At 39.5% G+C, this 144179-nt stretch overlaps 1 pseudogene across 1 annotated transcript; it reads left to right on the forward strand.

The window, feature by feature from the left end:
- Positions 1 to 142007: 142007 nt before the first annotated feature.
- On the forward strand, positions 142008 to 143733 carry LOC309814932 (PX domain-containing protein kinase-like protein; annotated as a pseudogene). Its single transcript has one exon. The product of its transcript is annotated as a PX domain-containing protein kinase-like protein (transcript).
- Positions 143734 to 144179: the final 446 nt, after the last annotated feature.

Below are 144179 nucleotides of genomic sequence, written 5' to 3' on the forward strand. Positions count from 1 at the left end.
GGTCTTTGTACCATTGTGTTATGTCTCTCTTTTTCTCTAGTAATAGTCCTTGTTCTGATGACTACTTTATCTGATATCAGTATAGCCACACCTGTTTTTTTTAAATTAATGTTTGCATGCTGTACTTCTTCTGTTGAATTTGAAGTGGGTTTCTTGCAAAGGGCATTTAGTTGGGCCGTGTATTCATTCACTCTGCCAATCTCTGTCTTTTAATTGGTGTATTGGACCATGTATACTTAAGATACTTGCTGAAATGTTAGTGTATAAATTGGCCATTTCATTATTTGTTTTCAGTTTGTTTCCTCTAGTTCTTGTTCTTCTGTTTGTCTTTTCTTGCCTTTCTGTGTATTACTCAAATAGTTTTGAGTTTTTCTTGATTTATTTATAATTTTTATTGTGATAAAATGTATATAACATCCACCATTTTAACCACTTTTAAGTGTATACAATTCAGTGGCATTAAGTACATTCACATTGTTGTGGAACCATCATCACTGTCTTGTCCAGAACTTTTTCATTATCCCAAACTGAAATTCTGTGTCTATTAAACTCTCTCTTCCTCTCTGCTTCCAATCCCTGGTAACACTATTCTTTCTCTCTCTGTGAATTTGCTTGTTCTAGGAACCTCATATAAGTGGAATCATGCGACATGTGTCATTTTGTGTCTGGCTTATTTCACTTAACATAATGTCTTCTAGGTGTACCCATGTTATAGCATGCATCAGGATTTCATAAGGCTGAATAATATTCCATTCTGTGTATACCACGTTTGTTTATTCATTCATTTTTAATAAATCTGTGGGTTATTTCCACCTTTTGGCTTTTGTGAGTAATGCTGCTGTGAACATAGGTGTATAAATATCTCTTTGAGTCCCTGCTTTCAATTCTTTTGGGTATATACTTAAAGTAGAATTACTGGATCACATGGTAATTCAATCTTTAAGTTTTTGAAGAGCCACCATACTGTTTTCCACAGTGGCTGCACCATTTTATGTTATTTTGTTTCCAACTTTATTGAGATATAATTACGTATAACATTGTGTAAATTTAAGTTCTACGATGGGTTGATTCGATACGCTTATATATTACAGAATGGCTACCAGCATAACATTAACTGACACTTCTGTCTTGTCACATTATTACCATTTCTTTTTTTGTGGTAAGAATATTTAAGATCTACTTTCTTAGCAACTTTCAAATATGCAACACAGTATTATTGACAATAATAATCATACTGTACATTAGATGCCCAGAACTTACTCATCTTTTAAGTGGAGGTTTGGTCTCTTTGACCAACATCTCCCCATTTCCCCCACCCTTCATCCCCTGGCAACTACTACTCTCTGTTTCTATGAGTTCAGTTATTTTAGATTCCACATATACGTGATATCATGTAGTATTTGTCATTCTCTGTCTGACTTATTTCACTTAGCACAATGTCCTCAAGGTCCATGCATGTTTTTACTGGTGGCAAGATTTTCTTCTTTCTCATGATTGAATAATATTCCGTGTGTGTGTGTGTGTGTGTGTGTGTGTGTGTATCCATTCATCCATTGATGGACACTTAGGTAGTTTCCATATTATGATTATTGTGAATTATGCTGCAGTGAACTTGGGAGTGCAGATATCTCTTTGCAATCCTACTTTCATTTCTTTGGATATATATCCAGAAGTGGGACTCCTGGATCATATGGAAGTTCTGTGTTTAATATTTTCAAGAATCTCCATACTGTTTCTGTAATAACTGCATCAATTTACATTTCCATCAACAGTGCACAAAGTTTCCCTTTCCTCCATATCCTCACCAACACTTATCTCTTGTATTTTCATGATTGCCATTCTAACAGATTCGAGGTGGTATCTCATTGTGGTTTTATTTGCATTTCTCTGATGATTAGTGATGTTGAGCACCTTTTTCATGTGCCTGTTGACCGTCTGTACATCTTCTTTGGAAAAATGTATATTCAGTTCTTCTGCCCATTTTTAATCAAATTTCTTGGTTTTTCGCTATTAAGTCCCACCAACCATGTACAACAGTTCCAATTTCTCCACACTATCACCAACACTTGTCATTTTCTGGGGTTTTGTTTTGCTTTCTTCTGTTTATAATGGCCATTCTAATGGATGTGAAGTGATATCTCACTGTGGCTTTTACTTGCATTTCCCTAATGATTAGTAATGTTGATCATCTTTTTATGTGCTTACTATCCATTTGTATATATACTTTGGAGAAATGTCTGTTCAAGTCCTTGACCATTTTTTAATTGGGTTGTTAGTTTTTTGTCATTGTTGAGTTGTGGGAGTTCTTTCCATGTTCCAAATATAAATCTCTTATCAGATATAAGATGTAAAAATATTTTCTCTAGTGGTTTTGAGTATATCTTTTTGCATAGTTTTCGTAGTGGCTGCTCTGTGTATTACAACATACATACGTTTCTTATCACAGTGTATTAATACCAACATTTATCACATTAAGTAAAATTTGGAAACCATAGCCATTAGATCCCTTTACCTTCCAAACTTTTAGATATCATTAAGTACTGGATTGTATTCTGTTTTTTTAATCATCAAATATATTTTATGAAATGCTTTAAAAGATTGCATAGGGCTTCCCTGGTGGCGCAGTGGTTGAGAGTCTACCTGCCAATGCAGGGGACACAGGTTCGTGCCCCGGTCCGGGAAGATCCCACATGCCACAGAGCGGCTAGGCCTGTGAGCCATGGCCACTGAGCCTGCGTGTCCGGAGCCTGTGCTCCGCAATGGGAGAGGCCACAACGGTGAGAGGCCCGTGTACCGCAAAAAAGAAAAAAAAAAGATTGCATATACCTGTCTTTCTGTTCGTTTCCTTGTTCCTTTCCTTATGTTCCATGAGTCTTTCTTTTTTTTTTTTTTATTTCCTTTCCATTCAAAGAACTTCCTTTAGCTAGTCTTTAAGATTAGGTTTGCCAGTGACATATTCTTTTAATTTTTCTTTGTGTAAGAATGTTTTCATTTCTTCTTCATTCCTGAAGGATCATTTTGATGAATATTAAACTTGCAACTGACAGTTATTTTCTTTTGTCATTTGAAAAATGCTTTACCACTTCCTTCTGGCCTCCAGAGTTTGAAGTGAGAAGTCTTCTGTTACTCACATTGGTGTTCCTCCATAGCAATGCTTGTTTCTCTTTGGCTGCTTTCAGATATTTTCTTTGTCTTTTATTTTCACAAGTTTTATTATAATGTGTTGGTGTCTACTTCTTTGGGTTTATCCTGTTTATATTTTCCTCAGCTCCTTGAGTCTGCAGATGTGTGTATTACCAAATTTGAGAAGCGTTCAGCCACTATTTCTTTGAATATTCTCTCAGGCCCACTTTTTCTTTTTTGGGGACTCCGATGAAGTGAAATTTGGATCTTTTGTTATTACCTTGCACACCCCTGAACTTTCTATTTATTGTTAAAATATTGTGTTTTCTCCCTGTTGTTCAGATGGGGTGAGTTCAATGATATGTCCTTTGTCTGCCCCACCCCTCTTTTCAGTCCACCCACCAAGTTGTTTTCTTCTACTATTTCTGTTATTGTATTTTTCAATTCTATTAATTTCCCTTTGGTCCTTCATTATAACTTCTGTTTCTCTGCTGAAGTTTCTTTTGTTCCATATGTTCAAAAGAATTTTCAGTTGATGGTTGAAACGTTGATCTGATGGCTGTTTAAAATTCTTGTTAGATAATTCAACCATCTGACTCATCTCAGTATTGCCATCAGTTGGTTATTCTTACTTAAGTTGTGACTTCTCTTGAATTTTGGTATGACAGGTGGTTTTTTATTGTATCCTGGACATTTTGTCTATTAAATAAGGAGATTTTGGATCCTATTTAAGTATTTCATTGTAGCAGTAGTCACACTGCTGGAGTTTGGTATGAAGTCCTGGCATACTTATCTGGGCCATGGTTCCAATGGCAATTGAGTTTCCAATGCCTTTCCATTTTTATTTTGGTTGGCTGGGTTTTTTCACCAGTCCATGTTTGCACCACCTGAGGGAGCAGAATGGGCTTTTGATGGCCATGCCTCTGGATGCCTCTCAGTGAGAGAAGAGTGTCTCAAATCTGTATGGACAACGAGGCTTTCTTGGCCTACAACGTGTCAGGTATAGGAGTTTTAATGAAGGGACACTTGAAAAATGGTATCTGAGAAAAAGACACAAAATTGGTAAAGAGGTATACAAGATATATTCCCAAGAGTGGGGTTGCTGGATCATATGGCAACTCTATTTTTATTTTTTTGAGGAACCTCTGTACTGTTCTCCATAGTGGCTGTACCAATTTACATTCCCACCAACAATGTAGGAGGGTTCCCTTTTCTCCACACCCTCTCCAGCATGTGTTATTTGTAGACTTTTTAAATGATGGCCATTCTGACCAATGTGAGGTGGTACCTCATTGTAGTTTTGATTTGCATTTTTCTAATAATCAGTTATGATGAGCATCTTTTCATGTGTCTATTGGCCATCTGTATTATGTCTTCTTTGGAGAATGTATAACTGAATCACTTTGCTGTGCAGCAGAAACTATACAGCATCGTATAGTTGTATGTTGTAATACAGCATTGTAAATCAGCTATACTTCAATAAAATAACTTTTAAAAAAGGAGATATACAGGAAAAGGACATAAAACTGTGCTGAAGACCCAGCATTTTCTAGAGATGGCCCTACATACTTTCCATCTGTGATGGAGGTAAAGGAAATAAAAAGAGGCTCCGTCTTTCTGTTCACTGCCTTTGCCTCTGGAATTGAGCATGTCACCTAATTACCATAAAAATTAGCATCATTGCCTTCTATTTTAGCAGACATTTGATTGGGCTGGTATCGGCCATGGTAAGTAAGTACATAATTTACTTCTGCTGAATCTGCTGCCCAGTGTGAACCTTGTGGGAACTGTAGAAATTAAGTTACAGCAAACTGCATTATTTGGGCACTCGACAGTTGCAGCATGGTTCCACGTAGATTAGCCAGACTTGCTCCCGAGACATATTTCCCTTGCTGGATCTTCTTTTAAAGGCACCGTGAGCAATGTAGGAACGATGATAAAAGTTAGTTCAACTACAGTTGCTAACCCTTTAGATTTTTCTCCAAAAGTTGCCATTCAGCATGTTTTCTGAGTGTGAATTCTTGTATGTTTATCCCTCAGAAGGGTGAATAAGGAATGCATGAGAGATGAAAATACTTGTGAACAGTGCATTCTCAGCAGCTCAGCACGTATGCTGGCTTAGGAGCAAAGACAGTTATGAATTGGTAACGATAAATTATATACCAGCTTCTCATGTCTTACTGTTGCTGGAATTTAATCAAGATGTTTTATTATTGACCCTCCATGTCAGAGACTTCAAGGTAACATGATATCAGCCACATCTACTCAACATACTTATTAAGTGGGAGAGTCAGACCAAAGCATTTAATATCTTGGAAGACAGCTAAAGCCTAGTTTGTGATCGAAACATAACTGTATTATATATTTTTAATCCCTGGTTACTGCAGATAATGGTGTGTATTGACATTGCAAAATATTGTAATTAAAGAATAGGCTTAGTATAGAACTTTAAACTGCACTGCTTTCTGTTTTCCATTATTGAAATAGCTTTAGGGTGGCCGTTTCTTTTCAGACTATTAGCAAATGCAGCCAGCCTTTGTGACCAAGAGCTCAGCTTTGTCACTTCGTTATCATTATTACTGACAAGAGAAAGAGGTTGGTTGTATGTTGATTTCAAGGCAAATTTACATTTTTTTAATTTTTATCTCTCTGCCACTGGACAAGTTGACACAAAATAAGGTATTCAACATTTAATAAGACTTTAAATAGATCAATTTCAGAAAATTTAACTGGGGCTTTGGGATTTCAGATTATTTGCTTAAGTATAACTGTAATTCTCAGCAGCTATAGAGGGTGATTTTTAATTGTTACGGAGTAAAAGATAATTTTGGAATGTTACGGAATTTGCTTACAGAGGTTTAATTTTAGGGGAAACCCTCTCCTCTAATCCACGTGACTCATGCTTCTTCCTTAAACTCCTTGAGGGCAGGCACCTTATCTTCTCCATGTCTCTGTTGATGCTGCAAAACCCACACCACCCCTATTTATGTGCAATGACTGGACTTTGATTATATATACAAAATAGTAGATATAACAGTAGGCTCTACCATCTCTATGGCTTTGGACCATCCATATTTCAAGCCAGTGCTTCTTAAGTAATCACTTTTTTTTTAAGTGATTAAATTCAAAATAACTTAAATATAGTTGCATTACGTTGTACCATTACAGTGCCAGGTGGTAAAGCTCCTTAAGGGCAGGAATTTTTCTTTTTTCTTTACAACCCCATTCCCAGTACCTGGAACAGTGTCTGGCACATAGTATCCCCTCAATCTTTGTTGAATGTATGAATGTATTTTTAAGACACTGTGAAAAATAGCCAGTTAGGCTACCTTGGTATGGGAAGAAAACCCCAGTTTTCATGTCAGGAAATCTAAATTATTGTCCCATCTCTGCTACTAAACTGCTGTGTGATCTCAGGTATGACACCTAACCTCTCTGTGCCTTTCTTATCTATGAAATGAAGAAATTAGATTTTATGAATGATAAAGTCCAGTCCATGTTTAAAAGTGCATAATTCACTGATTGGTGATTCTCAGCATGCATTGGGAAGTGGCGCTTCGAAACAAATTTACAATTTGTGGCCATGGAACCAGTGTTGCCAATTGGCATATCTGGGGGTTGGAACTAAGACTTGGGTCCCTGGCTACTAAAATTTTGGCTCTAACAGTTGAACTAATCATCAGCTAAATAAATAAATAAATAAATGAAAGAAAGAAGAAAGGAAGAGAGAAAGAGAGAGAGGAAGGAAGGAAGAAAGAAAGAAAGAAGGAAAGAAAGAAAGAAAAGAAAAGAAAAAGTCAAAAGCTCTTCTATACTTTGGTATGGAAAAGTGATTTTTAAGAATAAGGAAAACTAAATCTAACACAGAAGAGTAAAATGTCGCACAGTGATAAAAAAGCACTAGATTTAAATCCTAACTCCAATATTTTCTGTGACCTTGGCCAAGTAATTTAATTTCTGTGCCTCTATTTTGGCATCTATAAAAATGAAATAATGATAATATCTAAATGAAGTCATTTATTTATAGTTTCTGGGACATGGTAGGCTTTGAAATCCTTACAATCAGCCTGATATAAAGGAATTAGGTAGGTGAATGGAAATAAATTTGATGAAAGATAAATCTGTATATTTGACTTGAGGCAAACACCAAGAGGTAAAATAGTGGTTGAGTGCATGGCTGAGATCAGACTGTCTAGGTCTGATATAAATAAAGCTGGTACCTTCACTCACCAGCATTAATAATTTGGTCATTTTCTTACCATCTCTGCATCTCAGTTTTTTCATCTGTAAAATGGCACTAATAACAGTACCTCCCTCATAGGGTTATTGTGAATTTTCAATGAAACAATCCATGTAATGTGCTTAGAACAATGCCTGGTGTATAGCCAGCATTCAGTAAATGAGGCTGTTCTTATTATGTTCCATTAAGTTCATCCAGAGGGGGAGAAATTGAAAGGGATGTAGAAGCCTGCCAGCCCAGTGAACGAAGAGAAAGCAATGAGGATTCAGTAGGACCAAAGAGATTATCATAGTCTAGTGGGTTTGGGGAGGGGAGTTGTTTGTTGTTTTGTTAGAAAACTATTTATAAACATATTAAGTTTTGAGATTTTAGGAAAGAAAGGCTGTGTAAATCCAAGATGTTGGGAGTTCCCTCTTAAGTCATTGACAGTAAATATCACAGTCTCCAATTTATTCTTGAGTGGTGAAACTTCTTATAAGAAATCTGCCATAGGGAAAAAGTCTTTTAGTCTTCAGCCACATGGGTTAAAAGGTATCACTAAATCTTGCTCTAACAGTTGTAAGTAGTCAGTCTTTTTATAACAGAGCAACAGCTGAGGTATCAGTGAGTCATTACATACCCTGTGTTTACTAGGGAGCCCAAATCATTCTGTCTGTAGAAAAGTGAGTCAGGTGGGGGGCAGTACCTGTACATTTCAGCACAGAGTGTCCTCTAACCAAACTCTTGAAGCTGCGAAGCTGCCACAGATAAACTGAGATATGAGGATAGGATGGAAAGAATACAGGTCAAATTTAAAAAGACAATAAAATAGAGGCTAAGTTTCCAACTAGCACTACACATCTTAAAGTACATTTCTTTGTGGTGAGCTTTAAAGAGACATGAAATAAGCCTGTTTGTTTCAGGACTGTAAAGCCTTTTTCAATTGATTAGGAAAATTTGGGTATGTCTGAGCACACATTACCTCATTTATTAAAAATTGTGTGCAGAGCTTCCCTGGTGGCACAGTGGTTGAGAGTCCACCTGCCGATGCAGGGGACACGGGTTCGTGCCCCGGTCCGGGAAGATCCCACACGCTGCAGAGTGGCTGGGCCCATGAGCCATGTCCACTGAGCCTGCGCGTCCAGAGCCTGTGCTTGGCAATGGGAGAGGCCACAACAGTGAGAGGCCCACGTACTGCAAAAAAAAAAAAAAAAAACCCCCCCCACACACACAAAAATTGTGTGCAAAAACAAACAACCTGATTAAAAAATGGGTAGAAGGAATGAATAGACATTTTTCCAAAGAGGACATGCAGATGGCCAACAGGCACAGGAAAAGATACTCAACATCGCTAATCCTCAGGAAAATGCAAATCAAAACCACAATGTGATAGCACCTCACACCTGTCAGAATGGCTGTCATCAAAAAGGACACAAATAACAAATGTTGGCGAGGATGTGGAGAAAAAGAAACCCTTGTACACTGTTGCTGGGAATGTAAATTGGTGCAGCCACTGTGGAAAACAGTGTGGAGGTTTCAAAACAACCCAAAGACACTAAATCAAAAAAGATACATGCACCCTAGTGTTCATAGCAGCATTATTTGCAATAGCCAAGATATAGAAACAACCTAGGTGTCCATCAAGAGATGAATGGATAAAGAAGATGTGGTATATGGGTGTATATGTGCGTGTATATATAAATATATATATTTATTTATTTATATATACACGCACATATACAAAGCAGAATACTACTCAGCCATAAAAAATGAAATCTTGCCATTTACAGCAACATGGGTGGACTTGGAGGGCATTATGCTAAGTGAAATAAGTCAGAGAAAGACAAATACTGTATGATATCACTTATATATGAAATTTTAAAAATACAACAAACTAGTGAACATAACAAAAAAGCAGGTTCACAGATATAGAGAACAAACTAGTGGTTAGCAGTGGGGAGAGGGAAGTGGGGAGGGGAAATAGAGGGGTGAGGGATTAAGAGGTACAAACTTAGGTGTAAAATAAACTACAAGGATAGATTGTACAACATGGGGAGGATAACAGATATTTTACAATAACTATTAATGGAGTATAACCTTTAAAAATTGTGTATCATTGGGGCTTCCCTGGTGTTGCAGTGGTTGAGAGTCCACCTGCCGATGCAGGCGATGGGGGTTCATGCCCTGGTCCGGGAGGATCCCACATGCCGCGGGGCAGCTGGGCCTGTGAGCCATGGCCACTGAACCTGTGCGTCCGGAGCCTGTGCTCTGCAGCGGGAGGGGCCACAACAGTGAGGGGCCCGCGTACCACAAAAAAAAAAAAAAAAAAAATTGTGTATCACTATATTGTATACCTTAACTTACATAGTATTGTGCGGCAACTATATTTCAACTAAAAAAAATGTGCACTTGTTCAGAAATAGGTTAAGACTCATTATATCAAGTGGATTGGGGTAGAAGGGCCTTCTTAGCAGAGAGTAATAGAAAGATTTCTCCCTTAGAAGCATTGTTTCTTACACATTAAGGTCATCTAAACAGTATGAAGTGCATCTTTAAAATGTAAATATCCCTTGAAAGTGTCAGGTGTCTACATTGTTTACACTTCAAAGTAAATCAGTTTTATCACTGACTTTTCTCTCTTCCCTGGTTGAGGATTTGACCTTGAAGGCAATGAAGTTTCAAATGGAAGATAGAAATTAAATTAAATTAGAAATTAAATTAAATTAAACACTGAGGGACTTCGGAGGTAAGTTGGCTTGAGGTAGGACCTTTGATCAAATGTTCAAGTAACCAGCTGGTAAAGAGGAAGACATTGAGGCGTTTGAGAAAAACAGAGACTAGATTAATTTAGTTCACATTTACACCAGGATTTTCAGAAGTAGGTGGTCCAGTTCCAAAATTTTATATACAGTGCTTCAACTGTAATTTTAAAAGGCTTGAAGCTCTTGCTACAGTCTGTGCCAGTTCATTATAACAGGGTGAATGTTAATGACTACATAATTAGCAGGGCTCAGGGCAAAATGAAAGGGCAGGCCCTTTGTTCAAAAAGCAGGACAGAGGGTTGTTACATGTGCACAAATCTAAAACCATTTCTTTTCTTCCACCATCTCTCTCTCAACTTGTAGCATTTTTTATTAGCTATTTAATGTAGTTCCAGGTAAAGAAAAGCAAAAGTTTAAATTATTAGCATGAATTTAACCATTCATCTTTATATTGTGCAATACAAATATAAGAATATCTAACTTTCATGCAGAATCACCAAAATCATGCAATTTGTGTGTCATAGACCATGCATACATACGTCCTTCTTACCAGAACAGTGGAAACACTACACAAAACTTAGTCTACCATTTTTATTTCACTTATTGATACGTGTACCAACATGTACCAATAGTCTCCCCTTGGCTTTCTGATGAGTGAAGGAGAAAAAGAACTACGATTACCCTTCCTTTCTCTTCCTTTTTATGTATCATCTTCAGCATAAGCAGCTGGCTAATACAATGGAAAACATGCAAGAAATAAAGGATATGATAGGGTTTCTTGGTCATCTGTGTTTCTTAGAACACCAATGTCTTCTTGCAAAGTTGGAACCAAATTCTGGTTCCCATGGAAAACATGGCCTCTTGGGACTGTCAGCCATAGACATAGCATACTCAGCAAATCTCACTGACCTCCCAGGAATCGTGGGTCTACCAGAATTCACATTTGCGCATGTTATATGCAGATGAGGCAGCAAGGGGTGTCTGGGGACAGGCATATTATTCAGGTACCCCCGATCACACACGTGCTTTATTATCCTGTTGGACTGTACCCACAGAACACTGGCTCAAATATAAAAGCATTAAGCAGCACAGGGCTGTTCTGAGCATGGAGCCCCATGGAGGTGCCCAGGTGGGCACGCCCATGCATCCAGCCCTGCTTTGAAGTTTCTTACACACCAATGAGGAATCAATCAGCAAAGAGGTTTGCAAAGGAAGTGGCAACTGGCTAGTCTTCCTTTTTTTGCTTTTTATTTGATCTAAGGCTGCCTCAGACATATGGGAAGTAGCAGAATAATTGCAGACCTTGTGAAATTGATTCTTACTCTAAGACCTGCAGGGGTGAGAGGATCAGGAGGCTTGTAGCTAGTTTAACTTTTGGTCTTCAAACAAGCACATTGTGTTATGGACTATAAATGTGAGTAACATTTTACGAGAAAACTTGAGATTTCAAAAACTGATGCTGCTTATTTGGTAAAAGAGGTAATTGGGTAAAAAAAAGAAGAGAAAAATTAAGAGAAACTATTTGACTGGAAGGACAACTATACCGAAAGTTAGGAGGCCTATGGTCTAGCTCTGGCTTTGTTATCTACTAACTGTGACCTCAGATAAAACAGGTCACGTCACTAGTACTCATTAACCTCATCTATAAAACAGGGTTTGAACTTACGGGGTTTCTATTTTAAACTGTGTTTAGTTGAAGAGGCATTTATAAATCAAGAAACTCATTTTAAAGATACAATTGTAGACTTCAAAGAATTCTTTCTAGAATTTCCAGAGCTCCCCTCTCTGCCTCCTCAGCTGTGCACAAGGACCTGTGGTCGAATGATCATCTCTCCCACATTTCTGCATCTTCTTTATACCGAAGGACAATTAATCATTGCTAAAAATCGAGGGGGATTTGAGAGAAGTTGTGTGACTTTTTAGGTCTGTGGATTTATTCCATTTCTGTTTTTATTTTTACTTTAGATCTTTCAGCTCGTGCTCCAACGAAAATTTACCTTGCTCCCTGAAAGTTCTGCTTTATGACTTATTGAGTAGCATTATTAATATTTCCTCAGGCGATTATTTTCACTGTATTTTAGAAAGGACTGCCAAAATGTAGAGCATGGTTTTTATTACATCTTGCAGAAAATAGATTTTTTCACACAAAGGTAGACTCAATCTTTTTTTTAATCTTAATTTTATTTTATTTTTTAACATCTTTATTGGAGTACAGTTGCTTTACAATGGTGTGTTAGTGTCTGCTTCATAACAAAGTGAGTCAGTTATACATATATCCCCATATCTCTTCCCTCTTGCATCTCCCTCCCACCCTCCCTATCCCACCCCTCTAGGTGGTCACAAAGCACCAAGTTGATCTCTCTGTGCTATGCAGCTGCTTCCCACTAGCTATCTGTTTTACGTTTGGTAGTGTATATATGTCCATGCCACTCTCTCACTTCTTCCCAGCGTACCCTTTCCCCTCCCCGTGTCCTCAAGTCTGTTCTCTACGTCTGCTAGACTTAATCTTATAGTCAATAGAGAAATAAATATTTGAAAATAAAAGCAGGAAACAGAAGGGAATTAAAATGTGCTGAGTTCTTTTATGTACCAGTTACTGTGTTTTACATGTATTATTGTGTTTAATATCCACATAATCATCTGTGGTAAGTGATAATAAGAATACTACCAGTTTTCCATGGGAGGCCAGAAAGTCTTCTGGGAGCTTCCATTCCAATATTATATGTCCAAACTCCTGCATGAGAAGCCCACTTGGTACTGACCTCTCAAAGTCAATATGGCCAAATTAAACTCATCCTTTTTCCCCAGAAGTCTTCTCTAGCCACAGGCTTTCTCATCTAAGTGATAGATAGTAATGTCCTCTTCCGGTTGTGTGGGCTAGAAACCCTGAGGTCATCCATGCCTCCCTCATTCCGTACCCCCTCCACCCACTCCATCAGGAAATCCTGTTGACTCTCCTTCAAAAGAAACCCAGCCTGGATCTGATGCCTCCTCCCCAGCACCACCTGAGTCTGAGCCAACATCTCCTCTCGCCAAGAAGACGAGCTTTCCACCTGCCTCCATCCTGGCCTCCCCTGTGGTCTCTTCCCAACCAGCAGCCAGGATGAGGCTACTGAAACAGAAGCTGTGTCAATTCTGAGCTCAAGCTCCTGTGATGGACCCCATTTCACTCTCAGAGTAAAAGCCAGAAAGCCTTGAGCTGCCCTGGATCCATCCTTCCCTCCACCTCCCCACGGCACCACCCGCTGCCCCTCCATTTCTCTGCTACTAATCCTGTACTTGCCAGCGCTACTCCATCCCCACTGACCCCCTAGCAATTCCAGGAACAGCCCCTGGGAACACTCCTGCCTCAGGGCCCTAACGTTGGCCATTCCCTCTGCCTGGAACATGCTTCTCGTGCACATGACTAACCCCCTCACATCTTTCAAGGTTTTGGTTACATGTCACTTTCTTAGCTCCCCTTGCCGCCCCACAGCCAACGATGGCCAGGGATGAGGATTCAATGACACACAATGGACAGAGGGCACCTCTGAAGGCTGGGGAAGGTGGTAGAAGGCTGGGCAGATCCTAGAGGACAGGGCTGAGCAGACACCCCCAAGTAGTTACTCTAGCACAGCCCAGTGCAGTAGGGAAGAGCACACTATTGAATCAGACTACTTAAGTTCAGATTCCTGTGTGTGTGTGTCAGGGTGTTTTGTTTTGTTTGTTGTTTTTTGGGTTTTGTTTATTTTTTTGTTTGTATTTTTTTTTTACCTTTCCTTTGCTCTCATTCTTTCGCAGATATAGAGACTAAATATGGTTACTCAGTGATAGAAAAAGGGCAGGAAGAAAAAGTTTAAAAGGGACTCTTGGGGTGAGGGAAGGGAAAAATATACCCAAGAATCAGGAATTCTGCATTCTAATCTCAGTTCTGTCACCAAACAACAAATGCATTGGGCAAGGCATTCCTTAGTTTCAGTTCCCTCATCTCTAGAATAAGCAAATTAGGCAAGAATCAGCAAGTTTCCCAAACCTGCTTGATTAGGAGAATGAACCTGGGAGCGTTTGCAAAATGCAGATTACCCTGAATCTACCCATGAATAGTCTGATTTAATAGGTCTTGCATGAAATTCTATAGTTTGTATTTTTCCCGAACTTTCCAGACAATTGTGATGATCAACTACATTTGGGAACTGCTAGATTAGATGACATTTAAGACACCTCCCATTGTTTAAGAGATTCGTTTCCTAAATATTATTTAATTCAGAAAACATCCCAATTGTACTAAAATTGATTTTTATTGTATATGTGGGTGTCTTGGTCAAAAACTGCATAATATTTTCATTTTTTCCTATGGAAAATCAAGAACAATATCTAGCACAAAATAGATTCTCAATATTTATAAATGAATAAATGGTCAGTTCCAAATGTTTAGAAAGTAAACATTTTTTAGCATCTCCTTGAGTAACCTATTTCTCATATATGTAAGGAAAAATTCAGTTTGTCTAGTGTCCTTCAATATTAAGAATACTTAACACAATAATCATACATAAACCAGGGCTCATAATGATAATTATACCTGAAAGTTTTTGATAATGGAAAACCATTTTCATCTTTTATAACATAGGTAAATGAGATACACGTGAAAATATAATATTCCCAAGGTGCTTTATGTGCTATGAAAATACATGATATTTTTGTGCTCCTGTTGTTCTTGCTTTTTACCACCCACAGCGTTCTAATTCTTAACTTGTCAACTTTGCCAGCCTCAAATTATTGCTGGAACAACTTCTGCAGAGAATTGTATTAACCCCGAATTTTTTGAATGACCAGTGTTCTTTTTGGAAACAAATACAGTGTTGTGGGTTTTGAAAGGGGTTGAACTTTGAGGTAGAGATTCTGAGATGTCATTCTGCCTTTGTGTCTCTTAATAAAATTAGGCAAACCCTGTCACCTCTTCTGGCCTCTAATTCCTCTTCTGTGAAATGATTTCTCCATTTATTCAAGCACTATCATTCTTGTAAATAATTAGGAGGTAAGAAATTACTCACCCCCAGATTCAATTCTGAATATCCCTCCACCTCTGCCTAATACTTAGATTGACTGTTTTTCTCATTCCCTCTGATGCTATTTGAATGTGCAACCGAGGGCCACAAAATCATATTGCTTAGAAGCAAACAGAAACAGAATTCTGTTGATACCTTCATTTTTCAACACCAGTCATTTGTGCATGTAAGACAAGTCCTTGTCTCTGAGACCTTTCAGAAAGGAAAATGACAGCTTAGCATAAAGCATGTGATGTGGTCATAGTAGGTACCCCCCTCCTTAAGTCTGGGCCCAATTAGAAGTTCCATTTTATCGCTTTCATGAGAAAGTATTGTTACTAATTGGGGGTAATGCTTTGGTTTAGGCATCAGCCAGCACCTAGTAATGCCCTTGGAAAGATTCTGCCATAATTGGTGTCCTCCTGTGATATCAAAAGAACTACCCTGGAAAGAATATTTTTTAACCCCTTTTTTTAGTCACAGCTGCTTAGTTGCAGTGTTGTTAAAACAAATAATGCACAGGAAGTGAACACAGTCTTGTGTGTGTAATATGTCTTACAAAATCACATGATCAATGCTTGCATTTTATTACTTTTTAAAGAGTATATAAATGTTAATAGTAGAAAAGTAGATTGTAGAATAGCAAAGCTATTTATTACGGGGATATTGTTTTTTATTTGTATAGTTGATTTTCTTTTCTGAAAAGCATAAAAATAAAGTGTAACATCGTGCAAGAGCCCTGCCACACGAATTTTCTGTGAAACGCTCTTCTCACATCATTGAATTTAAAGGCTGCCCAGGTGGTTCTTAGGCAATCTTCTTAAGTATCTTTTTGTTTCAGGGTAGTTACTGCATCTAATTATTGCATTTCATTGTGTTTCAGAACAGTTGAGCATCACATACCAAGAGGGACATCGGGTTAAAAAAAAAAGAAAACTGCAACGTTTGGATCTTTTCCTGCTTTAGAAGCAAGAAGAATGGAAAATTGATAATCAAAGGTAAAACTGTCTCCTTTTCCCTTAAATCACATATCTCTACAGCTTCCTTTTCAGTCACCCTATGTAAAGCAACTTTTTTTTTCTTTTTTGATTGCATGGTGGAGTTTAATGAAAGTATTTCTGGCTTGTAATTCCAGGCGTATTAATAGGCTGCTGACTTATTCAAGTCTGTGTTGTTTTAACTCCTTAGTTGCCTGTTCAGAATCTGGACCAGATGTGTTTTATATGTTTCATCTTTATTCTTGGTGTTGATCTGCAGCGGCAGAGTGGGCCAATGCCATTTTTGTAAATCTGCGGGCTAAAATGTTGTGCTTTAGGTTAGGCATGGAATTGTGGGAGTAAATTACATAGTGTCAGGTTCTTTTTTCTTGGAGTGTTGGACAGATTTGAATTTATCACCAGAGACGTGATCAGCTTGGTCGGTGTGAGGTAAGAAAGGCAATGGAAACACTTGAGGCAATGCTATGATCTCTGCTCCTTTCATTTTATTGTGTAGTGTATGGAAAGAAAAAAGAAAGGCCTCGACAATGGAAAAATCAAAAATACTACATATGTGGTGTCAGATCTAAAGGGGATTGATATTGCTGAATATATTAACAATCGATCGTGTTTGCTTTGGTTGCTTGCCTGGGACAACTACTTGGGCATGATCCTTTATTGGGGAGCTGATCCTGAGCATTGGGGAGAGTGAATGGGGGAAGAAGCAAAGACCAAAGTAAGAGCAGGTGAATGAGTTCTCCACGGTGGACATGGGAACGTGGTCCCCCTGGGACTTCCGAGGGGATCTGGGATCCCTCCTGGAATTTCTACCTGAAGGATGTGTGGCCAAAGGTTTATCCACTGGCTTTTTCCCCTTGGTTGTGGATTGCTCCTAGGTCATTATCTCCCCCACAGTTCTGGGCTGTGCTGGCACTTGTCACTTGTGGTAGACACTGCAAAGGCAAAGAGAATCTGAGTTGGCACAGAACCGTCCATCTGTGCAGCCATGGCTGTCATCAGAGGTGAACCAAGGGGGTGTGATGCAGGAACCAGAGGTGTCTGTTGTAGTTCTTTTTACTTTATTTTCAATCATCAAATAAATCACATGATCCTCCTAAATGAACTATTTCCAGGAAGAAAACGTTTTGTGTTTTAAAGACATTGAAGTGTGATATCCAAATGGCATAGAACCAAAGGGAACTCTGTTTCAAAACTAACTTCTTCATCAATAAATTGTCCATGTTCAGAGTGAAAAGTACATATTGGCCCACATGCGCATTGGATATTATATATAGTAAGATTTGAAGTATGACCAAAATATTGGAAGAGATAATAGAATAATATTTTATAGTACCTGTACTTATTACTCACCATATATTGATTTATGTACAAGAAGGTATCTGTGGAAACACAAAAATACAATTATTGTCTTTCCTATTTGGAGACAACCTCATTAGTAGTGTCATTATTTGTGTGAAAGGCGTGACAAATTATGCATGTCCGAGCATAAAGTTACAAGGATGGTCAGCTGGCAACATAGATTTAACACGTTAAAGTGAATCAGGGTTTGTTTGTTTGTTTTCGGCATGAGGATATTCAACAGATGAAAATGAAGCAAGGTAAAAAGGCTGTGGTTGTGTTGTGACCTAGAAGATCCTTTGTTCAGAGGAGGAATGTAATTGGTGAGCTCTCTAAGGAGCAGCTGTGAAAACAAATGAACAAGCAAACATTTCAACTGATGCAATTAACATGCAAATTCCTAATGAAGGAAATGAAAATGGGGGGAGGAAGGAAAAGGTTAGCAGAAAGAGGCCAGGCAGGGGAACCAAGGGAGCAGTGACAGGTGGCAAGGCAGAAATCCCCAAACCGGACAGAATCAAACTATAGAAGGAAGAGAATCCCACAACAGTGGAGAGAGACTTCTTAGAGCAGACCTCATCCTGAGCTCAGGATGCAGACTGAGCGAATGGTCCCAGTTCATCTGAGGCCTGATAAGTTCCTGGGTCATCACAGAAAGAGTCAATGACTGTGTCTTCTCACCTGAACAGTGCCTTCGCCTCTCATTTGTCTTCCTTTCTGTGGTCTCGTGAGACTTCAAGGTCTCCTAAACAAAAGTTCTGACCACATCTGCTCTTTCCTCAGAAAATATTTCCTCATTGACCAACTTATCATTGTCCAAACTTCTTAATCAAACATTTAAAACCTGCCACTCTAAGTTTTCGACTTACTTCTTATTCCTTGACTTCACTCACCAGTGGTCTAGACCCTTGGTTAGTACTGCAAATTCTGTGACGTATCAAGTCTTCCAAGTGATTTGGATGCATTTGGGTTCTCAAACATAAGTTGGTCTAGGACAAGGCCCAAGAATTTGCATTGCTAAGAAGTTCCCAGGCTGTGTTGCTGCTGCTGGTGCAGGAACCTTACTTTGAGAACCGTTCTGTAAAACAAATGATCCAGTCTGGCACTACAGTTCCTACATGGCAGTTTGAACTCAAAGACTGCAATAAAAGGACTCACTTGCCAGCATCCACCATTGCGGAGAGGTGTACTAGATTAAGAACAGGGTCTGTCTTCTGGTCAGAGACCATCTTAGCGTCATAAAGTCCCCAACAGTAAGCTTTTTGATACATTTTTATATCCCCCACTGTGTTATAGACTCATAAATATTTGTTGGATGGATGGATGGACGGATGGATGGATAGAAGTGAAGGGAGGGGGGGAAGGTGGGAGGAACAGATAGACAGGTTTGGCAAGCAGTGGTTGGTTTCAGCAAGGAACTTAACGCCTACAAAGAAACTGATCTACAAAGAAACTGCCATTAGGGAAAGACTAATTGCCGTCACATGAAAACCTCCTTATTGTAGAAGACCATATTCAATATATCAGGCACTTGATTAGGTGGAATAACTATGTATTCAGAGCCTGAGCGTCTGGGTATCAATAGTAGTGTGCTCTTTAATAAGCAGAGTCTTTCAAAAAAGACTTTTTGCCATTTGGTTGAGTACAACAGGGCGGAGATATCGTTTCTATCAAGACAGATTGTACGTTTTGCTTTATAAACGAGCCACTGGCTATGTGAAACCAGGAAATCACATCCAGTTAATAAAGTCCTTTGCAAATGTCTCTTCCTGGAGTTTAAATTTTGCAGCTGCAGCATCATTTGAATGTTTATTCACATTTCGGACAATTGTGCTTTCTGGTTTTTTGCTTTCTTGCATTCAAATGTGTTCGTGTATCAATGTTGCAAATTTTCTCTCTGTATCTTTTATCTGCACACATCATCCCATGATTGGCTTGGTAAATTTATCCTACTTTTCGTGCTAAAATAACTGTTCCTCCTGTCTGTTTTCTGCCTGCTCTTTGATTTTTGCCAGAAATTGGGCTGAAGGCCTGCTTTTAGAGCTCAGTGTGAAATTTATTCTGTATGTTTTTAAACCAAGTTCCCACATATTTCTTTCTGCTATAGGTTCTGTAGTGGCATCAACTTCAAAACGCACCCTTGAAAGAGCCTCTTATATTATGTATTAGCATAAATAATAACAATGAATGAAAACGGGAATCTCAAAAATTTATTTCATCATTCAGTTAAACGGTAGAAAATTAAAATTGTCACGTCCTCCTGTGGCATGCCTAATGTTAAGCTTCAAGAAACGAATCTAGTTCCAACTTTGTTATTACCTTGATGTACATCCTTGGTTGAGTGCTTAGGCCTCAGCTACCTCCATTATAAAAAGAAGGATTTAGGATACATGTCCCTAAAGGATTATTCTAGTTCCTTATCTTGCAATCTCAGGATGCAGGTCATTTGAAATGCTACTTAAAATCAGGCGTGACAGTATGAGTGAGTCAATTCATCAACTAATATGTCACCTCTTTGACAGTAAAGTTGAAAGAGCATGGTTTTGGATACAGAAAAATCTGTGCTCAAAACCCAGCTCTTTTACTTATTAACAGTATGAGCTTAGGGCTTCTCTGGTGGCACAGTGGTTGAGAGTCCGCCTGCTGATGCAGGGGACACGGGTTCGTGCCCCGGTCCAGGAAGATCCCACATGCCGCAGAGCGGCTGGGCCCGTGAGCCATGGCCACTTGGCCTGCGCGTCTGGAGCCTGTGCTCTGCAACGGGAGAGGCCACAACAGTGAGAGGCCCGTGTACCGCAAAAAACAAAACAAAACAAAACAAAAACAGTATGAGCTTGGAGAATTTAGTGCATCCCTCTATGTACCTTAGTATCTCCATCTGTAAAATGGGGGCAGTGTTATTATCATCTGCCAGGTTGCTTTAAAGACTAGGGATAATCTGAAAAATATCCAGCACTTATCTGCTGAGCATAGTGGTCTCTAAAGACCTCTCCAGGCCTCTAAGCCGACCAGAGCCTAAACCACGGTTTTAGAGGTTAATGGAAATTCCATTCTTCTTCTCCACTATAATTCAACAAGGCTAAGAAGTGTTTATCTGTGACTCTAAAAGATGAACCCAGTTTGGAAAATGTATCTGTAACTTAGTCATCTGAGACTTGGCAAGACTAATGGGAAAATTCAACCGTAGGCTTTCAGCTAGACAGGATATCTGGTTCCATGCATTGTGAGTGATTTACATAGAGCAAACAAGGCCCTTTTCATCATCAAGACCGACTCCTTCAATGTCAAAGCTTAAAGTTTGCAAATCACATTCTGGCTGTGTCTTGTTATGTGGCCACAGTTATGACAGAAGTGAAAGATTCTTCAAGACATTGGTTGAGTCTGAATAAATATTTATATGCTCTTGATTTGTGTATGATTCCAGTAAGTTCAAAGGTATTCCTTATTTTTTTCTTTCCTGTTCTCTGAAAAATTATGTTTATAGCCAATTTGTCTGATGCAGCCTTACACCCAGAGGCAAAAGAAATTAAAGTTTGGTCAATAGATGATTTGTTTACTACAGAATTCATGCAAATATTGTATATTTTTCTGCTGTTTAAATTTATTCATTTCTTTTGAGGTTGAATTGTCACTTTGATATTGGTTAACCCCAGTCCTACCTCAGCAGAAATCCAGAGCTTTCTCCTTAATAGGGGTAGATCAATAAAGTTTTGGTGGACTGTTTCACCTATCTTAGCAGAGGATTTCATCCTGTTGTCTTCTTTACTCTTTCAGTATTTTATAAATCCTCTGCAAGTTACTGTCTTTTGAGATAAAGCTTATTATATTTTCTTCTTCTATACTTTTTCATCAGAAGTAATTTAGAACCAAGAACTGCTGGTGCCATTTGACTACACTGGTTATTTTAGACACCTGTAAGATAACTAAAATCTAACTGTGGGATGTTGTGTTTGTCATGTCTCAGAGACATAGGACCATCAAGATGAAAATCATACTGATGAGGCTGTTTCAAACTCTAGGAGAGAGATATATATATATGTATGTATATGTATATACACATACACATGCAGTGCCTGGTGATGGTAGTGGTGGAGGTGATGGTGTGATATTGTTTACTTAGACAACCCAGTCATTCACAATTGTATAGTTATTTCTACATAGACCAATTATTACCAAACTTGGCCTTTTTTTTTATGAAAGGATCTATTAAATACTCTCTGAAAGACACATATTCTCTGTTGTATGATAGAATAATTCTTTTATTAAACAATATAATAGAGTTTATCACAACTCACATTTTTTTAGTATTTGTTGACACTTTAAGAATACCCAAGGACAACATGTACTATGTAGTAAAAAGACCTCAGCTTGATGAGAATTATAAGAACAAAAGAAAAGAATGAAAGGCACGTTGGCCGAGTTTATTTCATTCTCACTGCATTTTCATCATGTGCTAGGAATTTTCACCTAAAATATTTATTTAAAAGCTACGTTTACGGAAAAGATGATACCACTTTAAACAACCAGCATTAGTGCTGGCATTTTTTTTACCACCCCAAGAGGATCTGGGAGTTATAAATCAAATAATGTACAAATCTGACAAAATAATTGTAGTGATACACAATGCGTTTCTCTCTGGCACTTCAAATATTTGAGGTCTTTGTATTTATTTATGATTAAAAGCATAATAGCAAACATATGTTAAATACTTAGGTTTGTGCCCATACAGGGGAGATATAATTTTATGTCAGCCCTTTTAGGGTCTTTGGCTGGGCCTGAAAATTAAATTGATGTAAGAAAGATCAACAGCAGAAAATTACACAAATTTATTTAATATAAGTTTTCTGTGACATGGGGTCTTCATAAGGAAATAAAGACCCAAAGAAGTAGCAGGACCTACGTGTTTATATACTAGGTTCAACAAAGAGGCGGAATTGTGGCAACGTAACTAAAATATACAGGGAGGCTAAAAGGAGGATGAGTTCTTTTGTAAGATCTCTTTGTACAGAATTCTGTCATCCTCCCCTCTGGTGATAACAATGTTTCTTTCCTCCCAGTACAGGGAGGACATCTTTCACATGGGAGGTTTATCTCCTGCTTTTAGGAAGCAAAGGGGACGTCAAAACACAATGTTCTACTTGTACCTGCTGTTTTTCAAATGCCCTTGACTCTAAATATAATCCTCATGCCAAAGTGGCCTATTTTGGGGTGGCATATTCTGCTACCCTCCAGGTATTGTTTTGAGCACGTTCTCTGAGTTACCTCCCTTAATCCTTACTCTAAACTTTGAGAACGTTTTATACAACTTCAGGGAGAAATTGACAAATCCACCATCACAGTTGTAGATGTCAAGATATTTTTCTCCATGATAGAGGAAACTCACAAAAAACTCACTGAAGACATAGAAGACATGAACACACACTAAGAAGCTTCATTTGATTGTCATAAGTGGACTTTTTCAATCAACAATTGGAGAATACCAATTCTTCTTAAGTTCCTGTATAATATTTTAAAATTATGTACTGAGCCATAAACCAAGACTGAAATGTACTCTCCATTTCACAGATGGAGAAACTGAGGCATAGAGAAGCTAAAGAACTTGCCAAAGAACAGAAAGCTAGTACATGGCAGAGCAGGGCAAAGACCCATGGCAATCAGAACCACCTGACTCCTGCATTACCTGTCCTTACTGGTTGTCCTACAGGGGAAAAGCAGAGAGCTGGTCTTTAAGAGGTAATTTAAACTTATTTATCAGGACAAGAGGGCCAGGATTACCCCAATTTTATGGATTATACTTGAAAGCAAGGATGTGGCCAATTTGAGATGATCCAGTTGGAGTGATAGTGACACTAGATTTAGGAGAAAAATCAAACCAATAAGTTAAAGTAGATTTAGATAATTGCTAAATGTTTAAATAGCAAAAGCGAAGCAAGAATGACGTAGTTTGAATTATTACTGTAAACTCATTCCCTTTAATAACCCAGCCCTGAATTATTGATCACATTTAGGTTCATGTGTATGAAATAAGAAGATACGCCACTGGTGTTTCACGGTCACATCAACCTCTTATTTTCAACACTCAGCCCATAAACGCCCCCTCCTATCTTCTCCTCCCTCCTCTGCTGTTCTCTGTCCCCATCTATGTCACCATGACCCACACACCCAATTGCTTCAGTTGGAAACCTGGGAGCCATCTATGAAATCACTCCCCCCCCACCATCTTTGGTAAATTTGAATGAACTTGTTGAATAAAGTTCCATATTACCCATCTAATACGTGAATGCCCAGCTAGTCGGGTGATTGCAGTCAGAGTGTGGCGATCAGGCATTATGCTCTGATGTCGTCTAATGTGTTTGGGTTTCTGGCCACGCTATTCAGTTCCCTGTATGGTTTTGGGTGTTTTTTTTTGCATTTTGTCGTTAGTGGTGTTGTGTCGTAGGTGTTGCGTGTAATGACATGCAGGGACGATCCACTGTAGGACAGCTGAGATGTTCTCTTCTCTTCATGAAGACACTGGATTTGTTGACAAATACAGAGTATTGCCTTTAGCACACACAGCTCTCAGCAGTATTGCCCTCTTTAATTCTGTCTCCTGGGGAAAGAAAAATCACTTTCCTGGCAAGGCAGCTTTCCTAATCAAAGACTTCCTGGGTCTTAAGTAATAAGAAACTCAAATGTTTCAAACGGCAACTTATAGTGGGGCTTAACTGGGTATGTATTTTAATCTCCTTTGGGGATCAAGAAACTCTAAATGTTACACATAAGAAAATACTTCATGAGGGGACACATGGATGGTTTCATATATTTTGGTCCATTTTTATTTAAGAAAAGTTACTGGCAAAATAACGTGTGCATTGGTATTAAAAGCTTGAGTAATGTATCTCTTTCTTGACCTGTAAATTACTGCTTCTCTCCTGATAATTTTATTGTCATTATTTTTCACTCGAACCTATTTCTAGGTATGGGAAATTTTGCATAGTTAGAATATGAAAGAAGGTGCCTTGGGCATGTAAACGGGAGGCCTGAGTTCCAATAGGATTTTAATAAGATGAACCCTGCCCGCCAGCCTCCCACCCCAGGGAGACAGTTAACAGAAAAAGAGAAGAATTATGGACTGAACTCCATGGAAGGCCCTCAGTTAGGAGGCAGGAGAAGAAGGAATTAGCTGGGAAGTTCAAAGAAAATCAGAGCTAGACAGTGGTTAAAGCAGTTTAAAACAGATCTATTCAGGACTATTGCAACAGGGCCAAACAGACCTCAGTAACGAACTGGTTTCAATTCCAAATAAAACATGGACAAGTAGGGATTTATAGCCAAGGAACAGGTGGGAGTCAGTGGATGGAAATTACTAAGAGGAAACATCAGGAGCAAGAGAAGATTCTGGTTAAACAGACCTAGTAGGATTCTTGCTAAAGGCAGACCAGGGTGATCAGATACCAAGGGTGGAAAGTGAAGAATTTGATCAGATATCAAGGGTGATCAGTTATGGAGGGTAGGGAGTTCTGTCTAAATTGACTTAGCAAGATTCTTGGTACGACTGGATGGTGCAAGTCCAACCAGGGTGAGCCTAAGAGGGAGGCCCTGAGGCTTTGAGGAGCCTGACTCCTTAATCAAAGAGAGTCTTGGTCAGAAGGGTGCAAAGAGAGCCAGGAGAACAGGGATGGTTTTCGTCATGAAGGCGAAAAAGAAAGTTCCAGGATTCAGTCTAGCAAATGTAATAAATGTGGTTATGTCCTAATTCTAAATTAAGCAATTTCTTTTAAATATGGCGTCTGTTTTATAAGCTTGTATAATTACAAGTTGTGAAATGATAAAGTCAGCCAGCCCATCTCACGTGACTTACTCATTCTTTAAAAATTGGACCACCATTTGCTCAGTATCAAAATCTTGGAGTCGTCTTTCCATTCCTACTTAATCTAGCCCATCCCTAGGTCCTGGTGGTTTTTTCCTTGGTTGTTTCGAATCCCTCTAGTCCTGACATGCTCTCCACCATCACTGGTCTGCCTCACGCCTCAGCCCCTGAAGAAGCACCCTTACCAAGCTTTGTGCCTCGCCTCACGCTGACCTCATCCCCAAATTCCATTTTGCAAGCCGTCCTTAGATTAACCTCAAAATACCATTCCTGATATATTTTTAATAGTTCCTGTTCGCTGAGTCCTTATGTACCCAATGCCATGTTAAGTACGCTATTTTATTTCGTTACTATAACCAATTTCAAATGGTAGGTGCTATTATTACTCCTCCTTTGCAAGTGAGAAAAATGGATCTTTCAAGAGTTTGAATAACTCCTCGTAGGTCACAGCAACTAAGTAGAAAATTCTGTCTAACTCCAAAACCTGAACCCTTCACCACTGTCACATGGTACCCTCTGTGGCCGTGTGTAAAAGCGATGATGGTAAGCAGACAGCTGGGTAAACTGCGATTAGATTGTGAAAGATTCCATTGATCTCACCCAGTGGACAAAAGCTTATTCAAGCTTCTTAAGTAGGGGGTGGGGAGAAACACGATCAGATGGTGAGCGGAGTAGAGGGTGAGGGATGTGAATTGCTCCCCTTCATGAGCCCTGGCCATGTAGCATTTCCTGTCGTCTCTGCATGGGATGTCCTTACTGCAGTTCTCTGCCTCACAAATCTCCTTCTAGACAGTCCTCTGGTGTCATCTTCCTGGAAGAGTATGCCTCTCCTCCATACCATTATGGCCTCTGCTCAAAGCTCTTAGGGTATCGATACTCTGTTATATTTCAGATCACTGTGCAGTGATTCACATATGATTCTCAGAAAATCTTTTTGGGATGTTTCTAACTACATCTCAAAGATGGGAAAGGAAGGCTCGCAGAGTTTATGTTATATAAAATCATCTTTGCATTACCAATGCCTGGTACCTAGTAAACGCTCAATAGATATGTAATGAGTATGTCAGCTACCTTTAACTGCGCATATATTTTATTGTATTAAAAAATTTAAACTCTTAGATAACAGGAGTGAGTCTTTCCAATGTTTTTTGTATCCGTCATAGTACCTCATAATGCAGAGTGTATTGCACGAAGCAAATAAAAGTACTTGATTTATTCATCTTAACAGGTCTTCATTTTATGTTATGAGCAGACCTCAGAGACTGAGGTCTGCTCATAACATAAAGGGTTTGGTTCCAGACCACTGCATTAAAGAAAATACCATGATGAAGTGAGTCACATGAGGTTTTTGGTTTCCCAGTGCATATAAAAGTTACATACACTATACTGTAGTCTAGTAAGTGTGCAATAGCATTATGTCTAAAAAAGTACAGACCTTAATACAAGAAATACTTTATTGCTAAAAAAAAATGGCTAATCATCATCTGGGCTTTCAGCAAGTTGTAGTAATAACGTCAAAAATCACTGATCACAGATCACCCTAACAAATGTAACAATGATGAAAATGTTAGAAATACCACCATTGTGAGAATTACCATTGTGAGAATTACCACAGTGTGACACAGAGACCCGAAGTGAGCAAATGCTATTGGAAAAATGGCACCAGTAGACTTGCTCAGCTCGGGTTGACACAAATGTTCAATTTGTAAAAAAAACAAAAAACAAAAAAAAACAAAAAAAACGAGATATGCCTGTATTTCCTTCATTTCATTTTGAATGCAGGATACTTTAAAGTAGGGTTTAAGTGAGTACTTTTTCCCAGAAATTAGTACAATGCCTGGCTCTCTTGGAAAGCCACTTTTGCCCTAGAATTATATGGGGTTTGTGTGCTCGATAACTATCAGACCTGGTAGAATGAAAATAGAAATGGAAATAATATTATCAACTTTTTTTGAAATTTGACCATGTAGCAGGCTCTGTGCCATTCACTTTATAGACTATATTATTTTATTCTCATAATGCCCTATGGAGTAGGTAGGTGTTATTTTTAGACCCATTTTACCAATGAGCAAGGAAGGCACAGAAAGGTTAAGTAAATTACCCAAGGTCACACAGCTAGTAAATGGCAGAGCTGGAAATTGAACCCTGGCACCATGATGCAGAGTCTATGTTCATTCCCTCAATTGATGAGTATTTTTATACCCTAGGCTACATCAGTCTTGATTTTAGGTTCTAATAGGTGGTCAGTGAATGTGTTCTTCATGATAGTGTGAGGTGTAGTCGAGGGTATTCACTGGCTATTGTATAAAAGTAGAGTTATTATTTAGTGGTGGTTGACTCATTTCAATGAAAAAATCATTTTTCGAAAGCGTTCGTTCTTAGTTTTCAGATTTTACATGCTGTACTGATTCATCTGCAATTAAAAGAAAGCAATTGCAAAGTGACTAGGAAATAGTCAATTATTGTTCAAACTGCCAAGCTTCAGGAATTAGCATTCTAGAATTTGCACAAATGTTAAGCCAGGAAAAAGAAGTCATAAAACACCATTTCAACTGCTTTTGAAATTCTTCCACATATTAGTAATTGTATTATAATTTAAATTTTGGAATCATAGAATTTTAGACCTGGCTGGGAACATTGGGATCTTCTGTGCCAACTTTCTATTTAATGCCAGAAGTGTTCACACACATTTAGAAAATAAGACATTTGACAAATATTCCTCTAACATTGATGTAGAGCCCATAGAAACAGTTAGTGGATTTTGTTACACTGTGGCATTACCTTGTGCCTATGGCTAGTAAGATATTAGAATATTTAGCCAGTCCAGTCCAGCAGGGTCTCTTGTCGCTCTTTCCTGGGACTTTCCCATGCCACAATCTGGCCCTTGGAGAAAAAACTTGCCACCCTCTATCTAAAGTATTGCAGCTCTTTATATATTTTATTTTTAAATCTCAAAATGATTTCTTCTTTCATTTGTCATGTGGAATAAAATGATTGTGACCGACTCAACAACATAAACAGAAAGAGCCTACATATGGTTTCCATGTCTAACAAGTAATTCTATTCCTCCCTCCGTCTCTCCCTCTCTCCCTCCCTCTCTCCCTCCCCCCCCACACACAAAACACACGCATGCACGCAGTTGTTCCTGAAGCTGATAAACTGGGCACCATAATGGTCTTTCTGCGCAAAATCTGAGTGTTCACAGTTGCCCTAAGATACAAACAGTGTTGCATAATGTATTTCTGAGAAAAGACATAGTGGTGTTGTTTATGATCATTTAAAGACATAATTTAGTAGTATCCCATAGATTTGTGACTATGTTTGTTGAGTAGAATCAGATGCAAACAGTCCCTTCTTCAGTAAATCCTTCCCCATGTGGCCCCTGCCCTCTCGCCACCCTTTCTCCTGATCCCTCCCACTGGCTACCTCCTCATCGACCGGGGGGGACCGTTTCCTCACAGGTTTTACCAAGGGCCAACTTCTTGCCACTCCTTCTTCCCAGACACTCCCTGGTCTTTTTCCTGCCTCCAGTGTCCTCCTTTAGGTCTTTGTTAAAACGCTGTCTTCTCAGAATAGCCTTCCCTGACCACCCTTTCATGTCTACGTCAGCTCCCTTTTTGTTGACATTTGTGACACTCATCATAATATGCAGTTCTCCTGTTGTCCACCTATGTGTTATGTGTGTTTGCATATGTGTGTGTGTGTGTGCATGTGTGCAGGGGTCGTACCTTCTTTTCTACTTGGATGTAAATTTCCTAAGGTCAAGGGCGGAATCTGTCTTGTTCACCAGTGTTTTTCTAGTTTCTAATATAGTGCTCAATCAATAAATATCATATAAATGAATGTCCTGAAATTAGAAGTGTTCAAATGTTTAGAGGTATTAATGAGCATTCACACGTCATTGGGATCTTTACCCAATTTCGCTGAAGCCAATTATGCATTCATTTATTAACTGATCACCTATCATGGAATAATCATTTTTCCAGGTGCTGTGTATGTATGTCCCTCTCCTTCTTCACGAGCAGTGATGTGGGTGTAGTTGTGTCAGTGATGCCTCTGCAATTATACTTATTCGGAAAATTTGGGAAATAAGAAATAATTGTGTAACTGAGGAAGGTGTTTTAGATTACATACTTTTAGAGCAGCCTGAAAGACCAACAGGGAGGGAAGGCGTTTGATGTTCTTAAAATGAAATCAGATGGACTCTCGTGGTTGAAATCCCAGTGTTTGAGAATATTTAGACATGATAGAAAGGCACCTGAATGACAGTGTGATTAAACTTTTCCAAGCAGATATGATGAGCCATCTGTTTAGCATGCTGTGGACAGTGCCCAGAACGTCCTATTGGGATATGTAATAAATAGTTCAGGATGGTACTGATCATGTTGTATCATCAAGTGTTGGAATTAATTGTTTACCTGGTAGTCAAAACACTTTGAAACATGATTTTAGATATTCTTATATCATCTCTTCCAATCACTATTTCAGAAAGAAATTATTTGCCTAAGGAATTGCACCTGTTATGAAATTGCCATAGACTGAATCCCATAGTACTAGCACTCTTCGTTAAGCCAGTGCCAAAGTGGGCAGCGGGTGGAAGGCTCATCAGGTAGAGTGGTCAGAGGCAATTTAAAATGGTCCACAACTTCCGCTGATCCAGACATCTCAGGGGAGGCTGTATAGCATGGTCACGGAGACCTGTTTGTCTGTGAGGATACAGATTGGCCTGTGTGGGTGATGGACCACTGTACATGACACCTCTCATCCCAGGAGGCACCACTATTTCCCACCCTCTTCTTCAAGATTAGGGAAAAGGAGAAGAGTTGCCCAATGTGGCCTCACAGGATTTTTGTAGAGCAGACAAGAGACAGACTGCTGAGGTGGTAGTTACTGCAAGTGGTCCTCTTTCTGTCTGCTGCATGCTTGCCCGGCCCGTACATACAGTAGCTCTAAAGGCTCTTCCTTTCTTCATGCCCTCATTTCCCTGTTAGTTTTTCTTTCTGTGGAACTTATTGAAGGGACATATTTGTTTCTTGGGCTGCATGCAATGAGTCGTAATTTAGCCGTCACATTTCGGCTGAATTTGGAGAGCACCGTTGTTCTACAGGATGGCCTTTGACAGCAGATGCCTCTCCATCCCTTCCCCTTCCAAGCCAAGAAACTTCTGCTGAAGCTATAGGCTCTTTAATTATTCTGAACATAACCTTCAAATACCGAGCATAACCTTTAGATGGAAAATTTGCAAGCATTTTGGGAAAACTCAAAAGAAGACTTATTTCCACTTTTTACCACCACTTAGCAATTCATTTGGGTCATTGGAGCACCATCATCTTCCATGGCCCAAAATGTCAAGTTGAAAGTCAAGAGATCTTGCATTTGTTTCTTGTGTGACCATTGACTGTGCTTGACCTTGGGCATGTATTTTGCCCTCCATTTTAGTAAAGGTGCCTGGCTGCAGAGCTTTTGTGAATTAACTTGGATTTTTTGCTGATGTCACTCTGTGTTTTCCTGCTTCTCCATGGCAATATTGTCTTTTAAGGCTCTGCTTATCTTTGTGAGGACTCAGCCATTTCTCTTGTTCCCATTTATCATGCTTTTCTTCTCTACTCATTTGAATAACTTGAGACTAAACCATTTAGAAAACAGAAAGTGACCTAAATGATAAGTAGTTATAGTCATGTTTTTCATATGTGAAATCAGCAGTTATAGGAGATACGTAATTGCCTCTAGTGCCTGAGAATGCTGTTGTTACAAGAAACCCAGTGGTGGTCTTGGGGGAAAATACTAGGCAGCTAACAAAGGAGAAAATTTCCCATTAAAAATAAGGTTTATCCCAAACTCAACATGCTTTTGAAAAAACTCGGTCTTGCTGTGAACTATTGTATGATGATTTCTTTTAACACTTGAACTTACTTTATGCCATCTTGAACCATGCCAAAGGAATTTTCTAGCTGTGTTTCTCTTCACAGTGATTAGATAATTTAAGTCAATAAGCCAAGAAATTACATATGAAAACTTACCACAGCTGGTACCATATGTGGGATTAGAATCTTTAAAATCTCTCAGGTCGTATTTTTTTTTTTTGAGGTCTTAATTTACTATTATATTAGAAGAGAAATTAGCAACAAAATAGTATTTTAATATCTGTTTTTCTATTTTATAGCAAATATGTGATCCTCACAGTTGTGCTCAATTATGCTCTTCAGATAAGACATTTTGTTTTCCTGAAAAACCATCAAGTTGATTGCTAGTGAGCTACACGAGTCCAGTAATACCAATTTTGCTCTGTGACATCAATTGACATTTTTTGTTTCATCAGTGAATCAACTAAATACATGCTTCCAAGTGTTTCTTCCGTTCTCATTTCTCTGAATCCGAGATCTTCTTTTTACCTACTTTTCCACCTCCCTCTTTCCCCTGTTGTATTTCTCTGCCCCTCCATTTTTACAGTAAAATTTGACTGATGATTACAAGAAGGGTGTCAATAGTCAACATCCTGATAGGTTAGTAAGAAGAAATTAAATATGTTTTTCTTTTTGGACAAATATTTTTTCTTTTTAAAATGTACTGGTGGCTACAAATCTATTTTCTATACAATACCACATCCTACTTTACACAGAGTGAATGTAGGTAGGTACCTGGCTTTTGAATAACCTTGAGGATGTATGGTAGCCCGTGTTGATGATCAAAATTTCCACCTTTATATTTTCAACTCAGATGGCTTCCTCTAGATCCTTTCCTGAAACAATAAAATTGTTCCTAGAAATTTCAGCTGATACTACAATATTCTGGGTCCAATGACTAGGAATACAAAAGTATTATTATGCAAATCTTTGTCTTTAAAGTAGAGCCAAAAGGCAGCTGCTGTAAATGGACAGAAAAATCAAACAAAGAAAATTCATCTTCTGGACATACTGTTAGGCTCCCTTTTGCTATTTCTTGTAGGATGTTTCTGTTTTTCTCTTGAGGGGGGAAAATGGTTTCATTAATCTGGGACAGCGCTCTGTAGAGGTTTCATCCTTTTTAGAGGTTGCCTTTGAAAAGTTGCCTTGATATCTATATATTTGGGTTTCTGTGACTTAAAACTAAAAAAATTTTTCAGCACCGTATGTAACACGTTAAGAGTCATAGGGTTGCTACTGTGAGCTTACACAACAGATTCATGGCAGGTCAGGGAAAAAGCTATTTTATGGGTTTTAAGCACCTTATATATCCTTAAAAGGAACTTCCAAAAAAGACACACATCTCTATTTTTTAGAACTATAAATGCATGGATAAAATACATAGGCACATATAATGTATATTTACACTATATGTGTATATGTTTATTTGTATGTGTGTGTATCATATATGTATTTGGGCAACTATATAATCAAAAGAAATAAGTGTGGAGATGTTTAAAAATATGCTATTGCAAGTGCTTTATGTCTTTTTGCATGGTATTTAACAGGTTAACCCTGGGCTTTTATGAGCTTCGTATTTTACAGAGAGATGATTGTAGAAGTTGTCCCTTTGTAATTGTGAGCCAATGAGGTCGTGCACAGCCGAGATTCCTATTGCAATCTCTGCAGTTAAAGGCAGTGCAAAGTCAGCTCAGAGACAGTGTTTAATAATGGCAGAGATCCGCTATATCCATCTTTGCAATCAGTTTTATTTATTTTTTAATGTGATCCCCGCCCCCATCCATGAGAGGATTCACTTAAAAAAGCTACAGCTGTGTCCGTGCTCTGCGTGAACTATCTTGGCCAGGTGCTTCTAATTGCAGGCTTCCGAGGAGAAGCCCAAGCCCAGCTGTGCTGGGATTGATTCCTGCCACCATGGGAAACTGGAGAGAAAGCCTGAACTAGGTCAGAAAACGGCCTCCCTCTGCAAGTCTCACTGACTCTGGCTGGTGCCCTTGTTCCCTGGTTTGCTGCTGCCTTGTCTCTTGGTCTCTGTGGTTCCTGGCCTCGCGATTCCAGTCACACTGGTCCTGTAGACCTGATAGCACCCACCTGTGGACCCAACTCCCTGCTCTTGACTTTGAGAGAAATTCTTGGCCCCAGACCAAGACATACAAAGCAGTAAATCTCCTGCCAGAAAACAAGTCACTCTGTATCTAGTCTCATTCACTTGGCAACTTGAATCGAGTTTCTTCAGTGTCCCTCAATTTTCCCTGTGATTAGGGTTCATGCCCTGGGATTAGCAATTTTTTTGAGTTCCTGGCTCAGCCTTCCTGGGTGACTGCATTTCCTGGCTCTGTCCATAGTCCTTAAAGACCTTGCCCTTGAATCTCCATTATTCCAGTCCTATTTCTGCACAGCCAGGTACAGGGGCTGGGTTTTTGCTAATACTCTTTGGGTCTCTGCAATCCTTAGCAACACAATTTGAGACCAGCCTGTTGTCCCCAATGCTTGGAATGTTCTTTTATTTTGGTCTGGTCAGTTGCTCTGTATCTGTTATGACTCAGCTCGGGCATCAGTGCATGAAGCCTTCTCTGGCCTCTCTCTGTACCCCACACACCTACTGCTAGACTAGGCTAGGTGCTCTTTACCTGTGCCCTCCTCATGGCCTGTGCACACTTCAAACATGGGAGGTGATTTATATTATAATCATTTATTTACATGTTTTTCACTTCCCTGCCACACACACTGGTCTGTGTGTCTCCTGGTGCCAGGGACAAGGATGTGATTTTTAAATGTTTCTTGAGTGAATGAATAAATCTTCAGATTTGTGTTTCTGTGTGCTAAGTCTATATACCATAGCAGACCCTTTGCCTCACTCCTATATATCGACCTCCAAGCTTCATCCAACCATCACTAGCCTTTGCTGGCCATCATCTGTACTTAAGCTGTGACACTTGAGCACCAACTTAGACCACATGCTTGCTTGTCTGATGCCCTATGACCCAATTCCCATGTGCCTTGTCTTGCCCATTCTGGCTAGTTGTGGATGGTCTCCACAAGGTCCATTGAAGTTCCTACTTCTGTTGACAGTAGCTAAACACCTGGGACTGATGCTTTCTCTGTCTCAGGCTGGGAGATAATCCATATCAAGATAATGTGATTCTTGTGAACTCTGAACCCTTGAAAGAACATGCCAAGCCCTAGACCTTCCTCTTCAATCAGAAAATAAAAAGTATTGAATGAATCACCTTTAACAGTGATTATCGAGATAGCAAAATATATTATGGCAAACAGTTTCTGAAAATTCAGGACCATTATTTCAAAGTGAGCGACGGTGTCAGCTAAGACCCAGGTTCTCTCTGGGGTCATAAGCTCTTTTGGTTCTTGTGAGCCAGAGGCCCTGCTCTATCATTGCTTCAAGATCTGGGACCCAAAATACCAGAGATCTTCCTTTCCTCAACCACACCAAAATTCCATATCCTAAGCGACTTACAGTGGTGAGAGATAAGTCTACCTTTAGAGACAGTATTCAGACATTTTTCCCAATAATATTATATTTTGACTATGTTCCTTTTGGGGACAAAAATCAACCCACACCTTGTCATCAGGAATCTTCCTTGTATGTAGCATTCTGTTGGGATTTTGCCCAAAATCTCTGTGAAAAGTTGACTTAGGTTAAGGCACCGAGGAAGGGAAAGGGTGACCTTCACTTTTTGTGAAGATCAGTGTCTGACGAGGTTCCAGAACCTCTTCGGTCACAATCTGTTCAGTCGGTGACTCTAGGTATTTCCTTTGAGGTTCAAGAGCAGCATCACCATTTCTAATTGCTCTGCCCACCTGGGCATTTAGGATCCCTCATGATATGAGGTAAACGTTACTTGAGATTCTCACTTTGATGTGTTCCTGCCACAACATTGTTTCTCTCCCACATTCTGAGTTGATTCTAATAAAATCTACCCATTTTTCCTTCAGTGCACTTTGGGGATTCTGCTTTTGCTGTTTCCTCAGCCCAGAATGTTCTCACTGGCAATTGCTTCTCACGCTCAGGTCTTGGGTGAACGTCTCCAAGAAAGCTTCCCTAATGGCCCAACTACAGCGCCCCCGCGCCCCCAGTCTCCACCCCAACTCACCCCAGCCCTGCTTTAGACACATTCAGTCACATCATCCTGCAGACTTCTTTCCTAACACTTGTCATAACGTGAAGTCATCTTGTGTTTACTTGTTAACTGCCTGTCCGCGCCTCCTCCAACCACCACTACTAGAATGTGAGTGCTGAGAATGAGAAGCATGTTTATCTTGTCTTCTGCAACATCTCTGGTTTGTACCAAAGTGCCCAGCCTACTGTAATCATTCATTCAATGTGTATGTATTGAATGGATAAAAGAAATAAATAAAGGGGGGTAGGATAAGAGGAGGGAGAGAGACAGAGATGGAGGGAGGGAGGGAGGGAGGAAGGAATTATGAATGTTTTGTTTTCATGACTGAGGATTTTGTATTTGGAAGAAAAAGAACCTGTGGAAATGACAACCAATTGCTCTGCCATTTGTTGGTGGCTTCTTTGGTTGGGAGGAATCTTCAGCCCTCCCTAGCTGCTTGGAGCACGGATCTCATTCTTAAATGTCCACCATTGCTGAACTAACACTGTATATCTTACAATTACCAGTTATCTCTCATTGATTCGCTTCAAGATTCATCTGTGGACAATGACTTTGAGAAGTTAGGAGTGATGTGAAATTCACCTCTCTTACTGTCTTTCTGTCATGACATGGTTACACACAAAATCCATATTGTCTGATTGTTTCCTTCGCAATGAAGCCTTTAACTTCAGCCTTTCTACCAGTCAGTGACGCAGTCCGATGACCTGTAACAGTTTAATGGGGCATGCTGATATATTTAGTAGCAGCTCACTGCTCTTTTTAACAATTGGTAACATTGTGTGAACAACTAGAGGCTTAATTTTATGGGTGGTTTTCAAACAAGTGATGGTTTTTAAAAGTCTCTTTAAAAATAGTATTATAATTAATCTTCATTAGTTTTTAGTCAAGATAAATATCCATTTTCAAGCTAGTGATTGTATTGAAGAGAATCCTTCAGCTAAAAATGAACTGTATGTAATTCAGCACATTCTCTTTATTAACTCGGCCAGCCCCCTCTGCTGTTTAAAAGGTGTTTTTTCATTTTCAATAGCTTTTTTTTTTTTACCTCAAAAAGATACTTAAAATTTAGTCATTTTATCAAATAAAGAACAGGTGCTGATGTCAAGTAATTTCACCAGTGAGAATATTTATATATCCAGATGATGTCTCATTTCATAGGAAATCTTATCAAAAGCCCAGGTTCCACTACATTGCTACTGAATTAAAATATGGAAAGAGAAAATTTCCAGTTTAATAATTATCTAACCTTTGTGGGTAGATAAGTAGACAGAAAATAAACAGATTTTTTAAGAGCACTCTTTCTAGTGAAAAGAATGAGAGTTGAAAGTCGGGGACCCTGGATTCTAGTCTAGCTCTGCCACCAACACCCGTGTGCCCTTAGACAGTCATCCTCACTGTCTGTCCATATTGTTAAGAACATTCCAGCCACTTGCCAGGGAGTTCAAAGTGCTATTATAATTTCAATAGCATTGTGAAACAGTAAAATGCTACTTAAATGTAAACCAATTTGAGAGTGCATGAGCTTTTCTTTGTTCTATGATGCACTAATTATTGGTGGCTCTATCATTTAACATACTGAGATAAAATTATTGGTATATACACACTACTATATATAAAATAGGTAATCAACTAGGACCTACTGTATAGCACAGGGAACTATACTCAGTACTCTGTAATAACCTATATGGGAAAAGAATCTGAAAAAGAATAAATATATGTACATGTATAACTGAATCACTTTGCTATGTACCTGAAACTAACACAACATGGCAAATCAACTGTACTCCAATATAAAATAAAAAAATTTTTTAAATTACTGGTATGTAAAAGCATGTATAATAGTAATAGAAGATACCATCTTTGTCATGAAAAAAAAAAAAGGTTATCCAAAAGAAGGAGTCATTTGTGTTTGCATTATGTATAATGCAAAGGAAAAGATGACTTCCAGAATGGGAGTGAAAAACACTGTAGATTGTCTTCCCAACAAACCATCACTTAACTGGGTACAATTTTTTTTTTAATTAATCATTTAAAGAGAATTATCCTAAGGACATATAGCAAATAGAGAAAGACTCATTCAAGAAAATTAGAGAAAATCTACTGAATTTCCTTTAAGGCAAGAGTCTGTAGCATTTGAACTATGACCCCGCCTCCCACCCCAAGTTCCAGGTGCTCTAATCAAGTCAGGTGCAACCAAGAAGATTGGGCTCCCTCATTCCCCAGCTCCCATTCAGGAGCGAGTTTCACCCAGGGAAGGACAGGTTGCCAGCTTTCTCATTTCTCCCCATTTTACAAAAACTATTCCAGGCAGGTGTGCCTAAGAGGTCCTTTCCTCCACTGAACCCCCATTTGTAGGACAGAAACTCTCCCCCAGGCATAGCAAACCAAGGATTTGAGGACCCGATTACTCTCACCCCAGCTCACTTGTAAACCCGAGGTTCCAGATGGGGAAAAGGCAAGCCAAAAAGAGGGGGACCATCTCTGCCACCCCACCTGCTGGTGAGGCAGGGTGTCACTCTGGGAAAAGCGAGCCAGTGTGTTCTGCCACCAGCTCTTGTGTGGTGGTACAGAGGTTCTACCAGGGGAAGAGGTAGGACTCAAGGATGATATACTCCACAGCTCTGCCTGAAGGAGCTGACTCTACTGGGAACAGTGCATGGAAAATTCCTTACCTAAGGACATTGTCAAAAGCAACAGACATCTTGTTAGAGAACAATTAAGAAGGAGCTCATAGCTCCATGATACAAGCAAAATGGCAGAGCAGGCAGAAGTTTAACAGAGAGAAACAATGGAAAAAACCAAGAAGAGCCCTCCTGAGATCATGGTGGTCAGGAAGGCCGTGCACAAGTGCTGAACTGCACTCACTCAGGAGCAATCAGACCTGGATGTGGATGGACCTGAAACCATCCCCTAAACCATCCACAGATCAACCAACAAAGGGCAGAAACCTCACAGGCACTAGGGGTTTTACCAAAAACTGGCTGAACACCAATCTACCTTGACCCAGAGGCAAAACTCCTAGGAAAGTGGGCTTAAAAACAAACTCACACCTGCCCCTGGCAGTCTGTGTGCATGCCTGAGACTGCACCTTCTCAGGGGTGCTGGGAGAAGAAAAACCCACGCTGGTATTCCCTTACTAAATGTGGAGGCAAGCACATAAATCACTTAAACTGTGATAGCAGCCTGCAAGCCACACACACACATCAAATGGCAAAGAGTAAAAAATATAACTGGCTAACAGAGCTTAAGCACAACCTTTGGCCAATAAGTGGCTTATGCTGTCCCAGGAGAAATTCCTAGGGAGCTAGGCTGAAACATAAAATGAGGCGTCACACAGTGTGGGGGGGGGGAGAGTAGATTTCAAGTCACTAAATGTACAAATAAATGACTGAGAAAACAAAAACAGTATCAGCCTGTGGAGGAAAAGGGGGCAGTCAGTATGGGTTCTAAACAGCTGACTTAAAAATGAACTTTGGGACAACCTGGAAGAAATATGGACAAATTCTCAGCAAAGCACAACCTTCCAAGACTGAACCAGGAAGAAACAGAAAATATAAAGAGACCAATCAAAAGCACTGAAGTTGAAACTGTGATTAAGAATCTTCCAACAAACAAAAGCCCAGGGCCAGATGGCTTCACAGGTGAATTCTATCATTTAGAGAAGAGCTAACACCTATCCTTCTCAAACTCTTCCAAAATATAGCAGAGGGAGGAATACTCCCAAACTCATTCTACGAGGCCACCATCACCCTGATACCAAAACCCGACAAAGATGTCACACAAAAAGAAAACTACAGGCCAATATCACTGATGAACATAGATGAAAAAATCCTCAGTAAAATACTAGTAAACAGAATCCAACAGCACATTAAAAGGATCATACACCATGATCGAGTGGGGTTTAGCCCAGGAATGCAAGGATTCTTTAATATATGTGAATCAATCAATGTGATAAACCATATTAACAAATTGAACATATGATCATCTCAATAGATGCAGAAAAAGCTTTTGACAAAATTCAACACCCATTTATGATAAAAACCCTCCAGAAAGTAGGCAGAGAGGGAACTTACCTCAACATAACAAAGGCCATATATGACAAATCCACAGCCAACATCATTCTCAATGGTGAAAAACTGAAACCACTTCCTCTAAGATTAGGAACAAGAGCAGGTTGTCCACTCTCACCACTATTATTCGACATAGTTTTGGAAGTTTTAGCCACAGCAATCAGAGAAGAAGAAATAAAAGGAATCCAAATCGGAAAAGAAGAAGTAAAGCTGTCACTGTTTGCAGATGACATGATACTATACATAGAGAATCCAAAAAATGCTACCAGAAAACTACTAGAGCTAATCAATGAATTTGGTAAAGTAGCAGGATACAAAATTAATGCACAGAAATCTCTTGCATTCCTATACACTAATGATGAAAAATCTGAAAATGAAATCAAGAAACCACTCCCATTTACCATTGCAACAAAAAGAATAAAATACGCAGAAAACTATAAGACACTGATGAAAGAAATTAAAGGAGATATAAACAGATGGAGAGACATGCCATGTTCTTGGATTGGAAGAATCAACGTTGTGAAAATGACTATACTACCCAAAGCAATCTACAGATTCAGTGCAATCCCTATCAAACTACCAATGGCGTTTTTCACAGAACTAGAACAAAACATTTCACAATTTGTGTGGAAACACAAAAGGCCCTGAATAGCCAAAGCAATCTTGAGGAAGAAAAACGGAGCTGGAGGATTCAGGCTCCCTGACTTCAGACTATACTACAAAGCTACAGTAATCAAGACAGTATGGTACTGGCACTAAAACAGAAATATAGATCAATGGAACAGGATAGAAAGCCCAGAGATAAACCCATGTACATATGGTCACCTTATCTTTGATAAAGGAGGCAAGAATATACAATGGAGAAAAGACAGCCTCTTCACTAAGTGATGCTGGGAAAACTGGACAGCTGCATGTGAAAGAATGAAATTAGAACACTCCCTAACACCATACACAATGATAAACTCAAAATGGATTAAAGACCTAAATAAAAGGCCAGACACTATCAAACTCTTAGAGGAAAACATAGGCAGAACACTCTATGACATAAATCACAGCAAGATCCTTTTTGACCCACCTACTAGAGAAATGGAAATAAAAACAAAAATAAACAAATGGGACCTAATGAAATTTAAAAGCTTTTGCACAGCAAAGAAAACCATGAACAAGACCAAAAGACAACCCTCAGGATGGGAGAAAATATTTGCAAATGAAGCAACTGACAAAGGATTAATCTCCAAAATATACAAGCAGCTTATGCAGTTCAATATCAAAGAAACAAACAATCCAAAAATGGGCAGAAGACCTAAATAGACATTTCTCCAAAGAAGATATACAGATTGCCAACAAACACATGAAAAGATGCTCAATATCACTAATCATTAGAGAAATGCATATTAAAACTACAATGAGGCATCACCACACACCAGTCAGAATGGCCATCATCAAAAAGTCTGCAAACGATAAATGCTGGAGAGGGTGTGGAGAAAAGGGAACCCTGTTGCACTGTTGGTGGGAATGTAGATTGATACAGCCACTGTGGAGAACAGTGTGGAGGTTCCTTAAAAAACTACAAATAGAACTACCATACGACCTAGCAATCCCACTACTGGGCATATATACCCTGAGAAAACCGTAATTCAATAAGAGTCATGTACCACAGTGTTCATTGCAGCACTGTTTACAATAGCCAGGACATGGAAGCAACCTAAGTGTCCATAGACAGATGAATGGATAAAGAAGATGTGGCACATATATACAGTGGAATATTACTCAGCCATAAAAAGAAACGAAATTGAGTTATTTGTAGTGAGGTGGAGGGACCTAGAGTCTGTCATACAGAGTGAAGTAAGTCAGAAAGAGAAGAACAAATACTGTATGCTAACACATATATATGGAATCTAATAAAAAACCAAACTGGTTCTGAAGAACCTAGTGGCAGGACAGGAATAAAGACACAGACATAGAGAATGGACTTGAGGACACGTGTAGGGGGATGGGTAACCTGGGACGAAGTGAGAGAGTGGCATGGACACATTTACACTACCAAATGTAAAATAGATAGCTAGTGGGAAGCAGCCGCATAGCACAGGGAGATCAGCTCCATGCTTTGTGACCACCCAGAGGGGTGGGATAGGGAGGGTGGGTGGGAGATGCAAAAGGGAGGGGATATGAGGATATATGTATACATATAGCTGATTCACTGTGTGATACAGCAGAAACTAATGCACCATTGTAAAGCAATTATACTCCAATAAAGATGTTAAAAAAGAAGAAAAAAACTTTGAGGACCTCAAATAACCATAATTTGGAGATTGCCTGTACACAATATTTTTTACACATGATTTATTTTCCTAATTACAGTTTATTAAACTTAATTCTACAGTCAGTTTTCCTTCCCTGGATACACACTGGGGGAATTAGATGGCTTGAGAATAACCACTATAGTCCAATATATATGCTTTCTTTTTCTGGACACAAGAGAAATCCTCTAGATATGTCATGTGTATTTATATTTATATACATATATATACACACACACACATATGTGTGTGTGTATATATATTATGTATATGTGTATGTATAGAGAGATTTTATAACATATATTTTTTATATTTAATATTCCAAGAGTTAAATGATCTCCCAAACAAGCTAGGAAAAGAAAAAAGAATTAAAAGGTGAGGATTTAAGAAGAAAATTAATTTTTGGAATGGTCTGAGTTAGGATTAATGGTAATTAGATTTGTTAGCATTGGACTGGGATCGGCTCTGAACTTGACGTAGGCTGCGGTCCTAGAGCAAAGATGCCAGGAGTGAACCTAGGGAGGAGAGGAATGGTTTCAGGAGTAGTGGCTCAGGAGATCCCTGCTGGCTAGTACCTAGAGATTTTTTCATTATGGGGAAAGGGCCTTCTTCACGGATCAGGAACAGAAAAACAATAACAGTGTCGGCAGCCAGGTACGAAAGCAGGGGTCTAAAGTCAGTTGGCATTTGAGCCATGTCCAAACATCACAGTTACCATGAACTGTTTTAACACCAGTCACCCTGTGACAGGCAAAATTCTGAGAATAACCCCCAGTAGACCTCTATCTTGTATAATCTCCTCCTCTTTGAGTGGGGATGGAACCTATGAAGATGAGGAGGTATCATCATCCTAATGTAGCAAAAGGGGGATGATTTCAGCTGGCCCTGTCTGATCACATGAACCCTTTTAGAGCATCATGGGTGTGCTCTGAGCCCCAGGTAGTAGGGGCTGACTCTAAACCCCACAGCTATTCTCCCTAAAGTCCACCCAGTGTCATTGTGGATGCTGCAGGAAGATCTCCAGCTCTTAGTCATCAAGTGGGCCTGGGGTTAGCACATCCTTTTCTACAATATAACCATTGACACTGAGCCCAGGTCATGAAACCAGACTCCTCAGATAGGAACTCAGTGGTTCAGGAAGCAACTCAGTCCTGTCGGACAGCACCAAACATTGCAGAACTCTTCACAGGTCTCCCTCTAACTTATAGCTGTTGTGCTCTTTGTACAACACAAACAGTTTTGCACAATAAGACTATGTGCAAAAGTCTAGTTGTTCTTTCACCTGACAGCCCTTCATTTATTTAAAGGAGGGATAGTTTTCTCCTGAGTTTTCCTTAGGCTCTTTCTCTTTCCTGTGGAAGTATTCCAGGCCACAGTGTTGCTGAAAGCTGAACACAAAGCCTAGGTGTGTCTGACCAGCACCCAGCCATGTCCTTCCTCAGTCTCAGCACCTTCCTTTAATAAAAGCTGCTGAAGATGGCTTTAAAATCTTCTGCTGCTGCATCATATAAGGAGCTTATTTCCATGTACCAGGAAGTGATCCCCAACCTTGTTCTGCATATAGGCACAGAGTAAATGTCATTAGTTAATAACGTTTTAAAATAAAACAAATACAAGATGCTGTTGGATTCTGTTTGATTGTGCAATATAGTTTTTCAATTCTTTGCTTGTAAAGAAACAAGAAACAAGACTGACTTTTAATCAGACCAGATGCTTTCAAAGGAAAATCTAAAAAGAAAATCACACACTCATATATATATACACACACATGCATACAACATATGGAAACATAACAAAATGTAAAGGAAATGGAATCCAGTAGCCAAATTATGTTAATTTGACTCTCATTTTAGTTGAAAAGCAAGAGAGGTCAGACATTGCTATCTAAATTCATTACTTACAGAGAAATTCCTTTTTTTAACAGATTTATTGAGAAATAACTCACATACCCTACAATTCACCCATTTAAAATGTATTCCTCAGTAGGTTTTAGTATATTCATTCACAGTGTTATGTAACCATCACCATAATCTAATGTTAGATTCCCCCCAACCCCGAAAGAAACCCCTAAATCCCTTTATTCATCATGGTGAGGTAGAAGGCATTGTCATCCATTGGGAGTCATGGAGAGCAAGTAATCTGGGAAAGGGGAGGAAAAAAGATAGTAAGAGATAGGTAAAGGAAAAATGCCAGTGGTAGTTTGATAGGGATTGCATTGAATCTGTAGATGGCTTTGGGTAGTAGAGTCATTTTCACAATGTTGATTCTTCCAATCCAAGAACATGGTATATCTCTCCATCTATTTGTATCATCTTTAATTTCTTTCATCAGTGTCTTATAATTTTCTGCATACAGGTCTTTTGTCTCCTTAGGTATGTTTATTCATAGATATTTTATTCTTTTTGTTGCAGTGGTAAATGGGAGTGTTTTCTTAATTTCATGTTCAGATTTTTCATCATTAGTGTATAGGAATGCCAGAGATTTCTGTGCATTCATTTTGTATCCTGCTACTTTACCAAATTCATTGATTAGCTCTAGTAGTTTTCTGGTAGCATCTTTGGGATTCTCTATGTATAGTATCATGTCATCTGCAAACAGTGACAGCGTTACTTCTTCTTTTCCGATTTGGATTTCTTTTATTTCTTTTTCTTCTCTGATTGCTGTGGCTAAAACTTCCAAAGCTATGTTGAATAACAGTGGTGAGAGTGGGCAACCTTGTCTTGTTCCTGATCTTAGTGGAAATGGTTTCAGTTTTTCACCATTGAGTATGATGTTGGCTGTGGGTTTGTCATATATGGCCTTTATTATGTTGAGGAAAGTTCCCTTTATGCCTACTTTCTGCAGGGTTTTGTATGGAAACACAAAAGACCCCGGATAGCCAAAGCAATCTTGAGAACGAAAAATGGAGCTGGAGGATTCAGGCTCCCTGACTTCAGACTATACTACAAAGCTACAGTAATCAAGACAGTATGGTACTGGAGCAAAAACAGAAATATAGATCAATGGAACAGGATAGAAAGCCCAGAGATAAACCCATGCACATATGGTCACCTTACCTTTGATAAAGGAGGCAAGAATATACAGTGGAGAAAAGACAGCCTCTTCACTAAGTGGTGCTGGGAAAACTGGACAGGTACATGTAAAAGTATGAGATTAGAACACTCCCTAACATCATACACAAAAATAAGCTCAAAATGGATTAAAGATCTAAATGTAAGGCCAGAAACTATCAAACTCTTAGAGGAAAACATAGGCAGAACACTCTATGACATAAATCACAGCAAGATCCTTTGTGACTTACCTCCTAGAGAAATGGAAATAAAAACAAAAATAAACAAATGGGACCTAATGAAATTTAAAAGCTTTTGCACAGCAAAGGAAACCATGAACAAGACCAAAAGACAACCCTCAGAATGGGAGAAAATATTTGCAAATGAAGCAACTGACAAAGGATTAGTCTCCAAAATATACAAGCAGCTTATGCAGTTCAATATCAAAGAAACAAACAACCCAATCCAAAAATGGGCAGGAGACCTAAATAGACATTTCTCCAAAGAAGATATACAGATTGCCAACAAACACATGAAAGAATGCTCAACATCATTAATCATTAGAGAAATGCAAATCAAAACTACAATGAGATATCATCTCACACAGGTCAGAATGGCCATCATCAAAAAATCTAGAAACAATAAATGCTGGAGAGGGTGTGGAGAAAAGGGAACCCTCTTGCACTGCTGGTGGGAATGTAAATTGATACAGCCACTATGGAAAACAGTATGGAGGTTCCTTAAAAAACTACAAATAGAACTACCATACGACCCAGCAATCCCACTACTGGGCATATACCCTGAGAAAACCATGACTCTTCAAAAAGTGTCATGTATCAAAATGTTCATTGCAGCTATATTTACAATAGCCAGGAAATGGAAGCAACCCAAGTGTCCATCATCGGATGAATGGATAAAGAAGATGTAGCACATATATACAATGGAATATTACTCAGCCATAAAAAGTAACGAAATTGAGTTATTTGTAGTGAGGTGGATGGACCTAGAGTCTGTCATACAGAGTGAAGTAAGTCAGAAAGAGAAAAACAAATACCGTATGCTAACACATATATATGGAATCTAAGGGAAAAAAAAAAGGTCATGAAGAACCTAGGGGTAAGACAGGAATAAAGACACAGACCTACTAGAAAATGGACTTGAGGATATGGGGAGGGGAAGGGTAAGCTGTGACAAAGTGAGAGAGTGGCATGGAGATATATACACTACCAAACGTAAAATAGATAGTGGGAAGCAGCTCATGGCACAGGGAGATCAGCTCGGTGCTTTGTGACCACCTAGAGGGTGGGATAGGGAAGGTGGGAGGGAGGGAGATACAAGAGGGAAGAGATATGGGAACATATGTATATGTATAACTGATTCACTTTGTTATAAAGCAGAAACTAACACACCATTGTAAAGCAATTATACTCCAATAAAGATGTTAAAAAAAATGAAAACAAAACAAAACAAAATGAAGAGATGAGTAAAGGAATGTCTATATTCTCCTAAGATCGCCCTGGACTCCTGGGCTTCTACTAGAAGGCAGACATCTTCACAACAGTTTTGCCTGGGAAATTGAGCTTGTGGAAGATTCGCTGTGTGATTCCATTTAACCCTAATGGAAGTATCAGGGCCTGGATAAAGGCTGCATTGTGAATTACATTCCTCACCACTGGGCTTGCCCTTTCCTTTCCAAAGGGGTTCAGGCTGAAGTAGAATCTGAGCGTAGTGTGTGTTTTGCTTCAGCAAAGAGGTAATTGTCATCAAGTGGTGCTGTTTTCACTAGAAAACTAAGAAACAAATACTTGTACTGGGTTGCTCTTCATAATGCCTGTGTGATTTCCTTTCATTTTCTGCCTTTCTTTTTAAGTTCCAGGGGCCAGTGTGTTAAAGAAAATCTAGTGCATTTTATTTTTATTTTTATTTATTTATTTATTTATTTTATTTTTTATTTTTTTTTTTTTTGCGGTACGTGGGCCTCTCACTGTCGTGGCCTCTCCCGTTGTGGAGCACAGGCTCCGGATGCGCAGGCTCAGCGGCCATGGCTCACGGGCCCAGCCGCTCCGCGGCATGTGGGATCTTCCTGGACTGGGGCACGAACCCGCGTCCGCTGCATCGGCAGGCGGACTCTCAACCACTGCACCACCAGGGAAGCCCGCATTTTATTTTTAAATGATCAGAATGTGAATAGAATGTTCATTAAAGGCCAACAGCTGTAACTAAATGCAAGTCTTTTCCTTCCTGAGAGTTATAAACACTGAATTGATCTAAGAATGGACTCAAATGTGAATGATGACAGAAATGGCTGTTTATCCTGTTTTACCTCATCTCAGCCCGAGGTTGGGTGTATCTGGAACTTTTTACATCAGAAACACCAACCGCTAAATTAGATATCGTTCTGATATTAAAAGCCTTGGTAAACAGCCTTGTTCAAAAGTGCTATTTTTCTATATACTATTTTTCTAAAGCCACCAAGGGGAAACAGAGTTGTTAGTTTTGTGTTTTTTGCACGTTGAGATAAGCATTATATTACTGGGTGTCTGGAGTTCTGTTCCTTTGTTCCCTCTGCTGGCTGAAGAGAAGTATTACTGGTGCTCGAGGGTTTGATTTTTGCAAGCCTGGGAGCACATTTTCTCCTCTGCCACAATTAAAAGAGCTAAAAAAAAAAAATGCAACGGTCCATATAAAAATTTCCAAAAGCAAATGAAATTTCTCCCACTTTCTCCTCTTCTTGGTCTCTTCCATCACCCTCAGATCGTGAAAAAGTGATACACACAGGGCTTGGGGACCTGACGGCTGAAAAGACAGCCTTGTGTCAGGCAATGAGACAGTCATGTGTGTGTGGTTGTAAAAAGAAGTGAATTCCAGAGGAGGAAGTCTTGTGTGTGGGGAGTCCTCAGGAAGGATCTAGGATTCTGTGTGACCGATAGTTATGTCAGTTATTTTACAATATTGTAGGTATCTTGGCACTTAATATGCCTGTGCTCTGAGTTCAGGACATGAGAAATCTGTCTCTTTTCCCTAAACTATCTCTATTTCCCTATCTCTAAACTAGAGATAGTTAGTAAACAACTGCTTCTGCTTTAAAAAATTGGGTTCTTATTTAAGTTAAGCAGTTTTATGTTTAATTACTGCTTTTAAATACTCCTTTCCCTTGATACTTGAATATTGGGGTTACAGAAGCAATGAACATTTTTCAAAATCGATTGCACTGAAATTATTTTAAATAGCAGTGCATTTCTATCATCTCCCTGTTTCTGTGTGTTAACCCCAAAGTTCAAAGCTGAATCCAAATTAATAGTTGAATTAAATACGTTTCCTTCACAACTCAGTGATAAATGTATACTATGACTCCAGGTGACGTTTACTAAGATAATTTAAAACTTGAGATTTAGATCAGATTTACAGCTTAATTTCAAACGGTCTTTCTACTTCTGAAATCAGACTTCTTTTATTTTCTATTGTATATTCTTGAGATTTATTGGTTCTCCTTTTCCACAAAAAATGGTATCTAAAATTCACAGGCACGTGTGACACTGGGGGCTTGGCCACTAAATCTCAGAGCTTACCTGGCCTCCCTTGCTGTATCAGGTCAAAGGTGGAGAAAAGCTACATGTGGTGATGAACTAAGGCCATGCACCCACTTCTGTGCCCGTTCTTTGTTTCATGCACCCGTCAGTCAGTGGAGACTAATGATGCTTCCTGACCATCCATCCCAAGAGCTTGTCTTGATTTTAGAACACTGAGCACTTTCATTGGCTAAAGCACAGTCTTGGGATTACACACCGTGTGTGTCCTTCTCCCCCACGCCACTGGAGGGCCTTTTATTCAGTGATGTTATTTTGTTTTCCAGTGTGTCCCTGGCACCCAGCACGGTGCCTGCCCCCCAGGATGTGTGTGTGTGTGTTTCAACCATTGTTCATTGAATGAATAAATGGGGTCAAGTGCTAGGCATTTTGATAATGTTTTATAATTTCTTTTGCTGGGAGTTAGTGCAGAGGAAGGAAAGATTAGTTAAGCCTAATAGAATTAGAGGGGTTGTAGATTAATTGTAATAACTAGAAAGACTTGTACCTTATGCTATTTTGTTTGAAATAGAGAAGGGAAGATCATTGGTTGAATCACCAAGACCAACCTCTTATTTTAACATTCTTGTTTTCTAGTATATATTCTGGATTGAGGAAAAGAGAAAATATGCATAATGTACATAATAAGCAATCTAAAAACAGGATGATATCAGAAAAATCAGTATATTTGAAGACTTTTCAGAAATAAAAAGCATGTGAGACAGTAATTATCGGGAAAGAAAAACAGAAAAGTCTAGAGTTGAAACAATAAATCAAGCTTGGCTCCTTAAAGTGACCAGTAAAATTGACAAGTCTGTGGCAAGGCTGATCAAGGGGAAACAGGGAAACCCTAAAAACAAATGATGTTAGAAATAAGAACAGGGATGTAACTATAGGTAAGGAGGGTGGCAGACTCAGGAGAGCATAAGAAATTACTTTGTATACATTTGGATATTCTAGATGCAATTACCAATTTTCTAAGATACATACATTATCAAAATTGGGTAGAAGAATAGAAAATTTCAAGAAAGGAATAATCATAGAATAAATTAAGGCACTCAAAAATCTATCCTTAAAATAGGCATGAGATTCAAAAAAATGTTATAGGTTATTCCTACCTTAAAGAAGTAGATAATTTTTATATTATAAAAATATAACATATATTATTTCTTAATTCTTAATATAGTATTGATAACATGTAATGTTAACATAATTATAATATTTATGTAATATAAAGAATAGATAATTTTTATATTATAAATCATTTCTAGTATAAAACCATGTTCAGATAACAGAAAAAGATTGGAAATATCTTGGCCAATTAGAGAAGGCTAGCAAAACTCTGATACCAACTAGATGAGAGAAGACACCTGCAAAAAGGAAAACTGTGGTCCACTCTCGCTTGTAAATACAGATGCAAAACTCCTACATAAATTAAAACATAACAAAGTTTAAAGAATTAAACATGCTGACAAAGTGTGGTTTATATTGACTATGCGAAGGTGGTTTAATTTAGAATATCCATGAATGTTATTCTCTATGTTAAGAGAGAAGAAAGGTGTTGAGAGGGAAAAAAAAAGTGTCATTGGATGTTGAAGATATATAATAAAATATAAAACCTACTGCTGATTTTCAAAGAAAGTAGCCAACAAAGAATAGAGAATACTTCATCTAACTTCCTGTAGCAAGTGCTGTCATCAATGCTAAGACATTAACTACATATCAATAAAAGTTAGGAATAACATGTGGATACCTGGTATCTCAGCTATTCAACATGATAGGATTCCTGGTCAGTGCAGTTAATCCCAAAAGCATAGTGGGATGAGAGGAGCAAATTTTTATTATTTAAGATATTACCAGATATGTAGAAATCAAAGATAAAGAGCTAATTACTAGAATTAAAGATTTAGTCACGTTGGCAAGAACAGAAATCAATAAACAAACATAAATGGTTTCCTATATACCCCCACTTACCAATTACAAAAATTTCTTAAATTTCTTTCACCATAGTAATTAGTGTCGTGAAATATGTAGGAAGAGATATACAAAGGAATATGTAAAACTTACTAAAGAAAACTGTTAAGCATCTGTGAAGTACACAGAAGCCCTGAGTTAACAGAAAAATATGCCAAGCTCCTGGATAGGAAAGGTCTTTTTTAGGAGACCAATTCTTCTAAAGTTATTCTATAAATTTAATATCCCAATTAAAGGCCCAGAAGAAGTTTTCACTGGATCTGAAAAGTTGACCTGAAAATTTATCCAGAAAAGGAAATGAGCAGGAAACACCAAGATTTTTTGCAGAAGAAGTAGGAAGAAAAACTGAGGGAGACTTCCTGTACCAGCTATCAAAATAAACTATTGAGGCTTTAACCACCCCCACATCAGGTGCCTTTCCTACTTGTGAAACAATTGCAAATAAATTCATAAGCTGGTGAAGAATTAACATACAGTTCCTTCACTGGAGATAAAGCCAGTGTGAGCTTTGTCTTTCTTCCCTCAAATTTAATTTACCCGCCAGGTCACAGGCAGAACAGTGTGAGGGAGGGGAGGTAGATGGCACCTATAAAGCAGGGAAGCCTTGCGAGGACACTCACCCTGGGAGGTAGCAGGGGCTGAAGGCACAGGCTTGCAGGCCCTGCAGGCCCCAGAGATAGAAGCAAGAGCTTTGTCTTCTCAATCAAATCAGTTCTCCTCCCAGGGGAGAGGGGAATTAGTGTGGAGAGAGAGGAGTGTGAAATTCTCATTAAGAAACATAGGATCGAATAGATAAACAAGGACCTACCGTATAGCCCAGGGAACTGTATTCAAAATCTTGGGTCAGAAAAGAAGATGTAAAATTGTCTCTGTTTGCACATGACACAATAGTGTATATAGAAAAACCTAAAGAAGCCACCAAAAACCTGTTAAATTAATCAATTAATTCAGTAAAGTTAGAGGATACAAAGTTAACCTACAAAAATCAGTAGTGTTTCTATACACTAACAATAGGTTGTCTGAGAAAGAAATAAAATAATCTCATGTACAATAACATCAAAAACAATAAAATACTTAGGAATAAATTTAACCAAGGAGGTGAAAGACCTGTACACTGAAAACTATGAGAGACTCTGATAAAAGAATTTGAAGAAGGTACAAATAAATGGAAATATATCCCATGTTCATGGACCAAAACAATTATTATTGTAAATGTCCATACTACCCAAAGCCACTTAAAAATTCAACCCAATCCCTATCAAGTTTCCAATGGCAAATTTTACAGATAGAACTAAGAATTCCTAAAGTTTGTATGGAGCCACAAAACATCCTGAATAGCCAAAGTGATCCTGAAGAAAAAAAAAACAAAGCTGGAGGGATCACACTTCTTGACTTAAACTGTATTAGAAAGCTATAGTGATTTTTAAAGTAAAGTACTAGAATAAAAACAGACCAGTGGAACAGAATTAGGAGCCCAGAAATAAACCCATATATGATGAACTAATATTTGACAAGGGATCCCAGAATATTTGAAGGGAAAAAGAAAGTCTCTTTAATAAAAGCCAAAAAAACTGGATTTTCACATGCAGAAGGATGAAAGTGGACCCCTATTTTATGTCGATCACAAAAATTAACTCGAAATGGATAAAAAACTTAAACATATGACCTAAAACTATAAAACTTCTATAAGAAAATATAGGTGAAAAGCTCCTTGATGTTGATTTTAGGAAGTATTATTTTTTATATTACACCAAATGCACAAGCAACAAAAGCAAAAGTAATCAATGGGAGTGCGTCAGACTAAAAAGTTTCTGCGCAGGAAAGAAACAATCAACAGAATAAAAAGGCAAATTATGGAATGGGAGGAAATATATGCAAAGCATGTATCTGATAAGGGGTTAATATCCAAAATATACAAAGAACTCATACAGTTCAGTAGCAAAAAAAGAAATAATCCAATTTTAAAAATGGGCCAAGGGCTTGCACAGACATTCTTCCAAATGGCCAACAGGTACAGGAAAAGCTGCTCAACATTACTGCTCAACAGGGAAATGCAAATCAAAACCACAGTGAGATATCACCTCACACATGTTAGAATGGCTGTTAGAAGAGAGATACCCAGTGTTGACTAGGATGTGGAAAAAAGGGAACCCTGATATACCCTTGATAGGAATTCAATTGGTGCAGCCACTATGGAAAACAGTATGGGGGTCTCTAAAAAATTAAAAATAGAACTACCATATGATCCAGCAATTCCATTTCTGGGTATAGATCTGAAGGAAATGAAATCACTGTCTTGAAGAGATATCTGCACCCCCCATGTCACTGCAGCATTATTTATAATACCCAAGACATGGAAAAAACTTGTGTCCACCAATGGAAGAATAGGCAAAGAAGTGATTTATATAGAAAGAGGAATATTGTGTGTGTGTGTGTATAGGTATGTGAATATATACATGAATATATATAAATATACAAATATATATGAATATTTATGAATATATGTGAATATACATATACAGGAGTATTATTCAGCTGTAAAAGAGCAGGAAGTATTGCCATTTTTTGGCAACATGTATGAACCCTGAGGTTATTATGCTAAGTGAAATAAGTCAGACAGGAGATGACAAATACTATATGATCTCACTTATGTATGGAATCCTAACTATGAGATCTAAGAGAAACGGAGAGTAGATTTGTGATTGTCAAGAGTAGAGATGGGGGCAGGAATGAGGGAACGTGGTCAAAGGTACAAACTTTCAGTTAAATGCTGAATGAGGTCCGGGGATGTGATGTACAGCATGGTGACTGCAGGTAACAACAGTGTATTGTGTATTTGAAAGTTGCTGAGAGAGTACATCTTTAAAGTTCTCACCAAAAAAATGAAAAGTAACTGTGAAAATGGATGTGTTAATTTATCTTACTGTCCTTACCGTGGTAATCATTTTGCAATATATACATACATGAAATCATCACATAGGACACCTAAAACTTACACAATATTATATGTCAATTATATCTCAAAGCTGGAATAGAAATAACCTGCTACTAAATAACCCATAGGTCAAAGAAAATGTCACAATGGAAATTTTAGAATATTTTGAATGGGATGAAAATGCAAGCAATACACATCAAAACTTGGGAAGCATTTAAAGCAGTCTTTACAGGAAAATTTATAGCACTTCATGCTTTTAGTAATTGAAGGATTAAGTTATAGGTTAACTTAGTTAACTAAGTTAATTAGTAAGAATGTCACTTTTATTTAGCACTTTATCGTTTAGAGAGCCACTTTATTCATACTTGTTTGGTCCTTGCTCTGAGGAGACCAAGACTGAGAAAGCTGTGAAATGATTAAATTCAGACCGGATGTAGGGAATGGCAGACAGCCTACACTTCAAAACGCAGTGCTCTCTGGAACGCCTTCTCAGCCCTCTTTTTCTAAAGTTTGATCCAGCAGCTTCCCCAGGTTCTTCTCCCCCACCACCCACATGGTATCACACACTACCCCTGCACTGGTTCCCAGGTCTAAACTTTCCCATTGCTTAGCTAGTCCCCACCGAGGAGAAGCAGAGCTGAGCGTTCTGCAATCTCCACCTGATGCCAAAAATCCTGGCTCCCTGTGCACCAATGCCAAACAGAAATACCGAGACAGAGATTTGGAGGGAAAGAGAGATGGCTTTATTCCTTTGCCAGGCAGAGGGGAAAACGCAGCAGGCTAGTGCCTCAAGAACTGTGCCTCCCTCCCTGGGCAACTGAGAGAGGTTATATAGCCCTGGTCTATGGTAGGTGATAAGGCTCAAAGTAATGAAGGTCTTGCATTCTTCTTCCTGCGTTATTTCAAAACGGTTACAGGCAGCCCGCTAATTGGGTCCGTTTGTCTCCGGGTTATTGGCCTGCGACCTTCTTTCTGAAATGCAAATGCTACAAGGGAGTGCAGGATGTAATTCACATAGTGTTAAGGAGTGATAGGTTAGCTTTGTGAAGTACGAATCTAGTTACAGACACTACAGATGAGTAACAGTTAAAATAAAAATAGGAGTGATGAACTCTTTCAGGCCAGTTTACGTTTCTTCTCTAGCCTGTTCACTGTTCCCTTGTTTTCTTTGTTTATCAGAAAAGAAAAGTCTCATTTCTGTTTTTGCTGCACACCTTTCAAATAAGTGACGACCTCCTCTTCCCATTTCTGCCCAGCTTAAGTTTCACGTTATTCAATCAAACCAAGGTGATGGCAAAGGCAATAATCACTTTGAAAAGAAGTTCCCACAGTGAGCAAAATAGAGGTAATTGGGAATTCAAAAGAGAAGGAAAATAAAAAGACCTTTGAAACCTGGAAGGAAGAAGGTGTCAGGTCAGAGAAATGTGCAGAACTTAATTTCTGATCGTTTGACTGGAGCAGGTAATTATATGCTGAGTTATCTAAGGAAATCCCTCTGTGTTTAAAGTGGAAAAACACATTTTGTTTTCATTTGGGACAGGGACTGAGATCAGACAAGGTGAGTTGCCAGTACAAAGCCCTGTGATTTAAAAGCTGCATCAAAGGAGCACAACCTTGTAAAGTTGGTAAAACAAAAATTGACAGAAAGTTTTGCTGTCAAGCTACTGCCATATGTTATTAAATTGAGGTATAAAAATACAACTTGACAACTCTAGATCTAGACTAAGTATTAACTGACAGTCTTGTCCTAAATGTGAAAGAAGTTTTTTCCTGTGATAAAGAGAGGATAGGGAGGAGACGCAAGAGGGAGGAGATATGGGGATATATGTATACGTATAGCTGATTCACTTTGTTATAAAGCAGAAACTTACACACCATTGTAAAGCAATTATACTCCGATAAAGATGTTAAAATAAAAATAAAGAGAGGATAAAGGTTTCCTAAGTAACAAACTTCTTTTTGAGCTGGTTTAGCTGAATTAAACAAAGGAAGCAGATTCTTCAATGAAAATAAAGCCTCTAATTAACATGTAAGTGAATCAGATGCTGATGCATATAATCACTGCTTGGGGGACATAAACCCCAAGACTCTCCACATTTTTTTTTCTGCCTTGGTGAGTTGTCTGTGCTGCAAACAATTCGTTTCTTGATTTAGAGAGGTTGACATTTGGATAGATTCTGGAAAGAGTATTTTTCCTCTCCTTTTTCTTTTACCCATTTAATTCTGCCATTCACTTGCACCAAGACAGCCTGGTCTGCCTCAGTAATTTTCTTCTGGTATATATAGAACAATATAGAATGATCTGTTCTAAATTTATGTCCTGTAAGTACAGAAAACCCTCCTGATTCATAGACATAATCTGCAGTTTTGAGTATGCAACGTGTTTTCCGTTAACCATCCTGAATGTAATTGATACCTGCTCCTTGCCTTCAGAGCCAATTATAAAAACAACTTTTAAAAAGAAAGAGAACAGGGCTTCCCTGGTGGCGCAGTGGTTGAGAGTCCGCCTGCCGATGCAGGGGACACGGGTTCGTTCCCCGGTCCGGGAAGATCCCACATGCCACGGAGCGGCTGGGCCCGTGAGCCATGGCCGCTGAGCCTGCGCATCCGGGGCCTGTGCTCCGCAACGGGAGAGGCCACAGCAGTGAGACGCCCGTGTACAGCAAAAAAAAAAAAAAGAAAGAGAACAGGGCTTCCCTGGTGGCGCAGTGGTTGAGAGTCCGCCTGCCAATGCAGGGGACGCGGGTTCGTGCCCCGGTCCGGGAGGATCCCACATGCCGTGGAGTGACTGGTCGCTGAGCCTGCGCGTCCGGAGCCTGTGCTCCGCAGCGGGAGAGGCCACAACAGTGAGAGGCCCACGTGCTGCAAAAAAAAAAAAAAAAGAGAGAGAAAGAGAACAAATCTAATTTTTAACAATAGATTGTTAAACAGGTTTTTGTAAAGAATCCTTTTTCCCCATAAAGGAAATCCTTAGAATAAATTAAATGAAAAAGGAAAACCACAGGATTCTGATTGAAACCATAAATTCTGTGATTCCAGGTAGACAGATGATAGATCAAGCCCTTAGTTGACCGATCAATAGACAGACATCAGTAAAAATAAAAATGTGTACCTAGACACATATCAATTCCTAAGAAAAAATGATATGTAACAAAATATTTTCTCCACTTAGCTAACTATGGGTGATTCTTTTTCTTCTTCATATTTTCCACAAGAAACATACATTACTTTTATTATCAAAAAAAGGTACATTGTTTTTACAGAAAGAGAAAGATGAGCTCCTAGTAGGAATGCTCTGTCCCTATTGTAACCAGAAGATGTTAAAAGCCAATATTACGAAAGGAAATAAAATTAGAACTAAGTCATTTGGCCAGAAACTTAAACAGCAGAATTGATCAGGAGATCAAACCTTTATTAGTGATAAATCCTTACCAACACTTAGGTGGACTATTCCAGGCGTTTTTGCCCTGAGCAGCTTCCTACTCTGCCCCTCATTTATAGTGGGGATCATATGTACATTTATTCCTTCTTAGTAGAACTTTATCAGAATTTCTAGCTTCAAGTTTGAAATGTTTGGGGGAACCCCAGGCTGAAGGAGGCCCTGGAAATGAAGTGAGCTACATAATTTGCAGGGCCAAGTGCAAAATGAAAATATAGAGCCCTGTGTTCAAAAGTTATTAAGCATTTCAAGGCAGCTTCAGCAGAGCATTAGACCAAGCAGGGGGCACTTCCAAGCTTGGGGTCCTGTGCAGCCGTGCAAGTTGCCCGTGCAATGAAGCCAGACCCAAAGAGAGTATGCTCTCGGGAGGGAAGAAAGTCTCAGTTGCAATCTTGTTCTGACACCAGCTATACCTGTCAGAGCCTCATTTCCCCCTTCTGCAAAAATGGAGGCCCTCTATAAAGGGGTCTTTAGAGGGTAAAAGATCCGGTGCAGTGCCTGGTGTCAAACAAAGCCAGAGGCTAAAGTGGTAAGGACAGATTTTACTCAGTAGTACACTATTGTAACAGGGACAAGAATCCAGCGTGAACCAAACTCTAACTCACTTTGTACCAAGGTGACTGGTCATTTTAAAGGGAGGATGAGGCGGTAGGGAGTGGGGGGCAAGCTGGGGCTTTGTAGAGTCAGGGAAGTGAAAATTTACAAAAAGTAGAAAGGGAAGGGTTGGTCCACGCGACACCATCTGGTTTGCTACCTGGTGCTTATCGAAATGACGTTCCTCCCCTCCTGCAGAGGCAAACAACCATCTAGAAAATTCCTGTTCATTTCCTTAATTTGTCTTGGACTTTGGATAGCTCCCATTATCAAAAATAAGGTATTTCATGACGAGCAACAGTGTGGCACAGTGAAATAGGATTTAAAATTAAATCCTCATTCCTCAAGAGCAAATAGTACAGAGGAAAGCACTACACGGTGTCTAATTTGGGGCATAAAGAAGAACTTCGAATCAATTGTTCCCTCACTTCACATTCTTGGTAAATAGGAGTGTGACTCTTTGAATAAATGTCATAAAGCCTTTTTTTTTTTTTTTTTGCGGTATGTGGGCCTCTCACTGTTGTGGCCTCTCCCATTGCAGAGCACAGGCTCTGGACGTGCAGGCTCAGAGGCCACGGCTCACGGGCCCAGCCGCTCCACGGCATGTGGGATCTTCCCGGACCGGGGCACGAACCTGTGTCCCCTGCATCGGCAGGTGAACTCTCAACCACTATGCCACCAGGGAAGCCCATAAAGCCTTTTTAATAGAACAAACTCGAACTTGAAATTTTCTTTAAACATGGAAATTACCCAGCAAAAGGAGAAGAAATGGCTCCTAGGCAGCTTATAATACCAATTTATTGTTGACTTATTTCTGAACATTCTTAACTGAGAAGAATTTGATGAACAAACACTTTAATATCCCGAATTAAACCATGACAAATTTATTTTCAGAGGTACATCTGCTAGTTAATGGGTGGTTCGGGCCACTGTTTTCTCCAAGAGTGTGTAAGTTTCACTAGAGGGAAATTGTTTAAATTACAGATTCCTGGCTTCACTCTGGATTTACTGAATCAGAGACTCTGGCATTGGGTCTCTGAAATCTTATTGTTAACAGGCTAGTGATTCTTATGCACATTGAAGTTGGACAGACACACTCAATTAACCTCATATTCAGGTGGAAATAGATGGCATTTTGTAAGGTCTCCAATGTGTAAAGATCAGAAGCACAGCTTTCTTTTTACTTGTTTTCTCTCCCCTGGTCAGGAGATCTACCTCTGTTCCTATGACTCTACTGTATACGCAAGATATTTTTTTCATCTGAACCAAGTACTAAATCCTGGATCTGGAATAAAAATGAAAACTGAAAGTGGCCCCTTGGCTCACATCCATGGGAAGAATTCCAACACACCCCCTCCCACCAGCTCTTTCCTAGTTCCCTTCTCTCCACAAGCTGATGGAGGATGGATGGTGAGCATATACCTCATGGGGCTCAGATCTCAACCCTGCCCCATCCACCTTCCTTTGCCTTGAATTTACATGGGAAATTGATGCTTCTAACTGGCCCTTGTCCGTATGTGAGGTCTTCCAGCAGTAATGATGGTCTCTTAATCATCAAACCACACTCTCATCACCTAAGCTTTATGAACAGGAGAACATGTCTGTAAAACAGTCAAAGTTTAGGAATCTGATCTGTGGCCAGAAAATAGAGAACTGCTAACGGGTCCACATGGGGACTAAATCACAGGGCATAAATCTGGACGTGGCAAACTTTGTTTCCCAAGAATTCTCAGGTTTTAAGGAAACACAAATCTATTTCTGTGTTCATCCATATCTTCACCTTCCTTGCTCAAACCCTCCATTTTTCCACCCAAGAAACATTATTGAGTATTAGGTTTCAAGGTTAGGTGAAGTGACTTCAAAGTAAATGAGAAAGACTATTGGTGTTTTGTAATATTGTGGCACTCATGTTACCATGTACGTTCATATAACCTCTTTGTGTACCCGTTTTTTCATCTGCAAAATGGAGATTTTGAGGATTTAATCAGATCCAGTGTCTGAAACATCTGCTGCTTCACTCCATATTTACACTTTAAGCTGCACTGGAGATTGTCAACCCTGGTTTCACTGGAGTTGTCATGGGGAGTTATGTCCCTCCCCGGAGATCCTGAGTGTCCTTTATGGCCACTTGTCTTAAACTGGGCCAACTATTCAATGACTTCTTTTAAATATAAGTGGGTGGAACTTTGAAAATGTGTCCTGCAGAGTTTTATGAGTCACATCAGCTGATCTAATGCTGGCCCTGCTTCCCTCAGTTTTCGATTGTAGGTGCTTTAATCTTCTAATATTTCAATGTCAGTTTATTAGTTACATGGAATAGCCTCTCTAGAAGCATATATGTGAAGATGTTAGATTCCATTGTAACTCTGTCAAGTCTCTTAAGCCTTAAATAACTTATTTCCCTGAGGAAAGATCTGGTTTACATTAAACTTTGAAAACTAAAAAGGCACCTAGGGAAGTATCTTGTTTTTTCAATGAATAGGAAAACTCCTAACATTGAAAACTTCGTGACATTTTTCACAGCAGTCAGACCATTGTCCTCAATGTCTGGTCCATATTCTACCGTGAGTGTTGGCATCTGCCGGTTTACATGGCCTGCTTAAATTCCTATTAGGTGGACTTGTCACTTCTGTGGTTCAGAGCTCGAGTACCAAATGCTTACTTTTACAGAATACCTAAATGCAGAAATGACCTAATAGATAGTTTAAATTTACATAGTGCTTTGGCACCTTTAAACTTCTAAATAGCTTACTTTTCCTAGAATCATCTTTAAGATTTAGGAAGTTAAACACCAATGGGAATGTTGATTTCAAACATGGCTCTTCTCTACTTAGAGTTGAATGCCTATAAAATTAATGTCATTTTAAAAAATCATTGGATATTTAACCTATTTATTTAATCAATTTCCTTAACATTTTTGCATTAATTAAACACATTTAGAAGATAAAATAATCAAAGGACAAAATCTGATTCTTTAACCATGACCCTTTGGATAGCATAGCATGAAGGTGATCCATTCCTAAATTAATTGAACCAGAATCTATTGGAGACCTATTCTGAGCAGAATCATTTCCTGCCCTTGTGGCCTCCTTCAGTCTGTAAAGGAAACAAACATCCAGCAAATAGGCACTTATTATAGAATAACAAATAGTGGCAAACACGATGAAAAAAGAAAGAAAACAGGGTGTGTGGGAGACAAAAAATGGGAGGACAACTTAATGGAAGTGCAGAGGGCAAAGTATTTCTATCAAGGCAAAAGCATTAGTGATGATGCCTCCAGATACAACATGCAAACCTTCGTTTTCCAAAACTTAGCTCTTTCACCTTAGGGTGTTTGGTTTTGTTTTTCTCTCCTTCATTGGGTTAATTCCTCATTTTAAGTCAAGCCCATGCATGAAAATACAATTTCAACACTTATAAGGTATGGATGAGGTAGATGAGGCTCTCTTATCAGACCTTTGTTAACTTTCAGTTCTAGAAAGTTTATGCCAGATCCAGTCAAATGTACCAACTGTAGTGAGCTCTCTCCATTACACATAATTTCTAAAAAATAAGATATATGGTGTCATGCTAACAAGACAAGAAAAACAGCATATGTGGGGGAAACTGAGCTGAGAACTAAAAAAGTGAAGCTCAGCTCAAGGCACGCTGGAGAGGAGAAAGCCATCAGAAAACAAGAGCCTCAGGAATGTACTAGCATTGCGGGTGGTGATGGGGAAGGAGCAGCAGGAGGAGGAAGGAGAAGAAAGAGATGACATAAGGTGAGATATTGAGAGTTAACTCTGGAAGGAACCCCAGAGCTCTGGTGGGTCTGATCTTGGGGGTGTGGGCATGGGGTGCAGCAACTTGAAGCAGGATCTTATTCCCTGACCAGGAATTGAACCAAAGCTGTGGCAGTGAAAGCACTGAATCCTAACCCCTAGACTATGAGGGCCAGCAGGCTTGAAACAGGACCTTGGTCCTTGTCCTCTTTGAAGAAAGAATTCAGCAAAGAGATGGAGGTAGTGAAACAGGGAAAGTGTTTATTAGAAGCAAAGTATGTGTGGAAGAACACACGGGCAGGCTTGAAGTGAGCTGCATGCTTTTGGAATGGCTTAAATTGCTTATATGGGGGCAGTTCTCCAGGTTCCCTCTGGCCAGTCATCTTGCTTGTTGCCCATATCTGGTCTGACTCAGGGCCCTTCCTGATGTGCATGCACACCTTTTAGCCACAATGGATTCCAGTACAAGGGTTTCTGGGAGGTTGGCAGGATGTATTAGGGGCTGGCGACCCCTCCCTTCCCTGACCCCTGAGGATCTTTTCTGTGCATGTGTGGTCTGGGAGGTCTCCTTGATCCCAAGAAAAATGTGGCCTCCTTATCTTTTACTCAAGCAGAGCTCTGCTCCTGCCATTGTCTTTCTCTTGAAGTACCAGCAGGAGACAAGTTCCAGCTGCTCAGCCTGGGGCCCTGCTATCTCCTATCTCAGGTCCAGATCTGACAATAAGCTCCATTCTTAGATTACAGACAGTAGATTCTGATTTTTTTTATTCTTTACATTCTTTTCTGGATAATCAGCATGTCTCTTGTAAAGCATTGCAAATTCAGGTTGCATTTAAATACAACTGAACAAGTTGTTTGTGATGATGAGAGGTAGTGCTTGGCTTATTGCTGTTGGAAAGAAATATCAACATTGAATCTGTTATTGTCTTACTTAATGCTGTTATTAGTACTTATGTTGTATATCGTTGAATAGCATTCTGTGCTTGCCGTCATTTCCCAGACCAGTCATGCCAGACAAAACAAGCTGTCTCTGATTTTGTTCAAAGAGATTGTTGTCGCTCACCATTCACTATCTATATTTTGGGAACAGTGTACCTGCGACTGAAATAATCAAAGGAATTGGGAGCCCAGTCCCATTTTTCCGATCTCATTGTAGCCATAAAAAAGTATGGGTGCATTCAAATGGAGTGGAGTTGCTAAAATTTTTTCTAGTGATTTGAGATTCAGGTCATTTTCTGTTCCACTTGGTTGAATGGTTTTGAGTTTGTTATATGTGTTAAGAAAGGAAGGAAAAGGAAGTATTTTCATTTCTTTCCTAGTTATTTCTTTTCACACAGTAAAGAAAGGTTGACCCAGTCATAGCTCAGAAGTCTAGAATTAGCAATCATATTAAAACATTTGAAGATTTCTTGCTATTAGTTTCTTGCTATTAGGTTTTCAGAAAACTGTGAAGCAGATTCTCCCTCCCTTCAGCCATTTTTATGAAAATTTAAGTGAGAGAAGCTTGCTGAACCCCTTCAACCCCTGAGATACCATATAATTAAACAGTGTGTCTAACTAGAGTATTAGAAGTAGAAAGAACCTCATAAATAATATGTCTGTCCACTGTATGCAGAAAATTATAAGACACTGATGAAAGAAATTAAAGATGATACAAATAGATGGAGAGATATACCATGCTCCTGGATTGGAAGAATCAATATTGTGAAAATGACTCTACTACCCAAAGCAATCTACAGATTCAATGCAATCCCTATCAAACTACCACTGGCATTTTTCACAGAACTAGAACAAAAAATTTCAAAATTTGTTTGGAAAAACAAAAGACCCCGAATAGCCAAAGCAATCTTGAGAACGAAAAATGGAGCTGGAGGAATCAGGCTCCCTGACTTCAGACTATACTACAAAGCTACAGTAATCAAGACAGTGTGGTACTGGCACAAAAACAGAAAGATAGATCAATGGAACAGGATAGAAAGCCCAGAGATAAACCCACGCACATATGGTCAACTTATCTTTGATAAAGGAGGCAGGAATGTACAGTGGAGAAAGGACAGCCTCTTCACTAAGTGGTGCTGGGAAAACTGGACAGGGACATGTAAAAGTATGAGATTAGATCATTCCCTAACACCATACACAAAAATAAGCTCAAAATGGATTAAAGACCTAAATGTAAGGCCAGAAACTATCAAACTCTTAGAGGAAAACATAGGCAGAACACTCTATGACATAAATCACAGCAAGATCCTTTTGGACCCACCTCCTAGAGAAATGGAAATAAAGACAAAAATAAACAAATGGGACCTAATGAAACTTCAAAGCTTTTGCACAGCAAAGGAAACCATAAACAAGACCAAAAGACAACCCTCAGAATGGGAGAAAATATTTGCAAATGAAGCAACTGACAAAGGATTAATCTCCAAAATTTATAAACAGCTCATGCAGCTCAATAGCAAAAACACAAACAACCCAATCCAAAAATGGGCAGAAGACTTAAATAGGCATTTCTCCAAAGAAGATATACAGACTGCCAACAAACACATGAAAGAATGCTCAACATCATTAATCATTAGAGAAATGCAAATCAAAACTACAATGAGATATCATCTCACACCAGTCAGAATGGCCATCATCAAGAAATCTAGAAACAATAAATGCTGGAGAGGGTGTGGAGAAAAGGGAACACTCTTGCACTGCTGGTGGGAATGTGAATTGGTACAGCCACTATGGAGAACAGTATGGAGGTTCCTTAAAAAACTAAAAATAGAACTACCATATGACCCAGCAATCCCACTACTAGGCATATACCCTGAGAAAACCATAATTCCAAAAGAGACATGTACCAAAATGTTCATTGCAGCTCTATTCACAGTAGCCCGGAGATGGAAACAACCTAAGTGTCCATCATCGGATGAATGGATAAAGAAGATGTGGCACAGATATACAATGGAATATTACTCAGCCATATAAAGAAATGAAACTGAGCTATTTGTAATGAGGTGGATAGACCTGGAGTCTGTCATACAGAGTGAAGTAAGTCAGAAAGAGAAAGACAAATACCGTATGCTAACACATATATATGGAATTAAAAAAAAAATGTCATGAAGATCCTAGGGGTAAAACGGGAATAAAGACACAGACCTACTTGAGAATGGACTTGAGGATATGGGGAGGGGGAAGGGTAAGCTGTGACAAAGCGAAAGAGAGGCATGGGCATATATACACTACCAAATGTAAGGTAGATAGATAGTGGGAAGCAGCCGCAGAGCACAGGAAGATCAGCTTGGTGCTTTGGGACTGCCTGGAGGGGTGGGATGGGGAGGGTGGGAGGGAGGGAGATGCATGAGGAAAGGGATGTGGGAACAGATGTATATGTATGACTGATTCACTTTGTTATAAAGCAGAAACTAATAAAAAAAATAAAATAAAATAAATAAATTAAAAAATAAAAAAATAAAAAATAAAAAATAATTAAAAGTTGAGCAGGGAATGAAAGCAGATATAGAAATCTAAGGATTTTCCATGTTGATTTTCATTCCAGATTTTCCATTTTTTAAATAAATTTTACTTGGCTAGAAACTTAAAATAAAATTAAAAATTAATTGTCATAAAAAATAAATAAATAAATAAATAAAATAATATGTCTGTCCAATAATGTGATCCAAAAAAAAGTCGCTGATGCACAGAGAGGTGAATAAACTTATCCTAGTTTGGGCAGTTAGTAGAATTAGATCTGGAATCCACATCTATTGGCCCCTAGTTCAAAGCTCTTTATTTGACATGAAGCATTCTCATATCTTCTGCATGCATATCTCTTTTTTTAAATTGAGGTACAGTTGATGTATAATATTATGTAAGTTTCAGGTGTACAACGTAGTGATTCACAATTTTAAAAGGTTATACTTCATTTATAGTTACTATAAAATGTTGGCTATATTCCCTGTGTTGTACAGTATATTCTTGTAGCTTACTTGTTTTATACATAGTAGTTTGTACCTCTTAATCTCTTACCCCTTTCTTGCCCCTTCCCCCTTTCCCTCTCCCCACTGGTAACCACTAGTTCATTGTCTATATCTGTGAATCTCTTTCTTTTTTGTCATATTCACTAGTTTGTTGTAATTTTTAGATTCCACATATAAGCGTTATCATACAGTATTTGGCTTTCTCTTTCTGACTTACTTCACTTAGCATAATGCCCTCCAAGTCCATTCATATTGTTGCAAATGGGGAGATTTCATTCCTTTTTATGGCTGAGTAGTATTCCATTGTGTGTGTGTGTGTGTATATATATGTGTGTGTGTGCATGTGTGTGTGTGTACACACACATACCATAGCTTCTTTATCCATTCATCTGTTGATGGACACTTAGGTTGCTTCCATATCTTGGCTATTGTAAATAATGTTGCTGTGAACATTGGGGTGCATGTTACTTTTTAAATTAGCATTTTTGTTTTCTTCAGATATATGGATAAGTGGAATTTCTGGGTCATATCGTAGTTCTATTTTTATTTTTTCTGAAAAACCTCCATACTGTTTTCCACAGTGGCTACACCACTTACATTCCCATCAAGAGTGCACAAGGGTTCCCTTTTCTCCGCATCCTTGCCAACATTTGTTATTTTTGATCTTTTTGATGATAGCCATTCTGACAGGTGTGAGATGATATCTCATCATGGTTTTTATTTGCATTTCCCTGATAATCAGTGTGATGTTGAGCAGCTTTTCATGTACCTGTTGGCCATCTGTATGTCTTCTTTGGAAAATTTTCTATTCAGGTCTTCTGCCCATATTTTAATTGGGTTGTTTTTGTTTTTTTACTGTTGAGTTGTTTGAGCTGTTTATATAAGTTGGATATTAACCACTTATCGGTCATATCATTTACAAATATTTTCTCCCATTTAGTAGGTTGTCTTTTCATTTTATCAATGGTTTCCTTTGTTGTGCAAAAGCTTTTAAGTTTGATTAGGTCACATTTGTTTATTTTTGCTTTTACTTCCTTTGCATATCTCTTGATGAGTAAGTATTTCAAGTTTTATAAAGTATTGGTTGTGGGGGAAAAGATGAATTTCATTTATTTTCTTCAAAATAATCTATTCCTATAAATAAGGATATCAGCTCATAAGTAAGTTAGAAAAAACTTATTTGTTCTTCAATGCCTTCACCATCACCTTATATCTTTTGGTTGAAAACGTTGACTTTGTTTCATTCTTTTTGTTTCCATTTTATCTCCAGAAAGTCTTACTAGGTTAGCAGTTTGTGGTGTTTAAATTATCAGAGTTTAAGTTGTGAACTAAGAAAATCTTTGCTATAAATAATCTGACTTTCATTGACTCATCTGACTAAGGAGCTCCAAAGCAGAAAGATTGTTAGTATCTAAATGTTGTTTCCTCCCAGTGTCAACAGAGTTGGGTTTTTTTTTTCTATTTCTTATTGAGCAGCTGATGTTGAAAGAAAATCACTCATAGGAAGTTTCTAGAACTTCTGTCTACTTAGTTCGTTAAGTGTGTAAAGAACCGCTTTGCTTATTTAGTTTGTTTCCGGCTAACATTAAAATAAGGTCACTTTGAGTTATGCATTAAAACACTTGTGTCAGAATTTTTAGATTTGCTTCTTCCTTTTTCTTCCCCCTTCATTATCCTCAGATAGCACTGCCTGAAGGTGACTTTCCTGATTTGAAAGTGTGAAGTTGGAGGATTAAAATGAATTTATCTTCTTTCTGGAAGAACGTGCTATGTTAGCGATGACAGGACATTTTAATATCTTCATTCTTTCCTTACCAAAGTGTGAACTCTTAATTCCATTTGCCTCTTAGATAAACAGCTGTGTCTTCTAGGGTTTGTGCAGATTTTTACCTTCAAATCTACTTTGCATCAGAAACTGGCATTTGCCAAACCCTGCTTTTATTTGTGTAATTTGGTTATGGGTTAAGAGCTGGGTTACTTAGACATCTATAAGTAACAGCATAAATATAAAAAATGGTGAATAGTAATGTGAGCTTATGCCATCCAGTTTGCCCAGTCTTCCCTCTTTCTACAGTTCATAGTCTCGCTGTTCTCCATCCCATCTTAACCTCCGTGGTCCATTATCATGCACCGTTTTTACAGAAGAGCAAACTGAGTTTCAGGGAAGTTAAGAAACCTCCCTGCCATCACACTGTTTGTCCTGGGGGAGCCAGATTTTGAATCCAAGCAGACTCACTCCAGCACCCAAGTTCTGACTCGAGCATCTCTAACTCTGACCGTATGCAGCTTACTTAAACTCCCCTGCCTTCGTCTCTTCGCATGTCAACTCACGATGTAATAATAATACTCGCCTCATGGGGTTGAGAGGGTTAACTGAGTTAATTAACACTTACATGTAACTCATAACAGTATAAATAACTATAAAGATAATAGTGATGAAAATGATGATGATGACGATGAAGATGAAGAGCGTTGATTTCTAATAGGATTGATACACTGACTATTTAGGGCAGATCACATCTAAGAGAAGCCAATCTCAATCTATGAAAAAAAGTTTCACCTTCCCAATGGTGTCAGATTTCAATTAAAAATGCAGGAAGGGCTTCTTGCTTTGTGCCTCTAAACTATCTGCACTCAAAAGAATTGTTCTAAAGAAAAAGTCTACAGAAAAACATAGATTTGGAGTCTTTGCTCCACGACGCTGAATGTCTATACAGAACCGATGTTACCTGTTTAATATTCATCATCCGTTGTACTGGGGCGTGTAACACAGCCAGGCACAGCAGATGCTCTCTGTTCTTATAAGGCAGCTGGAGGAACTACGAGATAATTGAAATTGAGACACGCATATGTGAGCACATTCTTTATCCTCTGTATAAAGAAATACTTTTCAATGGCAGAGAAAGATATGGCCTTAAGTCAGACGAAAACTCTTCTCTCATACTACAGCTGTAGGGGCTGCAGTATGCTTAAGGAACAATGGGAATTTTGAATTACAGAGTTGACATTCTCTCTGTAACATGAATGGATATTTGAACAGAGTTCAGAAATCATAATGACAGCCTGCAAGTAAGAAGGCTCTCATGGTCTCTTGCCCTTCTCCTTCAAGATAGCTCAGACAAGCAAGCCCATCTTTTGGACATATTACAGTGTCACAGGAGAACTTTTTTTGTAGTCGGGGATTTCAGAATAGTATAATTGTTATACATTATGAAATAGGAATCACTAAAATAATGGGACTATTATTAGAGGTAATTCTGCCTTAGAATGATAGCCACATCATTTTCCTGAAAGAACGCTGGCATGTATTTCTTGAGCGATATGGGAATGAACATTGTGCCGGCTGGTCTGAGAGTTGATTAGCTGTATTTCACATCATTAAATTATAAAGCATTTTAAATAGCAAATGGACACTGACCAGGAGAAATGTAAACAATTATAAGATTTATCAGTTTATCATTTTGATGTGTATATTATCTCCTTATGAGAAAGTGTTAATATTTAAATCATCCCAAAGAAAAATTCACATAGAGACCAAGGACTTCTCAATAATTTTGCTTTTTCAAGACATATTTTAATCAGGTTTATGAATATATATACAGATGTATATTCAAATATAAAATATGCATACACTTGTGTATATATATATATATATATATTATATTTACCCTTTAGGTTTTAGATAAGTATTTTCCCTTTTCTAAAAATCCTAATAAGTCAAATATTGATGTTCACAGTTACAGAATTATGTTATAATAGTAAAATTTTGAAATACCTAAAATAGACCAAAATTATCCATGTAGTCAGTCTCCCACGTTAGCTTGGATTATCTCTGATAAAAAATACATTCTTTGCAAACTATCAGGGGTTCCTAAAGAAGTATATCTTGGTTGAGTAGAGATGTGAATAAAGATTACGACCTTATAGTAACACCAGTATTTTATGTAGGGCTCGTTTCTGATGATTCTTGTGGTCACTAAAGTCTGAGAAACAGTACTTCAGTCCTCAACTTAAAAAAATTTTTTAAATCACTTAATAAGTAGATTTCTGAGGGGGCATGTAGTAAAGTCTCCCAACATGATTTTTGATCCCTTATGCCTATTATTTTTGCTTCAGATATTTAAGAAGCTATGTTGTTCTATATGTTTATGATTATTTTATCTTCTTTGTGGATTAAAAACCTTGTTATCTGTATGGAAATATCTCTTTCAGTCAGCAGGAAGGAAGGAAAGAAGGAAGGAAAGAAATCACATTTAATTCTCATATAAATCATATACTGTAAATATTATTCATCCCAAAAGAACAATAAAACTCAGAAAGTCTTAAGTAACTTGCTTAAGGCCATGCAGCTAAAATGCTAAACTAAGCCTATCTGAGTCCAGAACGCGTGTTTTTGCCACTAAACAGCACTTCCTCCATATTCTGCTCTGCTGGTAACAAGACAGACAACAAATGTGCAAGTCACCTAATTTCTTACATCCCTCTTTCTCACCTGTACCCGTAGAAGTTGGTTTGGATGGTTTCTAAAGGCCCTCCCAGCTCTCAGGCTTCAGACATTTGACACGTTTTGTTGCCGTTTTCCCAACACACAGCAGATGGCAGTACAGATCAAAGACCAGCTCACCTACTTCCCTCTGTTCAGGCTCTTTGATTCCCTAAATAATGATTCCTCTTCATTTCCATTATTAGTTATGACACAGTCAGTACAAAATAAAACCACTCTGAGGCTACAATGTATATTGTGAAGTATATTTTATCATATATGTTTAAAAAATACATGTTTGTGCATCATGTTTATCAGTACCTGCAAATAACCTAAACATCTAAATCAGTCCGCGTTATTGTTGATATTTCAAATGTCTGGAAATCAGAAGATTAAAGTTACAGCTTCAAAATGTAAACATATATAAAAATACATAACATCTCTCACTGTGTATTATACATACAGTATAGATATACATACAAAAACATACATAACATTAATATACCTGATTTAAAATTTATACCAAAACACAAAGTATATAATTCACTCATTCAGTTAATATGTACTGAAAACCTATTAAGTGAAACATAATTACAAGCCTAGAGATCTGGTAGTAAACAGACAACTAATCCTGCCCTCCTGGAGTCTATATTACATTGATTACATTTAATCATTTACAACAATTAAATGAAAAGAGAGTAAATATATACAGTATGTCAGATAGTGATAAATGCAAAATAGGAAAAATCAGAAGAGGAATATGTTTATGTGGGGATGGAGGGTGTGCTTATATTTTATTTATGTATATATTAACATGCATTATTTATATTATATATTAACATACCATAGTTTTATTATAAAAGCTGATTGGAAAGTGTAAGATATGACAGATACTATCGTGTAATCCAGAAAAGTGGGGATATATGTATACATATAACTGATTCACTTTGCTGTACAGTAGAAAATAGCACAACATTGTAAAGCAACTATACTCAAATTTTTAAAAAAGGATAGAAAGATACTATCCTTTTGGGACTTCCCTGGTGGTCTAGTGGTTAAGACTCCATGCTTGCAATGCAGAGGGCTCGGGTTCGATCCCTGATTGGGGAACTAAGATCCCTCATGCCGTGGCACAGCCAAAAAATTTTTTAAATAAATTAAATAAAAGCTAAAGTAATGCTCATTTTAAAAAAAAGATATTATCCTTTTAATCCAAATGAGAATCAGTTAGTGAAAAAAGCAAGGTAGAATCTAAGGACTAGATTGTGGTATAGAAAATCTCTGTAGAATATCAATCCTATAGAATATCAGATCAAGGGCAACAGGGCTTTGGAATGCTGATGCTAGACCTTAGAAGACTGGATAGTTGTTAGATCCATAAGGGTGTTTCAGGTGGGTGAAATTAAATGAGAAATGGTTTGTATTTGAAATTAAATACAGAATCCTCTCTCTTCTGCATCTTATATATTCAGATAAATAAAGGCCACTTTCCTCTTATGCAGGATTGCCTTAGCCAAGTTTATGTGCATCCTGACAACACAAGGACTGAGATTGCAGTCCCAGATGACAGTGCTTTGGTTTCAATGATGAATTAACATTCCTTAACCTCTAAAGTTTGCTTATGAGTGCACCAGTTGTTAACTTCCTTTGTACTCTCCAAGTAAGACCAGTGCTAATATTGGAATTGACAAGCTCTGAGCACCAAGTGTGGTGGCCTTAAAAACACACCATTCACATTGTTACTGAGTCCAAGCTTATACTGGTCACCACATGACAGGTCAATAAATTGAGAGACAAGTTGTTGGGACAAGGAATAGCAACTTTATTTGGAAAGCCAGCAGACCAAGAAGATGGTGGACTAGTGTCCCAAAGAACCATCTTACCCGAGTTAGAATTCAGGCTTCTTTTATACTAAAAGGGGAGGAGGAGGTGTGGTTGGTTGTTTCAGACTTCTTGGTATCAGAATCCTTTGTTCTTGCAGCTGTCCACGTAGGTCAGGTCATGACTGTTCCTGTAAACCTCCAACAAGACAAATGTTATTCTCTGTTCTGCAACTTTTTATCTCTATATGAATGGAAAAGTGTTATACCTTTAAAGGTCAGAGCCTTAAGAATGGGCTGTTCTGTATATTTCGGGCTATAGGCAACATTCTTGTAGCAAAAGCAATAGAATACAAAGGTTAAAGGAAAAGAAACAGATCCAGTATGAAGTCAGATTTGTTCTTCCCTTTTACAACATCTCTTACTGTAGGTGTGTCATTGTCTGAGGGCCCTTGGCTCTCCCACCACAGCTGTGCCAAGTCCTATTTCCCCTGTGCTGCTTTCAGCCAGTGACTAAGCACATCAGGACCATGAAGACAGGCCCAACCAGTGAACAGGGGAGGACCCTCCTGCGAGTGGCTTTGGCTTGTGGACCTCCCATCAGCCTGCCCAAACCTTTCTTAGAAATGCGTTGCACTCTAAGACTCCTCCTCCCTTTCCTCTGTCCTTCCTCAGTCATCAGGCCTACTTTGATTTCCACACACCCTCCCCACCATTTTTAGCTCCCTCTTCCATAAATCTCTTGCACAGTTAATCTCATCTTTGGCCTCTGCTTCAGAGCAGACCCAGATCAACAGACCATGTGACTATGTATCTATCTTTAATGTGAAGACAACCCTCTGTTTTTCCATCTTCCCTGTATTTACACACCTTTATCAGAGCACAGTCCTCCTCTGTGAGAGTCATCATCTTGATACCGACCAAGGTTCTTGACCTTCTCCAATCAATAGAAATTGATAAGAGGCCAGTCAAGAAATTCAGGCAAAGCTTTACTGGGGCTCCTGCAGCCACAGGAGGGAGCGAAAACAAATAACAGGTTCCCTTGCTCGCTTGCCGAGTGGGAGCAAGCTGATTCCTTATATGGAGTGAGTGTAGGAATGTGTCCAGGGGTCAGATCGGAGGCGTGGCTTCGGTAGTCTGCCCACCCCTTTGGTGGTGTTGAGTTCAGGGGGCATGTGCAGTACCCTATTTTTGCTCCTGGCTCAGAAGTGGCAGTTGGGGGTTTTTTGTTCTGTTTTGTTTTGTTTTGGTCTTTTTGTATCTTGTTGTCCAGAATTTGCTCCAGCTGCACATGCACTCAGTTATTTTTAGTCCCTTATAGTTTCTTTGCATTTTGTTGCTTGAGAGGACGTTTGTCCAGGTGCAAGCGCTGCAGAAAAGGGTCCCAGGTCCCAGCCTGTCTCAATCTCTGACTGACATTTAGAGAATCAGCCCTGGTAACATGGGGTGAAGGTGATGCATCCATCTGTACGCCCCACCTCTCTTCTTTATGACAATGTAATTCTAAGCGAATCAGGGCATTCTGATATTTTTCTTAAAACTTTGAGATGGCCCATTTCACTGGACTCTCTGATGGCATGAGGGACACTGGAGTGGCCCACACATTCTGGTTGTGTCCCATCATTCTGCTGGAACATTAGTGCTGGTTATCAGATATCACTAACTCTTCTGAGCACATGGTAGAGTCACACATGTCCTCTTTAAAGTTAGTTGTGACTATAGGACTTGCTTTGGCCAAAATTATGAACAGAGATGCCATGTCACTGCTGAGAAGAGACTTCAGGAGCCAGTGTGCAGCCCCCAGTCTCTTCCCACTGCTCTGGTGAACTCAGAAAGCTGTGTCCAGATGAAACCTTTGTGAGCCTGTGCCCTCAGTGACTGCAGTAACCAGAGCCCCCCGGCAACTCCTCTGATCATATCATGTGAGCCAGAAATAAGCTTGCGTTCTGTTGTCACTGGGATGTTTAGAATTATTTGCTGTCAGAACATATGCTGACACATACCGCTTCCCACTAAAAACTCCTTAAGAACAGAAAATATCCTATCAACTTTCTATTCCCAAACCCCATAATATAATGTTGCAGGATAAATACTTATTAAAGAGTGTTTAAATCATAAAATGTGATCTCAATTTGATTCAAGGTTTTGGTGCCTGCTTCCTAAATATAAAAAGGGAATTTTCTTTTAACCACTCTAAGAGAATGCATTTCCAAAGATGGTGCTCAAATAAGGAACATACTGTTCATTTTCTTTGAGTCAAATGTTATTAAAGAAGGGATATTATGAAGGCTGTGATATTGTGGCTGAAACTTGAGCTAAATTTTAAATGTTACCAAATCTGAACAGTCTCCACTCAGATTATCATCTACCGTCATCATTTTGGGTGTGTTTGGGTCTTCTTACACTTTTAGTGTAATAGTTGAGAAAACAGAAAAAGTAAAGTTACAGGGAATTTTCATTTCATTAAATTTATGCTAATGTTTGAACCAGTGTTTACTTCTCTTCCTAAAGGAATGATATATCTCTTTTGTTTCTCTATGTATACTATTGTATAGATATGATTTATACGTGTTGATTTTCTCTAGTTATTTTCATGAAGCTGTTCTATGAACTAATCTAATCCATACAGAATAGGGATTCTTTTCAATGTGGAAGAACTATGAGCTCTTCAAAGACAGATCAGTGGCTTACTTTGCCATCCTGAGGAGGCTTTTGATTAAATGCCTTGAGAAAAAAAATTTAATTTTAAAATAACCCACATCGTTAGAGATTTGGGTCCCCACCCCATCAGTTTGGTATCACTCATGGGGCTCCCATGGGGACAATTTCTTTTTTTTACACCTTTATTGGAGTATAATTGCTTTACAATGGTGTGTTAGTTTCTGCTTTATAATACAGTGAATCAGTTATACATATACATATGTTCCCATAACTCTTCCCTCTTGCGTCTCCCTCCCTCCCACCCTCCCTATCCCACCCCGCTAGGTAGTCACAAAGCACCGAGCTGATCTCCCTGTGCTATGCGGCTGCTTCCCACTAGCTATCTACCTTACGTTTGGTAGTGTATATATGTCGGGGACAATTTCTTAATAGTACCACTCAGAAACTCTTCAGAGAATGGATATTTATACCTGAAGGATCAGAGAGCAAGTGAGAACCATCAAGAGAATGTTCTCCATTCTACAAAACCAAGTGACAAAAATCACCTGAGGCAAATGGCATAGAAGTAAGAGGGTGGCGATCACACTTCCCTTTGACCTCACCCCAGTAGTTGTCAGGTTGCTCTCTGCTTAAGAGAATTCAAGAGTTATAAAATGACTTTTAAATTTTCTATAATATCCTTACTTCAAAGTAATCATGAAATCATAAAATCACTTGAAGTTTTATCTGCAGATACAGATTCCACATAAAAATTTTAAATTCCATATTTTAACGATATTTCAACTATGTGATGTCAACTGCCAGACTTTTACCATCATTCCAGAAATAAAATATACAGAAGAATGGATTAGCCAAAATATGATGGTGTAGAACACCTTTGATTTTTGCCTAGTAGCTTGGCATCTTAAAATTTTTACTGACTCTTGTGGATTGAAGGAGGCTGACCCTGAAAGGAAACTTTTTTAACTGAAGTTTCAAGAATGCAGGCTGTTTGGAGAAATGAATATTGGTATGTGAAGGGGAAAAAATGGAAAAGAAGAAGCAAACAACATATAACAATACATCCTGCTGACTCTAAATATGGCAACAGGTGGTAAAAGGGTGTGTCTTCACCAATAGGGGTGATGGAGAGGAAGATACCACAGTACAGCTTCAGCCTGAATCAACGTCTCCAAGTGTTCTTTGGAAAAGGTCTCAAGAGCTACCTGCTGTTTCTGTGAGCGTGTGGTGATGATCTCACATCTTTCAAAGACAAGTTATTTCATCTTCCCACCTCCCCACTTGGGTTCATAGATTGAAGTAATAAACATTTAATGGAGGATAGATCAGCACTTTAGAGCTCCATGTGCATCCTCTTTTCTCACTTTTCCAGAACAGGTGACATACAAGACTATCCTGTGAGCATTAACCTGTTTAAAAATATAGATAGTAATACCTCAAACTGCCATTACTAAGATTTTAGAAACTGTACAAGTTTCTACTGAATTATTTTAAAAATGGATAGAATTTCATGTTAGCAATATTAAACCTTGTTTTAGCTTCAGCTCTAAACTTTATCAAAGCTATTTTACCTTCTAGGAACCTTAGTTTCTTTTCTATAAAATGAGGATGAAAATAATGCCTACCCTGCCTGTACCTCACAGGTGTGCTCTGAAGATCGAATAAGATCCGTAAAATGATTTGCATATTATAAAACTCCATGCAAATCTAGGGGGTTCTTACATAAATATGCATATAATATTAATGCTTGCTCTCCTGACTTGAAATTATTTTCCCCCTAAACTTCTCAATAAGAGAACTGAAAATATTAGCCTGTTTGGCCTCAGCAAGATATAGCTTTGTGCTCACAGGACAATAAAGAGCATTTGGGAACTTGGCATTGACCCTACCTACTCAGGAAGATGTGTGGAGAACCACTTATCACATTGTATTACAATTGTTTAATTATCTGTCTCTCCTGCTAGAGCAGGGATAATGTCTGTCTTAGGAAGCATTGTTTCTCCAGCAGTAAGCATAGGGTCTGGCATAAAGTAAGCCCTTAATATGTAAGAATGAAAAAAATGGATGGATGGATGGATGGATGATCTCAGAGGCAATTAGCACTACAGTCGGGGAAAAGTCAAAACCTAGTCCAAACCCATGATTACAATGGGATATCCTAAAAGAGAGTACAGGCCTGGAACTCAGTAGTATGGCCCACCTGGCAGACCACATCTGGGGAGTCTGTTCTTGGGTAGCATGTTGAAGACAGAGAGTGACAAGAGCTAGGCAGTCAGATCATAGGTTAGCAGAAATCAGTGGGTCTAAGGTAGATGTCTTAGCTCCCAGAATGGAGTTGGAATGCTTATCAGTTTACTAAAAAAAAAAAAAAAAAAAAAGGAATTCCATAAGGGGCCTGGGACAAAAATCTCAGACTTAGGAATTAAAGCCCAGAGGGGGATCAGATTTGGGCCAAGCAAGACCATCATTTTAAGAACAGGGAAATGATGGGAGGCTGGACCAGGGGAATCATTTCAGGAGCACAGATGTGACAATCAGCATGAGTGAGTGTGTTGGCCAAATAGGAGGAGGAGACCCAAAGCCACCCAGCCAAGAGTGACTTTGGAATTGGGGCAGAACAGAGTTGGCATGAGGGCAACATGAGTGAGAACAGCGACACACAGCTAAATGGATCCCAGGATATGGCTGCCATCTGTGCGTCATGATCATCTATCCCCACGGGTATCAAGTTTTTAATTCTGATATGAGATTAAAGGTTACGTGCAGACTAATGGTTTGCAAAGGGTAAAAGCATTTTACAGAACTGTGTAGAGAAGTAGTTACCAGGTTATACAGTGTGCCTTACTCTGAGCAGGGTGTTGTTCTAGAGACAGTGACAAATGTCACCTCTTTTTCTGCCGGAGTCCAGCTCCAGCGAGTCCAGGGATACCCGAGGGATGGATAGCATCGGCGAAGGAAATAATTCTATTACACTTCTTAAAGTATCAGCATTGCATGTTCCTCTTTCTCACGTCTTTATTCTTTCTTTATTGTTTACAATCACAGGTTTATATATTGTAGTTGATTACATTACCAGGTACGTGACCAAACAATCTTAGCACAATCAAACCTCAAAATATTCTATAAAGATTTTTTTTTAAATATCCCCTAGTTTCTAGATGTCCTATTAAAATATTTCCCCAAATTCCCATTAATCACAGGTTATTTCTTAGTAACCAAGCCAAGCAGTTATATGATTATTTTAATTGTAAAAGTTGGAGCTACTTGTTCCTATTTCTCTTCTTGCATGGGCAACCTTTTACAATGGTTCCATGAAAATATTTACAATATACCCTGCATGCTCTTTCTCGTTGTTTCCTTCAACTGAGACAGTGTTTTCTCCCTATCCTAGCAACCAATTCTGCTCTAGTCATTTGCTTTTCTATAATTAATCTTCCTTTATAATAGAACCATAAATTTCCTATGTCATCAGAAACTCCAGCCCATGGCCATAACTCCATACTAGAGGGTGTTTTTCATAAAAACATCCCCTTAGTTCCAGGCTCTTAATTCTTTACCCATTTCCCCAGGGCTTTAGTGGGTACTTCCCATTCTGTGGTAGTTTCAGGAGGGGGAGTCCTAGAGGAATTTTTCTTTCACGTGGAGCAACATCCCCCCCAAATTACCCCTATATGTAAATTTTTATTATCATAAAACATAACAACAGAGCTGTAGTCCACCTTCCTGGCACGGCGCTGCCTTGCAGTTTCGCCTTCCATTGCTTCATGACTTTGTCATGGTGCAATGGCTCCAGGATGGCTTCTGACATTTTTCAATCTCAAGGCATTTTATTGCTGCTTCTACCTTGGCAACTAATCTTGAGATTTTCCATAATTCTTGGCACTTAACAGCCAAAATTTTCCCCATACTCTCCCCTGGTTTGGTATGGGATTGACCTATCAGAGACCACAAATTTATTAGGTCATAATTTCCAGTTTCTATCCATCCCCCTACACTCTAGGAATTGTTTGCCTATTAAGGGAAGAAAAGAATAAAATTATTAAAATTCCTCCTAAATCTAGCTCAGATTATTACACTGCATGGGTGAGTGGGCATTGCTTGACTGACAGGACTCAAGATAAATGCTACTTCTGACCAAAAAAAGATTTGGCAAACTGCACGCTTCATGCCTTGTCATGCTGTGAAAAACTCCATGTGATTTAGAATCAATATGGTACAAGATAAGTATAAAAAGCCAGATTTGAATTTCATTACTTTAAAATGTCAAGAGTTGGCTTTGATGGCTTAGATTAGTGTTTCAATTCTTCCTCCTAAATCTGAGCAATTACTTTTCTTCAAGAACTAACATATTTCTTGAAAATGGCTGATCAGCATGTGTACGTACTCTTTGGTATGATACCATACACAATTTTCACATTTTATTTGTTTTTCTAATAATCTCTTCAGATGAACATGGGATAGTTGGGTCGGACAGTTTCCTTCTAATTCAAACAGAAGCTTTTGTTCCTCCTTAAACCTCAGCAGTGTAATGGGAGAAGCCATTGGATAGGTGGGAAGCAGATGCACCCACCACAGAACAAGTCAGTTCTTGATTTGGATGCAAGTCATTGACCAGGGTTTTTTCCTCAGGGTAGTGTATGTCTTGAGACATCTGATACAAATGGACTAAAATTGTTACCAAACTCAAGTTTGTGTGCCTGACGCACCAGTGAGGTGCCAAAACTTCACTACCGAAACAAACACTACCAAAACAAACACTACCAAAACTTCACCTTATATTAATTAAATGGTAGGAGGGAAATGTGGTGATAAGATTATGATAACAAAAATGTTTTTTAAAATTATGTAGCCTTTGCTACAATCTGATCTCTATTTCCTAGAAACTCAAAACATGGATAGTTCTGAACATTGAAAGCCAATGATGAGGAATTATTGAAAGAGACCAAGGAGTTATCAGGTCCTTTTTTTCCCTTCATTTTGGATGCATATGAAACTAATATATATTTTTTTCAAATGGAGGAAGGAGATGATTAGAAGAGGGATCTGTGGCGTGTGATTAAGAGGCTAAGACCTTATGATAAGGAGAAACTCAGGAACCTGAGTGAGCAGAGCAATTAAGTCAGTACAAGATGAGAATGGCTAGCCTTGGAATAGCTGTGCCCATGAGAACACACCCATGCCTTAGCAGGGATGCACATGTAACGTGGACTTGGGAAATAAGTCTGGGTCAATCATCATCACTTGTCTTGAGTTATTCATTTCTTATGGATATATTTATTTCATGTATATTTATGTTTGTTGCTGTTTGTTTGCTTTGTGGGGAAGGGAGTTGGGAACATGCAGTATTTCCTGAAGCTTCCCAATGGTAAGACTCAACAAGCGCCTCGTGCTCATGCAGATTACCAGAATTCCATCTTGGAGACACTCCTCATTTTACCCTGAGGTCAGGACTGGGGACCTCAACACTGGCCCATCTGGGGAGATGTCTACTTGTTTAATAATGTGCTGATTGATGGCAGTGTTCCAAATAGGGGTGTGTGGAGAGATTCTTCATGACTTTTTACTATGGGAAGTTACACTTATGTGAGGCCCTCAACAGCATTCAGACTGAGCCCCTTCACTGTGGGGTGACCCAATTATGAATGGCCCCCAAACCAGTCGTTAGTTGAAGTGACAGGCCTCTGTAGGAAAGAGAAATCACACTTCAGTAGACTCTGTAAAAGAAATACCAAAAAAAGAAAGGAAAAGAAATATCACTTGTCATATGTACTTTGCCTTTGCCTCTTGTAAGAAATGTGCTGTCCTTTGATTTTAAATTTTTTTGAAAGAATTCTGGTTTGCCAGAGATGAACTTTGCATTTCTTCACATTTTTTATTCACTTATCCTGATTTTCTGCCCTGTCACTGACGGTGCTCATTTAGTGTCTTGGTAATTACCTTTGCAGTTCCTGCGTTCAATACACAGTGTAGAAGAAATAATCTATACTACTTAGCTTACATTCAGTGCTAATTGTAAACGCTTTTTAAATGTACAGTTGTGATGTTTACCAGTCTTCATTATTCACTGTTAGGACTGTTCAAAACTTGTATTGATTTCTACCCCCCACACACACTCAGTTTTCATTGACTAACACTTGAGATACTTTAGAATCTCACCACCAAGTTTCTGACTCAGCTTTTTCTTTCTCTCAGTAAATTTCTCCTGAGATTTGGTAGTCCTGGTTCTCTGGTGTATCCTTGAAAGATACACACAAAGGGAAAAACAAATTGCTTCTGTGGATATTATAAATTAGAGTATTAGTCTGTAAAGTTTTGTGTACTTGGCTGCTCTAACTTACTAAATCAAGCTGAGGATGTTGAATTATAAAAGACAAAATGTGTCTGTCTTTCCAAGATGATCTTCAGAGATGAACAGCAAAAGATGAGATCTAGGTTACATATAAACTGATCATCCTTTTGAAATCTTCCACATAGAGAATGTTCTTCCCCTGGAAATTTTATATGACTGAGCTAAATATAAGTCATGATCCGTTAGAGGGTTTCAATATAAATAAGTGCAAATTTCATCAGATTACAGAAGGGGAATCTGCCCAAGAACCATGGAATTAGATACTGTTATGACTCATACATTCCTGCCTTGACAAATTTCTGTTTTGATGTCAGACAGCTGGTGAGTAATTCCAGGTTTGTCATCTTCTATATTTGCATAAGGTCCAGCCAGAGTGACTATGCAAATGCTTTCCTTTAATTAAATTTCATTGTATTGCCTATAGTGGTATAGAAATTATATTTGTAGTAACTATTTCCAATAGAAATTAAATATGTGCAAATAGTACTTACTATAGTCATGAAAGATCACATAAGGAGCTCTACTTTTCCCTCTGCTTCCAAAGAAAAAGATCAAGAGAAACGTTAAAGTCTAAATTTTTGGTGGGTAGAGATATAAACATATTTTTTAGTGGTTGGAATGTAAAATATTATATTTTATGTCAAATGATTTGAATGCTATAAATCAGTCTTTTAGAAGAGAAAAATTACCCTCTGTTCTGTTAACTCTTAGTCATACATAAGCTTTGAATATTTTAGGATATTTGTTTTAGCCAATAAGGACGATTTTTGGGGGGAATTGGGATGTTTTAGTCCAAAAATTATTAAAAATTAAAAGAAGTTTTCTGCTTTGTTGCTTTGAACTGTATTTTTTAAATAGATTAATAATCATAGGAGTGTCAGAACCTGTATTGGTATTCGGTAGCTGCATAACAAATAACCTCAAACTTAGTGGCTTAAAAAATAACACCTATTTATCTCAGAATTATGTAGGTCAGAAGTCCAGGCAGCTTGGCTGGGTTCTCAGCTTAGGGTACCACACGGTTGAAATCAAGGCGTCACCTGGCCTGGGCTCTTATCTGACTCCACTGGGGGAGAATCTGCTTACAGCCTCATTCAGGTTGTTGCCGTATTTTCGTTCCCTGCAGCTATAGGAATGAGGTGTCTGCTTCCTTGCTAGCTGTTGGCTAGTGGTTTTCTCAGCTTCTGGAGGTTAACTACATTCCTTGACTTGTGGCCCCTCCATCTTCAAAAATAGCAATGGCACATCGAACCCCTCTTGTGCTTCTGGTCTCTCTCACTTCCCTTTCTGCCTCCCTCTTCTGCCTTTTTTTTTTTTTTTTTTTGCGGTACGTGGGCCTCTCACCGTTGTGGTCTCTCCCGCTGCGGAGCACAGGCTCCGGACGTGCAGGCTCAGCAGCCATGGCTCACGGGCCCAGCCGCTCCGCGGCATGTGGGATCTTCCCGGACCGGGGCCCAAACCCATGTCCCCTGCATCGGCAGGCGGACTCTCAACCACTGCGCCACCAGGGAAGCCCTCCTCTTCTGCCTTTTAAAGGGTTCTTGTGATTAGATCAAGTCAACGTGATAATGTTCATAGCCTAAGGTCACCCTAGTTGGGACTTTAATTACAACGGCCTACTTTTTTTTTTTTTACAGCACCACCTAGATTGTTGAATGACTGAATAACCGTGGGGCCATCTTTAGAATTCTGCCTACCATAGAACTCTTGTAATACAGCTATCTGAAGGCTGTCTTCATCTTGGTGGAAAATAAACTGCCTGTGAATTCTAGTCTTGCAGATACAAACTTCATAGTTTCAGCAAATATCATGCAATACATTATTTAAAAGGAATTTGGAAAAGTTTGATGTTTTTAATTAAACCACAAATGTGAAATAAGTTACATTTTATGGGGAATGAAGAAGAGACTATTACTTATGGTAACTAGGACTTTTAAGGCATTTGATTTTTGCAACCTTTCCAAGTGACTTGAATGATTATGATAATACTTGATGAAATTCACCAACCCAAAACTGTCTACTCTAGTATTATAGGAAGAATGGCAAATCTGTTTTGAAAAAATTGGCACATTAATCTTAGGAACATTTATTTCCTCTATTGTTCTTCTTTAAAGGGACACATGATGGTTAGAAATGTAGCTCTCATCAAGACATTTATATAAGACAATGGAATGAAGAAAATTGTTTTCTATAAAAATCAGCTTATTGTTTGTGCCATTCAACACCTCTACCCAAGGCCACAGTTAGATCAACCTGAGATCTCCAGTATTTTCTTTTAAAAGAGATTCTCAAAATGAGATTTCTTTAAACCTTTATTGTTAACCTCTTTGTATCTTGTTTAATATGGTCAGAAATTATTGTCTAAATCCCTAACAGAGATGAAGAGCAATTGGTCACCATCCTTTATAGAAGGCACCTAGGGGAGGGAAAATCTTTCCCATGAGTAGAATCTCTCAGCAGTGGAACTAGTGGGTTCGAACATTAGCAATGGACCGTGCAATGGTGAACTATTAAGAAAGGATGGTTCCATGAGTGAAAGGTCTGGATAGTCCTGCCCTTACTTATTCTTTAGTTCTATTTTGTCATAATAGCTTTGCTAATCTGAGAATGTTTCTTTTGGGAGTGTCAGCAAAAGTACAGAAGACACTCTCAAGTTAGAAATAGGCCAATTGTAAGAGAACATTGCTCAAACTAAACATGGACCATTACCAAGACCCCCTGGCCAGGGATTCCCCAGGGATGCCACATTTTGACATTGAGAATGTTTTTTAATCCTGTAACAATTTGACCTCTGTAACTGTAGCCTGAGGAGGGATATTTCCCACCTATATTGTTCATCTGTGAAAGGTGTTCAGAGGATGGATATGACAAGCCTGGACTGGCCTTCATCCTTCAGATAGAAGAGAATTAATAAATACAGTGTAACGTGATGATCCTGGTGAACATTGATAAGGATCCTAACAAAGCCCATCGGATGTCTCCATTTCCTTCCCTAAAATGCGTCATTGACTCAACAAACTACAGGGAAATAGGACATATTTTACACTGACATCTCCCCACGATCTTATGCAAAGCCAGACTTCTCTATAGTTGGAGGATCTTTTGGGGGCTACGTTTGCTCCCTATTCTGGCTGCTCTTATTACTCTACTGCTTCTGAGTGTGAACCAAGGACACCAAGGACACCAAGGACAGTGGAAATGTAGCTCCCATGTCTATTCAGGCTTTGCTTTATTTCCTTTCAAACTTCCTCTATAGGCTGCTGTACTGTGGAGTAAGAAACTGGGTTCAGTCTCGTAAGCGAAGGTGTGGAGCTCGGAGGTTTACAACTGTAGCACTGTTAGCACCTGGTCTCCAGGGAGCAGGTCTGGGGGAGGTGGATCGCTGCCAACATGCATAGGTACTTTCAGCCACAGTAGGAAAGCTGCCCCTTGACCCAAGGAGCTAAGCAGCTCCTTATGTTGTCCAAACTTGCCTACAAAGAATGCAGTATTGAAACCTCAAGCCCAGGTAGCACACCACCACATTCATATGTCAGTTTCCAAAACAACAGACATTTTCTTCTTGAACATCATCTCCCAGACATTCTGCTGTTGAGCACAGCTTATTACCAATCTGTGATTTCTTGGCTGAAATGAGTCAAGTTACTCCAGTTGTTTATGGCGTGTCAGGATATGTGTGATGGGAGGAAAAGAAAAAAAGAACCTATATGTATAGCCTCACTTTGTAGTTTTTCACCCCGTTGTGAAAATGGGATATTTCGGTTTTTTTCTCTCTATTTGAGTAAAGATAGAAATCTCTCTGCTCTGAAATGGAAGCCTAGACCTTGTTATGGATAAAATGTTTGGAGAACTGTATAGAAAAACTGAATATGACTCCATTTATATTTTATACATTATATTTTTCAACCATAAAATCCTACTTTTTTTAAATTTCATTGTGATAAGAACACTTTACATGAAATCTTGCCTCTTAGTGAATGTAAAATGTACAGTACATTGTTGTTGCCAATAGGTACAATGCTGTAGGTCAGCTCTCTAGACCTTATTCATCTTATTTAACTGAAACTTTATGCCTCTTGATTATAACTCCTTATTTCTCCTTCTCCCCGCCCCAGCCCCTGGTAAACACCATTCCAGTCTTTGATTTTATAAATTGAACTATTTTAAACCTCATATAAGTGATGTCATCGAGACTTTTCATTCTGTGTCTGGCTTATTTCACTTAGCATAATGTCCTCAGGGTCCACCCATATCACATATTGCAGAATTTCTTTCTTTTTTAAGACTGAATCAGATTCCACTGTATGTATTCCCCACGTTTTCTTTATCTATTCATCTGTCAATAGGCACTTAAGTTGTTTGGCTATTGTGGATAGTGCTGCAGGGAAAATGGGTGCTAACATCTCTTCAAGATCCTGATTTCAATTTTTTCAGATGTATACCCAGCAGTGGAATTGCTGGATCATATAGTAGTTCAAATTTTAATCTTGTGAGTAACCTTCATACTGGTTTCCATAGTGGCTGCACCAATTTACATTCCCGCCAACAATATGCAAAGGTTCCAATTTCTCTATATCCTCACCACCAATACTTGTTGTCTTTTGTTTTTGGATAACAGCCCTCCTGCCGGGTTGGAGGTGATATCTCACTGCAGTTCTGATTTGCATTTCCCTGATGGTTAGTGATGATGAGCATTTTTTTTTTCCACATACCATTTGTTTTTCTTATTGATGTAAAACCTCAGGAGTTCCCCAGGTGAAAGTCAACACTGTCCCCTATACACAGAGGCAAGGAGTGATGGAAGAAAGGCAGGTCACTCCAGATTAGTAGGTGGCAGTTTTAATATGCAAGGAATTTACTTAGGAGGCCTGTTTGGGGTGGCCTCAAGATTTGTAGACCTCTGCACCCGCCAGGCAGAATTTTAGTTTATATAGAGGCCTTAATGGGGTTCAGTCACATATACAGTCTAGATGGTCTCAGTAACTTATTAGTCTTTAAAGGCCGTGTTCTTGAAGTGGCTCCTAGTGTGGGAACAGTGGTCAGAACGTCCATTCCAAGGACCGGGAGTGGGAAGGAGCCTGTGATCACCTGGGTCCAGTTCCCAAGTCAACTAGTGGTCACGTCCTCACCATGGTCTCCTCCAACAGCTCTTTGGAGAAATGTCTGTTCAAGTACTTAGCCCATTTTTAAATCAAGTTATTAGGTGGGCTTTTTTGTTGTTGTTTGTTTCTGGTTGTTATTGAGTTATGTGAGTTATATTTTGGAGAATTACCTCTTATCAGATATGTGGTTAACAAATATTTTCTCCCATTCCATAGGTTGCCTTTTGACTCTGTTGATTGTTTCTTTCACTGTACAGAAGTTTTAGTTTGATAAAGTCCACTTATCTTTGTAGCCTGTGCTTTTGATGTCATATCCATGAAATCCAAGATCAAAGTCATGAAGCTTTTCCCCTGTGATTTCTTCTAGGAGTTTTATAGATTCAGGTCTTATGTTTAAGTCCTTAATCCATTTTGAATTTATTTTTGTGTATAGTGTAAGTGTCCAGTTTCATTCTGTTACTTGTAGATATTCAGTTTTCCCAACACCTTTTTTTGAAAAGACTATCCTTTCCCAACTGTGTATTCTTGGCACTTTTGTGGAAGATTAGTTGACTATATACAAAACCCAACTATATTTTACAATGGCTATAATTATAATAGCTGATAGTGTGTGTTTACTCATACTGGTCTAAGCTCTTATACTACCCTATATAATCCTCACAGCCACATATGAGATAATATTATTATCTCCATTTGATAGATGAGGAAACTGAGGCACACAGAGGTTAAGGAACACAGCTGGCTAGTCGTAAATGAGTGTTTGAACCTAGAGAGTCTGAACTATTGACCACTACGCTATAGCTCTTCTGAAAGGCGTATTATTTTAAATGTCTTTAGAAAACAGGAATTGGTGCTTATTTGCCCCAGTTGGGAGTCCATGAATACAAAGCTCTTCTCTAGGTTGATGGAAAGGCGCTAACATGAAGGAAGCCATTTTTCCAAATTTTATTATGTCCTCAACACGTAAATTTATGGCACTAGCTCAAAAGTAGTCTATCTTTAATAATTGTAACTAATATTTGTGACAACATACAAAGAGATTTTGCATATAATCCTCTTAATACTATGAGAATTGAAATACTAAATGCATGTAAAATGGCATACAGGTTACAAATATTGGTTCTTATTGTTTTGTCATTGCTTTTTTTTTTTTTTTTTGCCGTACACGGGCCTCTCACTGTTGTGGCCTCTCCCGTTGCGGAGCACAGGCTCCGGACGCGCAGGCTCAGCGGCCATGGCTCACAGGCCTAGCTGCTCCGCGGCATGTGGGATCCTCCCAGACCGGGGCACGAACCCGTGTCCCCTGCATCGGCAGGCAAACTCTCAACCACTGCGCCACCAGGGAAGCCCTGTCATTGCTTCTTTTGTATAGTATTTAACCATCTCAACAAATAAGTAAATTAGTGTTATCACCATCACCATTTTACATTTGAAGGGTCATACTCTAAGAAGTTAAAAGACTCACCCATGTTTACAGTATCTGATAATGAACCTCAATGATGGGAAGAAAAAAGGGAGAAAAAGTAAGTTACCAAAAGGAAAAACAACCTATAAAGTATTTCGAAAATATTTTCTGTGTTGTTTCTTGGTTATTCAATCAACGTTAGTTACTATTCGTGAACTATCTAGGCCCATAACTACTCTTTAGACCCGTAACTACTCTTTTTCTCTATTTTCAAACTCATTTATTTTTCTCTATTTTACAGCTTATTAAAGAGAATGAGAAAATGAAAAGTTTAAATAAGCCTACTTTATAAAATAGAGGGAGGGAGATTTGAAATGGAGGGAGATAAAAATTAGAACTGTCTTCAGGCTTTTTCATTCTTGCTCTCTGTTACTGCTCTCTTATAGGCTTCCACTATTGGCTGTGAAATATGGACTGAATTATTCATAAGCCCTGTAGAAGGAAGGCTCACACATATGCCTTTAAGGGTGCCTGTTTATGTGAGTCTATATGAAAATAAATTATAAAAGTTAGGCTGAAAGAATGGCTCAAAACCAGTACTTTTAAAAAAATAAATCACAAGTATTTGAGTATCCAGGAGTCCAAGTGATAAACAAGTATATACTTAGAACCCAAGCAGGGCAACCTGGTATCAAACCATAACCAGACTGTCCTCCACAGGGAGTGTGGTGAGCCAGCAGATATTCAGGAACTCAGAGATGCTGGCACAGCCAACTAAAAATCAGTTGATATTAGAGGACAGAGGAAGTAGTAAGTCCTTGATAACGACTCAGGTCAAGAAGCATAGTAAGGTTCCCCAGCCTCAGTGCCATATGTGAGGTGTGGTCATCAAGGCATAACGCAATAGCCAGAATCAACCGAATGCATCTTTAGTTAGAGTTAATACATATTTGAATCATCGTTTAATGTTGGTTGAAATGTATTATCAAGTCTCTTGCTCTGATGTAGGATCAGTTCGCTTCTTTGTAGCTGTGGTATCCACAATGAGAAATCACTCTTTAGATCTATGGGGAATTATGCCTGCATTGCTTAATTATGTATCTGGAGTTATCAGCAAATTTATCCCTGAAAGACTATCAAAAGAAAAACCAAAAAAACCTCTCCAACTAAAGGGTAAATTCAGTCTGTGTTCTCTGCATTAAAAAGCTCTATCCAGGGGCTTCCCTGGTGGTGCAGTGGTTTAGAATCCACCTGCCAATGCAGGGGACATGGGTTCGAGCCCTGGTCCGGGAAGATCCCACATGCTGCGGAGCAACTAAGCCCGTGTGCCACAACTACTGAGACTGCACTCTAGAGCCCACGAGCCACAACTATTGAAGCTCATGCACCTAGAGCCCGTGCTCCACAACAAGAGAAGCCACCGCAGTGAGAAGCCCGCGCACCACAACAAAGAGTAGCCCCTGCTCGCCACAACTAGAGAAAGCCCGCGTGCAGCAACAAAGACCCAACGCAGCCAAAAATAAATAAATAAATAATTTTAAAAAATAAAATAAAAACCTGTATCCAAAGTCTCTTAAGCCTTATCTTTTTGCCACATAGCCCCCCAAAAGAGAAAGTACAGCTCAACTCAGAACAAAAGGCAAAATTGGGTAAGAGGTGAGCTGCCGCCTTTCCAAAAGCCATGTTCAGATGTGATACAGTGACACAGTAGATATCAACTAGTGCAGATTTAACCAAGTCTAAGAAGTTTTAACGTGAAGTCTCCATATAATACATAGAAATGAAAGTTAGACCCACTGGCTATGCATAGTAGTTGAAACAATGGATACCACCCTCTCTTCTTTTTCCCATAAGCTGACCATTTTTCTTAGCATAGATTCCATATTCATATATCCATATTAATAATATACAGTATAAAATGTCTGTAGCCACAAGTGGAGTGATATACTTTTCAAATTGACCCTAAAATGGTGTTTCAGATCCCCTGACATGTTGGATACAAAATTTTACAAATGACACCTTGTTGCTCTTTTTCTATACTCTCTCTTTCTTCTTTTTTTTTTTAACATCTTTATTGGAGTATAATTACTTTGCATTGTTGTGTTAGTTTCTGCTGTATAACAAAGTGAATCAGCTATACGTATACATATATCCCCATATCCCCTCCCTCATGCGTCTCCCTCCCACCCTCCCTATCCCACCCCTCTAGGTGGTCACAAAGCACAGAGCTGATCTCCCTGTGCTATGCAGCTGCTTCCCACTAGCTATCTATTTTACATTTGGTGGTGTATATATGTCATCTCTCCTTTCTTCTGAAGTACAAATTTGCCTTCTGGTATTTTAGTGCCAGCCAGTGATCAGTTCTCACAAGTCAACAGGCAAAGAGAATTTGTTATACTGTCCAACATGGAATCTCTTCGTATGAAGTGACAGAACTCAGGTTTACAAGTTACAGAATTCTCAAGGGAATTCCATCATGCCAAAGAAGTTTCATGCCAATTTGCCCATATTAATGAAGAAAATGTTTCTAGAGTTTGAAAGATAAGAAGATACTGAAGAGAAAACAGTGCCACTTTTACTGAATACTTCTATTGAGCTTTATTTGTTTTGGTACTGAATTCTATTCTGGATTTTTTTCCTTCTCCTTTTCAAGCCTGAGAAATTTCAACATCCCTTTTCCCTCTACTTCACCTCCTGAAAAAAATGTTAAATTATAGTGGATTGAACGGTACCCAGCTGAGGCTTAAAATGTGTAATCTGTATCGAGAGAGCAAAACAAGCTAAACACAAGCTTTGTGTCAATGTGACCATCCTCAATTTCTCTTGAAAAAGTATATAGAACAAAGACGCACAGTGATGCAAATACTCGTGTTTTTTGGTAAAGAATCTCTGAGGTGACATCCCTGTATTCTCTAAGGGTTCTTGGGTGAGAAATGCTGGTAGGGAAATGAGGAGTATTCTACTCAAGTAAAATGAGCTATAAGGTCTGGGGGTGGAGCCACCACAGCCAATGTTTCCATCTCTATAATCACATCAGGACTCAGTTTCTTCACCCAGGACGCTGCATGTCGAAATGCAGTGCTTTTCCACTGAGATTCATTTTCAAATTCTCCTTGCACCTGCTTTGGCTTTTAACACATCTGCTTTTAAAAGATGCCTGAATTGGGGAGCAGCTGTGCTCCTTCTAGCATTACCTCCTGCCAAGGACTCGGTTTGTACAATAGTATCTAATCGGCTTAATAAAAATCTTTCAAAGCTGTCACAGAGAACTACTGGCATTAAAGGTATCTGGCCTGTTTTTTCCTAACTGAAAAATAAATAACTAAACTATAATCTTTCCCAAAGGACATATGATTGTTACCTTTGGGTTTTTCCAGCAATATCTGCCCAAGAAGTGGACGTGAGTTGTAAATATTGAGTCAGTTGTCACTGAAATTGGGTTGATGGTATGCTTAAGGATTTTCAAAACAGAACTGAAATCTGCACTTTAGGATCAGATTAGCCAGGGGGCAGTGATCGATTTGGAAAGAGGTGATCCCTTGGTGATTAAGACAAAGAAAATCCTTAGCCAGAAACCATTAGCAACCGATACAATGTCAGAGTGAGTAAGTGGCTTTGTGGCAGCATGAAAGCTTTTTAAAGCATGTAAGTGGCAATTTCCTGTTGTTCTCAGCTCAACAGTTTTATTTCGGGAACATTCCTATGACCCAGAATCTGGTGACTTGAAAGTTTATTATCTCCCCTAATCTAAGGAATTATTTTCTGTAAATGATCAATTTTTGTGTCTTTCCATCCCTGGAAAATTTTTAATTCATTTTTTTAATAGCATAAAATATGAAACGCCCTCGGAACAAAGCATCAGACTTATATTCTTTCACTTACTGACATTTCAGTATCTTTAACACTGACTCAGCTACCTTATAACCTGTAATTTAATAGGTATTCTTTTCTCTGTAGTTGTAAAGAAAGAAAATCTTAGTCCGATAGAGTAAGACAGCTAAGTGGAAATTTGTACAGGTAACAGAAACAGCCTTGTTCCAATAACATTTTGGAGACTATAGGTACAGTTTTGAGGGTTAGATATTTGATTATATGGCATATTTCAAAATACCCAAAGTGAGTGATGTAGGCACAATAGGATGATAAATAGGAAGTAATGGTGGAGTAGAAGCAGGAGTTAAAACCTGGCTTCTAAGAGCCAGCGTACTTCAAAATCTGAGAATAGAAAATATTAAATGGCCCTGTAGCTTGTTACTAAAAAATAATAGTTAGATTTATGTTATTCAAGTACATATTTCTGTAATCTTGCGAAAAATGCCTTGAGTGGAGGCTAGAGTTACTAGACTTATAGAAACACGTACTGTTCCTTCTTGTGAATTTCATCTCAAATATATTAAGGCTATTTCTATCTGAAAAATTAATGTTTCTAAAGCTTCTTCAAGTCACTGTTCCTTATTTAAGTGCTAACTAAAACTTTTCAGAATTTTACAACTCCCTATTAATACCCAATAAAAATAACATAAGTTCCTTCAAGTGGATATAAAGGCATAATTATCAATTGGTGAGGATTTCTTCAGCTCCTGGACCTTCCTTCTTCATTGTTACCCAACATTCTATTCCTTTATATACCTAACTTTTCACCTGTTTCGAAGCCACCATCCTGCCTTCAATGTTCAAGTTTTCCTTTTGCCTCTGATCTAGATTTTTTTTAAAAAAACCTTCCTTTCAAAGTCTGTTTTTGAAACCAAGCAGATTATTTAATTTCTCTGGACATCTGTGTGATTTATGTAAAATGGAGTTTCATAAAATGAATCCCAGAAACAGGCTCCAAACTTTCTCTGCACAACAGCAACTGTGTAGCTCTGGCTCTGCCATCTCACCATGGGGCTCTGCTTGACAGCGAGCTGGTGCATCATCACAGGCTGGGGTATGTAGAAGCCTTGGCTAAGTGGGGAGCTGGACAGGATTGGTCCCCAGCTGCCTGCATGAGCCAGAAAGAACCCAGACTCCCTGCACCTATTAAAGCAGCCTTGTAGAGGAAGAAGATGGCTGAAATATCAAGTACCAGGAAGGTGAGGAACAAAATCGAAATCAAACGCGTGTTAACAAACCGAACTTGGGTGTGCTCACTCATGTGCAGTAAAGCCAATCTACTGACACCAGGTTATGGTGAAAGAAAGTGCAGCGTTTATTGTAAGGCACCAATAAAAGGAGAATGGGTGGCTGGTGCTCAAAAACCCCGAACTCCCTGAAGGGTTTCAGCAAAGCGTTTTTAAAGGCAAGATGTGGGAGAGGGGTTGCAGGGTAGGTGATCAGCTGGTGCACAATTCTCTGATTGGTTGATGGTGAGGTAACAGAGTGGTTAACAGTATCAATCCTTAGGTGCCAGTAGGTCTGGGAGCTACATGCTCATGGTCATCAAGTAGTTAATTTCTTCCATTTGGTGGGGGTTTTAGCATCTGTAAAACAACTCAGGAAGTGTGCATCAGTTACTGTTATCTAGGTGCTTCAGAGAGGCGCTGAGTCTCTGGGGGAGAGAAGAGGCAGATGTGAGATGCTGAGTCAATTTGGACCCATTGGTCAGGAGTCTTTACTGGTATCTCACCAGTAAGTCCTTTGGGACCTCAGCCTTTGGCATTTTAGAACATGGAGGCTCTTTAGACTTTCCTCCAGCCCTTAGTTTAACTTTCAAATGAGTGTAGGGTCTACAGTGCATAAAAATAAATCAGGAAGGCCAGGTAATGCTAGGTGAACTGGGATGTCTGTGCCCCAGAGTGGACAGTGGTGCTTCAGCTCCAGCTGGTGGTTAAAATGTAGGATTGATGGACCCGCATTGTCAGATCACCCAGGATTTCAGGAAGCACTTGAAATACTTGTCTTTGTGTGAAATCTCTAGTTGTTTTTTTTCCCTGTTGGAAGGCAAATCAAGGAAATGGAGTTGGCATCCCTCAATCTAGATAAATCCCGTGTTTTGTTCAATAAGACCAAAATTCAGAAAAATAATCACAAGAATTGCCCATTGTCACATGGATGTTTCGTGGCAGGGACCAGATCTGAAGGCAGTCTCCTGATTCTCAGTTTAAGCTTTGTCACACATGATTATGAAATTCAGGGAGGTTGTTTATAAGTGAAAGAGGATGGAAGAATTTCAAGTTATATTATTCATTGAGCTAAAGTAAACTATAGTTCTTTAAAAATACTTCAAGTACTTAAAACAAATTTTCCTGAATCTGAAACTCTCTCATTTATTTTCACCAAGTCAGTGAATAATGAGCGTTATATACTGAAAACTTTTTTCATACTTAGCCATTGAAAAGTTACTTTGACAGAACATAAACAGAGTCTAAACATTAATTTCAGTGCAATGGGAATCTGCTTTCTCCTTATCCATGATCTTTTATTTAAATAAAAGCAAACCCATTTTTTAAAAATTATAGAATTGTTCAGGACAAATATAGTTTGAAAAAATCAAGAACTGTAGGTTTCTCCTTTTGTAATAATTTTCTTACCTTAATAATCCCTGTTCCAGAAATTATTAGTTCAAAAAATACCCAGCATTATACCATTCAGGATGTGTGTGTGTGTGTATATTTAAAATATCTTGACTAATACCTTTGTGTTTCCATTTATTCTCTTATACCCAATCACTATCTACACCATTTACTTTTTTAAATTTATTTATTTATTTTTATTGGCTGTGTTGGGTCTTCATTGCTATGTGAGTCCTTTCTATAGTTGTGGTGAGCGGGGGCTACTCTTCACTGCGGTGCACAGGCTTCTCATTACAGTGGCTTCTCTTTGTTGTAGAGCACGGGCTCTAGGCACGCGGGCTCAGTAGTTGTGGCACATGGGCTTAGTTGCTCCACGGCATGTGGGATCTTCCCGGACCAGGGCTCGAACCTGTGTCCCCTGCGTTGGCAGGTGGATTCTTAACCACTGCGCTACCAGGGAATTCCCCCGTTCACCTCTGCCTATTGAAAAACAAAGAGATTTTTACATGCCATAATGATCAGATAATTCAATGGATAATTTTTTACCCTTTGATCATAATAGTCTTTTCAACTTATGATTTTGCTACTTGACAGCATAGGAAGGCTTGGTCATTTTTTTTTCAAACAATGGTAGAATTAGAGTTTAGGGTAGGGAAAAGCAGGGTGAGAATGTGGTTTCTAGCATTTGAAAATTTTTGTTATGCCTAGATGGTTAAATCTATAACAACTGTAATAGATTTGTTCTCAGTGTACCAAAGCCCTGTGCTAGGCCTAAAGGCTGCAGAAGGAGACACGTAGTCTCTATCCATGAGACAGTAACATGAGTGAGGGGAGATTCACTTAGAAAGTGGAAGAAGTGATGTTGTCTTGAAGTAAGAACTGTTTGTCCATAAAGGTGACCAGATTTTCTGTAAGGTATTGAAGGATTGCAGCCTCCCCCTGAGAAAGATTCTAAAACCTGGAGCACTGGCGATCTTTCAGTACCACATGAATAGATAATTGTATTTTTGTGAAGAGTTTAAAGGTTCAGTCTTACTTACAATAAGGCAATAAGGCTGGATAATTTATAGTGATGACACGGTTTTTGTATTTTTAATATAAATCAAAATATATTAACTGAAAATATAATACAGTGACAAATTCTATATAAAAAACTTGCTAAACTTCAGCAGTTATCTCAGGACTGCAAAATAAGATACCATTTTTCACTCAAATTATTAGAAAAAATTTAATTCGATAAAAATATTTTGGTACAAGTATAGAAAATGCATATGCTCTACATTGCTGGCAGCAATGTAAATTTAATGAGGCATTTTGGGTGATGACAATTTGCCAGTATTTCAAATTTTAAATTTATGATAAAACAATTTTGTTTTTCAGTATCTCATCTAGAATACATTTCCCATAATAGCAAATCGTGTTAACCCCCTAAATGTCCATTCATAGGGGAAAATTAACTTACAGTACAATCGTTTTATGGAGTCCTCTGCAGCCACAAAAAATAATGTAAGTAATCCATATTTCCTAAAATAGAAAGACCTCAAAGACAGTGATCTTGCACGCCGAACCAACTACACAGTTTCCAGCATCATGGTTGATAGGTGAATTAGCTTTATCAAATGTTTGCATGTTTTACAATGTCATGCATTATGAAATCAGTAATAAATATGAATTTTAAACTAACGAGCAAAGCAGAAATTAGGGAAAGGTTAAGAACGATTATTCTAGTACTTTCTAATCTGATGAAAATATGGAACGTTGATTAAGGACTTCTTAAAATATATATATTTATTTATTTTTGGCTGCGTTAGGTCTTCTTTGCTGCATGGGCTTTCTCTAGTTGTGGCGAGCAGGGGCTACTCTTCATTGCAGTGTGCAGGTTTCTCATTGCAGTGGCTTCTCTTGTTGCGGAGCACAGGCTCTAGGCGCACAGGCTTCAGTAGTTGTGGCTCGTGGGCTCTAGAGTGCAGGCTCAGTAGTTGTGGCGCATGGACTTAGTTGCTCTGAGGCATGTGGAATCTTCCTGGACCAGGGCTCGAACCTGTGTCCCCTGAATTGGCAGGTGGATTCTTAACCACTGTGCCACCGGGGAAGCCCAAGGACTATTTTATTAAAGAGCTGCAGTTGGAAAAAATGAGTTCATCTGGTCCAATATTCTATAGAGCATAAGAACATTCATTCATTCATTCATTCACTCTTTCTATTGTTCATTCAATGTATATTTATTCAACACCACTATGGATACAAAAGTGACCATAATGCTTGCTGCCATCAAGAAGCTTATGGGGGGGCAGTGGGGGGGGGGAGGAAGGGAGGAGCTTACAGTGATTCCTAAGAAATGGATAATGCTCTAATTGTGATGAGTACAGAGTACGATGGGAGTACATGGGTTCCAGAACCTTCCTTGTAGCTCCTAACTCTGTAATTTCTAAGATGTTGACTTCCAAGTGGCTCATCTCCCAACTGTGTGACATGATCATCTGTCTCTGGAACTGACTGCCTCAGCCCTGCTATAAAAGGTCTCTATGGATGGGTTTTTATTTGGCTCTTTTTTTCAGAGGGAAGTTTCCTCTTTGCCTGCCGACTCCAGCAATTAACAGTAAGGCCAGTCTTTCTCAGACCCCCTGCAAGGATAAAGCAACCTAGACCCAACTACTACTCAGCCACTTCTCTTTATTTTTTTTCCCTTGATTTCTTCTATGTTTTCTTGTGTTTGAAACTTCACAGGAGGAAAACCTAGGTAGCTCTATGCTTAATGTGCACTTCCCCAGCTGGGGAAGTGGTCCTTCTCAGGATATCCATAGGTAGAATAGGAAAAAAAAAATAGCATTTGGTCAAATGACTGAGGGGGAAAATAATGTGTACTAAATCATTTATCTTAGTACAGAAATTTTCAGAGCCTTTAGTTAATAGTTGTATCGTGAATCTCCAATAGGGGTAGAATCTCATTTAATGACACATCCCTTTTTTTTAAATTGAAGTATAGTTGATTTACAATGTTGTGTTTCTGGTGTACAGCAAAGTGATTGAGTTATACTCATATATATTCTTTTTCATTTTCTTTTCAACCTGGTTTATCACAGGATATTGAATGTAGTTCCCTGTGCTAAACAGTAGGACCTGTTGTTTATCCATCCTATATATACTAGTTTGCATTTGCTAATCCCAAACTCCCACTCCAACCTTCCCCCACACCCCTTCCCCCTTGCCAACCACAAGTCTGTTCTCTATGTCTGTGAATCTGTTTCTGTTTCATAGATAAGTTCATTTGTCTCACGTCCCTTTTGTGTGTGGGCAATACAGCTATTATTATCTGGAAACTTCTGAACACAGTTTGGGAAATCACTTTCAAATGTCAGTCCAAACATGTCAGTAATTGCCTTCCATGTGAACCAATTTCTCCTTAGTTACCTTAGGAACTGCTGTCACTTATGCTCCACAATCAATATATTTCTCTTATTATTATTCTATTAGTTATAAAGTACCAAAGCTGGGAAAATGAAGAAAAGAAATCACTTTGCTTATTATTCATAATGTCACCTTCAAGTTTGTCCACATGCATATTTTTACATGGCTGCAGTCACCACATGTGGTTTCAAATATGTAAAGAATTTAATATTTTTTAATTTATTTTATTTATTTTTATTTTTGGCTGTGTTGGGTCTTCGTTGCTGCACGTGGGCTTTCACTAGTTGAGGCAAGCAGGGGCTACTCTTCATTGCAGTGGGTGGGCTTTTCATTGTGGTGGCTTCTCTTGTTGCGGAGCATGGGCTCTAGGTGTGTGGGCTTCAGTAGTTGTGGCACGCGGGCTCAGTAGTTGTGGCTCGTGGGCTCTAGAGCCCAGGCTCAATAGTTGTGGCGCACGGGCTTAGTTGCTCCGTGGCATGTGGGATCTTCCTGGACTAGGGATCAAACCTGTGTCCCCTGCATTGGCAGGCAGATTCTTAACCACTGTGCCACCAGGGAAGTCCCAAAAATTTAATATTATTTCATAGGATTTTTCTAAGTTGCTCTCTGGTCTTTTTAGTTACTATTTTAACTGAAGCACCATTTTCCAGTCAGCAATTTACTTATTTCCTTAAGGTTAAACAGTTAAGTTCCTTCCAATCCTTCCCTACAATAAAACCACAAAGGACATCCTAACCTAATTCATTATATTTTTCATTATTTTCAGACAGATTTTTCAAAGACTCATCCTCCTTTGAAACTCACTGCTATAAAGCTCTTTTATGTCCCTTATTGAAGATTACTCTTTAAACTACCCAGCAACCCCTAGGGTTTTTACATATAGTGATCTGACAAACACTGTTGTTGATTTCCCATCAACTAGCTTTAAAGTAGCCATATGAACTACCTACCAAACAAGCAAGACCATTTTGGGGCAAAAATGGTCTGAAACACTGTGTACCTACTGGGTACACTTATAGAGGATTTTCCTAAGTAGGTCATCATTTTATTTTCATTGATGGCACAGTCATCGGTGCTTTCAGTAGTTTTGGTGGAAGTATATTTGTAAATGCAACATATATTTTATTCTGTCATCTAAAAAGAAATTTTATGCTACAGATCAACCAGCTAAAACTCAACTTTACTTTTTTTTAACCATAGGACTTTGCTTAACAAAAAAAAAATTTTTAACAATTTCTTAACCTTCTTCACCAACAAGAAGAGATAATAACTCAGAAACCCCCATATTGCAAACATTGTAACACCAGACTTATTCAGTTATCAAACTTCTGTGAAGTTTAATCATTCAGACTAGTGACTTACTTGACAAATATTCACTGAGCACCTATTATTGGCCAGACACTGTTATAGAATATAGTCATGAACAAAAGAGACAAAAAACCTTTTCTTCACAAAGATGTCATTCTAGTGATAGGAAGAGAAAGACAATAAAATAAAATAACGTAGATTGCATATATAGAAGGTTAGTATGTGACAAATGATGTAGACAAAAAAGAAATCAGAGAAAAGTGGAAATAACGCCAGAGAACAGAGAGAGGGTTGCAAATTTAAATAGAGCCATCAGGGAGGACCTTACTGAAAAGGTAACAATAGTGAACAAACCCTGAAGGAGGTGAGAGAGTGAGGTATACATGAACCTGAGGGTAGACTATGATAGGCAAGGGAAAGGGCACATAGCAAAAATCCAATATAATTGGGATTTACTGTGTATGAGAAAGTGCCCCGAAGTTTGGAAGGAAACCTAGACTTTAGGGTGAGCTCCTGTAATATCTACCTATGTGACATTAATTAGCAAGTCACTCAGCATCTCTGAAGTTCAAGTAAAAAATATAGGGATGGGCTTGGGGAACGGAATCATTTCTGAATTTCTTCCCTACTCTAAAATTCCATAGTTATTTGTCCATGAATAACTGAGTCATTAAGAGGAGGCTAGATGGCATTTATTAGCACATCTAATTCACAAGGCAGGGAAAGACAGGATGCATCTAAGAAAACTCGACATCGCAGATGCCTCCAGTGAACGGGTTCAGTGCTTCAGTGTTAAACATCAGTAATCTGGAAATCATAATTACACCAAATACCTCATTCTCTGAAACAGAGAAATATGCTGATTCTAGGAGTGATGAGGATAAAGGGATGAAATGGTAACGGATTTCACCTGCTGGTAGCACTATGAGTCTCCTGAAGGTTCCTATTTACTTTGATACGATGTGTCATGTCAACACGTGGTATGGTGTGTTCTGTCCCTGCATTTTGAAAACTCTCCAAGGTCTGATGGTCATTTATCTGCTGCCAATCAGAGTGCCCAAGCACGTTAGGACACTGGCATCCCATGGAACAGACCAAGGCAATGCCGTTGCTGAGGCATGTCCATTTTATGATTTGTCACGTGCTTTCATTTTTCCTTAAAACTACACTTTGCGTAGAACCACGAATAAAAGTAATTGGTAGGGCTTCCCTGGTGGCACAGTGGTTGAGAGTCCACTTGTCAATGCAGGGGATGTGGGTTCGTGCCCCGGTCTGGGAAGATCCCATATGCCGTGAAGCGGCTGGGCCCGTGAGCCATGGTCGCTGGGCCTGCACGTCCGGAGCCTGTGCTCTGCAGCGGGAGAGGCCACAGCAGTGAGAGGCCCACGTACCGCAAAAAAAAAAAAAAAAAAAAAAAAAAGTAATTGGTAGCTATGTGATAGATACCCACACAGAGAGAGGGTTCCCTGTATATTTATATGCTTCGGGTGACCTTTAGTGATTAAAAATTCATATGCCTGAGACAGTTTTTTCACTAACAGCACCTCATCAGGGAAGGAATGAGCGGAGTTTTTAGCATCTTCCCAGCAGCCTTGCGTTTATTTCTAGATTTTTCTATTTAGGTCCACTTTACAGCTGTTTCTAGGAAAGAAGCATACCTGATTCTTCTCCAGCTTGAATGGTTTTGTTTTTTTTTTCCATTTTTATTGAAGTAGATGAAACTGAAACTGATTGGCTCACCAAGGGCCCTTTAGGGAGGATATCGCCACTGTGCGCTATTTAAGCAAAACCGTCATGAAGGCACCACAAAGAATGGTTTTAAATTTCAGCTCTTAGTGAAGTAAATCAGATTCAAGGTCATTTATACCCCAAGCTCTGCCCAGGGCTGCTGAGCTGGAGAGTCATGACCCGAGTCACCGTAAACAGAGGTATGTTTTATCTTCTCTTTTGCTACGGCTCTGTTTTTGCAGCAATGCTATTCTAAATTGACCTCAAATCAATGAAAATGTTATATAGCAAGTGGTCCTATGTGAACAAGAGCTGTAGAACTTACCTCCTATGGAAACGGGAGGGAATGTGAGGGAACGAACGTTTTTTTTGAATACTTAGTATGTTCCGGACTCTGGACTACATACTAAAACATACCATTTCATTTAACCTTAGTACAGTAGATGGTTATTCCTATTTTTAAACAGGGAAACTGAGACTTGGGCAAATCTTACAGGTAGTACATAGTAAAGACTTCCAAAATCTCTATACTTTCCCCCCAAAAAGCATGCTGACTCCCATTAGCTAGCCACTTATTGATTGCACAGGTCCAGTAGTCATCTGACTTTGAACCCCAGAGCAGCACCGTGGCTGCCCCAGAGGCAGGGGGGCTCCAGGAAGCAGGCATTGTCTGTTGCCAGGGGACATGGCTGGGGCAGCAGCTGATTCAGGCTGTGTCACTGGGGGCTGAGCCACCACCCCTAGAATTCACATCTTAATAATGACAGGTAGCTCCTGAACCTTGGGAAGTACCAAAACCCTCAGCCTGACTTCACAGGACCTAATGCCAACTGATACATTTATTTTGTGAGACATTGCAGGACTGAGACCAAGGAACAGATTTTTGCATGCCCTTTCTGATAGATGGTTTCCCTAAGGTGTCTCTCTTGTAACCCAGAAAGTCACAGAAGAATCAGAAATAGGGACTTAGGCACTACCTAATGGATACCTGTCTAGCTAATCGAGTATGGGATGATCTTCTGGTGCTTTTTCTAATCTCCAGAACTAGAAATGATTGTTTAGAATCAGAGCTTCATTCTCCTAGAAGGTGTTGTAGACTCAGAAGATTCTATTCTCTCAACTGTTCTCTTTTGGTACTTTTTTTTACAACCTCTGGTAACACCCAACCCCCGTGTATTTATGACCCAGTATACTCTGAGGTTTCAGTGTTCTACCCTTAAAAGTGCAAAAACCATCCTAAACTAGAGAAGAAAAGTTTGGCCTCGTTATTTTCTTAAGGCAGCACTTTTTAATCCTCTTTTCTTCAGGCTCAGAGTGGCGCGTGAGACTCTGGATGCCTCACAGTGAAAGAGCGAGGGACGTTTGTGCAACTCTCTTAGTCAAGAAAAACCACTAACACCTGGAATAGTTTTCAATGGTTTGGAAGCCTTTTTCTAGCACTGCTTAAACTAAATTCAGTTTAGCCTAACTAGTGTGTGGGGGGGGGGCAGGGGGGATGGCAGAGTTCAAGGGGAATCGACTTAAGAAGCACCTTTGTCTTTTGTAAATGGAAGTACCATTGTAGCCACAAGAACCTGACAGCACTTTTTGACATAATGTTGTCGATGCTCTTCTGGGAAGAGCGGGCACCGTTTTGACCTTAAGACTCACCTCCCACCATGAGGAAGCAGATTCGGATTCACTCATCTTGAGGCATCTGTGTTGGGCTGTTTTCGAGATAAGACCACTTGTATCCTGGCAAGAGATTGTTTCAATCTGGTGAGAACGGCAGCATCACAGTCCAAAAGTAAGATGAAAGGAGACTTTGGAGTCAGAGAACTGAGTCTTGGGTCAGTTGTGTGATCGGGGTCCAGTGGCTTTACCTAATGCCCTGAAGGACTGTCACCAGGTTGGTGGAATGGTTATGGCAATGATACCTCATTGAGTTGTCACAGGTATCAAAGGCAACGTGTGCAAGAAGTGCTGGGGAAATGGAGCGTGCATGCACCTGACCTTGGACCGGGTCGGCGCTGTGTCCCTGCACACACTCCAGACTCAGTGTCCTTTATAATTACTGTGCATCCTCCAGCTGTCTCATTTCCTTCTAAATCCCCAGAACGCAGAATTGTGCTAGTAGCTTGGTCAGTGCACAAGAGGCAGTTGTGGCTGGCAGGCAGGCAGGTAGGCGGGTAAGTTCCTGCTCTTATCCGAGTTGCCCAGCATCCAGGTCTTTCTCTCTCTGTCTGGTCCGTGCATGCCGCCTGGTTTCTTTTTCACTCCTGGATTATTGTCTCCTGGGTCAGCCGTCTGAGTCTTGGAGACAACAGCCTGAGATGGGGCCCCGTCACTCCCCCAGGTCAAGTCCATGCTCCACAGAAGTTGTCCCCACCTCCAGATCTGCCCTGGGTGCCTTTTAATGAGACATAGCGATACTCTGCAGAGAAAAGAGGTTGTGATCAGGATGCCAACCCAAAGGAAGGCTTTCAGAGTGTGGTCGTCAAGGATGCTCTTCACCAGATATGTCTAGTCTCCCCATTTCTGGTTCCTAAAGATACTCCCCCGACCCCTCTAGTTAGCTGTGGCCACGTGAGTTGCTGTGGCCACGTGAGTTGCTTTGGCCGAGGACAAAGCGCGAATGGTTTTGCTGCTTCTGAGCACAAGCACCTGGAGACAGAGGAGAGTTTGACACGTCCCTTTTCTTGCCTTAGTGAAAATGGAAGCCAGTGTCCAGTGAAAAGCCTTAGTATTGGCATTGCTGGGGGTAATAGTCACTTGATCCAACTCAGAAAGACTGGAATCCTGCCCAGCGGTGTTGCTCCCTGTCTGCCAGGCCTCATCAGGGAAGCTGGGATTCCACAAGGACATGAGGTCAGGGCTCCATCGTCTGAAGCTCCAGCCTCAACTGCAACTTTTCCTTCCAGTTCTAAAGCTGAGAGAGACTTCTTTCTTTTTTTTTTTTTTTTATTGAAGGATAGTTGATTTACAATGTTGGGTTAGTTTCTGCTGTACAGCCAAATGATTCAGTTATACATATACATTTTTTATATTCTTTTCCATTACAGTTTATCACAGGATATTGAATACAGTTCCCTGTGCTGTACAGTAGGACCTTGTCATTTATCCATCCTGTATATAATAGTTTGCTTCTGCTAACTCGAAACTCCCACTCCATCCCTCCCCCACCTCACCTGAGAGAGACTCTGATGCTGATACTTAATCTAGAAAAAGTTTTAGGCTTTCCTGAAAGCTATACGACTATCATGGGGAACAGCTTTGCCATGGCTTTCAGGAAACTTATAGCCATATATGACATGTAATCACTGTTATTTTTCCCCTTTCAGTGAGTACATTTGCATTCTTGTATTTTCTTTGAACCCCATTTTTATTCCAATGTTGGTATTAACTTTTTAAAAACATCTCTTATCATCACCTAACTAAAATATGTTTCGAAGGAGTCAAAAAGGTTTTTTTTCAAAAAACTTGCTTATCTGAGATCCATATTTTTTGTTTTTTTTATGGAAGTATAGTTAATTTACAATGTTGTGTTAGTTTCAAGTGTACAGCAAAATGATTCAGTTATACACATATATATTCTTTTTCAGATTCTTTTCCATTATAGGTTATTACAAAACATTGAGTAGAGCTAAAAACATGTGGCGGTCACAGCAGGTGAGGACAGGAACTGCATCTCATTCATTTGAGGGTCCCCCACCCCAGCATGGGACCCGGCATGTAACAAGTACCCAAGAGTACTCTATAGAGTGAATGAATTCGCATTTTAAAAACAAGTATTATTATTCTTGTAGCTAAGCCTTGGGGCAAATCTGAAAACAGGAGAAACGTTCTTCCATTAAGTAAGCAGGAACAGCTATATCAATTGGACTCAATCCTGAAAATATGATTCAGACTCATCATGACATTCACCGCAAATAGAGACTAGTGCTGTTGTTTGTGCCCTGATTTATATTATGGGTCAAAGTTTCAAAATAGGAACCCAGATTACTTCTCTTCCTTTAGACGGAAGCTGGATTAAAAGCAAGGTTTAGCCAAGCAGTGACTTCATTTATGGCTTCAAGAAAGGAATGGTTCTATTTTAAGACTATCACTCTCACACTTGAAAGTAAAGTGGAAGTTACTGACGATAGTAGAAAAGGGAAAACATCTGCAGAATCATTAATGAAGGCACAGTGCTGTGTTCACTCTTATCTTTTATCCCTGGCTTTAAAAAAAAAAAAGTATTTATGCCTTAGGTAGTGCCTGTCAGTAAATAAAATGTTAAATTTTCCATTATTATTTTTGAATTATTCTGATTTTTTTTCAGTGCTGATTCATGCATCACACATACATCTGGGCAAAATTTAGCAATTCTTCCCTCTAACACAACAAAAGACATATTCCTCCACCTCTGTTTCCCCCCATCATCTTACTGATAACCCCGTCTAGGAATATTTTAACAGGAGACCATGAGAAGTGCTAATCTTTACAGAAAGGGTATATAATTTGCTGTTGGTGGAATTTCAAGCTTCGGGGGAGACCCATGTGCACACGTGGCAGGTGTGCGCGTGTGTCGCCTGTGTGTCTCCTGTCCCAGATTCCCTGCACAGGCATAGGCGTGATCCCGGCTGACTGGTCAGTTCTGCCAGATAGAGGTATCTTGTTTAATAATTTTTACTGTTAGAGCAAAAACTCCTGGAAAAGACCTGATAATCCCTTAAACTAAGCTAATATAAACTAAGTCATAGGATGACCAAAAAGTTACATTCGTATTATGTAGACAGAATATTCTTTTATTTTTATTTTTTAACTTCTTTCATCCTTGAAATTCAATTGCTTTGTCAGGATATGTCTCCTTTTAAAAAAATATTTATTTATTTATTTATTTGGTGTGGCAAGCAGGCTCCTTAGTTGCAGCTTGCCATCTCCCCAGTTGCAGCACATGGGCTCCTTAGTTGTGGCATGGGAACTCTTAGTTGTGACATGCATGTGGGATCTAGGTCCCTGACCTGGGATCGAACCTAGGCCCCCTGCATTGGGAGTGCAGGGTCCTATCCACTGTGCCACCAGGGAAGTTCCTAGGCAGAATATTCTTCCCCAAATACATTGAACTGAAGAGTCAAACAGGCTGATCTGGAAAATGCACATTTACCTAATAAAAATTAAAAGCAGTTTAAGAGAAGACTTGTTCTTTGGCATAAAAAATCAGTTATCCTAAATATATTTAAATATTTATTTTTAAGTATGTTTTTTAAAAAAAATTTGTCAGTTTACTTGCTCTATCAGGATTCTTTTAAAGTAGGTGTTAAGCTGGGACAGAGTGAGAGTGGCATTGACATACACATACACTACCAAACAATAGCTAGTGGGAAGCAGTCGCATAGCACAGGGAGATCAGCTAGGTGCTTTGTGACCACCTAGAGGGGTGGGATAGGGAGGGAGGGAGACGCAAGAGGGAAGAGATATGGGGACATATGTATATGTATAACTGACTCACTTTGTTATAAAGCAGAAACTAACACACCATTGTAAAGCAATTATACTCCAATAAAGATGTTTTTAAAAAAAGTATGAAATAAAAAATCTCTGAACTTTAAAAAAATTTTTTTAAATAAAGTAGGTAGAGATGGCAGGATCATTTGGGATCCGTACAAAAATGATTTCATCTTAACAGGAACAGATTAGTGAGTCATAGTAAAAATTTATAGTTAGTACAATGGATTTATGCATTTTTGTTACAGTATCATGATAGTTTAAAGATGTTTGATGTTATCTTTAAGTCTTTAATCAGATAAATCTTGGGGGGCAGAAATGCTTATGGGCTAAAAAAACCTAGTTTGAAGGCAACTGAAAAAAAAAGGTGAAGCGTTTTTGAAATCACCGTAGAAGTCACAGGATAAAACGGATTCATTGCAACATCTAATTTGTATATCTCTTTTTTTTAATGTGGATGTTGAGTAAAGGACATCATCTAATGTAGGAATGCATAATGTTGGGAAAGTGTCTTTGTGATTAAATTGCTGGCTGCAAGGTGAGCAGGTCTAAACACTCAGAGAAAAGGGTGCTGGACCATTAGACAGCAGCATAGGCTGTGCTCAGAAATGACCTTCACAAAGAGCTTTAGATGATGATTACGTTAGTTGAAAGGGCTCCAAGCAGGAAGAGTCATTAATTTTGGAAGGAGTTGATCAGTGATGCTTTTCATTTCTCTCTGCTGCTTCACACAAGACTAATTATTTGTTTTTTAAAGATGTGAAATTTTCTGTCAAACTCTTATGTAGTGGAAGAATCTCGCTATTTTACAGTGAAAAGGGGGAGAGGGGTACCCTCACTTGTTGTAACTTGATTCCCCAAGTTCCCTTTTGGAACTTTTCTCTCTACCTTCTCCCCAAGGCTTACTAAATACAGAATCTGAATAATTTTAATAATTCAGTCAAATGGCAAAGTACATTACAGATATCTGAGCTGGAGCTTTTCCTGGTTTCTGAGTGGATTCTGTATTTTCCTGTAGCCTCATTTTACATCCCTTCTGATGAAGTTTAAATCCAGTGCTTATCATTCTTCCCTCATAATAACTACTCATTCACCCATTCAACAAATATTTACTAAATGTCCTTTCTGTGCAAATCATGAGTCAGTTATACTCACTTAAATATAGGGTTGGCCAAAAAGTCCGTTCGGGTTTTTCCATAAGATCATACGGAAAAACCCAAAGTTTTTGACCAGCCCAAAATATTGTTATTTAAACCTGCCAGTTTCAGTGGCTGCTGTAATTGGCCATCCAGGTACCCATTTAGGACCAAAGTATTTATTGCACCCGCTGCTGGGCATGTTGGCAGCTGATGGCTCTCAGCTGCATCCCTTCTGGGGCATTTGGTTAAAAGGAGCTGCCTCACTCAAGGTTAAGCTTCTTCCCCAGGGCAGCCCACATCCAAGGACTAGTCAGTGATGGCGCTACAATGGCTCAACCCCCTTGCCTCAATCTGGGACAATTCTGAAGGGCTATCTGAGCTCCAGAGCTCAGCATTTTCCTCCACCCAATCCTTCTTCCATGGCTACTTTAGTGATGGTTCTCCCCAGTGTACCTGCCACTGCATCCTGCTCTCAAATCTCCATCTCTGAGTTTGTCTCCATGGAACCCAACCTAAGGCACGATAAACCATAGAGCATCACCTGTCCAAGCCATTCTTCACAGTTCCCTCTATTGTTTCCATCATCTCTCCTCATATTCAGAGCAGCACTGTATTTTTGGATACCACAATAGCCATTGCTTATCAGATTCTAGCCATCAAAACAAAATGCTCTGATATTTTCCCCCAAAACTTTGCAGTCTAACCAGTGGCAGGTGAGTGATGCTGGATGTCCAGACTGTGCTTAAAGAGAATGATAAGATTGATGCTCAGTGCTAGTCTATTTTGAAAAGCAAACTGAATCATTAGCTCATCTGGCAGAGTATTTTCAATTGACTCCCATTAACCTAACTTTCTTGTGTAGCATATTATGCTTTAAGTAGATTTCACTGTATATTGTTTCACCCATCAGGAGAGCAAACAGTAGGAACTAGCAAAATTAGGTACCTTGGGCTTCCCTGGTGGCGCAGTGGTTGAAAGTCCACCTGCCGATGCAGGGGACACGGGTTCGTGCCCCGGTCCGGGAAGATCCCACATGCCGTGGAGCAGCTAGGCTTGTGAGCCATGGCCACTGAGCCTGCACGTCCGGAGCCTGTGCTCCGCAACGAGAGAGGCCACAACAATGAGAGGCCTGCGTACCACAAAAAAAAAAAAAAAAAAAAAAAATTAGGTCCCATTTGTTTATTTTTGTTTTTATTTCCATTACTCTAGGAGACAAATCCAAAAGATATTGCTGTGATTTATGTCAAAGAGTGTCTTGCCTATGTTTTCCTCTAAGGGTTTTAGAGTATCCAGTCTTACATTTAGGTCTTTAATCCATTTTGAGTTTACTTTTGTGTACAGGGTTAGAGAATGTCCTAATTTCATTCTTTTACATGTAGCTGTCCAGTTTTCCTGGCACCACTTATTGAAGAGACTGTCTTTTCTCCATTGTATATTCTTGCCTCCTTTGTCATAGATTAATTGACCATAGGTGAGTGGGTTTATTTCTGGGCTTTCTATCCTGTCCCACTGATCTATATTTCTGGTTTTGTGCCAGTACTATACTGTTTTGATGACTGTAGCTTTGTAGTATAGTCTGAAGTCAGGGTGCCTGACTCCTCCAGCTCTGTTTTTCTTTCTCAAGATTGCTTTGGCTATTCAGGGTCTTTTGTGAAACTTACATGAAACTGTAAATCAACTAATTTGTTCACTTATCCTGCAGGTGAACTACCTTGTCTCAGGTCTCAGCCTTTGCACCTTTTACTTAAATTCAGGCTGGGTCAGAAGAGGGCGGGGGCCTCCTAATGGAAGAGGCATCAGCTTTAGCAGGGCTTCTGTATGATGGAGTTATAACCTGTTACCCTGGGGTTCCTGAGGCAGTTCACTGATGCTTTTTGCATGTATTTGAGGAAAATGAACAAGATCAAGCACCTTTTCTGTGGTGGAAACTTAAAGACTTCTTTCTGTTTTCTGATAGAAATCGTTATTTTCATCCCTGAACTCCAAGGAAAATAGAAACATTCTAACATTCTAGGACTTGATATTCTATTTTCTTCCTCACTATTCAGTTCTCTATATCAAATATTTATGAAGCACCAAATCCATATGAGAGGATGCTGACCTTCACACTTGGGACACATCAGGCAACAAAACAGGCGCTGTCCCCACCCTAAGTTCCTACCTTTGTCCACTTTCTTTATCCCACTACCCATGGGAGGGAGGAGCTAGGAAAGGAAGCAGTGATTTTATGGAACATATTTCCAGATTTTCACACAGGCCTTCTTTCAGTTATTCTGTTCTATTCTCAGATCATGTGGCTCACTTATTTGCTTAGATTTATTTTCTTGAAATATAGTTGATTTACAATGTATTAATTTCTGCTGTACAGCAAAGTGAGTCAGTTATATATACATTCTTTTTCAGATTCTTTTCCATTATGCTTTATCACAGGAGAGTGAATCTAGTTCCCTGTGCTATACACTAGGACCTTGTTGTTTATCCATCCTATATATAATAATTTGCATCTGCTAACCCTAAACTCCCAATCCATCCCTCCCCAACCCCTTGTCAACTACAAGTCTGATCTCTGTCTGTGAGTCTGTTTCTGTTTTGTAGATAAGTCCAATTGAGTCCTGTTTTAGATTCTACATATAAGTGATATCATATGGTATTTGTCTTTCTCTGTCTGACTTCACTCAATATGATAATCTCTAGGTCCATCCATGTTGCTTCAGATGGCATTATTTCATTCTTTTTTATGGCTGTGTATATATATATATATATTCCATTATATATATGTAGGTTATATGGTCACTTTTATTTTGACTACCAGAATGCGATTTTTGGTGTGAATAAGACTGAAAGCTCTCACCCTCCTCTACATCACCTGTAAATATTGCTGGAGTGATGAGGGGCTGGGAAGGTGCAGGGAGGGTATATTTATTTAGTGTTTAGGATACTCCATGCACTTTACATAAGATGTGGCATGTAATCCGCACAGTGAATCTGAGAGTTGGATACTGTCTTTATCCCTATGTTCCGTATAAGAAAGCTGAGCCTTAGAGATGGACTCCATAACTTTCTGGAGAGGACACAGATGGTGGGTGACTGAGCCAGGACTGATCCCAGGTCCACCTGCCTCTTCCTCCTGTGCTGATTCTGCAGGTAGAAACATCACACTCTGGTCTACCAGCCTTATCATTATATCCAGAGCTAGAGAAACCATTCCCCAATACAGTAAGCGTGTTTTCAGATTTTGAAACAAACGTGCTTTAAAATGAGTTTGAGCAATAGAGCCTCGTGGGCATAAGACATTCAGAAGAAGACGTGTTACAAAGATGGGTGTGACATTTGAGGCATCCCTCATGATGGCCGCCACATATACAGAAATCTATTAAGAGTATGTATGTGTTTATTACTCTTCAATCCTAAAGTTGCAAACTATGTGAATTGTCTGAAGCCAAAGGAGGAGAGTTTGTGTTTCATGGAGGATTTAAAATACTGACAGACACAGAAAATATTACTTGTTTCTATATATCCTGCTTTGTTTTGCAAAGGATTCGGAGTGGCCTGGAAGGGTAGTTATCAGTGGATCAATAGGGATATAAATAAAAATTTGTATCAATGTAGGTGGAATTTAAGGCCCTGAATAATTACTTACATTAAGCTGATATTCTTAAAAGCTAAAGCAAAAAGGAAAACTGTATATTAGTTTGTTGGTAGTCTGTCTACCTTAATTGCCAGGACAAGGATGCCAAAAACACAGCCCAGCACCCATCCTGGCACTTTCCTCACCCACACACAGTATGAGTGAGGTCATAGAGCTCTTTTGTGCAAAGGCCAAACGAGGTTCAGGTTCATTTAAAACAGTGCTCTTGGCCGGCACTACCAATGGATTACAATTGGCAAAAATGGAAGCCTCTTTTTGTCATCGTGGACTGGCTTCTCTAGGGTCAGTACGTGCTTCAGAGAGTACTCAGGCCTCTGAAAGGCTGAAATGGTGAAACACACCATTTGATATGTGTTTCTCTAAGTGTATTTTTCTAGGGAGAGACTTCAGAGCCTTTGATCCATGAAAGGGTCACAGTCAGGAATGCATTGATCTTGGGTCCTTTAAACCCCCTTCAATATTTCTGGCAAGGGCTTCAATAAAAGGTGAGCAGCACATAGTTCAAAGGCCTACTTCTCTGGCAAGGGCCAGTGTTCTGTGTCGCTGATTAAAGCAGGGCCGTATACTCTAATGATCAAAGCCACCATCAGCCAGCTTTGTCTTGGGAGAACTGAGAGCCTCGTCCAGGCTGGCTCGGACACCCACCTGGGCAGGGAAAGGGTGAGGCAGAACCAATCAGATATGCTTCTTGAGGGTCTTCTCTGTGCCAGAAAATGAGGACACACTGTGAGATCAGGCTTATTCTCAGTTACTATTTGTGTTATTTGTTGTGAAGGACAGAAGGGCTAGAATTGTCCGTAACATTGAGCTGAGTATCTCCCAGAACAAACATATCCCCAAAATTTCCACCACGCATTTATTTTCAGTCTTTTAAAGGTCTAACACCATCATGTCAGTTTAGGAGTACAGGAATATGTTTATAACAAACAGATCTAAATTCATCTTGCTGGTTTAGGACTATAGAAATGTACTGTTTTTACTTCTGGCCATGAAAATAGTTTTTTGGTGCGTTAAATTCAGAGACTAGATTACTCAGGTAATACCGAGTAGATTTGTTAAATTTACATTGAAATATTTAATGCTCACCACCAAGTGAAGCCACAAATTGATCATGTTTTAAGGAATTTAGTGTTTCTTACTTTTACAATTATTAGAAGGATCCTGTAGAAATGGGATGGAAGTTTGCACTCATCTGATGGCTTCAGTTTCTCCATGAATTAGGGGAAAGCTGCACAGGAGAGAGAGACATGTCAGAGGTTTGAGGAGAACGTATTAGAAATGAACATGGTGGTTCGTTTTGCTACAAGCAAAGAAAATATTGGTCAACTTCATTTTTAACCATGCACAGATAGCCAAAATGCACTACTCACTTGAAAAGTAGTCTACCATACAGTACAGTCGGACTATCTGGATTTGGATCCAGCTAACTTAGTTGTGTGATGTTGGGCAAGTAACACTCTGTGCCTGTTTCCTCATTTGCATGATGGCGAAGTAACAGGACCTACCTTAGAGAAGTGTCGTAAATATTCAATGTGATTGCTGTAGGTAAATGCTTACCTCTATGTCAGTAGTATCAATATCTGATACACAGTAAGCAAGTGTTGGCAATCATTATTTAAGGAAAACCAACAGCACCAGAGACAAGCTAAAATAAACACGCCAAATAAAGGACCCCGATGGAAAAAGAATTTTTAAAACATTTTTTCCAATTAAAAAATTTTCAGAGATTAGAATTTAAAATTGCTCATACAGAACATTGAGAAGCTATTGCAACCATGAAATGGAAGTGATTTGTTAATAAGATAGAGAAAATTTAGAGCATGACAAGTAAAAGGACAAAGCTATAAAACAAACGAGCAGGTCCAGCCTCCCTTGCAGTTTGGTATGGCCAAAAGCACGATTTCTGGTCAGTGGAACCTGGGAAGTGATGTGTGTCACTCCCAAGTGCAGCCCTCTGTGTTGTGAGACGGCGGCTGGGATCGCACAGGAGCCAGGGTCTTGCTTGTCTGTGGCCACGGCAGAGGGGAGACTGGGAAGGTAGGCAGAGGAAACAGTGAAATTCAATGCTGCACTAGGAGTCTGAACTTTGCCTTGGGGCTGGTGAAGTGTTGGTTTTCTATAGACGGGAGTATAATCAGCAGATGTACATTTCCAAAATCCACTCCTTGGGCTGGTGGAGATCTAAGGGGGTGGGTGGGATGGACGGCAGGGAGTGAAGGCTGAGACTTAACCCTTTCACCTGGGTGGTTACTTAAGTCTGATAGAGGCAGTGTTGGAGGACAGACAACAAGTGAAATTTTCGCAGGTAGCAGCAGCAGTTGTGTTGGGCATGGGGTTGAGATGCCAGGGTAGGAAACAGAGGTGGTCACACATGTCATAGCTCTGGGGGTGCTTGTGCCTCACGGCCCTCTCCCCCATCACCTCCTGCAGCCTGTCTGTCTCAAACAATTTTCGGGCTGTTTTCTATCTGGAATATAGAACCGCCCCCACCTGGACAGTCTAGGAGGTTCCTGAACTGCCTTTTCCCCCACGTCACCTCTTCCGTGAAGGGCTTCTCTCTCTTCCAGACAAGTCTGACTGCTCATCCTTTGCCCCTTCTCTCATGACCTCTCCTCTCTTGTAGCATGTATGGAAAGGTGGTCATCATGCGCACTGGGCATCTTTCCCACTAGATGGAGAGCTTTGGGATGGTAGAGATTTTTCATCATCTTTATAACTAGCAGAGGACCTATGACATAATAGGTGCTCAGTAGACGTTTCAGCTAATTAATAGAGTAAGGTATGAACCTTGAACTGGTACCATGCTTGCTTGCCTTCTCATACAGTCTACCCAATTGTATGATTCCTATTCTTTTAGTTGCTTCAAAATTAGCAATTTTCTTATAAGGAAACTCTGGTTAGGAGCATGTGAACACAGTTGCACTGGAGGAAGAGAAAGAAAATTAGTCCTGCCTTTCTTGTATTTATTTTTGGCTGCATTGGGTCTTCGTTGCGGTGCACAGGCTTCAGTAGTTGTGGCTCACGGGCTTAGTTGCTCTGTGGGATCTTCCTGGACCAGGGCTGAAACCCGTGGTCCCCTGTGTTGGCAAGTGGATTTCTAACCACTGTGCCACCAGGGAAGCCCACTCCTGCCTTTCTAACAGCCAAAGTTTTCCAGAATTGTACATTACAGCATACTCAAGTGAATATATCATTCACATAGTGAAATGGTTAATGGTAACTTTAACTCTTAGGACATATGTAGTTTTTCGTGAGTTGTTTACCCAATATATATTCTTCCCTTTCTCTTAGTATCAGAACTCCAGTTTTAGTTGGAGTAGCAATGTGAGTGACTGAAAAACCACATTTCCCAGCCGGCAGTACACCAAGATGTGGCCATTTACATAAAAAGAAATGAAATTGAGTTCGTTGTTTGTAGTGAGGTGGATGGACCTAGAGACTGTCATACAGAGTGAAGTAAGTCAGAAAGAGAAAAACAAATACCATATGCTAACACATATATATGGAATCTAAAAAAAAACACGGTTCTGAAGAACCTAGGGGCAGGACAGGAATAAAGACACAGATGTAGAGAATGGACTTGTGGACATGGGGAGGGGGAAGCGTAAGCTGGGATGAAGCGAGAGAGTGGTATGGGCATATATACACTACCAAATGTAAAACAGATAGCTAGTGGGAAGCAGTGCATAGCACAGGGAGATCAGCTCAGTGCTTTGTGACCACCTAGAAGGGAGGGAGAGGGAAGAGATATGGGGATATATGTATACATATAGCTGCTTCACTTTGTTATAAAGCAGAAACTAACACACCATTGTAAAGCAATTATACTCCAATAAGGTTAAAAAAAAAAAAGATGTGGCCATTTAAATCAGTCCTGGCTAATGAGATGGTAGTGAAAAGGTAGTATGGAAGTTTACATGGCTCTTCAAAAAGAGCTGACATGCCTGGGAGATTTGTCCCTTTAACCTCCTCCTTCTGACCCTGATGGCTGGCACCCTAGCAGCTGTCTTGGAACAAGAGGTGACCTTAAATTTGGAGAATAGTTGTAGAATGGAAGAGATTAAGCCTCTGAATCTGGACTACCAAAGAACCAAGTGCAAGCATAGGATGGGTTGTTTACTATTGTAGAAACCTAATACTATCTAGCATGGCTTCAACGTTTGGTAATTAATAGAAGTGCCCTAATGATTTCCACATTGTTTTGTGTATGCTCAGGAGGTAACAAATTTTCATCTCCGTGGAAAAATTAGAGAAATGACATGTAACACTGCAATGTGTCCTGAGATGTCTGGAAGGGCCTGCAGGTACAGCCCATAATGGAAAACAGCATAATCGTACTCCTTGTTGATTACACAACTCAGAGTACTAACCACTCTGTGCTCACAGCTCCATGCTGATTACAAACACACAGTAATTCTAGGATGTGCTGCAAATCACTGTTTGCCTTTTCTACATCTTTAGTCTTTAACGAGTCAGTCAGATAGGGTGGCCCAGAAGTCCTTTTGTCCCTTGGCGTGCTGCTCTTCTTTTCCACTGCCCTGTTCTCCCCCCAAACATAACCCAGCCCATCCCTCTGCTGCTCCTTGTGGCCTGGTGAAGGGACTCATTCACCCAGTGGTTCTTATTCCTGGGAGGGTGAGGATGGACACTGTCATTCTTTTTTTCCCTCAGCTGTATTGAACTGTAAATTAACATTGTGTAGGTTTAAAGTGTACAGCATGATGTTCTGATACACATATATATTGCAAAATAATGAAGGTTAGTTAACATATACATCACCTCACTTAGTTACCATGTGCTGCATATGTGTGTGTGGTTAGAACATTTATTCTTGGGGTAGCTTTCAAGTATACAATACAGTATTATTAACTATTGTCACCATGCTGTACATTACATCCCCAGGGTAGAACTGACAGTCTGTACTCTTTGACCAGCATCTCCCCATTTCCCCCAATTCCCAGCCCCTGGCAACCACAATTTTACTCTCTCTGAGTTCGACTTCTTTAGATTCCACACATAAGTTAGAGAATGAAAAATGTTGTATAATCTCATTTCATTTAGTAAAATGGTCTCGAGGTCCTTCCATGTTCTTACAAAAGGTAGGATTTTTCCCTCCTTTTGATGGCTGAATAATATTCCATTATGTATATATATTTATACCACCGTCCCTTTATCCATTCATCTGGTTCGGGACACTTAGGTTGTTTCTATGTCTTGGCTACTGTAAATAATGCTGCAGTGCACATGGGGGTGCAGATACTGCTTCAAGACAGTGATTTCACTTCAGATATATACCCAGGAGTGGGATTGCTAGATCATTCTATTTTTAATTATTTGAGGGACCACCTTACTGTTTTCCATAATGGCTGAACCAATTTACATTCCTGCCAAGAGACACTGTCATTCTTTAATCATACTCATACCATAACTGCCATGGGTTATTATGCTAAAATATTCCATTCCCAATAGAATAAGGAGAGGAAGGGAAACAAGTAACAAAGGGAAGAGAAACCGCCATCCTGCCATGGGCATGTGACGGTCTCCTCCACTCTTTCCCCAGTCTTACTCCTGGTACTCTCCTTATTTCAACAATTTTGTCATTAATTTGTTGAATGAGTGAATATGTAATGACTAAGCAAACATTTGATGCTGCCATGGTGGCTGTCCCAACATCAGCTGAAATACAGAAATAATCATGGAATCTCAAGGAATGTTTGGTTAATACTGTCCACAAAGGATTGATAATGCCAGACAGTAAAGCAAAAACCTGGCCCCCTGCACCCACTCATTCAGGGAAAGAGGCATAAGTCAAAAGAAAACTGGCAGATATCACTCCCTTCCTATATCAAGGCTTCATCAGTATTTGTTCTTCTACTTTTGCCTTTGAATAACCTTCTTTCCCTTTGGCACATTGGTTCAAAAGTCAGAAAAATATAACCCCCTAAAAGCAGCATATTGAGCACTTGTGCTACTTGAATAAAAAGCTATGGTAATTGTAGAGAAATGGAGATCATTATTTTTCCACATCATTGGTTTTGGTTTGTCTGTCTTTCACAGCATGAGAATAAAACACTTTCTTAGAAAATGCTGGGCACGAAAAATGATTTTCATTTTTGGACAGATCTGATATATCTTCAGAAGCTATTTCTATCCAACAGCTTACCTGTCTTTTTGAAAACCTTGACTCTGAAAAAACCTCTAGCAAGATGAAAACCTCTTGAGCTTTCTGCATGGAGTCTTTGTTGCTTGGGTTTAAAGATAAAAACTAAGAACATACAAACACCTGTAACCATAGGTGTTTTTGTTTATGTAACTGTACTTGAAAACTTAGGTGTGTAGTTTTGTAAAGGGATGACAACTTGATATTTTCATTTGCCAGAGTAGCTGGACAAAGTAACATTGTTGTTTCTATGTAATAAAATTCTACTAAAAAATCCTAATGGGTGGGCTGCCCAGATAGAGCAAACACCCGCCAGGATTCATTAGTAACTAACTCCATTTTTTAAAATGGTTTACGTGATAGTTAAGGAAGTAAAATTTGGAAAATGCTTGCATTGGCAGAAAAAGGAAAACCATAATAGAATAACAAACTTAAGACTATCTAAAACTAAAGATAGGGAATAACCTCAAAAAAAATCAGCCTAAGTGAATGTTGACTATTGTCCGTATGGCTTATGCAATAAGCATGTAAATCCTTGAGAGACGTCACCACATAATGACAGGAGAGCAAACCAATACAGAAACAAAGTATCTAACTCACAATGATGAAAACAGGTGGTAATGTAATGGTTTGTTCTACTGAGTGCTTAACAGGAGCCCAGTGATATGCTGAATGTTTTAACATGTGCTGTATCCCATTTATTCCTCAGCACAGCCCTATTTCGATACAATCACCTTTTTATTGAGTTAAACATTGCCATACCTGCATTTCAGATGAGGGAACGGAGGGGAAATTCCAGTTCAAGATGGTCATAGGAGGATCCTAAACTCACCTGCTCCCACAGAACCCTGAATCTGCATGCAGAACAATTTACACACTGGAGGAAAAAAAATGTCGAAGCAGAGGCCATAAACCCCACGCACAGCACGGCAACTCCTAATCAAGAGGGAACTCATAACCTTGAGCTTTTCCCTAAAGAGGGAAGGGTTTGAACCCCACATTGGGTGCCCCAACATTTAAGACCTGCACCTGAGAGATGAGCCCCAAGACATAGAACTTTGAAAGCCACCAAGGCTTCATACACAAGACCCACAAGTCTATAGTGAAGTGAGAAATAGCTCTTCTTCAAGGGCTGGTATAGGTTCTCCTCTCCAGGTCCCAGAGCAGAGGCAGCCAAGTAAAAAGTGCCCAGTCTTTCTGTGAAAGAGGCTTATTTCCTTATCCTAAAGCTTCAGTCTGAGGGGCAGGCATGTAATTTAACACTCATCCAGGGGCCTGTGAAATACTCTTCACAGAGGAGGCCAGCAGGTACCATTTTGCACCCTTCCTTGCCCCAGCTTGTCAGCACCTCTCACAAAGGAGGTTGGATATTTCACTGGCACCCTGAAGCTTGTGGCTGCTGACCAGGGGACACCACTATATTGCCAGGTTCTGGTGGCCAGTGAGGCTTTCACTCACAGGCCCTGCAGGACTGTTACAAATGGAGAACAAGTTCTTAATTGGCTACCCCACCCAAGGCACAGCACAGAGAGAGCAGACTGAAACACACCCCAGTCTTTCTGTGAAAGAGGCTTATTTTCATTGTTGTGGCCCAAGGGGCAGGCTTGTAATTAAACACACAGGAAGGGGCCAATTACAATCCTAGCCAGAGGAGAAAAGCATAGGCCACCTTTACACCCTCCCTGACCTCAGGTCATCAGTGTGTCCAAGAAAGGAGCCTTGTGTACATGTCAGGCACACTGGCTCTTGTGTCTGCCAACCAGAGGCCATAGTTCTTGTTATCCGGGCTCAGTGACCAGCAGGGCTTGTGTTCACAAGTTCAGTGCGATGGTAGCAAAGAAAAAAAAAAAAGTTCTTAACTACACCCCAGGGCTCAGTGTAGAGAGAGCATTTGCATACTTTTGCCTAAGGCTATGGCTTCCAGTCAGCCTAAATTTAAGTGTTTTTTGAGATCCTCACCTTTGGAATGTTGGTTGATCATGGCATGCCCTAAAGTAGGGAACCTTTAAAAATCAAGTAGGCTACTTGAACAATCACGAAGGTTTGAGAGAAAACCAAGAGCTGGGGCAGGGCTAAGTTTCATCCCCTACATGAGGTCACTCCTTCAAAACTGGGAGAGGTGGCAGTTTTAGCTAATGCATAGAAACCAACAAGAGTCAAGCAAAATAAAACAGAGGAATACATTCCAAGTGGAAGAACAAGATAAAACCTCAGGGAAAAATCCTTCATGAAATGGAGATAAGTGATTTACTTAATAAAGATTCAATATAATAATCATTAAGATGCTCACAGAGCTCATGCGAAGAATGGAGGAACAAAGTGAGAATTTCAACAAAGAAATGAAAAATATAAGAAAGCACAAATAGAAGTCACAGAGCTGAAGAATATAGTAACAACTGAAAAGTGCTCTAGAGGAGTTCAACAACAGACTAGATATAGGATAGAATCTGTGAACTCAAAGGGCAGTGGAACTCACCCTATCAGAGCAGCAAAAAGAAAAAAGAATGAAAAAGAGGAAAGATAGCTTAATGGACTTATAGGATAATATCAAGCAGACAACACTGACATTATAGGAGTCCAGAAGAAGCGAAAGGGGCAGAAAATTTATTTGAAGAAATAATGGCTGACAACATCCCTAACCTGGGAAAGGAAACAGTCATTCAGATCCAGGAAGCCCTGGAGTTTCAATAAGATAAACCAAAGACAGTCAGATCAAGACATTTTATAATTAGAGAATCTTGAAGAGAAAAACAACTCGTTTTGTACAAGGGAACCCCTACAAGACTATTAGCAGTTTTTTCAGGTGAAACATTGCAGGCCAGAAGGGAGTAGTATGATATATTCATAGTGCTGAAAGGAAAAAAAACCTGCCAATCAAGAATACTCTACCCACAAAAGTTTTCCTTCAGATTTGAAGGACAGATAAAGAGTTTTCCTAACAAGCAAAAGCTGAAGGAGTTCATCACCACTACAGCAGCCTTACTAGAACTGTTAAAAGGACTTCTTTACTGATAGTAAAGGGCCCTAATTAGTAACAAAACATATGACAGTATAAATTTCATTGGTAAATATATAGTAAAATTCAGAATACTCTAATGATGTATAAAGGTGATTGGTTAACCATTTATAAATCTAGTATGAAGGTTAAAAGGCAGAAAAGGTAAAAACTGTAATTACAATAATTTGTTGATGGATACACAAGATAGATAAACAACGTAAATGACATCAAAAACACAAAACATGGGGTGTGGTGCAAAAATGTAAAGCTTTAGAATGCATTCAAACTTAAGCTGTCATCAACTTACAACAGTCTATTTTATGCCAGCCTCATGGTAAACACTAAGCAAAAATTTTTGGTAGATACACAAAATATAAAGGCATCTATGCATAACACTATAGAAAATCATCAAGTCACAAAAGAAGAGAGCAAGACAAGGAACAAAGGAATTTCAAAACAGCCAGAAAAAAAAAAAAACTTCAATGGCAATAAGTACATACCTATCAATACTCAAATGTAAATGGATTAAATGCTCCAATCCAAAGACAGAGAGTGGCTGAATGGATTTTAAAAAACAAGACATCTCTATCCTGTTTAAAAGAGACTCACTTCAGATGTAAGGGCACATGCAGAATGTAAGTGAAGGGATGGAAAAAGATAATCCATGTAAATGGAAACCAAAAGAAAGCTGGAGTAGCTGTACTTAGATCAAACAAAATAGACTTCTAGACAAAGACTGTAATAAGGAATCGAGAAGGTCATTATATAATGATAAAGGGGTCAATCCAACAAGAGAATTTAACATTTGTAAATATTTATGCACCCAAAAGAGGAGCACCTAATTATATAAAGCAAATATTAACAGACCTAAGGGGAGAAATAGACAGCAATACAATCAGAGTGGGGATGTTAATCAGTGGATAGATCATCCCAGAGAATCAGTAAGGAAATATCAGCCTTAAATGACATTAGTTAAGTCTGGTGTTAAGTACATCAGCGACCTTAACAGACATGTACAGAACATACCATCTAAAAAAGCAACAGAATACACAATCTTCTCAAGCATACATGGGACATTCTTCACAATAGGTCATATGTTAAAACAAGTCTTATGAAATTTAAGAAGGGTGAAGTCATATCAAGCATATTTTCCATCCATAACAGTATGAAACTAGAAATCAATTAGGAGAATACAACTGAAAAGTCGCAAATATGTGGAGATTACACAACATGTTACTGACCAATCAATAGGTCAAAAAACATCAAAATATACCTCAAGGCAAGTAAAAATATAATATAACAAAACTTATGGGAAAAGTTCGAAGAGGGAAGCAAAAGCAGTTGGAAGAGGGAATTTCATAATGATAAATGCCTACATCAAGAAGCAAGAAACATCTCAAATAAACCACTTCACTTTTACACCTCAAGAACTCAAGAGAAGAAGAAATGATGTCTGGTGTTAGTACACAGAGAGAAAATGACAAAGTTCAGAGTGGAATTAAATGAAATAGAGACTAAAAAAGATCAATGAAACTAAGTCACTTGTTTTTTTAGAAAAGAAACAAAATTGACAAACCTTTAGCTAGTATCACCAAGGAAATAGAGAGGACTCAAAATCAGAAATCAAAGAGGAGACATTACAGCTGATTACCACAGAAGTACAAAAGATCAAGGAGACTATGAACAATTTTACTATAAACAAGTATACACCAACAACTTAGAAGAAATCAATAAATTTCTAGAAATGTACAGATAGTCCCTGAATTATGATGATGCAAAAGTGACATGCATTTAGTAGAAACTATACTTCAAATCTGAATGTAAATCTTCTGTATGATTCTCTCTTGTGGTGCTGGACAGCAGCAGCAAGCCACAGCTCCGTCAGCCATGTAATCACAGGGTAAACAACCAGTGCCCTTAACAACCATTCCGTTTTTCACTTTCAGTAGAATCTCAATAAATTACACTTTATTTTAAAATAGACTATGGGTTAGATGATTTTGCCCAACTGTAGGCTAATGTAAGTGGTATGAGCATGTTTAAGGTAGGCTAGGCTAAGCTACAATGTTCAGTAGGTTAGCTATATTAAATACATTTTCAACTTCTACAAAGAAATAGAAAATCTGAACAGACCAATTACCAGTAAGGAGATTGAATCAGTAATCAAAAACCTCCCAACAAACAAAAATCCAGGACCAGGCAGCCACACAGGTAAATTCTACTAAATATTTAAAGAATTAGTATCAATTCTTCACAAACTCTTCCCCCAAAAACCGAAGAGGGAGCACTTCCAAACAAGGTTTTAAAATGACTTTTTTTAAATGACTTGCCCTCATTTTACAAGGTCAGAATTACCCTGATACCAAAATCAAACAAGGATGCCACACACATACCCTCCCACACAAATTATAGGCCAATATCCCTGATGAATATAGATGCAAAAATCCTCAACAAAATACTAGCAAACTGAATTCAACAATACATTAAGAGGACCTTCAAGATGGCGCAGGAGAAAGACGTGGAGATCACCTTCCTCCCCACAAATACATCAGAACTACATCTACATGTGGAACAACTACAGAACACCTACTGAACGCTGGCAGAAGACCTCAGACCTCCCAAAAGGCAGGAAACTCCCCACGTACCTGGGTAGGGCAAAAGAAAAAAGAAAAAACAGAGACAAAAGAATAGGGACAAGACCTGCACCAGTGGGAGGGAGCTGTGAAGGAGGAAAAGTTTCCACACACTGGGAAGGCCCTTCACTGGTGGAGACAGGGAGTGGGCGGGGGAGCTTCAGAGCCATGGAGGAGAGCACAGCAACAGGGGTGCAGAGGGCAAAGTGGAGAGATTCGTGCACAGAGGATCAGTGCTGGCCAGCACTCACCACCCCCAAGAGGCTTGTCTGCTCACCCACCAGGGCAGGTGGGGGCTGGGAGCAGAGGCTCAGGGTTTGGAGGTCGGATCCCAGGGAGAGGACTGGGGTTGGCTGCGTGAACACAGCCTGAAGGGGGCTAGTGTGCCACAGCTATCCGGGAGGGAGTCTGGGGGAATGTCTGGACCTGCCTAAGAGGCAAGAAACCATTGTTTCAGGGTGCCCAAGGAGAGTGGATTCAGAGCACCACCTAAATGAGCTTCAAAGACAGGCGCAAGCCACGGCTATCAGCACAGACATCAGAGACGGGCATGAAACACTAATGCTGCTGCTGTAGCCACCAAGAATCCTGTGGGCATGCACAGGTCACTCTCCACACCTCCCCTCCCAGGAGCCAGTGCAGCCCGCCACTGCCAGGGTCCTGTGATCCAGGGACAGCTTCCCCAGGAGAACACACAGCATGCCCCAGGCTGTTGCAACATCACGTGGGCCTCTGCCGCTGCAGGCTCACCCCTCATTCTCTACCCCTCCTTTTCCCTGGCTGAATGAGCCAGAGCCCCCTAATCAGCCACTCCTTTAACCCCATCCTGTCTGGGCAGGAACAGACGCCCTCAGGCACTACACACAGAGGTGGGGCCAAATCCAAAGCTGAACCCCAGGAGCTGTGTGAACAAAGAAGAGAAAGGGAAATTTCTCCCAGCAGCCTCAGAAGCAGGGGATTAAATCTCCACAATCAACTTGATGTACCCTGCATCTGTGGAATTCCTGAATAGACGATGAATCATCCCAAAATTGAGGCAGTGGACTTTGGGAGCAACTATAGACTTGGGCAGTTTGCTGTATGTGACAGACTAGTTTCTGATCTTTATCTTAGTTCAGCTTTTAATGCTTGTTATCATTGGTGGATTTGTTTATTGGTTTGGTTGCTCTCTTCTTTTTTAATTACTTTTTAATTTTAAAAATATTTTTTAATTTTTTTATTTTAATAACTTTATTTTTTTATTTTATTTATTTTTCTCCCTTTTCTTCTGAGCTGTGTGGCTGACAGGGTCTTGATGCTCCGGCCAGGTGTCAGGCCTGAGCCTCTGAGGTGGGAGAGCTGAGTTCAGGACAGTGGACCACAGGAGACCTCCCAGCCCCACATAATATTAGTCAGCAAGAGGTCTCCCAGAGATCTCCATCTCAACGCTAAGACCCAGCTCCACTCAACGAGCAGCAAGCTACCGTGCTGGACACCCCATGCCACACAACACAGGAACACAACCCCACCCATTAACAGAGAGGCTGCCTAAAATCATAAGTTCACAGACACCCCAAAACACACCACCAGGCGTGGTCCTGCCCACCAGAAAGACAACATCTAGCCTCATCCACCAGAAAACAGGCACCAGTCCCCTCCACCAGGAAGCCTACACAACCCACTGAACCAATCTTACCCATTGGAGGCAGACACAAAAAGAACAGGAACTACGAACCTGCAGCCTGTGAAAAGGAGACCCCAAACACAGGAAGTTAAGCAAAATGACAGACAAATATACAGCAGATGAAGGAGCAAGGTAAAAACCCACCAGACCAAACAAATGAGGAAGAAATAGGCAGTCTACCTGGAAAAGAATTCAGAGTAGTGACAGTAAAGATGATCCAAAATCTTAGGAAATAGAATGGAGAAAATACAAGAAACATTTAACAAGGACCTAGAAGAACTAAAGAGCCAACAAACAATGATGAACAACACAATAAATGAAATTAACAGTTCTCGAGGAGGAATCAATAGCAGAAGAATGGATAAGTGACCTGGAAGATAAAATAGTGGAAATAACTACTGCAGAGCAGAATAAAGAAAAAAGAATGAAAAGAATTAAGGACAGTCTCAGAGATCTCGGGGACAACATTAAACACACCAACATTCGAATTATAGGGGTCTCAGAAAAAGAAGAGGAAAAAAATGGGACTGAGGAAATATTTGAAGAGATTATAGTTGAAAACTCCTCTAATATGGGACAGGAAATAATCAAGTCCAGGAAGCACCGAGTCCCATACAGGATAAACCCAAGGAGAAACATGCCAAGACACATTATCAATCAAACTAACAAAAATTAAATACAAAGAAAAAATATTAAAAGCAGCTAGGGAAAAGCAACAAATGACATACAAGGGAATCCCCATAAGGTTAGCAGCTGATCTTTCAGCAGAAACTCTGCAAACCAGAAGGGAGTGGCAGGACATATTTAAAGTGATGAAAGGGAAAAACCTACAACCAAGATTACTCTACCCAGCAAGGATCTCATTCAGATTTCATGGAGAAATTAAAACCTTTACAGACAAGCAAAAGTTAAGAGAATTCAGCACCTCCAAACCAGCTTTACAACAAATGCTAAAGGAACTTCACAAGAGAAGGAAAAGACCTACAATAACAAACCCAAAACAATTAAGAAAATGGGAATAGGAACATACATATCAATAAGTACCTTAAATGGAAATGGACTAAATGCTCCAACCAAAAACATAGACTGGCTGAATGGATACAAAAACAAGACCTGTATATATACTGTCTACAAGACACCCACTTCAGACCTAGGGGCACATATGGACTGAAAGTGGAGGGATGGAAAAAGGTTATTCCATGCAAATGGAAATCAAAAGAAAGCTGAAGTAGCAATTCTCATATCAGACAAAATAGACTTTAAAAGTCTTTATAAGAGACAAAGAAGGACACTACATAATGACCAAGGGATCAATCCAAGAAGTTACAACAATTGTAAATATTTATGCAGCCAACATAGGAGCACCTCAATACATAAGGCAAATGCTGACAGCCATAAAAGGGGATATTGACAGTAACATGATAATAGTAGGGAACTTTAACACCCCACTTTCACCAATGGACAGATCAATCATAATGAAAATAAATAAGGAAACACAAGCTTTAAATGACACATTAAACAAGATGGACTTAATTGATATTTATAGGACATTCCATCCAAAAACAACAGAATACACTTTCTTCTCAAGTGCTCATGGAACATTCTCCAGGATAGATCATATCTTGAGTCACAACTCAAGCCCTGCTAAATTTAGGAAAATTGAATACACATTAAGTATCTTTTCCGACCACAACACTATGAGACTAAATATCAATTATAGAAAAAAATCTGTAAAAATACAAACACATGGAGGCTAAACAATACACTACAAAATAACCAGGAGGTCACTGAAGAAATCAAAGGGGAAATAAAAAAATACCTAGAAACAAATAACAATGAAAACATGACGGTGCAAAACCCATGGGATGCAGCAAAAGCAGGTCTAAGAGGGAAGTTTATAGCAATAAAATCCTACCTCAAGAAACAAGAAACATCTCAAATAAATAACCTAACCTTACACCTAAAGCAATTAGAGAAAGAAGAACAAAAAAAACCCAAAGTTAGCAGAAGTAAAGAAACCATAAAGATCAAATTAGAAATAAATGAAAAAGAAATTAAGGCAATGATAGCAAAGATCAATAAAACAGCTGGTTTTTTTGAGAAAATAAACAAAATTGATAAAACTTTAGCCAGACTCATCAAGAACAAAAGGGAGAAGACTCAAATCAACAGAATTAGAAATGAAAATGAAGTAACAACTGATACTGCAAAAAAAGAAAGGATCATGAGAGATTACCACAAGCAACTATATGCCAAGAATAAAATATCTAGGAATAAACCTACCTAAGGAGACAAAAGACCTGTATGCAGAAAACTATAAGACACTGATGAAAGAAATTAAACAGGATACAGATAGATGGAGCAATATACCATGTTCTTGGATTGGAAGAATCAACATTGTGAAAATGACTCTACTACCCAAAGCAATCTACAGGTTCAATGCAATCCCTATCAAACTACCAATAGCATTTTTCACAGACCTACAACAAAAAATTTCACAATCTGTATGGAAACACAAAAGACCCCAAATAGCCAAAGCAATCTCGAGAAAAAAATGGAGCTGGAGGACTCAGGCTCCCTGACTTCAGACTATACTGCAAAGCTACAGTAATCAAGACAGTATGGTACTGGCACAAAAACAGAAATATAGATCAATGGAACAGGGTAGAAAGCCCAGAGATAAACCCATGCACATATGGTCACCTTATTTTGATAAAGGAGGCAAGAATACACAATGGAGGAAAGACAACCTCTTCAATAAGTGGTGCTGGGAAAACTGGACAGCTACATGTAAGAGAATGAAATTAGAACACTTCATAACACCATACACAAAAATCAACTCAAAATGGATTAAAGACCTAAATGTAAGGCCAGACACTATAAAATGCTTAGAGGTAAGCATAGGCAGAACACCCTATGACATAAATCACAGCAAGATCCTTTTTGACCCACCTCCTAGAGAAACAGAAATAAAAACAAAAATAAACAAATGGGGCCTAATGAAACAAAATCTTTTGTACAGCAAAGGAAATAATAAACAAGATTAAAAGACAACCCTCAGAATGGGAGAAAATATTTTCAAATGAAGCAACTGACAAAGGATTAATCTCCAAAATATACAAGCAGCTCATGCAGGTCAATATCAAAAAAACAAACAACCCAATCCAAAAATGGGCAGAAGACCTAAATAGACATTTCTCCAAAGAAGATACACAGATTGCCAACAAACACATGAAAGGATGCTCAACATCACTAATCACTAGAGAAATGCAAATCAAAACTACAATGAGGTATCACCTCACACCAGTCAAAATGACCATCAACCAAAAATCTACAAACAATAAATGCTGGAGAGGGTGTGGAGAAAAGGGAACCCTCTTGCCCTGTTGGTGGCAATGTAAATTGATACAGCCACTATGGAGAACAGTATGGAGGTTCCTTAAAAAACTACAAATAGAACTACCATACAACCTAGCAATCCCACTACTGGGCATATACCCTGAGAAAACCATAATTCAAAAAGCGTCATGTCCCACAATGTTCATTGCAGCACTATTTACAATAGCCAGGACATGGAAGCAATCTAAGTGTCCATCGACAGATGAATGGATAAAGAAGATGTGGCACATATATACAATGGAATATTACTCAGCCATAAAAAGAAACAAAATTGTTATTTGTCATGAGGTGGGTGGATCTAGAGACTGTCATACAGAGTGAAGTCAGAAAGAGAAAAACAAATACTGTATGCTAACACATATTTATGCAATCTAAAAAAAAACAGTTCTGAAGAACCTTGGGGCCGGACAGGAATAAAGATGCAGGCATAGTGAATGGACCTGAGGACACAGGGAGGGGGAAAGTTAAGCTGGGATGAAGTGAGAGACTGGCATGGACATATATACACTACCAAATGTAAAATAGATAGCTAGTGGGAAGCAGCTGCATAGCACAGGGAGACCAGCTCAGTGCTTTGCGACCACCTAGAGCCATGTGAGGGAGATGCAAGAGGGAGGGAGGGGATATGGGGATAGATGCATATGTATAGCTGATTCACTTTGTTATACAGCAGAAACTAACACAACAATGGAAAGCAATTATACTCCAATAAAGATGTTTAAAAATAAATAAATAAATAACAAAAGGTGTATTTACTAGTAAAAACAAAAAAAATACATTAAAAGGGTCATACACTGATCAAGTGGTATTTATTCCAGGAATGCAAGGATGGGTCAACATCTGCAAATTAATCAATGTGATACACCACATTAACAGAATGAAAAAATCATATGATCATTTCAGCAGAGACAGAAAAAGCGTTTGGCACAATTCAATATCCATTTATGATAAAAACTCTCAACACAGTGGGTATAGAGGGAACATACATGAACATAATAAAGGCCACATATGATAAGCACACAGCTAATATAACAGTGAAAAAAGCTGAAAGCTTTTTCTCTAAGATCAGGAAAAGACAAGGATGCCCACTCTCATCACTTACATTTAACATAGTTTGTAAGTCCTAGCCAGAACAATTAGGCAAAAAAAACCCAATACATATACGGTTGGGATGGAATCTCTAGAATAAGTAGTCTAGGGCAATTAATGTAGTAAAAAACTATATTTAAGAATTATATAGAATGAATTTCAATAGAAAAAATAAATACATTTTAAAAACCCTAAAGATTCTATCAAAAGTCTGTTAGAACTAATAAACAAAGTAAAGTTGCAGGATACAAAATCAGTTTACAAAAATGTGTTGCATTTCTGTACACTAGTAAGAAAGTAAGGATACAATGCCATTTACATTTACTTAAGAATAAATTTAACCAAGGAGGTAAAAGACCTGTACACCAAAAATTTTAAGATCTTGATGCAAGAACTTGAAGACAGAAATAAATGTGTGCTCATGGATTGAAAGAATTAATGTTGTTAAAATGTTCATACTATTCAAAACAATCTGTGGAATCAATGCATTTCTTGGCCTCTAGGCTCTCACGGTCTAGCAGAAAAGACCGAGGCACACAGGAATGCCAATGCAGTCAATAAGAGGTAAGTACAAAGGACTACAGATGCAGAGAGGAGTGAATAATTGTCCTCTGTCTAGAAGCTCAGGGAAGGCATTGTTCAGAGATTACATGTGAACCAGCCCTAAGGTGAGTGAGGTTTCTCCAGATGGAGAAAGGGGGCAAGGCGTTCTAAAAGGAGCAGTACCAGAAGGGCATTTGGATGTGACAGAAGCAAGGTGCATTCTGAGAGCAGTACCTAAATAATGGGAGCATCTTTTGCTTGTGAAGAAATGACAGAGATGATACTGAAACAAAAGATGGGATCCAGATTTTAAGAGGCCTTGGGCATCACCTTGGAATTGTTCTTTATCTGTAATCACTGGGCACCACCACAGGCTTCTTCTGGGGTGGGGGTGAGTCCTGTCATGATACAATTGTTTTAGAAAAATTAACTCTGGCAGGAGAAGGAAGAGAGACTGAGAAGAATGTGGTGAAATGGTGGGGGGAGAGGGGCAGGAGCACAGCGGGGGTGCCTGGAGGCTGCGGGCTGCCATCCTCCCCTCCAGGCCACCATGCAGCTCACATAACAGACTCTACAGCAAATCTATAAAAGTCTTAGATGAAAACATAGGAAGAACATTCTTTGACATAAATCACAGCAATGTCCCTTTTGATCCATCTCCTAGAGTAATAGAAATAAAAATAAACAAGTGGGATGTAATTAAACTAAAAAGCTTTTGCACAGCAAAGGAAACCATAAACAAAACTAAAACACAACCCACAGAATGGGAGAAAATATTTGCAAATGATCCAACCAATGGGATTAATCTTCAAAATCTACAAACAGTTCATTCAGCTCAATATCAAAACAAAAACAAGCAACCCAATCAGAAAATGGGAAGAAGACCTAAATAGACATTTCTCCAAAGAAGACATACAGATGGCCAAGAGGCACATGAAAAGATGCTCAACATCACTAATTATTAGAGAAATTCAAATCAGAACTAAAATGCGGTATCACCTCACACCAGTCAGAATGGCCATCATCAAAAAAATCTACAAACAATAAATGCTGGAGAGGGTGCGGAGAAAAGGGAACTCTCCTACACTGTTGGCAGGAATGTAAATCAGTACAGCCACTACAGAGAACAATATGGAGGTTCCTTAAAAAACTAAAAACACAGCTAACATATGATCCAGCAATCCCAGTCCTAGGCATATATCTGGAGCAGACCATGGTTCGAAAGAATACATGCATCCCAGTGTTCACTGCAGCCTACTTATAGTAGCCAAGACCTGGAAGCAACCTAAGTGTCCATCGACAGAGGAATGGATAAAGAAGATGGGGTATGTGTATACAATGGAATATTACTCAGCCATAAAAAAAGAATGAAATAATGCCATCTGCAGCAATATGGATGGATCTGGAGAGTATCATACTAACTGAAGTAAGAGAAAGACAAATGTCATATGATATCGCTTACGTGAAATCTTAAAAAGATACAAATGAACTTATTTACAAAACAGAAGCAGAAGCACAGACTTAGAAAACAAATGTATGGTTACCAAAGGGGAAAGGTTGGGGGGAGGGATAAATTATGAGGTTGGGATTAACATATACACACTGCTATATATAAAATAGATAACGAACAAGGACCTACTGTACAGCACATGGAACTCTGCTCAATACTCTGTAATAACCTAAATGGGAAGAGAATTTGAAGAATAGAGACATGTCTATGTATAACTGAATCACTTTGTTGTAATCTGAAACTAACACAACATTGTTAATCAACTTTACCCCAATACAAAAAAATTTTGGACTTCCCTGGTGGCGCAGTGGTTAAGAATCTGCCTGCCAGTGCAGAGGACATGGGTTCGAGGCCTGGTCCAGGAAGATTCCACATGCCGTGGAGCAGCTAAGCCACAACTACTGAGCCTGCGCTCTAAAGCCTGCGAGCCACAACTACTGAAGCCCATGCACCTAGAGCCTGTGCTCTGCAACAAGAGAAGACACAGCAACGAGAAGCCTGTGCACCCCAACAAAGAGTAGCCCCTGTTCAACGCAACTAGAGAGAAGCCCGCGTACGCAACGAAGACCCAATTCAGCCAAAAATAAGTAAATAAATAAATTTATTAAAAAATAAAATAAAATAAATTTTTTTTAAAAAAAGAGGCTGCTGAAGACTTAAAACCTGAAGTATGAAGACTTAAATATGGGGGGTGGGGATCAAAGCTGAGTCATGCATGTGTAGGCAAGAAAGACTTTCCCTCTACTCTCCCAGGTTCAATAGCTGGGTCTATGAAATAAACTAACAACACAGACTAACAGGAGAAAAAGTATACAAATGCACTAACTTTTTTTTTTAAACATCTTTATTGGAGTATAATTGCTTTACAATGGTGTGTTAGTTTCTGCTTTATAACAAAGTGAATCATTTATACATATACATATGTCCCCATATCTCTTCCCTCTTGCGTCTCCCTCCCTCCCACCCTCCCTATCCCACCTCTCTAGGTGGTCACAAAGCACCGAACTGATCTCCCTGTCCTATGTGGCTGCTTCCCACTAGCTGTCTATTTTACGCTTGGTAGTGTATATATGTCCATGCCACTCTCTCACTTCTTCCCAGCTTAACCTTCCCTCTCCCCGTATCCTCAAGTCCATTCTCTAGTAGGTCTGTGTCTTTATTCCTGTCCTGCCCCTAGGTTCTTCATGACCATTTATTTTTTTTTTTAGATTCCATATATATGTGTTAGCATATGGTATTTGTTTTTCTCTTTCTGACTTACTTCACTCTGTATGACAGACTCTAGGTCCATCCACCTCACTACAAATAACTCAGTTTCGTTTCTTTTTATAGCTGAGTAATATTCCATTGTATACATGTGCCACATCTTCTTTATCCATTCATCTGTTGATGGACACTTAGGTTGCTTCCATGTCCTGGCTATTGTAAGTAGAGCACAAATGCACTAACTTTTAATGTTATATCCATGGGGGCATCACAGGGGGAAAAAAAGTGAATACCCAAAAGAGATGTGAGATTTGAGCATTTATATACCATACTGTCTTAATAGCGGAAGTGGAAGGGGGATGTAGGCCACTTCAAGGAGAGTGAATGATTTTTAGGAAAGATGGATGGGCCCTTGGAAGGGTAGATGGGAGATGTGATGGTTGTGAAAGAGCTTGTCTGGCTGTGATGGGGACTTCTAGTGTCCTCTCCTATGTTAAGAGTCAGTCTTCCCTGGGTGATGAAACTCCCAGGAAGGGATGGATGAGAGTTGAGTTCCTTTGGGAGGATCTGTATGTCGGGGAATTCAGAGAAGACCTTTCCCTGCATTTGCATTTTTAGCTCGAAATTAGCCTTACACCAATGAGGCATATTTTAGGGTGGCATATTCTGCCACCCTTCACATTAAACAAACAATTCTTAATTGTTGGGAAAGTCAAAGATGAATATGGCATGGCATTTGCCATTAGGACATGGAGCAAGAAATTAGGGCTCTGATAAGAGGAGAAACATTAGCTTCAGAGTAGAATGAAGAGCCAGAGGCAGGGGTGTGTGTGACATTTTTGAAGAATGGTGATTTTAGATCTGTTTAGCCTGCATAAGGTGAAGGTTTAGGTACGTGACAAGTAAGAGAGTAAGTCTTTTCCAACCTGGCTCCACATCAGCTCCAAGGGGAACTTTACTGACTCACCTACTTTCCAGGTGCTTCCTGGACATCTGCGTGGAAAACAAATGACCAAGTAAAATTACCAATAGAACTTGATGCACAACTAGGGTTGAGAACTACTGGAACAGATCAGATATTAGGAACGGGATTATGGATGCTCTGAGTTTTAGAGAAGACAGTGAGCAGTGGATTGCTGTGGACCAGGCATGATGGAGGGGGATCCCTGTCCAAGTGGCTAAGCAGGGATGAGAAGGAAGAAACGAGACACAAAGATACACTGATAGTCATGGAGGCGTGGATGGAAGGGAGAGAGTAGGCAAACAAGTCTGCTGCATCGTAAAGTCTTGAGAACATGCCCATATTCACTGCCCCACCCAGAATACCCAGTATCTTGACCCACAGCATGAGAATGGAGTAGGTCTTTGTTGAATAAATGACTGAATCAAGTAAATACATGGGGGAAAAAAAAACCAGGAAAACTGAGGGGTTGTGGAATATGGTATCACCAAAACATAATTCAGAAGAATGAATGGTTAGAGGAAAAACCTGAATCCAATTTTAGACTTAGTAGGTTTAAGTAAACAGACGTGATGATAGAGGTTCAAATGTTTGACAAGCCAGTGTACAAAAGGAAGCCGTTGGGCTCCTAAGTTTCTGTAAGTTTCCATCACTCCCTCCTGTTTCGTTTGTATTTGACTAGGGGACTAAAATATGCATAATGTTTCTAACAGGCAAAATCTACCCTGGGATCCACTGAGTGCCACTAGAGGGTCTGGTATCTGCTCTAGAGAAATTCTGATTGAATGACAAAGACGCTAAGAACAGTAAGTCACGATGGAGGAGCAAGGTGGGAAGAATGGAGCCCGTGAACCGCAGATATTCCAAAGTAGGGAAGGATTCAGGTTGTAGGGAATGTCTGTCTATATTTCAAAGCCAACTGCCAGCTTCCCACTACGCCTCTGCAATCCAGCACACCCCACCCAACAACAAGCACGTGCACACACACACACACCCAATTGCTTGGGCAGTTAGAGACCCAAAGAGTCTGTTGAGCAGACTCTTGACTTTTTTGGAACCATAATATAGAAAGAAATGCCTGAGGCAAAAGGTTAATGCACTGTCAAACATCACGGCCACCTTCCATTTATCCAAGGTCAACGCTAACGTTTTAACTTTAAAAATATGCCCCATTATTTCCAGCTTGATCTCTTAGTGATTTTATGTAGGTTATTTTTATGAAAGCTGAAAATCTTTCACACACTGGTTGTTCTATATTGTGTAGCCAAAATTAATAGACCAGAAACACCTTTCTTTTAGTGGCTCACTCTTTTTCCTTTTCTGACTCATATGGTTTACCTTTTTTTTTGTTTTTTTCACAGTATGGATCAGTGAGTATTCTGCTAATCTAATTGATGTATATTTCAGGGCTAACAACAGAACATTAACATTGGCTGAGGGCAGGACTGGAGAATATTCACCTTACCTTCTATGAAGAACAGGCTAACAAGGCTAGAAGGGAAAAGGGGGTTACTGAGGAGGAGGGAAGTCCTCCTAGCTTTTCAGTATTAACCTACCTGCTCCATCCATGATACCCATGATACACAAAAAGGTTCAAAAAATATTAATACCATAGAGAGGAAAATAGAGTTTCAATTACCTCAAGTCCATTGATCCTTCTTTAATGATGAAAGAAACAGCATCTGAAACAGAGAACACATAAGTGGCTCAGAAATAGAAAGCTGCCTCTCTCTCCAAAGTCAATGTGACAAATCTTGCTTAAGGCAGACAAGTCTACTTACTTGAACCATACAGCTTGAACCATACATAAGAATTGTTTAATTATGACATGACCTTAAGTTAAATTCCCTGGAATTTCTGTGGATTCCTCAAAATTCATCCAGAATATTCAGTGCTCTTAAGCTCTTAAATCATCCGCCAGGACTCCAATCAGGCTGTCAGTTCTTTGAACTTCTCCACCTTTAGACCCTGTTACCCAGTCCTTGCTGGACTTCCTTCCCAGAGCCTGAGGCTGTGCCAGCACCCACACCAAACACAGATGCACCCACGTGGAACACGGACGCACCCACACACCCTTTAACTGTGAACAAACGAAGATGAAAGCATTGATGAAACTGGCAGAGCTAATGACCCCTTCCAGTGTCTGCTGGCTGGTCCCTGTCCTCCTGCTGGGAATTTTCTCCGTATCTATGACATCCCTCTCTCCAACCTCTCTGCCTCTCTTTTTCTCTCCTCTATTAAAACAGCAACAGATTTGATACCATCAGTTTGTCTTTGATAGAAACACTTTCACACAAAATGCCATGTCTTTCAAACGTTCCCTTTGGATGCCTGTTTGTGTCAATCTCTGTCTGTAAAATGAAAGATTTTCTGTTTCAAGTTGAAAGAGTTTCTAAGCTGAACATTAAACAGGGATAACTTAAATGCCTTGAAGATAAATCTGCTTCCAATGTTAACCTGCCTGAACCAGAAGAAAATGTAACCCCAAATAAATTAGATACTTGGGCTACTGTCTTCTTTCCTTTTTTTTTCTATCTCTTAAGAGTCATTGCCTTCCCATTTCTCTGCCCAAGGCATCTGGACCCAGGGCTAATTCTTAGGGCATCCTCTCTCTCTCCACCACCCAGGGTAGAGACTCCAAACACAGCCCTGACAGATGCCTAATAGAATCACTTGGGAAGCTTTCTGTCCAACTACTGAATGCTTCCGGTGTATTTCCCTCATCTTTCTATCTTCCCACTGGGGTCACACTTCTCTAAGCCTCATCCTCTACCACCCTCATTAAGAATCAGTGTTAACACCAAAGGAAACCATAAACTAAATGAAAAGACAACCTACAGAATGGGAGAAAATATTTGTAAATGATGCAACCGACAGGGCTTAATCTCCAAAATACACAAACAGCTCATACAATTCAATAACAAAAAAAGCAAACAATCCAATAGAAAAATGAGCAGAAGACCTAAATGGACATTTCTCCAAAGAAGAAATACAGATGGCCAATAGGCACATGAAAAGATGCTCAACATTGCTAATTATTAGAGAAATGCAAATCAAAATTAGAACGAGAGGGGACTTCCGGGTAAGATGGCGGAAGAGTAAGACGCGGAGATCACCTTCCTCCCCACGGATACACCAGAAATACAGCTACACGTGGAACAACTCCTACAGAACACCTACTGAATGCTGGCAGAAGACCCCAGACCTCCCAAAAGGCAAGAAACTCCCCTCATACCTGGGTAGGGCAAAGCGGAGAGATTCCCGCACAGAGGATCGGTGCCGAGCAGCACTCACCAGCCCGAGAGGCTTTGTCTGCTCGCCCGCCAGGGGGGGTGGCGCTGGAAGCTGAGGCTCGGGCTTCGGTCAGAGAGCAGGGAGAGGACTGGGGCTGGCGGCGAGAACTCAGCCTGAAGGGGGCTAATGTGCCACAGCTAGCCGGCAAGGAGTCCGGGAAAACTCTGGAGCTGCCGAAGAGGCAAGAGACTTTTTCTTCCCTCTTGGTTTCCTGATGCGCGAGGAGAGGGGATTAAGAGCGCTGCTTAAAGGGGCTCCACAGACGGGCGCGAGTCACGACTGAAAGCGCGGAGCCCAGTGACGGGCGCGGGACGCTGGGGCTGCTGCTACTGCCGCCAAGAAGCCTGTGTGCGAGCGCAGGTCACTGTCCACACCGCCCTTCCGGGAGCCTGTGCAGCCCGCCACTGCCGGGGTCCCGGGATCCAGGGGCGGCTTCCCTGGGAGAACGCACGGCGCGCCTCGGGCTGGTGCAACGTCACGCCGACCTCTGCCGCTGCAGGCTCGCCCCGCACTCCGTGCCCCTCCCTCCCGCCCGGCCTGAGTGAGCCAGAGTCCCCGAAGAGGCTGCTCCTTTAACCCTGTCCTGTCTGAGCGAAGAACAGACGCCCTCCGGCGACCTACACGCAGAGGCGGGGCCAAATCCAAAGCTGAGACCCAGGAGCTGTGAGAACAAAGAAGAGAAAGGGAAACCTCTCCCAGCAGCCTCAGAAGCAGCGGATTAAAGCTCCACAATCAACTTGATGTACCCTGCATCTGTGGAATACATGAATAGACAACAAATCATCCCAAATTGAGGAGCCAGAAGTCAGTGCTGTGCCTCTGAGGTGGGAGAGCCAACTTCAGGACACTGGTCCACAAGAGACCTCCCAGCTCCACATAATATCAAACGGCAAAAATCTTCCAGAGATCTCCATCTCAACACCAGCACCCAGCTTCACTCAACGACCAGCAAGCTACAGTGCTGGACACCCTATGCCAAACAACTAGCAAGACAGGAACACAACGCCACCCATTAGCAGAGAGGTGGCCTAAAATCATAAAAAGTCCGCAGACACCCCAAAACACACCACCAGACGTGGACCTGCCCACCAGAAAGACAAGATCCAGCCTCATCCACCAGAACACAGGCACTAGTACCCTCCACCAGGAAGCCTACACAACCCACTAAACCAACCTTAGCCACTGGGGACAGACACCAAAAACGGGGACTACGAACCTGCAGCCTGCAGAAAGGAGACCCCAAACACAGTAACATAAGCAAAATGAGAAGACAGAAAAACACACAGCAGGAGAAGGAGCAAGATAAAAACCCACCAGACCTAACAAATGAAGAGATAATAGGCAGTCTACCTGAAAAAGAATTCAGAATAATGATGGTAAAGATGATCCAAGATTCTATTTCCCAGATCCAAAATCTTGGAAATAGAATAGACAAAATGCAAGAAACAGTTAACAAGGACCTAGAAGAACTAAAGATGAATCAAGCATCGATTAAAAACACAATAAATGAAAAATACTCTAGATGGGATCAATAGCAGAATAACTGAGGCAGAAGAACGGATAAGTGAGGTGGAAGATAAAATAGTAGAAATAACTGCTGCAGAGCAAAATAAAGAAAAAAGAATGAAAAGAACAGAGGACAGTCTCAGAGACCTCTGGGACAACATTAAACGCACCAACATTCGAATTATAGGGGTTCCAGAAGAAGAAGAGAAAAAGAAAGGGACTGAGAAAATATTTGAAGAGATTATAGTTGAAAACTTCCCTAATATGGGAAAGGAAATAGTTAATCAAGTCCAGGAGGCACAGAGAGTCCCATACAGAATAAATCCAAGGAGAAATACGCCAAGACACATATTAATCAAACTGTCAAAAATTAAACACAAAGAAATCATATTAAAAGCAGCAAGGCAAAAACAACAAATAACACACAAGGGAATCCCCATCAGGATAACAGCTGATCTCTCAGCAGAAACTCTACAAGCCAGAAGGGAGTGGCAGGACATAATTAAAGTGATGAAGGAGAAAAACCTGCAACCAAGATTACTCTACCCAGCAAGGATCTCATTCAGATTTGATGGAGAAATTAAAACGTTTACAGACAAGCAAAAGCTGAGAGAGTTCAGCACCACCAAACCAGCTTTACAACAAATGCTAAAGGAGCTTCTCTAGGCAAGAAACACAACAGAAGGAAAAGACCTACAATAACGAACCCAAAACAATTAAGAAAATGGGAATAGGAACATACATATCGATAATTACCTTAAATGTAAATGGACTAAATGCTCCCACCAAAAGGCACAGATTGGCTGAATGGATACAAAAACAAGACCCATATATATGCTGTCTACAAGAGACCCACTTCAGACCTAGAGACACATACAGACTGAAAGTAAGGGGATGGAAAAAGATATTCCATGCAAATGGAAACCAAAAGAAAGCTGGAGTAGCAATTCTCATATCAGACAAAATAGACTTTAAAATAAAGACTACTAGAAGAGACAAAGAAGGACACTACATAATGATCAAGGGATCGATCCAAGAAGAAGATATAACAATTGTAAATATTTATGCACCAAACATAGGAGCACCTCAATACATAAGGCAAATACTAACAGCCATAAAAGGAGAAATCGACAGTAACACAATCATAGTAGGGGACTTTAACACCCCACTTTCACCAATGGACAGATCTTCCAAAATGAAAATAAATAAGGAAACACAAGCTTTAAATGATACATTAAACAAGATGGACTTAACTGATATTTATAGGACATTCCATCCAAAAACAACAGAATACACATTTTTCTCAAGTGCTCATGGAACATTCTCCAGGATAGATCACATCTTGGGTCACAAATCTAGCCTTGGTAAATTTAAGAAAATTGAAATTGTATCAAGTATCTTTTCTGACCACAATGCTATGAGACTAGATATCAATTACAGGAAAAGAGCTGTAAAAAATACAAACACATGGAGGCTAAACAATACACTACTTAATAACGAAGTGATAACTGAAGAAATCAAAGAGGAAATTAAAAAATACCTAGAAACAAATGACAATGGAGACACGACGACCCAAAACCTATGGGATGCAGCAAAAGCAGTTCTAAGAGGGAAGTTTATAGCAATACAATCCCACCTTAAGAAACAGGAAACATCTCGAATAAACAACCTAACCTTGCACCTAAAGCAATTAGAGAAAGAAGAACAAAAACATCCCAAAGTTAGCAGAAGGAAAGAAATCATAAAAATCAGATCAGAAATAAATGAAAAAGAAATGAAGGAAACGATAGCAAAGATCAATAAAACTAAAAGCTGGTTCTTTGAGAAGATAAACAAAATTGATAAACCATTAGCCAGACTCATCAAGAAAAGAAGGGAGAAGACTCAAATCAATAGAATTAGAAATGAAAAAGGAGAAGTAACAACTGACACTGCAGAAATACAAAAGATCATGAGAGATTACTATAAGCAACTCTATGCCCATAAAATGGACAACCTGGAAGAGATGGACAAATTCTTAGAAATGCACAACCTGCCAAGACTGACTCAGGAAGAAATAGAAAATATGAATAGACCAATCACAAGCACTGAAATTGAAACTGTGATTAAAAATCTTCCATCAAACAAAAGCCCAGGACCAGATGGCTTCACAGGCGAATTCTATCAAACATTTAGAGAACAGCTAACACCCATCCTTCTCAAACTCTTCCAAACAATATCAGAGGAAGGAACACTCCCAAACTCATTCTACGAGGCCACCATCACCTTGATACCAAAACCAGGCAAGGATGTCACAAAGAAAGAAAACTACAGGCCAATATCACTGATGAACATAGATGCAAAAATCCTCAACAAAATACTAGCAAACAGAATCCAACAGCACATTAAAAGGATCATACACCATGATCAAGTGGGGTTTATTCCAGGAATGCAAGGATTCTTCAATATACGCAAATCAATCAATGTGATACACCATATTAACAAGTTGAAGGAGAAAAACCATATGATCATCTCAATAGATGCAGAGAAAGCTTTCGACAAAATTCAACACCCATTTATGATAAAAGCCCTGCAGAAAGTAGGCATAGAGGGAACTTTCCTCAACATAATAAAGGCCATATATGACAAACCCACAGCCAGCATTGTCCTCAATGGTGAAAAACTGAAACCATTTCCACTAAGATCAGGAACAAGACAAGGCTGCCCACTCTCACCACTCTTATTCAACATAGTTTTGGAAGTTTTAGCCACAGCAATCAGAGAAGAAACGGAAATAAAAGGAATCCAAATTGGAAAAGAAGAAGTAAAGCTGTCACTGTTTGCAGATGACATGATACTATACATAGAGAATCCTAAAGATGCTACCAAAAAACTACTAGAGCTAATCAATGAATTTGGTAAAGTAGCAGGATACAAAATTAATGTACAGAAATCTCTGGCATTCCTGTACACTAATGATGAAAAATCTGAAAATGAAATCAAGAAAACACTCCCATTTACCATTGCAACAAAAAGAATAAAATATCTAGGAATAAACCTACCTAAGGAGACAAAAGACCTGTTTGCAGAAAATTATAAGACACTGATGAAAGAAATTAAAGATGATACAAATAGATGGAGAGATATACCATGCTCCTGGATTGGAAGAATCAATATTGTGAAAATGACTCTACTACCCAAAGCAATCTACAGATTCAATGCAATCCCTATCAAACTACCACTGGCATTTTTCACAGAACTAGAACAAAAAATTTCAAAATTTGTTTGGAAAAACAAAAGACCCCGAATAGCCAAAGCAATCTTGAGAACGAAAAACGGAGCTGGAGGAATCAGGCTCCCAGACTTCAGACTATACTACAAAGCTACAGTAATCAAGACAGTGTGGTACTGGCATAAAAACAGAAAGATAGATCAGTGGATCAGGATAGAAAGCCCAGAGATAAACCCACGCACATATGGCCAACTTATCTTTGATAAAGGAGGCAGGAATGTACAGTGGAGAAAGGACAGCCTCTTCAATAAGTGGTGCTGGGAAAACTGGACAGGGACATGTAAAAGTTTGAGATTAGATCATTCCCTAACACCATACACAAAAATAAGCTCAAAATGGATTAAAGACTTAAATGTAAGGCCAGAAACTATCAAAATCTTAGAGGAAAACATAGGTAGAACACTCTATGACATAAATCACAGCAAGATCCTTTTGGACCCACCTCCTAGAGAAATGGAAATAAAAACAAAGATAAACACATGGGACCTAATGAAACTTCAAAGCTTTTGCACAGCAAAGGAAACCATAAACAAGACCAAAAGACAACCCTCAGAATGGGAGAAAATATTTGCAAATGAAGCAACTGACAAAAGATTAATCTCCAAAATTTATAAACAGCTCATGCAGCTCAATAGCAAAAAAACAAACAACCCAATCCAAAAATGGGCAGAAGACTTAAATAGGCATTTCTCCAAAGAAGATATACAGACTGCCAACAAACACATGAAAGAATGCTCAACATCATTAATCATTAGAGAAATGCAAATCAAAACTACAATGAGATATCATCTCACACCAGTCAGAATGGCCATCATCAAGAAATCTAGAAACAATAAATGCTGGAGAGGGTGTGGAGAAAAGGGAACACTCTTGCACTGCTGGTGGGAATGTGAATTGGTACAGCCACTATGGAGAACAGTATGGAGGTTCCTTAAAAAACTAAAAATAGAACTACCATATGACCCAGCAATCCCACTACTAGGCATATACCCTGAGAAAACCATAACTCCAAAAGAGACATGTACCAAAATGTTCATTGCAGCTCTATTCACAATAGCCCGGAGCTGGAAACAACCTAAGTGTCCATCATCGGATGAATGGATAAAGAAGATGTGGCACATATATACAATGGAATATTACTCAGCCATAAAAAGAAACGAAACTGAGCTATTTGTAATGAGGTGGATAGACCTAGAGTCTGTCATACAGAGTGAAGTAAGTCAGAAAGAGAAAGACAAATACCGTATGCTAACACATATATACGGAATTTAAAAAAAAAAAATGTCATGAAGGACCTAGGGGTAAAACGGGAATAAAGACACAGACCTACTTGAGAATGGACTTGAGGATATGGGGAGGGGGAAGGGTAAGCTGTGACAAAGCGAAAGAGAGGCATGGACATATATACACTACCAAACGTAAGGTAGATAGATAGTGGGAAGCAGCCGCAGAGCAAAGGGAGATCAGCTCGGTGCTTTGTGACCGCCTGGAGGGGTGGGATGGGGAGGGTGGGAGGGAGGGAGATGCATGAGGGAAGGGATGTGGGAACAGATGTATATGTATGACTGATTCACTTTGTTATAAAGCAGAAACTAATAAAAAAAAAAAAAGAAAAAAAAAAATTAGAACGAGATACCACCTCAGACCAGCTAGAATGGCCATCATTAAAAAGTCTGGGCAGTGGCAGCAGATCCCAGCAAGTGATGGGAGTCGGTGCCTCTGGACCTGCCCCTGGTCCTGAGGCGTTGGTGGATGGGCATTCTGGGATGGCCTTCATGGAGAAGCCACCGGCCAGCAAGGCCCTGCTGGACAACACGGTGCCGCTGACAGCAGCCATCGAGGCGAGCCAGAGCCTGCAGTCCCACATGGAATATATCATTTGGGTACAAAGAGGAATTTCTGTAGAAAATAGCTGGCAGATTGTTAGGAGATACAGTGACTTTGATTTGCTGAACAACAGCTTGCAGATTGCAGGCCTGAGTCTGCCTCTTCCTCCCAAAACACTGATTGGTAACCTGGATCGTGAATTCATAGCTGAGAGGCAGAAAGGTCTTCAGAACTTTCTCAACATTATTACCACAAATCATATCTTGATTAATTGTGAGCTGGTTAAGAAGTTTTTAGATCCAAACAACTATTCGGCAAACTATACTGAGATTGCCTTACAACAGGTTTCCACGTTCTTCCAATCAGAACCAAAGTGGGAGGTGGTGGAACCATTGAAATACATAGGTTGGAGGATAACGAAGAAATATTTCTTGATGAAGAGTAAAAATCAGCCAAAGGAGCGGCTAGTGTTAAGCTGGACTGACCTTGGTCCTGACAAGTATCTGTCAGATAAAGATTTTCAGTGTCTAATCAAACTTTGCCATCCTGTTTGCACCCTTGCATCTATCATGTTACCTTTGCCACAGCTAACAAATCCTCAGCATTGCTAATTAGAATGTTTAATGAAAAAGGAACTTTGAAGGACCTGATCTACAAGGCAAAACCGAAAGACCCATTCCTAAGGGACTACTGCAACCCTAAGAAGATACAAGGCCTTGAACTCCAGCAAATAAAAACATACGGGCAACAAATATTAGAGGTACTAAAGTTTCCCCGTGACAAGGGATTCCCTTATGGGCATCTTCATGCTTCCAACGTGATGCTGGAAGGGGACACTTGCTGGCTGCTGGACCTTGAGAATTCCTTGTTGGGCCTTCCTTCTTTCTACCAATCTTATTTCTCACAATTCAGGAAAATCAGTACATTGGAGAGTGTGGACGTCCACTGCTTTGGCCACTTACTGCATGAGATGATGACCGCCAGACTCGGTGCCTGTAGACTCCTCTCCTGCACTGTCTATGGCTGTGGTGGCCATGTTGGAGTCTACGCTGTCTTGTGAAGCCTGTAAAGATGGCAGGTCCACCATTTCCTGGCTCTTACAGATGCCATTATTCAGTGATGTTCTGCTAACTACCTCCGAAAAGCCACGGTTTAAGATCCCCACACAGTTAAAAGAGGCATTGAGCATTGCCAAAGAATGTATAGAAAAGAGGCTAATTGACGAACAGAAACAGGTCCACCAGCATCAAAGACTGATGAGAGCTCAGCCTCACGATGGATCTGAAGAAGAGAGAAAACAGAGGAAGATTATAGCTTGAAAGAAGTCAAAACAATCTGCTGTTGAAAATAGTGAAGAGCATTCAGCAAAATACAGCAACTCCAATAATTCAGCAGGATCTAGGGCCAGCTCACCTCTCACATCCCCATCATCACCGACTCCACCCTCCACAGCAGGGATGCCTGCATTACCTCCTCCTCCTCTACCACCAGCAGCTCCCTTGCCTCCTGAGAGCACAGAGGCACCCACACAGCTTCCGCCCCAGGCTGTGAATGGCGTGAGCCAAGGGGCCTTACTCAGCTCCATCCAGAATTTCCAAAAAGGAACTTTGAGGAAAACCAAAACCTGTGATCATAGCGCTCCTAAGATCGGCTAAAGCTTTGTATGTACACTTGGAGGGAAAAGTTCTTTTTTTTCCCTTCCACCTCCAACCCCTAAAGTACCCTCTTTCTGGATGAATAATTGCTGAGCCGGTACAGCAACATACGACTTTGCATATGCTCATGTAAGAGGCTTTTCAAGAGGGAAATAGTCTTCAAGTAGAGTCAAGTCAGGCTAGCATTGCTGCCTTAAGAAATATTTTGCTCCTTTGTTACTATTGAAAAGGAATCTGTTCATCCTCTAATGGTCATCTTTTGGTGGCAGCGGCATATTGGAATCAATTATTTCCACCAACAGAAGGAAATGGACAATAAACAAAAACAATGACAATATACAGTCACAGCAGTGAATGGCCTTTGTGTTTCAATCCCTCCTATCCTGTCAGCTCCTAGAAATGTTCCTCTCATAGTTCATTTCTCTATTCTAAAGCATTTTCTGGTT

This window comes from Mesoplodon mirus (genome assembly GCF_964341445.2).
Source record: "Mesoplodon mirus genome assembly, chromosome: 13".
Taxonomy (NCBI): Eukaryota; Metazoa; Chordata; class Mammalia; order Artiodactyla; family Ziphiidae; genus Mesoplodon; species Mesoplodon mirus.